At 43.8% G+C, this 142,450-nt stretch overlaps 5 protein-coding genes and 2 non-coding genes across 19 annotated transcripts; 1 reads left to right on the top strand and 6 right to left on the bottom strand.

Annotated features, from left to right (window-relative positions):
• Window positions 1-3,575: 3,575 nt before the first annotated feature.
• CUNH2orf42 (chromosome unknown C2orf42 homolog) lies at window positions 3,576-37,045 on the bottom strand. 3 transcript variants are annotated; one of them, XM_040737186.1, is made up of 11 exons: window positions 36,911-37,045; window positions 29,053-29,319; window positions 27,748-27,853; window positions 27,019-27,636; window positions 25,852-25,962; window positions 23,042-23,146; window positions 18,847-18,951; window positions 14,939-15,046; window positions 10,427-10,527; window positions 6,597-6,759; window positions 3,576-3,995 (listed from the first exon to the last, which is right to left on the bottom strand). In XM_040737186.1, exons 3-11 carry the CDS (start codon window positions 27,839-27,841, stop codon window positions 3,787-3,789), a joined length of 1,614 nt encoding a protein of 537 aa, XP_040593120.1. In that variant the 5' UTR covers window positions 27,842-27,853; window positions 29,053-29,319; window positions 36,911-37,045; the 3' UTR covers window positions 3,576-3,786. The 3 variants fall into 3 exon arrangements, with proteins under 3 accessions (XP_040593120.1, XP_040593118.1, XP_040593119.1); XM_040737184.1 differs by having other exon boundaries at window positions 27,019-27,853; XM_040737185.1 differs by lacking the exon at window positions 36,911-37,045 and adding an exon at window positions 36,169-36,303 and having other exon boundaries at window positions 27,019-27,853.
• A 6,632-nt stretch (window positions 37,046-43,677) lies between these two features.
• Window positions 43,678-75,827, bottom strand: Tia1 (TIA1 cytotoxic granule associated RNA binding protein). Of its 9 annotated transcripts, none has more exons than XM_021227756.2 (13): window positions 75,554-75,819; window positions 63,967-64,069; window positions 61,969-62,067; window positions 59,503-59,557; window positions 59,302-59,334; window positions 57,998-58,085; window positions 54,484-54,559; window positions 53,645-53,753; window positions 53,160-53,255; window positions 52,964-53,048; window positions 50,185-50,308; window positions 49,170-49,321; window positions 43,678-46,205 (listed from the first exon to the last, which is right to left on the bottom strand). In XM_021227756.2, exons 1-13 carry the CDS (start codon window positions 75,577-75,579, stop codon window positions 46,079-46,081), a joined length of 1,173 nt encoding a protein of 390 aa, XP_021083415.1. In that variant the 5' UTR covers window positions 75,580-75,819; the 3' UTR covers window positions 43,678-46,078. The 9 variants fall into 9 exon arrangements, with proteins under 9 accessions (XP_021083415.1, XP_012969670.1, XP_021083416.1 ...); XM_013114216.3 differs by having other exon boundaries at window positions 63,973-64,069; XM_021227757.2 differs by lacking the exon at window positions 59,302-59,334.
• Window positions 75,828-76,068: 241 nt separating this feature from the next.
• Trnag-ccc lies at window positions 76,069-76,139 on the bottom strand. The gene has a single exon. It is a non-coding gene; the product is annotated as a tRNA-Gly (tRNA).
• A 7,492-nt stretch (window positions 76,140-83,631) lies between these two features.
• On the top strand, window positions 83,632-93,819 carry Pcyox1 (prenylcysteine oxidase 1). Its single transcript, XM_005071105.4, has 6 exons — window positions 83,632-83,790; window positions 84,617-84,823; window positions 86,111-86,285; window positions 88,365-88,576; window positions 88,910-89,062; window positions 90,969-93,819. The coding sequence occupies exons 1-6, from the start codon at window positions 83,679-83,681 to the stop codon at window positions 91,625-91,627; spliced, it is 1,518 nt and encodes a 505-aa protein (XP_005071162.1). The 5' UTR covers window positions 83,632-83,678; the 3' UTR covers window positions 91,628-93,819.
• A 9,122-nt stretch (window positions 93,820-102,941) lies between these two features.
• Window positions 102,942-103,078, bottom strand: LOC121137362. Its single transcript, XR_005874616.1, has one exon.
• A 4,136-nt stretch (window positions 103,079-107,214) lies between these two features.
• Snrpg (small nuclear ribonucleoprotein polypeptide G) lies at window positions 107,215-114,345 on the bottom strand. The gene is made up of 4 exons (XM_005071104.4): window positions 114,207-114,345; window positions 110,237-110,259; window positions 109,279-109,403; window positions 107,215-107,388 (listed from the first exon to the last, which is right to left on the bottom strand). The coding sequence occupies exons 1-4, from the start codon at window positions 114,236-114,238 to the stop codon at window positions 107,338-107,340; spliced, it is 231 nt and encodes a 76-aa protein (XP_005071161.1). The 5' UTR covers window positions 114,239-114,345; the 3' UTR covers window positions 107,215-107,337.
• A 1,391-nt stretch (window positions 114,346-115,736) lies between these two features.
• On the bottom strand, window positions 115,737-120,825 carry Fam136a (family with sequence similarity 136 member A). Of its 3 annotated transcripts, none has more exons than XM_005071103.4 (3): window positions 120,685-120,825; window positions 119,741-119,881; window positions 115,737-116,874 (listed from the first exon to the last, which is right to left on the bottom strand). In XM_005071103.4, exons 1-3 carry the CDS (start codon window positions 120,769-120,771, stop codon window positions 116,686-116,688), a joined length of 417 nt encoding a protein of 138 aa, XP_005071160.1. In that variant the 5' UTR covers window positions 120,772-120,825; the 3' UTR covers window positions 115,737-116,685. The 3 variants fall into 3 exon arrangements, with proteins under 3 accessions (XP_005071160.1, XP_040593990.1, XP_040593989.1); XM_040738056.1 differs by lacking the exon at window positions 120,685-120,825 and adding an exon at window positions 120,376-120,536; XM_040738055.1 differs by lacking the exon at window positions 120,685-120,825 and adding an exon at window positions 119,974-120,297.
• Between the last annotated feature and the right edge of the window lie 21,625 nt (window positions 120,826-142,450).

The raw sequence follows: 142,450 nt of genomic DNA, 5'->3' as shown, positions 1-142,450 counted from the left end.
TTGGACTATATAGTGAGACCCTGCCTCAAAAACCAGACAACTGGGGGAAAATCTAATAAGTGTGTGAACCCAACATTAAGTCTGTAGTTTTCTCTTATCTCCAGCAAGACCTATGTACAGGCTGCTGTTCTCAGAGCATGGGGCAGAGTGCCTCTCATAGGCACTGTGGGTTTGTAGGAGTAGCAGGTGGGCCACCAGCAAAGAGGGCTGCTTCCCGTTTTTTCCCCTCTTAACCTCAAAAGCTGTCTTTCATCCGAAACACAAAAGTGGTCTTGTACTAATAAACATGACAAGAGTGTCCGAGAGAGAACGCATGGCGAAGGTCACAGCTAACTCACACCCACACGAGGTCCTGGGTACGCACCCTAGGGAAGACATCAACAGAAGTCCCCAAGACCACAGCTCAATTATGTCCCCGCTGAGAGGGAACCCACTTTCCCTAGTTAAGAGGGTGGTCACCAGACCAGTGTCTCACCTTCTGACTTTCTAAAGTCAGGGAATGTGAGGAACAGTTGCCTTATAACACCTTTCAGGAGACAGTCCTGTGTGACCCTGCCTGCCCAAACTTGCTCAAGCTACCCAGGGCTGGCTTGTCGCCGGGGGAAAGGCCGTTCTCCCAGTAATACCTTGGCACTGTCATAAAAGGTGGGCACTCTGGGAGGGCAGAAAGGGTGTCTCAAGGCCACTTGTGTGTGCTGTGCCCCCAGGGATAAGGAATTAGGTTGATGTTAGGGTAAACTCTGGTACCCACTTTGAGTTCTGAGCAGATCCCACCAGGAAGACTTGGGGCTTACAGGAGTGGGAGGAGAAGGTTCTGCTAACAGTCTTGATGGCACAGGAACACAAAGCCTTCCTTCATTTGGTTAGGTTGGGGAATGACAGAAAACACTGGACTACCAAGTCTGTGAGGTACCGATGCAAAGTCAAGTCTCAGGTGCCCGTCGCCCTGCTCAAGGCCACTAGTACCTGATGGCCAGAACCTAAACCGTGCCTTGGTCCTGAGGTGGTCCTCCGGTTATAGGAGGCCGGAAGTGGCTGCGCTGTCTTAAAGTCCACAGCAGGAAGGGGCCACGGACGCACCTTGGAAGCCTCAGGACTGAGCCTGTGGAGTAAGAGGGGGTACAGGACTTCTTCCTCTCTTCCACTCTCCTTCTCAAGGCCTTTTATCCTCGCCCCCAACTCTTCCGTCCTCCCCCTCGCCTCCACACTTCCTTCCTTCCCTCTCTCTCCGATATCCCCACTTTCTCTTCTCACCTCTCCCCGTCTCGAGCCCCTCTCCTCACCCCAGTTTCTTCCTCTCTTACCACTTCCACACGCTCCCCTGTCCCCCACGGTCCTTTCCACTCCCCTAGGCCCGTCTTCCTTACCCATCCCCCCCCCACTCGTCTCCTCCCTTCAGCTCCGAGATCGCGGGCGCCACGTCCCCAGCCCCGCCCGCAGAGCTTCGCGGGGAACCCCGGTGACGTCACCGCCCGCAGCGCCTTCCTTCCCGCGCTCTCCAGAAAGGACGCGAAGGTGGTGACGTGTCCTGAGCGCCAGCGCGGCTGCGCACAAGGAGGCGGGCGATTGACTTGCAGCGCCGCCTGGCGGGAGGGCCCGGCGGTGTGGCTGGAGGCTACGCGAGTCGGCAGCGCCGTGGCGTCATCTCGCGGGGCCGCAGGACCGCGTGCTGCGCTGGCCTCCTCTGTGTCAGTGTAGGCGGAAGCGTGGCTTCATGCCCTGATTCACTTGGTTTTCTGATACGGCTTGACCGCGTCGCGCTGCGAGTCATGGGAAGTTTTGAGGACCAGGAAACATGAAGACAGGACTGTGTAGTCATGCTCAGCCTAGGAAGGAACAGAAAGTACCATCTCTGGCAATATGAGCGGTTTCCTCCGTGATGCTGTTTCTCTATGCAGACGAGGAATTGGGACTCAGACGTTGATTTTGTTACTAGTCCATTTGTAGAGTTGTTCACAGGAGCACAGGCCAGGCTGCAGCCATGGCTGCTTGGCCCCCACCTCCAAGTCGGAGCAGGGAAGGTAGGAGACAGAGGTCCCGCATCCACCTCGTCAGGAACCGACCTTGTCTTTTGAAATGTAGTCTTTCACAAGACATTTCATGCAGTGTCTGGATATCTCCTAGAGATGTGGGTCTTGGACCTTTCCCCTGGAGCTTAGAATTCAGATATACTTTCGCTTTTAAGGCAGGGTTTCACCTCAGCTGGCCTGGTACTTATCATGTGGCATTTCAGCTAAGATCCCTGAGTGAGTCCCATAAACACTGGCGTTTGATAGTCTACCGTGCAGCAACTTTTACTGTGGGAGTTGTAATACTAGAACCACTGGCCTGCCTGCCCCAATTTAAGCTCCAATGGAGATAGCCTGACAAACCTGGCCACACCCCACAGTCACAAGTTGGATTGTCCTGCATTATCTCCATAAAAACAGTTCCTTTTCTTCTTTTCCTAAGCAGGTTGGAGCTGGGTTTCTGTCATTTATATTTGGAAGAGAGCTATCAGATCTACTTTTGGTTTCCAGCTGTTGAAAGACAATGAACTGTAATGCATTCATTATCAAGGGGCTGGATTCAGCAGTTAAGAATATTGGGTACTCTTCAGAGGATCAGGGTTTTCAGAGCCTATTCCAGTTGCAGGTGCTTCAACAACCTCTTTTGATTACCCAGGGCACTAGGTACCCAAGTGGTGCTCATACACACACGCAAGCAAAATATGAGAGAGAAAAAAACTTCATAACCAATGATATTTCAGGTAGAAAATATACATAGAAATAAACTAAACATCATTTTAGTAGTGTATAAAGCCAGATCTATAGCTTCAGGAGGCTGTTTAACTTTTCGGGAAGGAGTAATGCCTACTCCAGAGAAAAATGAAGACAAAGAGAATGACGGGAGTATCAGAAGTCATGGCAGGCGTGTAGGAAATGTTTCCTCTCCTCCTAGAAAGGAAGTCCCCACTTCATCCACCATCTGCATTATGTGATGAGTGAACCCAGAACTAGATTTTGAACTTTTATTAGATGGTGTTTTTTTTGTTTGTATTTTTGAAACAGGGTTTCTCTCTAGCCTGTCCTGGAACTCTGTGTCTGCCTCCTGAGTGCTGGGATTAAGGACACTTATCACCACAACCTGGCTCTTCTTTGTTTTTTTCAAATAGGTTCTCACTATGTAGCTCTGGCTGTACTGGGACTCATGATGTATAGACCAGGTTGGCCTCAAAGCCACACAGATTGGCACTACCTCTGCCTCCTAAGTGCTCAGCTGCTCAAGATTTTGAAGGAAAAAAAGTGAATTGCGTGTTGCTGATCCCTAAGTGACTACAAAGTAAGTTCACCCAAAGGTTTCTAATTGTGAAGTCACAGCAGCAATGGTACCATTTGGAAACACTATGACACTGTACTTTATTTGTCCTCAGGATAGAGTATTGGAGCTGTCAGGCAGATCCTTTGCATTCTGTTCTGCCCAGGGCATCATTAACTTTTTCACACTGTTGGCTAAGGTCCAACGCTGCTGACTTAAGAGAGTTACAGAAAAATGAGCTGCAGGTGAATCCACGAGAATACTGACGACCCACACTGTTGTTTTAAGTGCCCAGTTTATAATGAAGACTACACAGCAGTGCCAACAGGCTACACACAGGAGTTTCTTTTACAGAGCCCACATGGATGCTCAGCAGCTGCATCTTAGCTAAGTGCAGTTCATTAGCAGGGACCATATTAAGTGCTCCTAGGATTTACAGTGGTCAGGGGTGGGGATGTGCAAACTCTGCAAAATAACTCTTGATTTTCCTCAAGGGAAAGTGATAGTGGTCAGAGGGGCCAGCTCCAAAGGCTGGTCCAGGGGTGGCCTTGGGTCTTGGTAGTCAGCCACATGTCCATTCCGGTGGTGACCATACTCAAACTTGATTCGAAGCTCACCAATCTTGGATTGTGGGAGGATGTCCGGGATCCACTCAATGATAAAGGGTGTCGGCTCCTTTTGATCTGGGGACGTGTTACCTACAGAGGGGAAAAAAGGAAGCTAATTAGTATGGTCCACGTGACTTTCATAAAGACTATTCCTTTGTTTTTGAGACAGGGTCTTACTGGAGCCCAGGATGTCCTCATACTGTGCAGTATATAATAATTCTTAGGTCTAGACTGGCTCACTGTAGTATACAATTCCTCTTTGGTCTAGACTGGGGAGATGGTTCAGTGTAAGGGCACTTGGGACACAGGCCTGGCAACCTGAATTTAATGTCCTGAACCCACATGAAGCTGGATGGAAAGAACCAGCTCAATAAAGCTGTCCTCTGAATTCCATATACGAGCTGTGGCACACACAACTCCTCCACTGTCATGCACGTGCATGCATGCACACACAGACACACTGTAACCAGAAAATTAACAATATTTGGGTTTTATTGGTATTGCAGGCTAGACTGACAGCGGGATATGAAATGAACTGACTTCCTTTTTTCAGATAAAGATGGAAGAGTTTAGCTGGGCACTGCATATGCCAGCAGCCCCAGCTCTTGGGAGGCTGAGGCATGTGGAATTGCAGTTCAAGTCCACTCTGCAGAAGGCAAACAAAACAGGAAGCCTTTCAGGAGAAAAAGTAAAAAGTTGTTAAAGCCTTTAAATAGGGGCAGAAGAGGTGGTTCTGTGATTAGCAGTGCTTGCTGCATTTGCAAAGGACCTGTTTCCAAGTAGCCACATTGGTTGGCTCTCAATCACCTTACAATGCCACCTCCGAGGGAACGAACTTCTGATGGCAACTGAACACATAAACAAATAAACCTTTAAACATATGTAAATGTAAAAAGACAAAAGACCCTAGCAGTAACGCGTTCTGTCCCCATAAGCTAAAAACATTTTATGAACTTCACTCTTCATTTTATTCCAAAACACGCAGGCTTTCTGAGCCCTATCCCTTCACTGTGTCAGCTCTCCCTTCTCACAATGGCCAGGAAAGAGCCACTCCCATGAGGCTTATGACATGGGGTTGCAAAGCTCTGTGCCTCAGGTACCGTCTGCTGTGACCTCACTTAAATGTCAGTTAAGTAGAAATACTGGAAGTTCACCAGGAAGACTACAAGTTGACTGGTAGCATCTGGGGGTTAGCATATGACAGATGGCATTGAATGGTAGGTAGAGGGCGCCCCAAGGGCTCTGTTATCAACACACTTATTCACAAATGGTAGCTGTGTGGGAATGAAGGAAGAAACCCTATCCCTCCCATTTGTGCCCAGCTGGAACTTGTGTCAAACCAGGGAATAAGCAGCCCCAATCTCTGCCCTTTTTAAAGTCACACATCTGGCTTAGTCAAAGTTTCCTTCTTTTTTTGGGAGTGGGGGGAACAGGTGATTTTGAAACATGATCTCTCTGTGTAGCCCTGGCTGTCCTGGAACTCATGCTCTGGAGACCAGGCTGGCCTTGAACTTACAGAGATCCATCTGCCTCTGCCTCCGAGTGCTGGGATTAAAGGCGTGCGCCACTACTGCGTGGAGTACAAGTTTCTTATATTAAACGTTGGCCCTCAATATTTAATATAATACAAAACATGTTTTTGGAAGGGCCATCAAGATGACTCAGCAGGTAAAGGTACTTTCCACTAAGTCAGATGCCTTGAGTTCAATGCCCAGAACCTACTGGAGTGAACTGATTCCTCTAGTCTCCACATACATGTGCACACATGTACATAAAACACATACATAAAGAAAAAACTGAAAACTAATATTGAGTGTACATTTGGAGAGTGGTATAAGATCATGGGAAAAAGCAGCTTAGGTATGAGTCCATGTTTCAGAAACTTCTGATGAAAGAATAGTCTAGCCAGACATGGTATCACACCTTTAATCTGAGCACTGGGAGGCAGAGTTAGGCAGGGTGCTCTGAGTTCAAAGCCAGCCTGGTCTCTATTAGGTCTCAAGCGTGGGAAAAATGGCTGAGGTGCCTATTTAACATATCAAACAGAACCTGGCTGCCAGGTTCCCCTAGCATCTCCTGGTTGCGACCTATTGCAGAGCATGGCCAGCATACCCACCCCTTACCTAACCTTCTCCAGCCCAGGGGCTGGGCTGCTCCTCCCTCAGGTGCCCTTCCCTATATAATCCAGCCATTTTAATTACCCAGCCCTTTTCTACCCTTTACTCTCCTGGCTCCCCCACACAGCCGAGCTCAGGGTCATGTTCACTCTGGACTCTGTCCCTGCCTCTGGTTATGCTCTCCCCTTTATCTACAATAAACCTTCTCCTCCACCATAGCTAGCAGCAATCATGCCCTTCCCTTTTTCTTCTTTTCATTCAGTCTACATGCTGAGTTTCAGACCAGTCAGGGCTACACAGTGAGACAAGTGTGGGGGGGTGGTATTTACTGAAAATAACTATGATGCTGCCGTGAGGAAGGAGGGCTGCAGGGGCTCACTGCTTCTTTCATAATCTGTTCATGGCTTGCGTATGCCAGCTGCTGTTCAGAAATCACCAGCTCCAAAGAAATGAAAGCCTTCTCTCAGGTTCTTATAAAATGAGCGCATGTTCTTTGACTGAGGAGACCCAGAGCTTCTGACAACACTGAGAACAGGTGACCCTCAAGGGCGAGATGATTCTGAGAGTCACTTACCAACTTTGAGGAAGGTTTTCAGCTCCAAAGGTCTCAGCACTGGCTGCTTCTCTACCCGTCCGTAGGTTTCCGCTATGCTCTCTACTTCCACTTTAGGGCATTTGAACAGCTCATAAGTCCCATCGCGGTTCTGAATAAAGCTACGAGTGATTTCCAGGGGCATCTGGACATGGAGACAGATAAGAAAAGGAGACATAGAAAACTTGACATAATTGCATCTTGGGTGCCATTAGGTCTCATGGGTTTTTTATCTGTTAAAAATATCAATGTTGGGCTGGAGAGATGGCTCAGAGGTTAAGAGCACTGGCTGCTCTCCCAGAGGTCCTGAGTTCAATTCCCAGCAACGTCATAGTGGCTCACAACCATCTAGAATGAGATCTGATGCCCTCTTCTGGTGTCCAGGCATACATGCAGGCAAGAACATTGTATACATAATAAATAAATCTTTAAGAAATATCAATGTTATTATTTCTGTAGTATATGTGTGTGAATGGAAATGAGGACATGACTGTGGATATGGTTGAGAAAGGTTTTATTGTAGATATGAGGGAGAGAACAGCCAGAGATATCTGTAAGAGTCCAGACTGAACCAGGCCATGGAAAGAGAATGTGGAGAGCGAGAGAAGACGAGAAAAGTAGGGGACAGGGTGCAAGGATACCAAGGAGCACATGGTAATTAAGAGAGCCAAGAGCAGAACCAAGACAGTGTGTAGTCAAGATGGCTGAGTTATATAGGAAAGAGAAGCTGGGAGAAGGGGAGCCCAGCCCCTAGGCTGGAGTTTAGCATGGAGGCGAGGTACTGAGTTAGACTTGTCCCAGGCTTGTTTGGGATCTGACAGTATGTATGTATGCTGCCCATGTGTGTGGGTACCCGAAGAAACAGAAGGAAGATTGTTGGATTGATTGTCTGGAGCTGGAGTTACAGTTATAGTTACATGGCAGTTTTGAGTGGCCATGTGGGTGCTGAGAGCTGAACCTGGGTCTCCTGGAAGCACACTCAGTGCTTTTAACCTCTGAGCCATCTCTCTAGCCCATGATACTCTTTATTTATTTATTTATTTATTTATTTATTTATTTGGTTTTTCGAGACAGGGTTTCTCTGTGGCTTTGGAGGCTATCCTGGAACTGGCTTGGTAGTCCAGGCTGGTCTTGAACTTACAGAGATCCGCCTGCCTCTGCCTCCACCTCCTGAGTGCTGGGATTAAAGGCGTGCGCCACCAACGCCCGGCGATACTCTTTATTTTAAGTGCAGGGAAATCAATAAACTTTCTTTTGTACATTCTTTTGCAGATCTTATTTTGTATTCTTTTTTTTTTTTTGGTTTTTCGAGACAGGGTTTCTCTGTGGCTTTGGAGGCTGTCCTGGAACTCGCTTGGTAGTCCAGGCTGGTCTCGAACTCACAGAGATCCACCTGCCTCTGCCTCCCGAGTGCTGGGATTAAAGGCGTGCACCACCAACACCCGGCCCACTTTTCTTTTTTTTTAAACATGGGTGCTGAGGATTTGAACTTGGGTCCTTGTGCTTGCAGAGTTAGTGCTCTCATGTACTGAGCCATCATACCCTCTCTTCTTTGGTATTTAAGTAAGTCCTGCCGTCACATCTGTGTCTTTCCTTACATCAACTGTGGTTTTCTCTCACTTGCATCTCAGGCAAAGCATGTGTGGCTGAACCCATCATATCCACACTCAGTGACTGCTGGCCCTCTATTCCCCCCACAGGCAGCATCTGTTCCTAATACTCTGTGGGCACCTGAAATTCATCTCACATCCTGGTACTTCACTGTCCTTGGGATTCAGTCACCCAACTAGAGAATGACCCTGAGCAAACCAGTGACTTCTTAGGGAAAAAACCACAGTAAATATCAGTGTCACGTGGATGGAGGATGGGCCAGACAGCAAAGGACACTCAGAAACAGGTGCCCAGGCAGCAGCCCTCTTGTCCCTCAGGTGGCCTCAGGGTCTTTGGTGCCACCCTAATGCCACTGCCAAATGTCGTCAGTGCTACTCTAGGGCTCAGACATAAACTGCAGCCACCAAAACCTTACTTCTGAACACAATGATGCTTTGCTGCTAATCTAATCTAATCTTTTTTTTTTTTTTTTTTGGTTTTCTTTTGTTTTTGGAGACAGGGTTTCTCTGTGGATTTGGAGACTGTCCTGGAACTAGCTCTTGTAGACCAGGCTGGTCTCAAACTCACAGAGATCCACCTGCCCAAGTGCTGGGACTAAAGGCATGCACCACCACCACCCGTCGCTAATCTAATCTTTTTGTGTTTGGTTTTTGAGACAGTCTCACTATGTAGTCCTAGAACTATATAGATTTCTGCCTTTGCCTTCCAAAGTACTGGAACTGTAAGTGTGAGTTACTAAGCCTGGGTAAATTAACCTTCATCTTTCATAGTCACACTATGTTGAATTTTTTTTGAAACAGTCTAATTTGTTGGAAGGGAAAAATCTGTCAAAATTTCAGATCTGTTTCAACAAAGTATTTTAAAATGTACACTGTAGGGGCTGTGCGATGGCTGAATTGGTAATGGTGACAACCTGAATTCAATCCCCTGCTACCTCTACATGTACATACACACTCCAAAGAAACAAATAAACAAATAAATCAGCAAGTAAATGTAAAAAAGAGAATAATAGGCAGCAGGTAAATTACAGTTTGGGGAGGAGAGTTTAATTACCCTGGACACAGTTACTTTACAAATATTATTGATATCTGTTCCAGTGCCAACCAGAGAATTCTAGGGTCTTAATAGATATCAGCATATCATGAATTAATTCATAAGGAAAAATCCTGTTCCCGCGTGTTTCTTTTTTGGAGACAGGGTCTCACTTGGTAGCTTGGGCTGGTTTAGAACTTACCATGTAGACCAGGCTGGCCTCTGACTCCCGAGTACTTGGATCAAAGGCATGCGCCACCAAACCCTGCTTTCTGACCCCAAAGCCAGTAGTGTCCTTTTTCATATGGTCTCATATAGCTGAGGCTGGCCTCTAACTTGATATGCAGCTGAGGATGCCTTTGAACCCTTGACTTTCCTGCTTCCATCTTAGTGCTGGGACTGAAAGTGTTACCACCACCCCTTTTTATATGGTGCTGGGTATCATACTGAAGGTCAAACTCACTGGTCCTTTAAGTTACTTTCTAAAGCATGAATACCTAGCAGCTGGACTCAGAACTATACAGACAATGTCTAAATAATCTCTTAACATATAAAAAGGAACTTTAAGAGCTGGAAAGATGCTCAGTTAGTGAAGCACTTGGCACATAAGCAGAAGGACCTGAGTTTCGGGTCTGTCTATAGAAAGTCAGGTGTGGTGGGACTTGTTTGTAATTTCAGTGCTGGAAACATAGAGACACATGGAACCTGGGCGCTCACAGGCCAGCCAGCCTAACCTACTTGGTGAGCTCAAGGCCAAAGACACTTAAATTCAAACACAAGGTAGGACAGGAGACAGGTAGGTCCCTGGGGCTTGCTGGGCAACTAGTCTGACTGAATTGGTTGAGCTTCAAGGCAATGAAAGACCATGTCTCTTGCCAGGTGGTAGTGGCGCACAACTTGAATCCCAGCACAGGGAAACCGGATCTTGAAAAAACAATTAAAAAAAAAGGAAGAAAAAGAAAAGAAAGACACCTAACGTCCCAGGACAGCACCTTTATCCTCCACATCCACAAATGTGCATGTGAACCTATACGCACGCACGCGCGCGCGCGCACACACACACACACACAGACAGACAGGCAGACACACACACACACACACACACACACACACACACACACACACACACACACACACACACGCGCGGCTCCTGAGGAAAAAACTCTTACCTCTGGGGTGTCTAAAATTTGTTTAACTTGCAGAATATTAGTGATATGCCAGGTGTACTTGGAAAAGGTTCCCAGTGGCAAGGCATCTTTGCGAACAAAAGCTGAAATGAAAAGGAAGGACAAACTTCAATACCAGACAGCAACATCCTCTCAGTGTACTTACTGCTCAGTGCCTCTCTCACTGTAGTACAGCCATTCTCACAGATCTGAAGATCTACTTGTTCTGCAGGTGGGTGACACTTTGGCAGATACTGACCAACCATAAGGACCTCCACTACAGAAGTCTCTGAGGCTTCTTCAACATGCTCACTTTTAGACCTTAGGAACCTGTTCACAGTTTCTTTTCTGTAGTGCGAGGATGAACACAGGCCTCTGCACTACTGTTCCTACATCTAGTACAGCTATGTGTATGGGACTCCATTCTGCAAACCTCTTACGTGAGATATAATGGGTCAAACCACAGTCCTTTAAGGAGTCACACATGACTGCCTACCCACCACCTGCACGTGGGATCAAAGCGGCTCCACCAGAGGGCCCACAGCACAGCTGAGGGATTAACATGACTGGATGTGAGGCCTCTGGTTTGAGGACATTAAAATCAGACAGATAAGCTATGAGGATGAAGGTCTTTGGGCCTCAATATATCGTGAATTCACAGCTTGCACTATTCAAAATGGACTTACTGAATAACAACTTGCTGTCTGGTTGTAATCACTTTTGGCTATTGGCTACCTGGTGGTTCTTTCTCCCCCATGTTTTCTCTTTTTTTTTTAAATTAATTAATTAATTAATTTGCTTTTTTTGAGACAGAGTTTCTTTGTGGCTTTGGATGTTTTCCTGGAACTCCCTCTGTAGACCAGGCTGGTCTCGAACTCACAGAGGTCCGCCTGCCTCTGCCTCCCGAGTGCTGGGATTAAAGGCATCACCATCACTGCTCAGCCCCTCTATTTTTTTTTTTTTGTTGTTGTTGTTTTTACGAGACAGGGTTTCTCTGTATTGTTTTGGAGGCTGTTGGTCCAGCCTGGCCTCGAACTCAGAGAGATCTGCCTGCCTCTGCCTCCTGAGTGCTGGGATTAAAGGCGTGCGCCACCATCACCTGGCCAGCCCCTCTATTTTTAAAAAGTTACTCTAAAAATAAACTACCCCGTTTTCAAAGCTTAGGAGTGTTTTTTAAAATTTTGTGGTGTTTAATCTTTTGTTTGTAGTTTTTTGTTTGTTTGTTTGTTTTTCGAGACAGGGTTTCTCTCTGTAGCTTTGGAGCCTGTCCTGGAATTTGGTCTGTAGACCAGGCTGGCCTCTAACTCACAGAGATCTGCCTGCCTCTGCCTCCTGAGTGCTGGGATTAAAGCTGTGTGCCATCACAACCTGGCTTGTTGGTGACTTTTGAGATATGGTTTCCCTATGTATTCTTGACTATCTTGTAACTCATTATGTAAATCAGGTTGGCCTCACTCTCCTGGAGATCTACCTGCATCTGTCTTTTAAGTGCTGAGATTAAAAGCAAGTGCCATCATGCCGGGCATAGGGAATGGCACTATTAGAAGGTGTGGCCCTGTTGGAGAAAGTGTGTGACTGTAGGTGCAGGCTTGGAGGTCTCCTATGCTCAAGCTAAACCAGTGTGGACACAGACTCCTTCTGCCACCTGTGGTTCAAGATGTAGAACTCTCAGCCAGGGCTGGAGAGATGGCTCAGAGGCTAAGAGCACTGACTGTTCTTTTAGAGGTCCTGAGTTCAATTCCCAGCAACCACAAGGAGGCTAACAATCATATATAATGAGATCTGGTCCCCTCTTCTGGTGTGCAGGAATACATGCAAGCAGAATACTGAACACATATAAATAAATAAATAAATAAATAAATAAATAAATAAATAAATAAATAAATGAAGTAAAAAAAAAAAAAGAACTCTCAGATCCTTCTCTAACACCATGTCTGCCTGCAAATCATGTCCCACCATGATGACAATGAACTAAATTTCTGAAACTGTTAGCAAGCCCTCAATTTAACGTTTTTCTTTATAAGAGAGTGGCTGGGATCTGCCGGGCGTTGGTGGCGCACGCCTTTAATCCCAGCACTCAGGAGGCAGAGGTAGGTGGATCTCTGTGAGTTCGAGTCCAGCCTGGTCTACAGAGTAACCTACAGGACAGCCTCCAAAGCTAAAGAGAAACCCTGTATCCAAAAAAAAAAAAAAAAAAAAAAATCAGGGCTGTTGATCTGATAAATCTGACTGTGAGGTTCATAGGCCTCTGGAATTGGTTTGTTGGAAGAATATGGAAGAATTTGGCTCTGTGGGCTACAGAAGTCCTAGAGAGTTATAGTAGTGCTCAATGGGCCATTCTGGTGAGGAGTGTGGGAGACCAGAGTGCCAACATACGTCTGGCTCATGCTTTCAGAGGAATGAGGACTTTGTCAGGAACTAGGTCAGTTAGGCATTCATGTTATATTCAAGCAAAGAAACTGGCTACATTTTGCCTGTGTCCTGAGAGCTTGAGTGAGGCTGGATTCAAAAGGAATGGATTACTAGTTAATGCAAGACAGGATGGCAATAAGACTAGACATCATGGCTTTGGCTCACTGCTTATTCAGGTCCCCAGGGAGAGAGAACAAAAAAAGAGCAGAGAATATACGGAAAAATGTGCAGTTTGTCAAGAAAAAAGAGCATGAGTAAGAAGTTTAATATTAGAGACAGTGCAGGATTGAAAGCAGCTGTAACTTACGTTAGAGCCATTAAAAAGAAACATGGCACTCGGCATTGTGACAACTGGAAAGGGGTCTTGAGGGCAAGACTCCACATATCAAAGCCTCCATCTTGTGAAAGTGCAAATCCACTAGAAAGAATAGTCTAAATTGGGGATGCAATGGAAAGGGCTCTCTCAGAACAACTGCCTAGGAAGTGTTCCTCCAGAGTCAGCACACAACAGCCACTGCAACTGTGGTTGAAGGAGGCCAGGCCCATCGTAAGTTGGCAGCAATGTCCACAAAATATAGGTTTTGCAGGTATTAAAGATGAAAGATGGAAGAAGTCTTGTGCCATGGTTCTTGAGAGCCACTGAAGGCAAAGTTGGCATGGTTGGTGTTCCTGAGAGGCTACTGAGTAAAGGTAAAGCCCAATTGCAATTGAGAACCCAGGATGTGGAAGACAGCAGGATCATGGAACATTTGTGGCAGAAAGCTGCAGACATGGAGTAAAGCTGGCTCAGGAGAGTGACAACAGAGCTGGAGAGGTGGGGCTCCCCAGGCCCTTTGGAGCTCCACATGCCCAAGATGAAAGTATAGGACTAGGTGTTGCCCTGATGGGTCTTCGTCTTGCTTTGATCCAATTATTCCTTGCTATGCCTCAATGCCTCAATTCTTCCATTTTGGGGTGTGCCCAAATGGGTATGCCTCATTCCACAGGGATGCTTATTCTGTTATTGTTCATTACATGGTTCCCATTTTATAGGTGTTCACAATTAAGACTGACCAGTCTTAGATGAGACCCACTGGAAATGATAGAGCCTATGTGAACTTACGATGTTGAACTGAATATATTTTGTATTATGAGACAGCCATGTACCCACGGGAACTAGAGATGAATGTCAAAGTTTATAGTGATGTGCTTGGTGTCAAATTACCAACAGGTGGTCTTAAGTGTTAATATTGTCACCTTGATGGTACTGAAAATCACCATGGAAACAAACCTCTGAGTATGCTTTTCAGGGAGTTATAGATTAACAGAGGTGGGAAGACCACATCTAAATCGAATGGTACCACTCTATGGGTTAGTCCTAGAGAGAATGAACAGGAGAGAGCAAGCAGAGAACCAGTGTTCATGTTTCTCTTTCTGGTGGATGCCATGTGACCAGCTATCTCCTCCTGCTGCATGAATTCCTCATCAAGACTGAGCCAAAATAAACCTCTCTCTCACTTTTCTTTATTTTGGTCTTTCAAGACAGGGTTTCTCTTCAGAACTTGTCCTGGAACTCACTCTGTAGACCAGGCTGGCCTTCAACTAACAGAGATTCGCCTGCCTCTGCCTGGAGTCTTGGGATTAAAGGCGTGTGCCACCAACGCCCAGCAGAATACTACTGGAACTGCTTCCTCCAGACCAAAGTTTTTGGAAAGGTCCCCCCTGGAGTTCTGTTAGTTTGACACAAAATGCTCTCAAAGATGCTGGGAAGCAATCGTGTCTGAGAGAGTGGAATTCCAGTTCCATTTGCATACCGATGACATATTTATGACTGTACCTTTAGGTTTTGGCCTCTGGGCCTTCAGATGCTTTTGTGGAAACTATTCACACCTAGAAGTATCAAACAGTCTTTGCTAGTCATTTATGAATGAATTTCCATTCATCCTCCCTGGGAACAGTATCTGTTTTTTGGAGGGTTGGTCACTGTTCTAAGAGCTAATTCACAAAATTCATACTCCAGTAATGTACCCAGACTTGCTAACCCTGAAAGTCCCATGTAGATTTTTCCACACATAGTTCTCCAAGGTCACAATTGCTACTGCTCTTCCCAGGGAGACTCCGCACCTGTGGTGGAGTTGGGGAGCCGCTTTTTTGCACTTCCTATGGATATTCTCTGTTGCAAGGCATCGAAAAAGGACTGAGGGATGTGGAACACGAGGGGTTCTGGTTTGCCTGCAGAAAAAAGAAGGATGTCATTTAAAGAAACCTGGTTGTTTTCTTGATGTGTAAGGAGAGGGAAAAGAAAAGGAATGGAGGGGCAGTAATCAAAAGCACCTGATGTGGGCTGGGGACAGTTCAGTGCGTAAGGGCGTCTACCATTAAGCCTGATAACCTGAGTTCCTGAACCTGAAACCCACATGGTGGAGAGAACCAACTCCTGCAAGCCGTCTTCTGACTGACACATTGGCATGACATGAACGTGCCCCTCTCCCCACAAAATTGGGTGTAATAATCTTACAGAACTGTGGCTCACCTGAATTCACCGGAGAGAAAGACTTTCGTTTTGTTTTTGAGACAGGGTTTCTCTGCATAGCTCTGGCTATCCTAGAACTTGTTTTGTAGACCAGGCTGGCCTCAAACTCTCAGAGACACACCTGCCTCTGCCTCTGCCTCCAGAGTGCTGGGATTAAAAGCATGTGCCACCACACCTGGCTGAGAAAGCCATTTTTTAGACATGGTCTCACTCTATAGTACAGGCACAATTTGAATTTACTCACTATGTAGATCAGGCTGACCTCAAACCTGTAGTGAACCTCCTTTCTCTGTCCCATGAGTACTAGAATTACAGGGTGTGCCACCACACCTGGTGCTGAGAGAAAGACTCCAGTTGACTTGAAGAGTTAGTACATCAGTTAAGAGCACTTGCTGCTCTTGCAGAAGATCCAGGTTTGGTTCCTAGCACTCATATGGTGGCTCACAGTCATCCATAACTCCAGTTTCAGGGAGTCTGACTACTTCATCTGACCTTCAGACACCAGGGCACGCGTGTGGTGCACATACATACATACATGTGGGCAAACTCACCATTCAAATAGATCTAAATTCTTTTCTAAAGTTAAAAAATATATTACAGTGAGTTAGGCAAGGTGGGGCACTATAATTCCAGCATTTTAGAGACTGAGGCAGGATTGTGAGTTTGCCACCACTCTGGGCTATATAGCTCTCAAAAACAAAACCCAAAAAGATAAAGAAGGGAGCTAGAGATGCGCTTCTACACTTGCTGCTCTTCCACAGGATTGGAGCTTGGTTCCTAACACCAGTGTCAGGTGGCTCACAACTATCTCTAACTCCAGATCTAGGGAGCCTGACACTGTCTCCTGGCCTCTGTGGGCAACTGCATGTGCACGCACACACGCACACCCGAACACACACACACACACACACACACACACACACACACACACACACACACACACACAGAATAAAACACATAAGCCCCAAACAAGTAAATAAAAATGAAGGATGAATTAGAATAGAAATACTTTGTACTCACTTTTGCCTTTTTTTGTTTTATCTTTTATGCTTTTTCAAGGCAAGGTTTCTCTGTGTAGCCCTGGCTGTCCTGGAACTCACAGAGATCCACCAGCCTCTGCCTCCAAGTGCTGGACTAAAGGTATGTGTCACCATCGCCTGGCTTGTCTACTTTTATTGACTGTAGAATTCGATGTCAAAACTCAGTGCTTGATGTATACAGATGTGTGTATGCGTTCATGTGTGCAGGTGCATGTATACTTGTATGCAAATGTGTAGAGGCCAGAGATGAATTTCAAGACTATATTCCTGTCTCTGTTGTCTATGTGGTTTTGCTCATTAATTTTTTTAAATTCATCTATTTATTTTACGTTTTACATTTTTTTTTGAGACAGGGTTTCTCTGTGGCTTTGGAGGCTGTCCTGGAACTCACTATGTAGATCAGGCTGGTCTCAAACTCAGAGATCCACCTGCCTCTGCCTCCTGAGTACTGGGATTAAGGGCATGCACCACCAATGCCCGGCCACATCATTAAAACATTTTTAAAGATTTATTTTATGTATATGAGTGTTTTGACTGTGTATTTATATATGCACTGTGTATATAGTTAGAAGAAGGCAGAATTGGGGATCTGGGGCTAACACATGGGTGCTGGGCAGTGAACTCAGATCCTTTGTAAGACCAGTAAGTGTTCTTAAGTGTGAAACCATCACTTTAGTCCTGAGTTTTTTTACTTTAGGGAGAGAAAGTGTGTGTGTGTGTGTGTGTGTGTGTGTGTGTGTGTGTGTGTGTGTACATGTAGGCTATGGTGCCCATGTGTGGGGTATGTGTGTTGAAGATAACTTGCAGAATTCAATTCTCTCTGTCTACTATTAAATCCCAGAGGTTAAACTCAGGTCATTAGGCTTGGCAGTAGGTAAGTCATCTCACTGTTCCTGTTCCTCCTCCCCATAACTGGAATTTTGGAGACAGGGTTTCTCATTAAGACCTGAGAGTAGCCTGGCGTTGGTGGTACATGCCTTTAATTCCAGCACTTGGGAGGCAGAGGCAGGCGGATCTCTGTGAGTTCGAGGCCAGCCTGGTCTACAAAGTGAGTTCCAGGACAGCCTCCAAAGCTACAGAGAAACCCTGTCTCGAAAAACCAAAAAAAAAAAAAAAAAAAAAAGGCCTGAGACTTGAGACTTGTCAATTAGGCTAGAGTGGCTGGCCACCCTCTTAGCATTGGGATTAACAGTTCACACCATGTAATCCAGTGTTCTAGGTGGGTTCTGGGGATCAATTAGTTCAAATGCCTCAAGAAGCATGGAGCTCTTCATCACCTGACTAATCCAGGAAGCCTACATTAGGAGCAAACACCAATGAAAGCAGCTTAAGGAAGAAAGGGCTTGTTTGAGCTCACAATGTAAGGGTATGGGTTCGTCACAGTGGGGAAGTCATGGTGGCAAGAGAGATTCTAGCTATGGACAACAGGAGTGTGAGGTGGCTGTTCCCCGTCACAACCAAAGTCAGAAAGCAGAAAGACGAATGCCGGTCCTGTGCTTCTTGTTCATAACTCAAGGGATGGCATCACTCATTGAGTTAAAATCTCTGCGTTGTCTTCCTCACACGAACTCGTGGTGTGTTTCTGGTCAAGGTGACAATGAAGAACCGCCACAGCATCCAGCTAGAATGTGCTCAAGGCAGTGGGCAAACACGAATGACTGGCTTCCATTGACTTCACGGGGTTCAGCATCACACTCTCATCCAGCCTGTGTGCCCCAGCCTTCTTTAGCCTATGTACTTGATACAACTATGCTGGTTTTCACAGTTTGGCATTCTTTGAGCCATCCTCTCCCTGATTTGATTTACAATACATCTAAAATATTGGCACCTGCCCCACAAGACACAAAGACAAAAACAAAGACCCAGGCAGACCAAGGTTTTTATCTGCTATTTTTTTCTTCTATCTCAATTCATTCTGTTGTTTCTATACTCCAATAATGATAATTATTTAACAACAATTGTTTAGTTCTTTCAATTTTGATGTCTACTTTCTTCTTCTTTTGCTTGTTTGTGTTTTCGTATACATTTACTTATTTGTGGGGGAGGAGAGGACATGTTGCCACAGTGCATATGTAGAGGTCAGAGAACAACTTGTGGGAGTTGGTTCTCTCCTTCTACCTCGTGGGCCCCGGGGGTCAAACTCATGTTGTCAGACTTGGCAGCAAATGCTTTTACCACTGAGCTATCTGGCTAGCTCATTTTTCTTCTTAGTACTGGGGACTGAACGCAGAGACTTGTGTATGCACAACACATGCTCTGACATTAAGCCATACCTGTATTCCGCTCTTCTTTAAAACAACAAAACAAGTCTCACTTTGTAACTCCGGCAACCCCCCCCCCGTACTGCCACACCCAGCCCGTCTCTTACTTTCTCGTGACTGTGCTCACTTATTGCTCCTACAAATCAGAGTGGAATTGTTGCACATCGCTTTGATGCTCCCGCCCTCCAGCACACTCACCATCAAACTGGTAGTGCATGGTTTGATGGATGCGCTCCGTGACACTCGCCAGCCAATCTTGGAAGGACAAGGTCACTTGTGCCTCATCTAACAGCTGACCACAGACTAGAAAAAGAAAAAAAAAACACATTAACTTTTTTTTTTATTAACTTTACTTTTCTTACAAATAATAATTAACTGAAGCTTGAAATAGTCAAGTAATTTATATGGGGGGAAAACATAAAAATTAGATACAGAGAAAATAAACTAAGTGAAATAGGTTCCAGGACTTTTTCTTTTTACTTATATAAAAACTATACATTTTTATGATGTCCACTGTGATAATAGGCTTGTTTTTTTAAAGATTTATTTTATGCATATGAGTGCTCTATTGACTTTATGACAAGGGGGGCATCATCCCACTAAGATGGTTGTGAACCACCATGTGGTTGCTGGGAATTGAACTTAGGGCCTCTGGAAGAGCATCCAGGGAGTGCTCTTAACCTTTGAGCCATCTTTCCAGCCCCTAGACTCTTTTGTTGTTGTTTCCAGACAGGTTTTCTATGTGTAGCTTTGTAGACCAGGCAGGCCTCCAACTCATAGAGATCTGCCTGCCTCTACCTCCCGAGTGCTGGAATTAAAGGCGTGTGCCACAAGCACCTGGCCCTAACCCCCAGACTTTAAAAAAAATATTTTTTATTTATGTGTATACAAGGGTACCTACAAATATGTATATGTATCTTGTGCATGCAGTGTCCTCTGAGACCAGCAAGACCATTGAATAACCTGAAACTGGAGTTATACGAGCTTGTGAGCTACTCAATGTAAATTCTGGGAACTGAACTTGGGTCTTCTATAAGAGTAGCAAGTGATCTTAACTGCTGAGCCATCTCTCCAGTCCCATAAAAAACATCTTAAAAAAAAATCCATTTACACTGGGCATGGTGGTATATCCCTGTAATCCTAGCACTTGTGAGATAGAGGCAGGAGAATGGTAAATTTCAGGCACACCTGGGCTATATAGCAAGTTTGAGGCCAGACTATGTTATAAGAGACCCTGTCTCAAAAGAACAAAAAGTAAATTCATTTGCAAAAATGAATGAAAGCCCTCAAGACTAACACATTTAAGACATTAACCAGAGCCAGGCGTTGGTGGCGCACGCCTTTAATCCCAGCACTCGGGAGGCAGAGGCAGGCGGATCTCTGTGAGTTCGAGACCAGGACAGCCTCCAAAGCCACAGAGAAACCCTGTCTCGAAAAACCATAAAAAAAAAAAAAAAGACATTAACCAGAGGTGGAGAGATAGCTTAGAGTTTAAGAGCATTGGCTAGTCTTCCAGAGATCCTGAGTTCAATTCCCAGCAACCCATATGGTGGCTCACAACCATCTGTAATGAGATCTGGTGCCCTCTTCTGGCCTGCAGGGATACACTATATACATACTAAATAAATAAAATCTTAAAAAAAAAAAAAGACGTTAACCACAGACTAGAAAGATGGTTTAGCAGCTGAGAACACTTGTTGACCTCAGCATTTACATCAGGTGGCTCACACTCAGTTCCAAGAGATCCCTCTTACAGAAATTACTCCCATTTCTGAGTATGCATTGTGCATTTGTATAATACAAATTCAGTAATGAAGCTATTTGTCTTCTACTAAGACTGGTACAGATGCCAGAAGTGTGATAATATGCCTATAATGATAGCATTTGGGAAGTAGAGGAAGGACAAGCAAGAGTTCAGGGCTATTCGTGGCTACACAACTAAGTGTGGTGGTGCACATCTTTAATCCCAGCACTTGGGAGGCAGAGGCAGGCGGATCTCTGTGAGTTGGAGACCAACCTGGTCTACCTAGCGAGTTCCAGGACAGCCTCCAAAACAATACAGAGAAACCCTGCCCTGTCTTGAAAAAATAAAACAAAACAAAACAAACAAAAAAAGAGCTGGAATATGTGGGGCTCAGTGTGAGTACACATGCCTAGCATGCCTGAGGTCCTGATTTAATCCTTTACAACACACACACACACACACACACACAACACACACACACACACACACACACACACACACACACACACACACACAGAGATAACTTAGAGCTTGAAAAATTCTGTTTTCCATGGGTGGTGGTGGCATATGCCTTTAATCCCAGCACTTGGGAGGCAGAGTATTAAATAACTGAGTTTGAGGTCAGCCTAACGTGGGATGTCTGTACACTGTGTGAAGGTGTATTGCTGTGATTGGTGTAATAAAGAACTGAATGGCCAGTAGCCAGGCAGGAGGTAGAGATGGGGCTCTTGGGCAGAGAGAACTCTGGGAAGAAGAAAGGTGGAGTTGCCAGTCAGGCAGGAAGAGGAAACCGGAAATACAAGACATGACAGAACATAGATTAATATAAATGGGTTAAGTAATAAGGGCTAGTTCAAGCCTAAGCTGAACACCGAGTTTTCATAATTAATAATAAGTTTCTGTGTCATTATTTGTGAGCTGTTGGCCGACAAAAAAACTTGCTGCAGCCTGGTCTACAGAGTGAATTCTAGGACAGCCCGGGCTACCCAGAGCAATTCTGTCTCAAAAAACAAAATTGTTTTCAGTAATTTTAAGGTTTTTTCTTTAAATGAATATATACAATTTTGTTATATAACTGTCTATCCTTACAGTTGTAGGGAATACAAAGCTTCCCTGGGTGTGAGAGTGTGCACCTATAACCCAAGTACTCAGGAGGCTAAGGCAGTTTGAAGGCACACTGAGCTACACAGTGAGACCCAGTCTCAAAACTTAAAACAGCAAGACAGCAAGAGTTTGTATACCTTTCACCTAGACTCCCCAGAGTAACATTTTAAAATGTACAGAATAAATACTCACTAAAGAAAATGACATGGACACAACCTAATGGCCTCTTTTGCCTTCACCAGCTTTCCATACACTTGTGAGGTGGGTGCAGACAGCTCTGCATTCCATCCTAGTTCAGCCACAGTCAAGACAAAAAACACTTCCATGGTAGAACACCTGTCTACTAACCCTGGTAAGCACTAATTCATTCTGTCTCTAGGATTATGGGCTTACTGTTGTTGTTACTATTATTATTATAATATTATTTCATCTTGAGTCTTTAAAGTATGTTCCAGGCCAGGCATGCAATCCTGCCTGGCCTGGAACTCAGTGTGCAAACCAGGTTGGCTTTTAACTGTGACGATACTTCTGTCTCTGTTTCCTGAGTACTGGGATTGCAGAAGCACACCTCTACATCTTTCCTTCTTTCTTTCTTTCCTTTCTTCTTTCCTTCTTTCTTCATTCAATGCTCAGCAGTCAGAAGCACTAGCTGCTCTTCCAAAGGAGCTGGGTTCGATCCCCAGCACGCACACTACACACTATAGCTCACAACTGTCTGTAATTCCAGTTCTTAGGGGGATCCAATAGCCCTTGTACCTGAATGCAGGTACACAGACATATATGCAGGCAAAATAACAGGTGTATATAGACCAAATAAATAATAAAATAATAAATTTAGAGATTTTTTAGGGGGATAAGGGCTTGGTCCCCAATCTTTTTTTTCTTTCCCCCCTTTTTTATTTAGAAACAATCATTTTACAAATCAATCCCCCTTTCCCTCTCCCTTCCATCCTCCCATTCCCCTACTAAGCCCCCAACCTTAGAGATTTCTTTTTTACATGGTATGTATATGCACCATATGCCTACTCAGTGCTCTTGGAGGCCAGAGAAGATGCTGAATCCCCTGGAGCTGGAATTACTTTTGAAGTTGAAGCACAAGTTCAGAACCAGCTTGGACTACATACTGAGTTACAGTTGTGAGCTGCTTGAAGTAGGTGCTGGGAATTGAACCCAGTTACTCTGAAAGAGCTTTAAACCATTGAGCCAATCTCTTTAGCACTAAGATTGTTTTATTTTTGTGTGTATGTGTTTATCCAAGACTAGAAGACATATCCCTTGGAGCTGGAGTTACAGGTGTTTGTGAACTGCTCAAGACAGTGCTGGGATCCAAACTCATGACAGAACAGCAAATACTCTTTCAACTGTTGGGCCATCTTCCCAGCCTAACATAGTTTTGAGCATGATTTGATCCTCAGCTTCTGTGACTCTATCCACTGCTGTTGTTTACGTTAGTGATACAACATAAAACATTTCTTTGATTATTCCTTCAGATTACCTCTGGATGGTTTCCCACCTGTGAAGCCCTTTCTAGGAAGGGAAACTTACCCTGCCTTTTTAGTGAAGAAGCAACCACAGGCTTTTTCAGGGCACTCTTCCTTACAATGCTGTTTACTGTGTCTTGCGGCATCACTGAGCTGTTCATCTGAGCACCTAGATCACAAATAGGTTAACAGTAGTTAACAGTACTTTACACACATGCCTAGGGAATAGGATGCAACTCAGCTGGTGGAGTACATGTCTAACATGCACCAAATCCTGGATTGAGCCTCTGTGCCCCATGAGGGTGGTGGCATAAGCCTGTAATCCCAGCAATCAGGAAGTGGAGGCAGGAGAATAAAGTCAAGGTCATCCTCCACTGCAAGGCTAGCCTGGGATCTGGGAGATCTTTTTTTTTTTTTTTGGTTTTTCGAGACAGGGTTTCTCTGTATTGTTTTGAAGGCTGTCCTGGAACTCGCTCAGTAGACCAGGCTGGCCTCGAACTCACAGAGATCCGCCTGCCTCTGCCTCCCAAGTGCTAGGATTAAAGGCATGCGCCACCAACGCCCAGTTGATCTGGGAGATCTTGTCTCAAAAAAACAAAACAAAGTCAAGCAGCAGTGGCTTATGCCTTTAATCCCAGTACTCCAGAGGCAGAGGCAGGCAGCATGGTCTACAGAGATAGTTTCAGGACAGCCAGGGCTACACAGAAACCCTGTCTCAAAAAACCAAACTGCAACCAAAAACCAAACCAAACTAAAACATGACATCAGCCGGGCGTTGGTGGCATACATCTTTAATCTCAACACTGGGGAAGCAGAGGCAGGCAGATCTCTGTAGTTTAAGACCAGCCTGGTCTACAGAGCGAGTTCCAGGACAGCCTCCAAAGCCACTGAGAAACCCTGTCTCCAAAAACCAAACACCAAAAACCAAAACTAATACAGAGAAACCCTGCATCGAACCAACCAACCAACCAACCAACCAACCAACCAACCAAGCAAACAAACAAAAAACCATGATATCATTTCTACAGCCAGATATGTAATCTTAGTACTTGGGAGGCAGAGGCAGGAGAATAAGAAGTTAAAGGTCATCTCAGCTACACAGTAAGTTCAAAGTTAAGACTCAGCTATTTGAGACCCTGCCTCAAAAATGTCAGTCCCAGCCTACTACTTTCCAGTCAAAGTCTGCAGGTTAGCAAGATGGCTCAATGGAGAAAGGTACATGTTGTCAAGCCTAAAGATCTGAGTTCAATTCCTGGAACCCACACAGTGGAAGGAGAGAACCAGCCTTCACCAAAGAAAACACACACACACACACACACACACACACACACACACACACACACACACACAGAAAAAGTAATTTTATTATTACATTTTTAATTGATTTTTAATTATTTATTTTTATTTTATGTATATATAACTGTGTGAGGATGCCAGATCCCTTGGAACTGGAGTTACAGACAGTTGTGAGCTGCCATGTGGGTGCTTGGGAATTGACCCTGGGTCCTCTTCCAGAGTATCCAGTGCTCTTAACTGCTGAGCCATCAATCCAGCCCTCAACATTTTATTTATTTTTGTATGTGTGTATGTATGGGTGTGTCATGTGGCACATGTGGAGGTCAGAGGATAATTTTGGGGAGTTAATTATCTCTCTCCATCATGTGAGTCCCAGGGATTGACTCAATTACTCAGGTTTTCAGGCTTGATAGCAAGAGAAATTACACTGAGCTACCTCTCCAGCCCAGACAAAAGAATCTTAAAACAAGTCTACAAACCTGGAGCTAGAGAAATGGGTCAGCAGTTAAGAGCACTAGCTGCTCTTGCAGAGGGGCTGGGTTTAGTTCCCAGCAGCCACATGGTGGCTCATACCTCTTGATTTCAGTTCCAAGATACTCATATTCTCTGGCTTCCTCAAGTACCAGATACATACACAGTGCAAAAACATACATACATGTATGTGTATACACATGGGCAAGATATACATAAAAGTTTTAAATTCTATAAAATTATAAAAAATGATTTGATAAAATGATTTCTAAAGCATCTAAAACAAAGTCTTTGCTAATATCTAGAATAGCTTTATAGTTTCTAGAAGGAACCAGTATCAACCTTTAACCACAAAATCTTAACTTTTTCTGATGTTTATGAGAGACAGGGCCTGAAAACAGAAGTAGAATGAGGGAATTTACACACTGTTTTTACCTTTCTCATAACCATCATACTTTCTGTTGAGTTCTCCATTTTCTTCTCTATGAATAGTCTTTTTTTTTTTTTTTTTTTTTGGTTTTTTACGAGACAGGGTTTCTCTGTATTGTTTTGGAGGCTGTCGGTCCAGCCTGGCCTTGAACTCACAGAGATCCACCTGCCTCTGCCTCCCGAGTGCTGGGATTAAAGGCGTGTGCCACCACTGCCCGGCTATGAATAGTTTTTTGATATTTATTTATTTGACTTACATAGTGGAACACTCTTGTTATTTTGTTTTGGTTGGCTTATAACTTTTTAGGTAGATCAGGCTGTCCTCAAACTCAAGAGACCGACCTAGCTCTGCTGCTGGAATGGAGCACCAGGCCTGGCCCATACTTAAAAAAAATAACTTGTTCTGAACAATAGTCCTAAGCAGGGTGTTGGTGGCACACAACTTTAATCCCAGGACAGAAGGCAGAGGCAGCTGGATCTCTGTGTTTAAGGGCAGCCTGGTCTACAAAGCAAGTTATAGGACAGTCAGGGCTACACAGATAAACCTTGTCTCCAAAAACAAAAATAAAACTACAAAACAAAAAAAAAGAACAAGAGTCCTTTCTCACAATTCCTTGGAGTCAATGACAGACAAAAGACAATTTCCAAACACCAAAGAAATAAGTGAAACTGTCTCACCAGATACTTCATCCTTCTTCCTCTTCCGTGGCTTAGAGGCAGCAGATTCACAAGCTGAGACAGATGACTCTGAGTGGCAGCCTAACTGAGGGACCATTACCTCTTTAAGACCTTTAAAAAAAGTTTCTGAATTACTACTACTATCCAAGAGAAAACATGGGCCCCTAACCAAAGAAAAAGTAGCCTATAAAAATCTGACTCCAGAAAACCAAGGATAGACCAGTTGCTTAATGTAAATAAGACTCAAAGAACTCTCCCAAATACTGTGCTCTATCCAGTACACACACACACACACACACACACACACACACACACACACACACACACACACACACACACACACACACACACACACACAGCTAAATCCATCGTCTCAATAAAAATGTTCGTCTCTCTTTATGCTGGCTGGAATTTAAAGAAGGAATGCTAGCCATGAGTGGTGGCTCTGGCCTATTATCCCAGCATGTAGGAGTGTAGGAGAGGCAAGAGGATTAAATTTGAGGGCAGCTGGATTACTTTAGCAAAACACTATGTTTTATTTATTTTGAAGGGGTGTTTTTTTTCTTTTTCTTTTCTTCTTTTTTTTTTTTTTTTGGTTTTTGAGACAGGTTTGCTTTTGTTTTGAAGACAGGGTTTCTCTGTAGCTTTGGAGGCTGTCCTGGAACTAGCTCTTGTAGACCAGGCTGGTCTCAAACTCACAGAGATATGCCTGCCTCGGCCTTCTGAGTGCTGGGATTAAAGGCATGCGCCACCACCGCCCTAAGGGGGTGTTTTCAAGACAAAGTTTCTCTGGGTAGTGCTGGCTACCCTGGAACTTGCTGGCCAGACCAGGCTGGTCTCAAACTCACAGAGATCCGCCTGCCTCTGCCTCTTAAGTGCTGGGATTAAAGGCCTGTGCTGCCACCACTGCCTGTCTAACATTATGGTTTTGTTGACACCTCTCTCTCTCTCTCTCTCTCTCTCTCTCTCTCTCTCTCTCTCTCTCTCTCTCACACACACACACACACACACACACACATACACACACACACACACACACACAGTGCTTTTCTTCTATACTATGTAGCACTGGAACTGAAGGGTTATTAGGACAAGTTCCAAAGGCATCTGTGGAACACCTTCACTGCCATGTCAGAACAACCAAGAACAATCAATCTTTCCACCTACCACTGGCATCAAAATTTAGGAAGTCCGAGAATTCCTGAGCCAGTGTTTCATCACTGGCAAAGGCACAGAGGCAAGCGAAGAAATGGATGCACTTTGGGGTTGCCTCAGCCTTGGGGACGTTGGGCTTGTGTGACTTCAGAGACTGGCAGGAGCAGAAGAAGCGACGCTCTGGCAAGCTTCTGGAGCCCATTTTCTGCATGAAGGACGTGTGCAAATAGCCCAGGCTGTGCTTCTGGCTGGCCTTGCATTTCACTACCATGATGTTTTTAGTGACTCTCTGTACCAGGGGACCTGTAGGTTCTGTGGCCAACTGCCAGATGGTCTGTTTGGTTTCTGGGGAGGCCTGCATAGCATTCAGCACTGAACTCTTCAGGGTCAGAGGGGTGGCCTCTGCCTGGCAGTTTACTGCTAGCTTGATGTGCTGACACTGGTTTTCCACCAGGCCTTGAGTGGCAGCTTTCAAACAAGAGGGGACATAACACCGGCCAGAGCTCAGCTGAGTGATGATTGTCCCATCCACTGTCTGGATTGTCGTCTCTGAAACACCCAGCTCCACAAAGCATCGGTAGTCAGGGCCTCGGTCTCTTTGTCGAACGGAGTAGACCTGTAGATCAGAGCCTGTGATAATTTTGACAGCTTCAATACTAGGCTGCTTCCGGGCACCATAGCGAAATATGGTTCCGCATGTCTTGTTCTTACAGCTCAACCCACGGGTTCCATTGTACGTACCACATCGGGGACATTTCCTGATTCCCCTCAATGTGGCCTTCCCCAAGTCAGATAAGAAAGCTGGGACTTTAGTCCTTTGAGAGTTTGGTTCCATTGTTCACAGCCCCTAGAAAGACAAGACTATCAGCAGAACACATTCACATAAAGTTAACATTGAGAGAAGAGAAAAGGAGAGGGAGGGATTTCTATTTATTTATTTTTGACATTGGGTCTCACTTTGTAGCTCAGACTGGCTGTTGGATGATTTCCACTTGATACAAGCTAGAGTGACCTGAAAGGAGAGACCCTCAATTGAGAAATGCCTTTATAATGTCTGGCTGTAAGGCAATTTCTTAAGGAATTGGTGGGAGAGGGTCTGGCTCACTGTGGGTGATGCCATCCCTGGTCTGGTGGTCCTGAGATCTATAAGAAAACAGGCTGATGCCAGGCATGGTGGCACAGCACTCAGAAGGCAGAGGCAGGCGGATCTCTGTGAGTTCCAGGCCAGTCTAGTCTACAGCGAGTTCCAAGACATCCAAGGCTGTTACACAAAGGAACACAAAAAGTATGCCTGGAAAATCCAAAAAAAGAAGAAAGAAAGAAAGAAAGAAGGCTGAACAAGCAGAGCAAGCCAGTAAGCAGCCATCTTCCACAGCCTCTGTACCAGCTCATGACTCCAGGTTCCTGCCCTGCTTGAGTTCCTGCCCTGACTTCTTTTAATGATGAACAGTGATATGGAAGAATATGCTGGTAAACCTCTTTCCCCTTCAATTTGCTTTTTGGCTGTCATGTTTTGTTGTAGAAATAGTGACCCTAACTAAGACAGTAGCCTAGGCTAGTCTCAAATTCTCACAGATCCTCCTGCCTTAGCCTCCCCACTGTTGGCACTAGAACGCAGCTTCAGCACTGCATAAATTGCAGATGGTGGTACATGCCTGTAACACCAGCACTCAGGTGGTAAAGACCAGAGGAACATGAATGTCATCCTCAGACACAAAGGAATTCAAGGCCAACCTGGGCTACATGAGAACCTGTCTCAATAAGAAAGGATCAGGGGCTGGGGAAATGGCTCAGTGGTTAAGAGCACCAGCTGCTCTTCCAGAGGTCCTGAGTTCAATTACCAGCAACCACATGGTGACTCTCAACTATCTGTAATGAGATCTGGTGCCCTCTTCTGGCCTGCAGGCATACATGCAGGCAGAACACCACACAAAATAAATAATTAGCTAATTAATTAATTTTTAAAAAAGGGAAAGGATCAGGAAAGATGGATTACTTTTCTTCTACTGGTCCCTGGAAGCCCCACCAAGTCGTTCCCAGTCCTACCTGTATCTGCTGCCAGGGCACCTGGAGAACAGTGGAGCCTGTGTCCATAGGACCTAAAGTATCTTTCATTAGTCTGTGCTGATCAGACCACACAGAGACAGGCATGCTCATTTGCTGTGAGATATGCCACTCGACCTAAGGCTTCTGAAGGCTGATCTTTGATGTAACAATGCAGACATTCTGCTTCTCCCTGGCAAAGCTCTTGCTCAGGGTTCCAGTCAGAGTTCCAGTCAGATTCCAGCTCCCCTAGGTAGAGATCTTGGCAGCCTAAAGCAAAACAAGAGAAGACAGCTGTCTCATGACCATCTTTACACTTAGAGATAGGCAGAAGAGGGGCTGGGAGAGATCAGCAGCACAGCACGCGCCCAGCCTACAGGAAGTCCTGGGGCCAGTCCTCAGTGCCAGAACAACACATGCTGGCCTCGAACTCAGATCTGCCTGCCTCTGCCTCCCGAGTGCTGGGGTTAAATGTGTGTGCCACCACTGCCCAGCAACATTTTAAACTTCTAACATGAAAGTAATACAGCAGCCGGGCACTGGTGGCCCACGCCTTTAATACCAGCACTTGGGAGGCAGAGGCAGGTGGATCGCTGTAAGTTCGAGGCCAGCCTGGTCTACAGAGAATTCCAGGACAGCCTCCAAACAATACAGAGAAACCCTGTCTCAAACAAACAAACAAACAAAAAAAGTAATACAGCAATAGTAGTGCCATAATAGAGGGCTGACAGGATCACCAGTCACAGTATAGAACTGGTCACACTCATCCTCCCTAATGGTAATACATAGTGAGTGCCTTCTGTTATTATTTTTCATTGAAAAAAATTTTTTTGAGACAGGGTTTCTCTGTGGCTTTGGAGGCTGTCCTGGAACTAGCTCTTGTAAACCAGGCTGGTTTTGAACTCACAGAGATCCACCTGCTTCTGCCTCCTGAGTGCTGGGGATTAAAGGTGTGTGCCACCAACACCCGGCCTCATTGAAAATTTTTTAAAATTTATTTTCATGTGTATTTGTTTGTTTGACCTGTAAGTATATCTATGCACCAATTGCATTCCTGGTGCCTTTGGAAGTCAGAAGGCACCAAATCCCCTAGAACTGGAGTATGGATAGTTGTGAGCCACAATGTAGGTGCTGGGAACCAAACCTGGGTCCTCTGGAAGGGCAGTAAGGGATCTTAACTGTTCCATCTCTCTGCACCTCCCCCTTAGCCTTCTATGTAGCCTAGGATGACCCTGAACTTCTCATCTTCCAGCCTCCAACTCTCGAGTGCTAGGGTCAGAGGCGTGTGCTGCCATCTTCCCATCATCACCACCACTTTTTTTGAGACTCTGTCTTATTATCCCAGGATGGCCTCAAACTCCCTATGAGGTCAATGATGACTCTGAGCCTCTGGTCCTTCAGCATCAACTCACAAATACTGGGATTACCGTATGTGTCATAATGCCCAGTTTATGCAGTGCTGAGGAATCAAATCCAGGGCTTTGTGGATGCCAGGCATCACTGACCTCCTTCCTCAGCTTTGTAAGCCCAACAACACTATTTTTTATTTTCTTGAGAAGGATCTTGCTACATAACCCCGGCTGGCCTGGATTACAGGCATGTACTTCTACACTCAATTCTTTGTTCTTTGAGACAGGGTTTCTCTGGATAACAGTCCTAGCTGTCCTGTAGAGCAGGCTGACCTTGAACTAACAGAGATCTACCTGCCTCTGTCTCTTGAGTGCTGGGATTAAAGGCATGCACCACCACTTCGAGACTACACTTGACTAACACACCGATGTATGTGCAAATTGTATGTGTGGTCCCAAATAAGGAGGCCAGAGGTTTCAGACAATGGGTGTCCTTCTCAATTGCTTCCCTCCTTCTCTCCCTTCCTTCCTTTCTGTTTTTGAAACAGGGTCTCTATATGTAGCCCTGGCTATCCTGGAGCGGTCTGAACTCCCAGAGATTTGCTTGCTTTTGTCTCCTGGGTGCTGGGATTAAAGGCCTGCACCACCCTATCTGGTCTACTGTATTTTTTTAAAAGAATTATATGTATGAAAAAAAAAAAAGATTGATGTGTATGACTGTTTTGCCTGCATGTATGTATGTGTACCACATACATGCCTGGTGTGTGTGAAGTTCAGAAGAGTGCATCAGATCCCCTGGAGTTACAGATGATTGTGAGCTACCATGTGGGTTCTGGGAACTGAACCCTGGTCCTCTGCAAGAACAACAACTCTTTTTTTTTTTTTTTTTGGTTTTTACGAGACAGGGTTTCTCTGTATTGTTTTGGAGGCTGTCGGTCCAGCCCGGGCTGGAACTCACAGAGAACCGCCTGCCTCTGCCTCCCGAGTGCTGGGATTAAAGGCGTGTGCCACCACTGCCTGGCCCACTAAGCTATTTCTCTAGCCTTACATCTTAATTTTTGAGACAGGGTCTTTCACTGAACCTGGAATTCACCATTTTGTCTAGACTGGTTGGCAGGCAAACCCCAGGGATCCTCTTGGCTCTGCTTCCCAAGCACTGGGATTACAAGTATGCACCTCCGTGCCTGGCTCTGTATGTGGGTTCTTCGGATCAGAACTTAGGTCCTCATATTGTCAGAAAGGAACTTTCCCATAAGAACCATCTTCTCAGCCGGGCATTGGTGGCGCACGCCTTTAATCCCAGCACTCGGGAGGCAGAGGCAGACAGATCTCTGTGAGTTCGAGGCCAGCCTGGTCTACAAAGTGAGTTCCAGGACAGCCTCCAAAACAATACAGAGAAACCCTGTCTCGAAAAACCAAAAAAAAAAAAAAAAAAAAAGAACCATCTTCTCTGCCCCTTAATGCTTTTTCATTAAAAGAAAAAAATAATCTGCTTGTGATTCTTTAAAAAATATTTAGGTGCAAATCAAAATGTATAATATACTGCCAATTATGCATTAAATCATGGAGAAACAAATTCACAAACACACATGTACATGCATATTTGTATTAGCTTATAAATAAAACAATTTTTTTGTTCTGTTTCTGGGAGAGCCTCACCATGTATCTCTGGCTGGTCTGAAACTCACTAGTAGACCAAACTGGCCTGTAACTAATGAGACTCACCTCCCTCTGCTTCTTGGGTGCTAGGACTAACTTAATCATTAAAGACATGAACTACTACACCCAACTACTGAAGACGTTTTCAGAGATTTATTTCTGTGTATCTGTATGAGTATATACACATGTGAATACAGATGCCTGTGGAGGCCAGGAGAGGGTATAGGATCCTCAGGAGCTGGAGTTACATGCAGTTAAGAGGCTGCTTGATGCGGGTGCTGGGAACAGAACTCTGGTCCTCTGAAAAGCAGCAAGCACTCCTAACTGCTGAGCTATTATTCTAATTCCTGTAAAATCTTTCTTTTTTTTAAATGCAGTATTTCAGTGTATTAGTAAGTCATGTTTGTTTATCTACTCATCAGTCAACAGACACTTGGCTTATTCCCAAGTTTTTGGCTACAATCCATAGTGCTGAGATCAGGAAGACAGGTAGTTGTGTAGTCAAATGTTTTCACATGAACTTCTCCTGGGCTGGAGCTAGTACACCTGAGTGACAGAGCACTGGCTCAGCATGTGTAAGACCCTTGGCTTTATCCCAAGATAGACCCTCATGCACGTATTTATTGGGTACCATATACTATTTCATTTATTTATTTATCTATATATATTTTTCCAGACAGGGTTCCTATGTGGCTTTGGAGGCTGTCCTGGAACTCACACTTGTAGACCAGGCTGGCCTTGAACTCACAGAGATCCACCTGCCTCTGCCTCCCGAGTGCTGGGATTAAAGGCGTGCGCCACCAACGCCTGCTTTCTTTTATTTTTTAAGACAGGGTTTTACTTTGTGACCTGGAACTTATTATGTAGCCCAGGCAGGCCTCGAACTCTTGAAAATCCTCTTGCCTCAGTCTTCTAAGTGATAGGACTATATATTTCATATATGTAAACATGGCTATCTCCTCTGAACATTTAATATTTTCAGAACCTGCTTTCCAAAGGGGCTGTACCCATTATATTCCCACAGGCACCATAGGATTCTACTTCTGCATAGTCTTCATTATAGCCATCTGATTGTAGTTTGTAGTGGGCATCATATGGTATTGTGCTGTGGTTTTTTTTTTTTTTTTGGTTTTTTTTTTTTTGAGACAGGGTTTCTCTGTGGCTTTGGAGGCTGTCCTGGAACTCCTTGGTAGTCCAAGCTGGTCTTGAACTTACAGAGATCCACCTGCCTCTGCCTCCCGAGTGCTGGGATTAAAGGCGTGCGCCACCAACGCCCGGCATTGTGCTGTGGTTTTATTTGCAAATCTCTACTGAATACTTAAGTTGAGCAAGATTTCTCATGATTAGCCATTTGAAATATTATGCCACATGAAAGGAGCTAAATTATAGAAGCCCATCCATTGTATGAATGAAACATCCAGGACAAGAAATTATGTAAGGCAGAAAGAAGGAGGCTAGAGGTGCAGGCCTGGGAGGAGGAGGGATTTAGTAGTGATGGTTACAAGGTTCTTTTCTCTTTTTCTCTTTTGTTTTTGTTTTTCCGTGACAGGGTTCTCAGTGTAATAGACCTGGTTGTCCTGGAACTTGATTTGTAGACCAGGTTGGCCTCAAACTCATTGAAATCTGCCTGGCTCCGACCCCCAAGTGCTGGGATAAAAGGTATATGCCACCACTGTCTGACTGTCACAGGTTTCTTTAGGGATAATGAAAGATATTATACAACTCTGCTCTGTGAAATGTTTTTCAGTTCTGTAGATTTACAAAAGCTCTTGAATTCTAATATTTTTAAAAGGTTGATTATATGCATATAGCATATCAATAAAACTATTACTACCTTAAAAAAAAAAGAGGGAGGCCGGTTGGTGGTGGTGCATGCCTTTAATCACATTACTTGGGAGGCAGAGGCAGACAGATCTCTGTGAGCTTGAGGACAGTCAAATGCTATAGGGATTAGAAAGAGAGAGGAGATGGCTCAGTAGTTAAGAACACTTGTTGCTCTTGCAGAGATCAGAGATCCTGGGTTCAATTCCCAGCACCCACATGGCTACTCAGAACTGCCTGTAACTTTAGCTCTGGAGGTCTAATTATTTCTTCTGGTCTCTAAAGTGATGAACAGACAAACATGCACACAAACATTCAGGCACATAAAATAAAAAATAAATCTTTTAAGAAAAATGGGGCCGGGCAGTGGTGGTGAACGCCTTTAATCCCAGCACTTGGGAGGCAGAGGCAGGCGGATCTCTGTGAGTTCGAGCCCGGTCTGGACCGACAGCCTCCAAAACAATACAGAGAAACCCTGTCTAGTAAAAACAAAAACAAAAAGAAAAAAAGAAAAAAAGAAAAAGAAAAATGGGGTGGGGCGGCTAGAGAGAAGGTTCAGCGGTCAATAGTACTTATTTTTCTTGCAGAGGGCCTGGGTTCAGTTACCATGACCCACATGGTCTCTCATAACTATTTCTAACCCCAATTCCAAGGATTCCAATGCCCTGGTCTCACTTCTGAGAGTATCAGGCATCTGAGTGGTGGTATACAGATGCAGGCAAAACACTCATGTACACCAGGCGGTGGTGTCACACACCTTTAATCCCAGCACTTGGGAGGCAAAGGCAGGTGGATCTCTGTGAGTTTGAGGCCTGCCTGGTGTACAAGAGCTAGTTCCAGGACAGCCTCCAAACCCACATAGAAACCCTGTCTTGAAAAAGCAAAAAACAAAACAAACAAACAAACAAACAAAAAAAAACAAAAAAACTTTTGCTTTGGTGATTTCACTTCTAAGATATTATTTGTAGTTATTTTCATTTTTACTTTTTTTGGCTTTTGGGACAGGGTTTCTCTGTGACTTTGGGGTCTGTCCTGGAATTGGCTCAGTAGACTAGGCTGGCCTCAAACTCACAGAGATACACCTGCCTCTGCCTCCTGAGTGTTGGGATTAAAGGTGTGTGCCACCAACGTCCAGCTCATTTTTACTTTTCATTAAACGTATATGCCTGCCTGAGTCAGGCTATGTACATGAGTACAGGCATTCCTGGAGGACAGATGCCAGATACCTCTGGAACTGCATACAGGTGGTTTTGAGCTACCAGACATGGGTGCTGGGAACTGAATCCAGAAGCCCTGCAAGAGCAGTATGCACTCTTAACCACTGGGACATTTTTCCAGCACCCCCTCCCTTTTTTTCAGATAGGGTCTCACTATGTAGTCCTGGGCTGGTCTTTAGGTTTGTGGACTAGGCTGGTCTCCAAATCACAACGATTCCTCTGTGAGACTTCCTAAGTGTACAATAGGAAGAGAATATCAGTAAAAAAATAAGCACAGTGTAACCAGGTAATATGCTATTGTAAAGGCACTAAAAACAAGTGAGATCTGCATACAGAGCACGTATTAACACGTGCTGTGGAATGTAAAAAGTGAAGCGCCTTGAGTGTGTTAATTTTTGTTTTAATAGGGGCATGTAGGCTGGAGAGATGGTTAAACTAGAGATCCCAAGTTCAGCTGCCAGAATCCACATCAAGGGGACACACAACTTCCACTTCTTCTTTTTTTTTGTTTTTTCGAAACAGGGTTTCTCTGTGGCTTTGGAGGCTGTCCTGGAACTAGCTCTTGTAGACCAGGCTGGTCTCGAACTCACAGAGATCCGCCTGCCTCTGCCTCCCGAGTGCTGGGACTAAAGGTGTGCACCGCAGCAGCACACAACTTCTTATAACTCTAATTCCAGGGAATCCAACCCCTTTAGCACACTGGGAACACACACACACACACACACACGTTTACAAAAAATAAGTAAACAAAGGACACAGTATAGATGTCTATTGCCTCAGCAGTGATTTGAGACCTGAGAAATGGAGATTTACATTTCATTTTTTACTATTTGAATTTTAAAACATGTACTAGTATGACTCGTTGCAGAGTTTTCTTCTTTTTCCTATTTTTCTTTCCAAGACATGGTTACCAAACCAGGCTAGCCTGAAACTCAGATCCGCCGCCTGGCTCAGTAGAGTGCTGGAAGTAAAGGTGTGCTCTACCACGCCCATCTAGTTCTTTTTTTTTTTTTTTTTTTTTTTTTTTGGGTGGTGGTGGTGGGGGAGACGATAAAGACGACGGGGTCTGCTACCTAGCCTAGGTGTCCTCGAACTCGAGATCCTCTTGCCACTGCCTCCCGAGTGCTGGGATGACAGGCAGCGCCACCGAGCCCGGCTTGAAGATTCTGCCTTAAAAGGATACACAAGGAACGCGACTTGTGAAGGAGCTGCGATGGGAACCTGAAGGGTCTCTGGATGGTCGTCTCTCCTTAGCAAGAGGATGAACAGGGAACACAGAACGAGGTAGGTTTCACCCTGGTGCCACCCAGCCGCAGAGCTGGTCGGTGTGGGGGTCGCTGTTTTGGGGCGCGTTTAGCGCTCCCCAGGTGAGCAGAACTGCTGGAGCACGCGCATCCACTGAATGCATCTGTGGAGGCGCTATTTACCCATTTTAGGGATGAGACTGTCGGATTGGACTGAAGCGTCAAAGCCCGCAGACATTTACTGAGAGTGGGGAAACGAGGCCGGTTGCTGTAAGAACGGAGTCTGGACCTCAGTCCTACTGTGTGTGTTGCTTACGTGTTTTCTGTACCTCTAGGTCAAGCTAGGACCTAGCCTAAGCGCAGCTTCCGGGACCATCCTGCTGCAAAACGCACTTCCCATGCGACCTGCATCCCGGCATCCTCGGCACAACGCTCACTTCCGATGCCAAGTGAGGCCCCAGCAGAAATGTAACCATCCGGACACGCAGTTCTCAGAACACATTTTCCACCATGACCGCCACTCTCAGCCGTGCCCGGCCACTGCCCGGCCTCGCACACAGGACTCCCTTACCTGCCTCGCACTTCCAGGGATTTCTCGCCGGCGACCGCCCTCGCCGCGTCTCTCTTTGCCTGCTGCAGCCTTTTACAAACGCGGCCAAACTGTTCGCTGTAACGACAGTCGTTATTGGTCAGGGTCGCCCACGTGCACCAGGGATCCGCCCACCTCCGCTGGAGGGGCACGATGGGACTTGTAGTGTTCTCAGCTCTGCCTTTCGAACATGATCTAGCGACGGAAGCAGCGGAGAAGAGTCGGTGCTGCCACACTTTCGTGGTCTTCCTAGCTTGACCTAGAGGTACAGAAAACACCTATGGTGCTTCTCCGTGGCCCCGACTATTTCGAGCGGAAACAACTACTGAAAACAGTACTACTGACGCTCTTATTAGCAGAAGCAGCTGCAATTTCGAGTTTGCGTCACTCTCTTACTTTTACTTGTATGGTTTTCTTTCCCTTAGCACTTGCACATTATTACTTGATCGCTCCCCCTCTTGGAATGAGCCAAAATAGGTTTTCTGTACATTTGTTTTCAGAGTCATACAGAATAAATCTAAGTTTATCAGCAATTTTTCAGTTACTCCAGAAAGCAGTACTGTTTTTTAGGTGAGGCTTGCGTGTTGGAAAATTCTGTAGCCTGGTCACTTACTGTTGGTGGCGCTGTGGGCAAATTGCTTTACTCTGACCAAATTTTACTCTTATCCGTAGTAGAAGTGATCTTTATTGGGATCAAATTTTCTAATACTGTTTTTAGAAACTGGAGGATCCTTCCAGTTAAAGAGGAAATGTTACCAGTCTCCACATTTTTCATTTGTTGTTACATTTAAATTCATTAATATTTATACTTGGATCACTTGATTAACTTCTAAACAAAAACATGCTTTTCAATAGCTAGTTAGTACCTAGCAATTGGCTCAAGTCCCAAACCCGAATTTTTAAAAAAAGATTTATTTTAGCTATATGTGCTCTATTTGCATGAATGCCTGCATGACAGGAGGAGGTTATCAGATCCCATTAGCGATAGTTATGAGCCACCATATGGTTGCTGGGAATTGAACTTTGGACCCCTGGAAGAGCAGCCAATGCTCTTAACAACTGAGCCATCTCTCTAGCCTTGAAGTCTCCATTTCTCCTTTGCCCTACTGTTCAATGCCAGGCTGTCAAGTACAGACACATTCAGGCACTTCCTTTCTGTGTCCTGTTTCTCTCCTTTCTCATTCATGAAAGACCCCTTGATGCTAACCTCCCTATCCTCAGAAACAGCTACATCCCATGTTCTCCCCTCTAAAGATCTTTTGGAACCCTAGCCTGCAACTCTTTCCAACTGACATAAAATACAGGACATCTAGCTAAGTCATTGTGTTGTATGTCTCCCTACTTGGTGGAATGTTTCTCTACCTGTATTAGGCCTGCATTTCCTGTTCCTGTGGTAAATGGACTTCTTGGAAGAGTCAGGAACTCAGCTGTGACTGCAAAGTGTTTTCCGTACTCTATTTTTCCTTCCCTCTTTGCCTACAAGTAATAGTTGTTTTTTTGTACATCTACTATTTAACTATTGTCTGCCCACTAGTCATTACAATGTTTACTTTGTTCCAACCTTTGTTAACAAATCTTTCATCATCTTTCTTAAAATTAAAACAACTTTTAAAAATGTGCTTGAGTATTTTGCCTGCCTGTACACACCTGGTGTTGGTGGAGGACTGAGAGGGCATCAGATCCTCTGGGATTATAATTACAGATGGTTGTGAACCATCACTTGGGTGCTTGGAGGCATGCTGTAGTTTCAATTACATTCTATGTGAGGACTGGAAGAGCAGAGAGAGAGGTGGTGTGAAGTCAGTCCCAGGGGCCCAGACACATTAGGAAGCAAATTTCAAAACAGGGGATCCCTCTGTGTAGCAAATGAGGGAGCCAGGGGAGCCCAGGACTAGCGCAGACTCTTTCTAAGCAGATCAGACCCTATGAGAACCTAGGACTGACTGCTACCCCATTGCTAAAGACTGAACTCAGACACCAAGCAGTTTGAACAAGGTCTACTACCCCTGAGCTTTAGCCTCCAGCTTCTGTGGCAGCTGCTTTTGTTTAGGATTATCTATCTATCTATCTATCTATCTATCTATCTATCTATCTATCTATCTATCTATCTATCTACCTACCTACCTACCTACCTACCTACCTAATTCGATGGCCTCAAAACAAGAGGGATTTCTCCTGCCTCTGCCTCCTGAGTGCTGGGATTAAAGGTATGAGCCACCACACCCGGCATTAATTTTTTAATTTTATATAAATATTTTGCCTGCATATACTAGCACACATGCTTGCAGGGCCCATAGAGGCCACTGAATCCACTGGAACAGGAGTCAATAGACTGCTGTATTCTGCCATGTAAATGCTGGGAACAGACTCCAAGTCCTCACAAGAATTAGCAAGTGCTCCAAACAGCTGAGCCACCTCTTTATCTCCCACCTTCTTTAAGACTATTACTAGATCGAGTTCCAAGACAGGCTCCAAAGCTACACAGAGAAACCCTGCCTCAAAAAAACCAAAAAAACAACAAAGAATCTGTCACTGTGATTAAAGGTGTGTACCACAAAGCTACAGAGGCACCCTGTCGGGGGGGTCATTACTGTACCCAAAAAGGAGGGAGCTATGCAACCTGGAGAAGGTCCTCTAGGGAGGGTATGGAAAAGCCCTGAGTGTATGTGAGCTGTTGACATGGCTGTCATGGGTCCTAGCTATAGACCCCTGGGCAAAGCTATTTATTTCTTCAGTCCAGGTGAAGGTCAAGGGAATGGATGTCAAAGCCTTCCTTGGGGGTCTGAGTACAGATGTTGATAGTGTGCACGGAAAATGTACACACCACAGCTGTTCCCCCTGAATTTACAGCTTGAAGACTACTCCCCTCAAAAGACTGTTCCTACCAAGATTAGCTAAACATGCCCCCTTAATCCCCCTGTATACCATAAACCCCTGCTTTTCTATTGGAGTGCATGTAATAAACACCCTGAGCTTGTTTGTTTTTTGAGACAGGGTTTCTCTGTAACTTTGGAGCCTGTCCTGGAACTCGATCTGTAGCCCAACCAGGCTGGCCTCTGCCCGCTGAGTGCTGGGAGTAAAGGCATGAGCCATCACTGCCTGGCCACCCCGAGCTTTTGGAGTACTGAGGTTTCAGTACTCCAGTCCACCAGACAACCAGCTTTTTTGTGTATCTGTGTGCTTGTTTTCACTTCATTCTCTTGACACCCCAGTCAGGTTCAATCCCTGGAGCTATGGCAGCACCTCCCTTTCACACTTGTGCTAGTACGAGGACCAGTTGAGCCAGCTTTCACACAGAAATAGAAGGTAAAGAGAAGCACTGTACAAAGACACACTAATAACAGTGTGGCAGCAGCAGAGCAACACCTGCCCCACGAGCACCTGCCGCAAGGGCTGGGGTGCCGCACAGGCCTTGTTCAGCATTCACAGGGTGCCTTTGCTCCTCAGGACTGCATAAACCAGGGAACAGTGGCACATACCTCTCATCCCAGAAAATGGGGTGTGGAGGCAGGAGGATCAAAAAATACTGTCTACAAAGCAAGTTTGAGACCAGCCTGGGATACATGAGACTCTGTCTCAAACAAAACCAATCTCTACCAAATTAAAAACAGATTCTAGAAGACTCCAGTTAGGGACATCTAAGTCTAGAACACTACCTGAATGCAGATTTGGGTTTATCCTGTAACTAAACTCTGCTTCACATAATTCACCCATCTGTTTAATTATGCTGTGAAATTCAGAAAGGTGCAAACGACTTGTTTTAAGTTCATTTTTTCATTATTTTTAAAATTTTGTGCATATATATATATATATATATATATATATATATATATATATATCAGTGGTTCTCAACTCTCCTAATGATTCAACCCTTTATTAGTTTCTCATGTGGTGACCCCTAACCATAAAATTATGGTTGTTGCTTTATAACTGTAATTTTGATGTAATGTAAATATCTGATATGCAACCCCCAAGGGGGTTCAAGAACCACTTGTATGTGCACCTGAATGAAGTGCCTGTGGAGGCCAGAAGAGGCCCAGGTCCTCTAGCTAGAACTTCCCAAAGTGGGTGCTGACAACCAAACCTGGTCCTCTCAAGAGCAAGTGCTCTTAACCACCGAGTCTCCTCTCCAGGTGTTAATCCCACTGATCAAGAATAAGACCACGACCACAGTTCGAAGCCAGATTTGAAGCAAGCTTTATGACCAGGTGGATGGGCTCTGGCCAGGCCCATACCCAGGTTCCCAGGAAATGGCCCAGACCAAGGATGGCAAGGACGTAAGAAGGAAAACCCATAAGTCACTGCATTTCCCATCAGGTCCAATTAGGGACAATTGTACCTTCAGACAACATCCAATCACAGGCGAGCACATATCCTGATCTGTTTTCTGCCCGTTAACCTCTGGCCCACATGTGATCAAGCACATCTGGTGCGGATAGGTCAGACAAATTTGTTTATGGAGAGTGAAAACATAAATAGTAGCCTCCAGTATTTCAGGAATTATCTGCCCTTGGGCAAGGGGCTTGCAGATCAGAGGCATTTTTTGTTTCATGGATCTCTTAGGCATAGTAATTAGAATTTAAAATGTAACTGGCTCTCACACAGCCCAAGTCCCTTCTTTTTGGTTACAACCAAAGCCTAGCCTTTAATGGCTGAGCCATCTCTCCAGCCCCAAGTCCCTTCTTTTTAAACTCTTATTGTACTGTAACCAACCAGGTGAGAAAATACCGCACTGATGGAGTTCAGAACTGTGGGTGTCTCTCAAAGGCATCTTGAGTTGCGAGGTGGTAGCACACACCTTTAATCCAGGCAGAGGCAGGTCAATCTGTGAGTTCCATGACAGCCAAGGCTACACAGACTACATAGAAAAACCCTGTCTTGAAAAAAACAACAAAAAAGAGGACGTTGGAGTCTCTGAAACTGGAGTTACAGAAGGTAGAAAGCTACCATTAGGAATTGAACCAAGGTTCCCTGGAAGAGCAGCCAGTGTTCTTAACCACTGAGTCATTTCTAGCCCCTAACACACATTTCTTTTTAGGAAAAAAAAATGTAACTCCCCCCCACACGTACTCACATAATTTAAAAATAACAAAAATAAAGCTTAACAAAAACGGAATAACAGTCTAATTATATGTGTGTCCTTGTGCAGATGCCATGGAGGCCAGATCTAGAACTCGTGGCCATTTTCCTGCCTCAAATTCCTAAATGCTGGGATTACAGGCATATATTACCATGCCTTACTAAAAAGCGGGCCTCTTTTACCATAGAGTCACATGACTAAGGTCTCAAAGTAAAGGGAGAAAATCCTGCTCAGCTGCAATACCTTCATTTCATTAAGACTGAAAACTCAAGGTTTTGGAGGATGCTGGCCAAACCTTAACTATATCAGTCAGACTACAGTGACTGGAAAAAAAATGAAATAGCTCTCTGTGGCAGTTTCAATGAGAATGGTTCAGTTGGTGGACTGTTTAGGAAGAATTAGGTGTTGCCTTGTTGAAGGTATGACCCTGAGGGTTGGCTTTTAAGGTTCAAAAGCCCATGCCAGGTCCTGTCTTCTTTCTGTCTTCCTTCCCCTCTCAGATATTGCTCAGCACCATGCCTGCCTGTCACCACACTCTTCACCATGATGATAATGAACTTAACCCTATGTAAGCAAGCCCCAATTAAAAATTTTCTGGTATAAGTTGGTCTGGTCATGGTGTTTCCTCACAGCAATAAAACAGTAACCAAGACAGGCCTTAATCCTAGCACTCATAAGTAGTGAAACCGACTCAAAACAAAATGAACAAGCAAAAAAATAGAAAAGAGGGGCTGGAAAGAAAGCTCAGTGGTTAAGGGCATGTACTGTTCTTTCATAGTTCAGTTCCTAGCACCAATGTCAGGCAGCTCACAACTACCAGCTCCAGGATTTCAACACCCTCTCTTCTGGCATCCATGGGCCCCTGCACTCACAAGCACAGATGCAAACATATATGATGCATATTAAAAAGAAAAAACAGCCGGGTGGTGGTGGTGGTGGCGGCGGCAGCAGTAGTGCACGCCTTTAATCCCAACACAGAGGTAGGCGGATCTCTGTGAGTTTGAGACCAGCCTGGTCTACAAGAGCTAGCTAGCTCCAGGACAGCCTCCAAAGCCACAGAGAAACTCTGCCTTGAAAAAACAAAGAAAATAAATAAATAAATAAATAAATAAATAAATATGTAAGTAAGTAAATAAAAGAAAACCAGTGGGTTGTGGTGGTGCATGCTGGGAGGATTTGCTGAAGGAGGCAGAGACAGGAGGATCACGAGTTTAAGGCCAGCCTGGGCTACACATTCCCAAAGCCACAGAGAAACCCTGTCTCGAAAAACAACAAAAAAGAGAAAAACCAACAGGTTTAAATGCTTATTTATATCTGTGGTCATGGGGGTGGGGGCTCACACATGTGGAGGTAAGAGGACAACTTGTTGAGAGTTAGTTCTCTACTTCCACTAAGTGTGTTCCAAGGATCAAACTCGGGCCAGCAGGCTTGGTGACAGTCACCTTTACCTGCTGAGCCAGGTCACCAGACCAATAAGTGATAGTTTTTTAGATTTTTAGAAATCATCACACATTTGAAAGATTTACTTTTTAAAATTTTCTATGCACACGTTTTGGCTTCTGGGATACAGTGAAAGAACTCCCATGAAACACCTGATTGAGTGTTAATAATAACCTGCACAAGGAAAAAAATCTCACACACAATAATCACTGCAAAAAGATCCCACAGGTCATAGAAAACATAAAGGAATTTTAATATCCAAACAGTCAGGATAAAGAATACTGGCTCCAGGACCCACTGAGAGTCACTCAGGTTCTTTACAGTACCAGAGAATAAAATCTGAATGCATATTGCAAAGAACTTCACTTTAAAAACCTTAATTTCCTTACCTGATACTTACACCAAGAGGAAGTTTTTTAGGTTGAAAACGATTTAAATGATTGAACATTGAAATTTAAACCAACACCATCTATGTTCCTGAAAATGTCAGTCTTTCAACAGGAACACGTCACTACCACAACATGAATTTTAAAATCTGTGCAATAAGAACATGCTGCTAGTAAGTCTCAGTACTGAGTCAAAAGAAGAAACTACACTTTTGCACAAAATAAATTACTTGTGACTAAATGATCCTGCAATCTGAGTTGCAAAGGAAGTAAAATTCTTTAATAGAGAAAAATTCTGAGGGTGCTAAAATAAAAACAAAAGTCAGAAGAAAAGAAATAAGATAGCTAAAAAAGAATTAGCCAAAATAGCTTCCTGATGTGTGGTTTTTAAATTTTTTTTATTTCATTTAAGCTGCTTTTATTGCCTGTCCTGATCTGTAGAAGTTTACAAAGAAATAAAATTTCCAAGTATTTTAAAAAATTTATTCATCTTCCATAAAGCAAATTTCAATGTATTAGTACTTAAAAATACACAGTGACTTAATGAAACATCAGCACAACTGCATAGAACTGAGCTCCAGAGAAGCACACATTTCAAGCTATCTTCCTGGGCTCTGTTTTTACAAGAGGACTGGCTTAGAAAACAGGTTAGAGTCATGTGCTCCTACCTGGAAGATACAGGCCAGGAAATGCTTCCAATTCCACAGGCCTAAGTAATATGCTGGGAGCTCTCTGCGGGTCTCAAAACCCACAATTCACAGGGGCTCCTTTCTCTCTGATGTCAAGGAGGAGGTTGTGGTCATCACTGAAACCAAACCAAACCAAGAGACTCTGAAATGTATTAGAAATCCCAAGGCAAGAACAATGCCATCAAAGAGCAAACCTCAAAAATAATAATGTGGAAGCTCCATGAGATCAGGTACCAAAGAACCAAAGTCTTGCCTATGTTGAGGAGCCTCTTCCTTGATGGCTATTTAAAGAGGTAGAATTTTAAGGGTTTGTTTGTTTGTTTGTTTGTTCATATTTTGGCCACTGAATATTTAAAAAAGTTTTGCCCAGCTGGTCCTACAGGCTAATTTTGGAGTTCTTAATGAATCCCAAGCCTGACAGAGGAATATTCTACAGTTTCACAGCTATCATTTGTACATAATGAAGTGGATTTACTCTTTCAAGTAAATATAACTAGAAAACAAATTAATATATTCCTTTACATACAACTTTGTGTCTCAAAATTCTTGAAAACAAGAACAGATGAGCTTGTATCAAAGACTACCAAAGTGTGTATGTGATATTCACATGCAAACGTAAAACCCGTCTCACGCCAACTCTTCATGACACCTTTAGGAAAGGAATGACATACAAAGGTTGCTAACTTCAAAATATTACTTGTGGAAATCTCTCAGAAAATAACACGTGTAAACATAGATGCTGATACATGAAGCTGATGTGGGTGAGGACTTAGCACGCTGCAGAGTCTCCTTAGTCACAAGTTGTTTTTATAGTTCTTGGTAGATGGCAAAGTTTATCACAGAAGATAAAAATCCCTTTAAACAAATCCAACAGGGAATCCTTGAGGCACCTTCTCATATAAAAACAAGATGAATGCAATTATCAGTCCATCTGAGAAAAGTTTTCAGTCTAAGTGAACATCATTTTTTTCATTTAACAATATTTTACAGAATTTTCATAAGGCAGGACAAGTTTGTGAAAAATGTAGATACAAAATGATATAAACTAATAATTTACATTTAAAAATTCAAAAGGGGTAACAGTGGAGATGGCATAGGTCATGTAATGCCTACTCTTTAAAACTAACACAGAATTGTGCATATGCTGAAAGTTATAAAGAACTTCTAGACTTTGCACAAGTTTGGCTTCTCTTTTTACATCTATATTACATATTTTAAATCATACCAGGAATGCAAACTAAACTGCACGCTACTTTAGTGGAAAAAAGTTCAACATTGTGCAATTTTCTGCCTCTTAATTTTTAAAAAGCGGCAGCAATCCCTGCATTTGTCTTTAAAACAAGGATCTGAGAAACTTTATCAAAAAGATAATGAAGGCAAAAATTGGCAGACATCCACCATTTTGTTCCTTTTTAAAACAATGTGGATGAAAGTAATTTCATGATTAAAAAAATGAATCTTTTAAATAAATACATTGTTATCTGGCATTTGTACTGACTGATTCCTACCCTCCCTGTAGCAGTCAAGCCACTGGCTTCCATTCTGTAGTCTGTTTTCACTGAGTTTCATACCCTGCCACTCGATACCCAGCAGGCTGATTAGGAAGCATGCTGCCATTCTGCCCTTGAGGTGGCGGCACACTGTAATTGGGTCCCATCCAGGGTGCAGAAGACTGGGTCTGACTGTTAGAAAAGTGAGAGAAGCAGAGGGGAGGGAAATCCATTGTTAAAACAATGTCAGGCCAGGAGTGAGTAACACATACAGAGGAGCATACCTTTTCTTAATCCAAATATGAGAAAAACCGTTAAGTCAGGAAAAACAAACAAAAGTATTTTCTCTTAAAAATAAGCATCCCCAGATGGATGGTGGTCTTTAATCCCAGCAATCAGAATGCAGAGACAGGTGAATCTCTGTGAGTTCCAGGGTAGCCTACTCTACAAACAAGTTCCAAAATACTCTCCAAAGCTACAGAGAAACGCTGTCTTGAAAACCAGAAAATTAAAAAAAAAAAATCCCATACATATATGTGTGTGTGTATGCATTTTAATTTTTTTTTTAATTACAGCTAAGAAAACAGTTTTAAGCTGGGTAGTTAATCCCAGCTCTGGAGAAGCAGAGACAGGTGGATCTCTATGAATTTGAGGTCAGCCTGGTCTACATAGTGGTTTCAGAACAGCCAGGGCCACACAGTGAAACAAACAGGGATGGAGAGATGGCTCAGAGGTTAAGAGTACTAACTGCTCTTCCAGGGGTCCTGAGTTCAATTCCCAGCAACCATATGGTAGTTCACAACCACCTATAATTCAATCTGGTGTCCTCTTTTGGCATGTAGGCAGTATACTGTATATGTAATAAATAAATAAATCTTAAAAAACAAACAAAAAAATCCTTGATACCAAGTATAGGGAGAACAAACATCTACAATACTCAAGGAAAACTATAAAGCAGCTTAGGTCTTATCTTTACTGTTTTTGTTTTTTAAGATTTATTTTTATGTGTTTGACTTTTTGCCTGCATGTATGAATGTGCACAGCATGCCTAGGACCTACTAAGGCTGAAAAAGGGTGTTGGATCTCTTGGACTGGAATTGTAGATGGCTGTGCTGTCATGTAGGTGCTGAGAACCCGGTCATCTGTGGAAACAACAAGTGATCTTAACTGCTCAGCCATCTTCCTAGATCCACTACAGAATATTTCCAATCTGACAATTTCAGACAGAGTATATCTTTTTTTCTTTTTCTTTGAAAAAAGGACTGTTGTCTGAGCTAGCATGGCACTTGCTATGTAGATCAGGCTAGCCTCCAAATTATAGAGATCTACCAGCTTCTGCCTCCTGAGTGCTGGGATTAAAGATATGTGCCACCTCACCTGCCTTACAGTATATCTTGATATACTGTACTTACAACCCCAGTTTGTTCTTTAGAAATGTAAATAAAATGGCATCATCTGGGGTATGACATAACAGTGTATGAACAAATCTTTGACACACACACAATGCACATCAAATCACTTGTACTGCTCCTTCACTTTATCTGCTCTTAGGGAAGGCCAGGGCCATGTGGGGATGACCAGGTCTGCACTGGCCAACAACAGAAATACCAGAGGCTGGAGTGATGCCAGAGTTCCACATCATCACAGGATCAACTTTGACAAATTTGATCAACATATGTGCGACATTGGTTAGTTACCTTGGGAATGAAGAACCAAACCATTTTACAAATGCCCTTGATAGCCGGGCGTTGGTGGCGCACGCCTTTAATCCCAGCACTCGTGAGGCAGAGGCAGGCGGATTTCTGTGAGTTCGAGGCCAGCCTGGTCTACAAAGTGAGTTCCAGGACAGCCTCCAAAGCCACAGAGAAACCCTGTCTCGAAAAAAAAAACAACAACAACAAATGCCCTTGATAAACTGTGAAACCTGTTTAGTGGGCAGACACAAGTAACACTAGCAAAAACACTGAAGCTAATAGCCTACATGGTGCAATTGAGGGACCATAGAGTTTGGGTCCCTCAAGAAAAGTTCCTAGAGCAGCCTTTCATCTCAGAGGCCAAATTCTTTGGCAGAGGAGCAGACACACAGAGAGAAGGGGTACTTTTCACAGCTGGAACCCATATAAAGGAAAGAGACCTTTTCCATGGGTGAATAATCTATATCTCATGGATGCAAGAGTTGGCTCACGAGTTAAGAGCAATTGTTGCTCTTGTAGAAGACCCAAATTCAATTTCCAGTACCCATATGGTGGCTTACAATCATCCATTCCAAGTGATTCAATGCCTTCTTTTGACCACTGCAGGCACCACAAACATATAGGTAGGCAAGAGACTCACAGACATAAAGTACATCTTTAAAACATGTATTGAAGAATAGGTAAGAGCTGGGAGTTGGTGGTGCTCACCTTTAATCCCAGCACTTGGGAGGCAGAGGCAAGAGGATCTCTGAGTGCAAGGCCAGCCTGGTCTACAGAGTGAGAGTTCCAGGACAGCCTCCAAAGCTACACAGAAAAAGAAACCCTGTCTCAAAAGACAAAGCAAAAACAAAACAAAACAAGGACAGGTAAAGAAGCTGCAGAGATGTCTTAGTGGTCCTGGGTTCAATTCCCAGCACCTACATGGCCACCTCAGTTCCAGGGGATTCAACACACTCACAGAGACACACATGCAGGCAAAATACTAATGTGCATAAAACAAAAATAAATAAAATTGAAAAAAGAATAGATAAGGAGCTACAGTCATGTAGCTATCAAGTACTTTTCACTAGAAAGTAGATTTAATTTGAGTGTATTGTTCAAACACTGTAACTGGGAGATAGAAGCATGAGGAGTAAGAGTTCAAGGTCACCCTCAGTTTTATATTAAGTTCAAGGCCAGTGTGGGCTTCCTAAGATCTTGCCTCAGAAAACAAAACAAAGGGACTGGTAAGATGAGTCAAGTGCTTGTCACTAAGCTGGAACCTGAGCTTGAACACCACAACTCATGTGGTAGAAGGAAAGAACCCCCACAAGTTTTCTCCTGGCCACCATGAATACAAAGCGGTATGTGTGTCACACAAATAAATAAAATACAATAAAAGGGGTCCACATGATCTATTCAACACTTGGTTTCTTTCTGATGTTTTCCAAGGTTAAGAAAGGCAAAGAGCAAATGTACTTACTTGAATGCCTGCTGGCTCCACGGCTGGCCATACATTCCATAGGCAGGTACTTGCCAACCATTAGGCACATACTGACCAATCTGTTGTGCATTTCCATACCACTGGCCCCACTGGCCATATGTTGGTGGTGGATATCCAATTTGATTTTGCTGCTATCAAGTAAAATTACAAGATAATTTAGTATTACTTGAAGTTCTTTCTATATACACTTTTAATATACCACACAGCCAAAGCACAGGGCCATCACCACAACTGAAATAATAGGTCAGGCCTGGGAGAATGTAACTCAGTGATAGAATGAGTGCTTTCTGAATCTATGTGAGGCCTGGATTCAACCCCAGCATCATCATCATCTCACAAGCGCACACACCCACCCCACTGAAAAAAGTGCCATTATACTGAAACTATTTGGTGATCTAAATGGCAGTCTTGCAAAGGCTCAGGCAAAAGACTAATGATCAACATTGACCTTGATGCTCATAACTGTACATGTTGTTTCGTCTAGATTGAGAACCTAAGAAGTCTATACATGTAATTTAGGGTTTTTCTTACTGGCACCTCTATGCTCCATTTACAATTCCCTCATAGAAGTCTCTGTGGGGTTAAGTTTGGACCACTGGAAGTTGCATAGAAAAAGAAAAAGCAGCAATACTAAAGTCTACATATACCTATAGCTTTACTTTTTGTTCAGTTGGGTCAAGCATGCTTGTGAGTTCTCCAAATCATTGTGAATAAATCTACCAAGTATTAAGAAAAGATTTAATACCCTGTTAGGTTTGGCGGAGCATTTTAAAATCCACTGTGTGAGCATGAGTCAACTGAGGCGGTTACACTCATCATGTCACCACTGCAATCCATGACACACCACTCCGGAACTATAATACACGTAGGAAGAGCCCTTATGTACTATGAAGTGAGCTAGAAACTCGTTAACAAGGATTATCAACAAGCTTCATTTTAAAGCAACCTCATTACTAGCCCAGCAAATCCATCCCAAAGTCAAGGACCCTCTCACCTGTTGCACAGGATTTATCATATCAAGAGTCTCTTTGCCCCAATAGCATTTCACCACATGCCCTTCAATGGTAGTACCATTAACAGAGACAATCGCATGCGCTGCACTTTCATGGGAACTGAACCTATTGGAAACAATATTAAGAATCACCAATATAAGTTCTCTAAGTATTTATGAACACAAACGTTTTTTAAAAATCATGAAAAATAATTTTGATTACCATTTGGGGGAAAAAAGCAAAATAAGCATGAAAAAAAAATAGAGGATTCTGAACTGATCCCTACCTACCCACCAAAATATTGGGACTTTTCTTTTGCTATCTTTTTTTTTTGTTTTGTTTTAAATATATGCACTTTAAAAATTACTTATAAGTCTGGCGTTGGTGGCGCATGCCTTTAATCCCAGCACTCGGGAGGCAGAGGCAGGCACATCTCTGTGAGTTCCAGGCCAGCCTGGTCTACAAAGACTAAGTTCCAGGACAGTCTCCAAAACAATACAGAGAAACCCTGTCTCGAAAAACCAAAATAAATAAATACCTAAAAATAAAAAAATTAGCCGGGCGTTGGTGGCACACGCCTTTAATCCCAGCACTTGGGAGGCAGAGGCAGGTGGATCTCTGTGAGTTCGAGACGAGCCTGGACTACCAAGCAAGTTCCAGGACAGTCTCCAAAGCCACAGAGAAACCCTGTCTCGAAAAACCAAAAAAAAAAAAAAAAAAAACTTATTATGTATACAGTGTTCTGCCTGTGTATATGCCTACATGCCAGAAGAGGTCACTAGATCTCATTACAGATGGTTGTGAGCCACCATGTGGTTGCTGGGAATTGAACTCAGGACCTTTGGAAGAACAGCCAGTGCTCTTAACCTCTGAGCCATCTCTCCAGCTCCACTCACTATTTTCTTTTTAAAGATCTTAAAGCTGTAGAGATTTAGCCTAGCGGGGTGGCACATGCCTTTAATGCCAGCACTCAGGAGGCAGAGGCATGTGGATGTCTGTGAGTTTGAGACTAGCCTGGTCTACAAAGATCAAGTTCCAGGACAGCCTCCAAAGCCACAGAGAAACCAAAAGAAAAGAAAAAAAGCTGTGGAAATCTTCAACCTCTCAAGTGCTATGGCTATAGATATGCACCACCATGCCTGTCATAGGGAATTTGTTTTAATGGAGGTCATCTTGTGTTGGACAGAGGGAGTTACAAAAATATATAATTTATCAAAAAACCAAAACATATATAATACACACACACACACACACACACACACACACACACACACACACACACCATTAAGTAGCCTTTAATCCCAGCACTTGGAAGGTGAGGCAGTTGGAGCTCTGAGTTTGAGGCCAGCCAGAGCAGTACAGTTGAAAGACTTCAATACACCCCCCCCCTTTTTGAGACTCCGAAGGTTGCCTCAGTGGAAAATTCCCCAAGGTCTCTTCCCCTAGGCAGGGAACAAGGTCGAATTAAAAAGAACATCTGGTCCAGAGTGCTGATGCAGGACACCGGCAGGCTGTTAAGATAAGTTTAATCTTGACCTTGTGGTTTCTCCAGGAAGGATGAGTTATGCCCGTGCTTCTTACAATATCCCTATTGCTTGCCCAGATCTGCACCTGCAGTGGCTCCGCTTTTTACAATACCCCTATTGCTTTGCTTGCCAAAATTATGTACATAAAAAGAAAACTGTCCTAAAGCCCGGGGCTCTCAGCTAGCTAAGGCTGCTGGAGTGCCCGCAGACGCCTGTGTAAACAATAAACCTCTTGCAGTTTGCATCCAACTGTCTGGTTATTGAGCTCGGGACGTCACGAGGCATTCAGCCTGACAACTTCAGGTCTTTCACAGTAAGACCTTGTCAATTAAAAAAAAAAAAAAGAAGAGGGGGCTCGAGAGATGGCTCAGTGGTTAAGAGCACTGACTATTCTTCCAGAGGTCTTCAGTTCAATTCCTGGAAACCACATGGTGGCTTACAACTACCTTGAATGAGGTCTGGTGCCCTCTGCTGGCATGCAGGCAAAAGACTGAATACACAATAAATAAATAAACTTAAAAAAAATAAATAAATAAATGAGCACACACAGCTATATGCTAAAGATGTTTCTCTCTCAGGTTTCATTTCAAGGGAATGCACTTGAGCTTAAGCAATCAAGGCAAGACAAATTCAAAAAGAATTTTTTCCCCTTTGGTTTTTCAAGATAGTGTTTCTCTGTAGCTTTGGAGCCTACCCTAGAACTTGCTCCAGACCAGACTAGCTTCGAACTCACAAAGATTCTCCTGCCTCTACCTCCCAAGTGCTATGATTAAAGGCCTGTGCTACCACCGTCCTGCAAAGCCAAGACAAATTCTTTTTTTTTTTTAAAGATTTATTTATTATATATACAGTGTTCTGCCTGCATGACAGAAGAGGGCACCAGATCTCATTACAGATGGTTGTGAGCTACCAGGTTGTTGCTGGGAATTGAACTCAGGACCTCTGGAAGAACAGCCAGTGCTTTTAACCTCTGAGCCATCTCTCCAGCCCCCAAATTCTTTTTTTTTTTTAAAGTTTATTTTATGTATCTGCATGTATATCTGCATGTCAGAAGAAGGTATCAGATTCCACTATAGATGGTTGTGAGCCACCATGTGGTTGTTGGGAATTGAACTCAGGACCTCTGGAAGAGCAGCTGATGCTCTTAACCACTGAGTCTTCTCTACAGCCCCCAAGACAAATTCTTAAGAAATCACAATATTAAATGCTCAAAATTATTTCTTAAGAAAATAACATAGAAAGAAACTACCCCTACCGAACAAATGAATATCCTTTATCTGGGAAGACTCGAATTTCCATTATTTGTCCAAATGGAGAAAAAGTCTGACGCATTAATTGTTCTGTTAGAAAACAAAAACAAACAACAAAAGAAGAGTTTACACTATTAAAAACATATAAATATGAAGCTTTACAAAGTTTAAGCTAGTTTCAAGAAGGCAAACTCCCCATACCTGTCAGTCCGGACGTCACACCTCCACAGTACACAGTGCAGTTGCTGGGGCTAGACTGACTTACAACCTCATCATATGACAGTTGTTTGGTATTCACTGGGAAGAGAGAACATTTTCTATCGTCAAATCATTACACAGATTTGGAAGGATTAACTCATTAACTACCCTACTATAATGGCAGTTTCCCTCAGTCAAAATGTCTATAACACATATTGTATAGTGTTTTACTAAACATTTAGTTTAGGATTAAGCCTCCCCCAAGAATGCATAAGCATTATTCCATGTGCTCTATTCAGCAGGAGACTTGACATTAGAGCTAATTATTTAAAATCACAAAAATGAAAACTAAGTACATTTTGAACAGTAGTCTTGATCTGCTTCTCATCTATTTCTGCAATAAGTCTCCAGGAACAGCTCTAACATTTAAAATCTAGTGTATTTTCTCTCCACAATTCCACATTGCTTCTCTTCTCCAATGCACCTACACTCATATGTACTCTTTGGAGCTGGAGGCTTTCGGGTTGCCCAGTTAGTTCTGATTTGTCTTCCACCAAGCCACTGGCCACCCATCTGCTGAATGGCATTTTCCGCATCCTGTTCCGCACATTAGAGACAATAAAGAAGCTGCAATTAGTTGATATTACAAATAACTTATAGCAATAAAGACCATGTGATGCTTTTTGCAGATTTTAAAAAATGAAAATGAGCCAGGCAGCGGTGGTGCACACCTTTAATCCCAGCACTTAGGAGGCAGAGGCAGGCAGATCTCAGTGAGTTCGAGACCAGCCCGTCTACAAAGTGAGTTCCAGGACAGCCAGGACCGTTACACAGAGAAACCCTGCCTGAAAAAACCATAAAAATAAATAAATAAACAAATAGCTGAATAAATAAATAATGAAAGTGCCTTATGAATCACAATAACCAAAAGCTTTTCAAAACTGCAACACTGTCTTTATCCACTTCCTGGATAATGAATTTGGGAAATGCAAAACAGGGGTAAGGATACATAGGCACAGCAGCAGTATACGTCTCTCAGTCTTTGGGATAACAGAGCAATTACAAATCATCAAAGTACCTTGACAAAATATTTTGGGCTTGTTTTTTTGGTTGTAAGCATTTTTAGTTTGCTTTGCTTGAAGCAATCAGTATTTTGCATGTATCAAGTGCTAAATGACTAAATAACCAAACAGAATAACAGAGACTGTTTTCTAGTAAAGATGCTAATTATCAATGAACTAGATAGACAGTAGACAAAAGGATTAAAACAACCTAAATATTTTCATCCTTCTCTAAGCACTGTGCATGCACTTCTGATTCTGCTCACCCATTTGTTGAAAAAGGAGACAAAGCCATATCCCTTAGACTTCCCCGTAGCCATGTCTTTTACCACACGGGCATCTCTGAAACAGAAGCCACCAGAAATTCAGTTTTGTAAACTGCCCTTTGGGGCATAAAATGAGAGGCACATACAATTCATTTTTATGTTTCACCTTCACTAACAGTAAACCGTTACTATAAAACCACCTTTTATTCTCTAAAACTTATTTATTGACCAGTGAGGGTTAATTTTATAGACATGCAAATCAATAATGCCTTAAATATAAATCTATATTTTAACGTTTCCTACTTCAGAACATTTTATGAACATCTAAATATTAAGCATGGTTAAAACAGATGTTCCCATTAATCACTTAATAATTACAAGATTTCAGGTATGATACATTGTCCTTCTTTAACCATGCAATTTATAATTTACTATTTGGTACCATATTTGACCTAATCATCCAAAATATTAAAATACAAAACTGAAAACTAAAGGATAAAATATGAATATCCCTTAAACTAATTACTTCATTTTCTCAGATGAATATATACCCCCATTTTGGGCTACGGTAAATTTTGAGAACTTGACATTTTCAGAAATGCTAAATCATTGAAGAATAAGAATACTACAAACACATTTTACTTTTAAACTAAGAAAGATTTTGTACTGAATTTTATAATAGCATTCATATTAAGATTGATTGGAAACTACAAGACATGAAACAAAGTTTTAAAAAGTCAAAAAGTAAAAAAGCACGCCAACATTTATCCACTGTGAACCGTAGCTTGTAGTTAGCCAGGGCAATTCTGTCCATTCTTCAGAGACACTCTGCAAAATAACCAGAGCCCTATTATTTGAGATTGAGTAAAAACCCAGCCACGATAGCTAAAACTCCATACCTCAAAAAATTGGACTCAAATTGTGCTTCACAGGCAATCTATTTTAAATTAGCCAGGTATGTCACAATGCTTGTTCTCTCAAGACACATGAACAAAACAGGCATGTTTACAAGAACCCAAGTCAGAAAGCCATGCAATGTAATTGTAAGTATACACAAGCATATTTTAGATCAGTTTAGAAGTGTCTTATTAAGTGCAATCAAAATGAGAGATTTTGATGATTAGGGAAAACTAATGTAAGCCCTTTCTCCGTAACTATTATCTACAAGGCACACATGCATTTAATTTGCTAGTTGATTTATTTCTATATCAAAATTTGCTATATGACCCTAAACTCAAGTAACACTTGAGTTATATAAATTAGGGAAAGAATTATTTTCACATTATATATTTAACACACCATCATGTACCTCACACCTTCTATAAATAAAGCATGGTATAAACTGCCTACAGAGATATCTACTGTAAAAACTCTTTAATATTCTTATCAGTCTGTTGCCTTAAGACAAGAAACAACACCAACAAAAACCGAATGTGTATTTTCAATTGTCAAATAAGTTTTTAAATTTAGGAAAGCTAACTTCCTGTATAAGCTAACATTTAAACACACCTCAACAGAAAGGCCTTATCAAGAAAAAAATTAATATACTAACAATTATGAGCCCTTAAGAAAATCCAAATACTGGGGCTGGGAAAACAGCTCAGCAGCTCAGCAGATAACGCGCTAGCATGCAAATGAAAGGACCTGAGTTCAGATCTCCAGCACATAAACATCAGTTCAGGGTGGCAGCCCACCTTGAATTCCAGTACTTGGGGGGCAGATACAAGGGATATTCAGGGTAAGCTGCCAGACTAGTGGAATTGTTGAGCTCAGAGTAAGCTGCCAGACTAGAATTGTTGAGCTCTCGGTTTTAGTGAGAAATTCTGCCTCAATGTATGACGTGGAGAGTGATAGAGGATGACATACGCACGCCCATACACACCCACACACATGTGAAAATACACAAATAAAAGTCCAGACTAAAAATATGATGTAGTCATATTTAGCAAATAGATAGACTAGTTTATAATATCAAAGTCATGAAACTTCAAAACTTGAAGGTCATTTAACTGTACATTTAAAAAAATAGTGTGTGTGTGTGTGTGTGTGTGTGTGTGTCTGTGTCTGTGTGTATGGATGTATGGAAGTCAGAGGACAATTTTCAGGAGTCAGCTTTCTCTGTCCACCATGTGGAGTTCTGGGATTGAATTCAGATTATCAGGCTTGGTAGCAAGCAACTTTATCTGTTGAACCATTTTATCAGCCCTTCAATCTTTGTCTAAATTTCTAACTAAAACTCTCACCAGAAAAGGTAATTCAACCAAAATTAAAAATCCACCAAAATAGCTATTCCACTTGTTCACAATGTTAGAAAAGCATTTTTCTTTTTTCCAGTGTCTCAGAAGTATAAGCCCCTGAAATATACTTAACCCTTACTTCCTTCTAAAATGACCTGCACAGAAAGCAGCATGGAACTCTTAAGCCTTCTGTAGTCCTGTGACTACTCTGAGGACAGGATGAAACTTACCAAGATTCTCTACACCAAATTGAAAATGTACAAGATTTGCAGAGAAGGACTTTTAGAGCTTGACAGAAAAAGTTAAAGTAAGACCTGCCTAGTCTAGATACTTGAAAGCAAACCAACCACTACTGAAATTCTAACACAGCTTATAAAAAAACAACCAAGAATTTAGAATCTTATTGTTTTCTTACCCAGTTCTCATAAAGGAAAGTGTCATTTAACAGAAAAGTCCATTTGTAAGCTCCAATCCTGTCTTACCCTCAAGGTGAGTCTTTCAACCAACTGCAACTCTCAATTGAAAACTCATCACAATGCTATGGGCATCTACTTTCTAATCTCCTCACCTTTATCTGCTGTTTTGCTCAAACTAGTCATAGCTAGAACTCCCTTTTTATTTTTGCTCTAGTGACACAATAACATAGGAATCAGAAACCCTATAAAACTTCCCCTAAACTCAACAACTGCTTCTGAATAAACACTGAAACTGCTTGTTATTCTTACTGTAATATGGCATGCTTTTCAGACTTCTCAAGCTCTTTTATGACGAATACTACCCTGAATTAATACTGACAAAGCTCCTGAAATACATAGCTACTATCAAATGTAATGTTTTCCAAAATAGTACAAAGCACTATTGCTAAGTTTTAAAGCAGGGTAGGAATTAAATGTCAAGGAAGTAACATTTAACAACTGCTTTTTCAATCAAAACTGTTGAGGTTTTATTTTATTAAATTAACATAAAATGCATGTAATCATACAAGTGCCTGAATAACTCTTTAATCACAGCACACTTTCAGGAGTTTAAAAATGTCTATGACAGCAGTCTGATGAAGTGCTGCTAACTGAGCAAGGGTCTAAGACAACCAAAGATCAATTAGTTACTCACTAGTGGGAGCATAACCTGCTGGTAAGACTCTTGGATGATTTCTAAATAATGGAATATGTTCTATTTAAAGTGTTAAAATTAAGGTTCACAGTCACAACAAAGTTACAGTTATTATTATGTAAAATCACTTCTAATTAAAAGTGTTTTATTTATCTGTTGTAACTTACGAAATTCTCCCAAACGGTGCAAAAGCTGCTTTGATATCTTCAGTTGTGATTTCTGGACTGAGGTCACCAACAAACACATGGAAATGATCTTACAAAGGAAGGAGGGGAGTGAAAAGAAAAATACAACTTCAGAATTTAAGTACTACAATTGATGCAATAAAGAATTCTTAAAATAATGCATAGACTACATAATCAGGTATAAAATACTGTCCTCGCTATAAAATCCTATCAGTCTTAAACATAACAACTCAGAGTTAGCAACACAGGAGTCTTCTAAAGAGACTGACAGATCCCAGAGCTGGCAGTCACTGTCTAATTACAGTCAGTCCTTAGAAGGGTCTAGGAAACAAACTAACAACATATAAAACTTTCAGTTCTGCAAAAAAAGTAAGACTTAGTTATCATTCTAATAGTAATTATTTACTGTTTTTCATTTTATTACTATATCTATGCTTTACAAATTACAATTAAGTGGTAGTAATGCGAGTTATGAAGAACAGATTTACCTTATTTAAGGCAATTTACTGAAGCTAGCTAGCTATATGAAATAATTGGTTTAGCCACAATTTTGTGAAGAACAATCAAAGAAATACCTTGCAATGCAACAGTTTGATGTTAAAGTATTTGACAGTTTTCTCAAAAGCCAACAGTTTTGGTTGCCCAGACATTACACCATTCAGTTTATGTGAATCCATGTGCAAGTGAACTAAGACTGAAGGCAACAGAATGAAAACAGTAATCCCTTCACTTTATATCAGCACCATTAAAAGAGCATTGGTGAGAAATAACCATCCCATATGTGAAGCTTTGTTTTTTTAAGATAATTCTCAAAGAAACATTTGAAAAGCCAAACTTGCTCAAGAACACTTTAAAATGGACACATATATCAACTTTGACAAAGTAGATTTGGAAAGAAAAGTTACCCCTATTTGCAGGCCTTAAGCAACACACTGGGTTGCTCTTCCGGAAACACTGTTTCAGGAGCAACTTGAGCACTTGGAAGATTTGGGTATGAAGCCCAGGTGACCTCAGGGAAGTAGGGTATCTTGCCCTTTACGTGGTGAAAGTATTTCTAAGGCATCAGCTGCTACCAAGGGGGACAGAGAGCTTGAACTAGCAACAAAGTCGTGGACAAGCCACACTTGGTAAACAATGGGAAGAAGGGGAAAAATATTGCCAGAAACATAAAAATAACTATATCCTTCCACCCCACTCCCCCCAACCAATATCAAATAAAAAACTCAAGGTGGTTAGTGAATACCCTTTCAAGAGAGTTCATTTTATGTTTAAGAAGATACAATTACCTTGTGAACGCTGTGTGCTGACAACGGTACTACCTGATGACAAAGATTAGATTTGTTCTTAAATTTATTAACACAAACACATTAAATCATATCAGGATAACGATCAAAATATTACTGCAAACATGTATGATGCTATATGCTTTAAAATAGAACTATGGGGTATAATACAACAAATGCCCACAGGGCATCAAATGTACTTACTGCTTGTATCTTTCTTTTGACTGCTAGGGGTGGTTGCCCAATTCACTTTGACTTCCTAAAACAAACAAACAAAAAAACCCTAAATATTTATATTTCATAAAGTTAAAGCTCAAGCCGATCGGTGGTGGCACACATCTTTAATCCCAGCACTCAGGAGGCAACAGCAGGCGGATCTCTGAGCTCCAGGCCAGCCTGGTCTACAAAGCAAGTTCTAGAATAGCCAGGGCTACACAGAGAAACCCTGTCTTGAAAAAGAAACCAAACCAAAGCAAAACCAAAACCAAAAAAACAAAGAATGCTCAAAATGACATTTTCCTGTGATACAGGGCAAAGTGTAGGGGATGCCTGTATTAATTAGTCTAGCATTCACCTTCAGGACTAGTTTGACAAATTCTAACTGGTAAATACAAATTGTTTCCATTTTTTTAAATTATTTATTTTATGGGCACTGCTGTTTTTGCCTGCATGTGTGTCTCTGTGAAGGTATCTGAACTTGAGTTGCAATTCCAGAAAGTGGTGAGCTGCCATGTAGGTGCTGGAATTGAACACAGGTCCTCAGCCAGTGATCTTACCTGCTGAGCCGTTTTTCCAGATCCCTTTCTGTTCTTTTTATTTTATTTATGTACATAGATGTTTTGCCTTCATCTAAGTCTGTATATATCTGTGCCTAATACCTGTAAAGATTCGAAAGAGGGCAATGAATCCCCTGGACCCAGAGTTACAGAAGGCTGTGAGCTATCATGTGGGTACTGGAATCAAATCCAGATGCTCTGGAAGACTAGCAGGTGCTCTTAACCACTGAGTGCTCTCTACAACCTCTCAACATCTTTTTTTTTTTTTTTTATGGTTCTGGGTATTGAAACTAGAGCCTCACAAATTGTGCACAAACAATCTACTACTGAACTATATCTTTGGCTCTGCCCATCTCTATATTTTACTCTAAGATGAGTCACTAAGTCTGCCAGGGTGAACTCAAGAATTCACTCTATAGCCTTGAACTAGCAAGTTTCTTGCCTTAGCATTCAGGTCCAGCTAATATAGATATGTTTGGCAAACCCTAAGCTAATGTTCAAATAACTTATTTTCAAATTTTTGGTTCTGTTTTATTGTTCTTTTTTCTTTTCTTTCTTTCTTTTTTTTTTTTTTTTTGAAGACAGGGTCTCATTATGTAGCTCTAGCTATCCTGGAAATCATTATGTAGACCAGTCTGGCCTCCAACTCAAAAGAGATCCACTTGCCTTTGCTTTTGCAATGCTGGGATTAAAGACACACATCACTAGGCCTGGCTTTTACTATTTTTATTATGTTTAGTTTTTAGAGATAGGGTTTCTTTGTATAGTCCTGGTTTTTCTAGAACTTGCTCTGTAGAACAGGTTGGCCTGGAACTTAAGAGATCTACCTGCTTCTGCCTCCTGAGTATTAGGATTAAAGGCATATGCCATCACCATCTGGCCACATTTCTCTTTAAAATCAAAGTTACTCATACATGCCTTTTTATTAGTACTCCATATTATTATTATGTTTCATCCAAATTTGAGTAGCTCCATAACTATCTAGGGTTTATCATGTACACAGCATGACAGAGAAAAAGGAGCTAACACAGGTCTCTGGTCTCTAGAGGCTTTAGCCTATCAATTCATTCATTCACTCATTGAAGATTATTATAGCCTTGGCTGACTTGGAACCTACTCTGCAGACCAGGCTGGCCTTGAACTCATAGAGATCCACCTGCCTTTGCCTCCCGAGTGCTGAAATTAAAAGTGTGTGACACCATGGTCAGCTCCTTTTTTTTCTTTTCTTTTTAAAATGATTTACTTACTTATGTACACAGTGTTCTGCCTGAAATGTATGCTTGATGGCCAGAAAAGGGCACCAGATCTCATTACAGACGGTTGTGAGCCACCATGTGGTTGCTAGGAATTGAACCCAGGACAGCTGGAAGAGCAACCAGTAGTGCATTTAACCTCTGAGTCATCTCTCCAGCCCCAGATCTTTTATTTCTATTTTTATTTATTCACATTTGGGTGTTTGGTTTGAATGTACATCTATGCATCATGTGTGTGCAGTTTTCTCAGAGGAAAAAAGAAAACATCAGATTTCATAGGATTGGAGTTACAGATAATTGTGAGTCACCATGTAGGTTAACCCAGGACCTGGAAGAGTAACCAGTTCTCTTAATACTGGTCCATTTCTATAGCCTACTCCTACCGTTTTTTTTTAAATACAAATACAAATTGCTGAAACTTTGCCATAAATATAGGATATAATGGTTCTAAAGCAGAAACAAGGTAAAAACTAACTTAAAACTTTCTATTTCAAGAGGTGGGGATGCAGCTCTGTTGTGGAGTGCTGTTTGAAGCCCTAGCTCCACTACAAGCACTGCATAAAATTGGATGAGAGGCAGGAGGATGAGAAAGAAAAATGCTTTTCCAGTGCAAGTCACCTTCTGTAATTATGACAGCTTACCTTACCCATTATCTTCCGCCCATTCATAGCAGCCAGTGCTGCAGCTGCATGACGATGCTCATGAAACTCCACAAAACAGTATGGGTCATTTCCCGCCGTCTGTTGGAGAAGAAATACAGAAGTCAATTTTAAGCTTACTCTTTCATTTAAAAGAAAATTAACTAATCTTGTCCATCCTGTTCTTAAACTAGGTTATGAACACTAAGCAGACCCTGATCATACTGACAATGGGTTTTAAAATGTGGATTTCTGAAACTAGCTCTTTGCCTGTTGCAAAGCGTTTAAAAATTTCTTCACTTGGGAGCTGAACAGTTGCTCTTGCAGAAGACCCATGTTTGTTTCCCAGAACTCACATGGTGGTTCATAACCATCTGTAAACTCCAATTTCAGGGGATCTGACAGCGTTTTCTGACCTCCATTGGCATCAGGCATGCAAAACACTCATTATATGAAATAAAAATTTTAAATCTGACAAAAAATATCTGTTCAGGAATGCCGAGGACATCCTGGGTGAGTCTAAAGACTTTCAAAAGACAAAAGCAAAATGCCTCTTCTTTTCTGCTGGTTAACTGGGATACAATAAATAAAACCTGCATTTTTTTTTTCTTTTCTCCTAGTGCTGGAGCCCAAAACCCAGGGCCATGTGCCTGCTAAGGAAGCACTCCTCTACAACTGAGCGAACTTCTGCCCCAAAGCAAGATCTGTTTGTTTATTTATTGGCAGTTTTTCTATAGAGCTCTGGCTGGTCTGGAACCTACTATGTAGATTAGAGTGTCCTTCAAACTGCAGTTATCTTCCTGCCTCTGCCCGCTGAGTTCTGAGATTATAGGCATGCACTGCCACACCTGGCTTCATGATATTTTATGATAAATTGAAGCAGAAAATAAATCTAACAGTCTGAACTTACCAGTGCGGAATATTAAATGACTTTATAATCAGTTCAATTCTTTCTAAGCTTTCTAGGAATTACTAAAGGAAACCAATCCCAAAATTTCAAAGCATAGGGATAAACATAAAATTAAATTAAAAAACTCTCATTCTACAATGGAGGCTAAGGCAGAACATTTCAAGTTTCAGGCCTCAAAAACAAATAAGCAAACAAGCAAAACAATCAATTAATTGCCAGGCTGGGGTGGCACATTGTAGTATCAGCACCTGAGAAGCTAAGTCAGGAAAACTGCAGTCATCCTAGCTTATAAAGCAAGTTCCATGTCATCTTGGATTATACTTTAAGACCCTATCTACTGTTTATGCATAAAGAACCACCAATGTTGACATCTGGCCTCTACACACATGTGCACATATATATGTGTTTACCTGTATACATAAACAATGAACTTTGCTTTAAAAACTAGATATATTGGGGCTGGAGAGATGGCTCAGAGGTTAAGAGCACTGACTGCTCTTCCAGAGGTCCTGAGTTCAATTCCCAGCAACCAGATGGTGGCTCAACCATCTGTAATGAGATCTGGTACCCTGTCTGACCTGCAGGCATATATGCAAGGAGAATGCTGTATACATAATAAATAAATCTTTAAAAAAAATAAAAATAAAAACTAGATATTATTCATAGTTAACACCAACCATATGAATAAGTTTGATGTGTTTTCTATACATTAAGATCTGATAGACATGCAAGAAAACCTTTAAAAATGAAGCTAAAAATATGTTTTCATTATATTAAATGTCTACCCCAATTACCAATCTAATAAGTGGACTTGTAGATTATTCAATTTATTGACACTACATGTAAAACAATTCTGATGCCTGGATACATCTTATAAGAAGAGCACATACACACTATTTTTTTCTAAAAATGTTTAGTTCAACTTTCTTCCTTCAGTTAGCAAAAGAATTAAATTTGACTGTCTACTAGACAGGTTAATCACAGATTCACTAAGATCCTTATGAATTAGACATTAATGAAGAAGTTCTGAAGTAATGAAGGCCTTCATGTTTTAAAAAAATGAAAGAAAGAACATTGACTGAGTGAAATACCCTTACATCCATAATCATTTTGCAGTTTTTACAAGGTCCAATCTGGCTAAAGAGCTGAAGGATGAGAGCTTCCGTCACATCTCGGGAAAGGTTACCAACGTATCTGGAACAGAGGAAACAATTTACCATTTTAGATTTATTTGTTTTGACAAGCACGGTGGGCTCATACTTGTAATCTCAAGTACTCAGAAAGAGAAGGTCATACATCCAACGCAAAGTTGTTCTTTTTTTTTTTTTCTCGAGACAGGGTTTCTCTGTGGCTTTGGAGCCTATTTGTAGACCAGCCGGATGTCGAACTCACAGAGATCTACCTGCCTTTGCTTCCCAAGTGCTGGGATTAAAGGTGTGTGCCACCACTGTCCAGCCAATGCAAAGTTTTAATGCTGGTGCTTACTACTCCAAAAAGGAGAACTACAAGAGGAAAGAGAAGCATTTATCCTGCATTTTGAGCAAGAGCTCAGAATAGTCAGGGCAAGTAGACTTTAGGGACAGAAGGGCCACTCTTCTTTACAGAAGAATGCTTGTTAAATAAATACACAGAAAGTTTTAACAATGCAGGATTAAAACCAGTATGGAATTAGACATTCACAGCATGCCAACATCTGCAAATATACTACTTAGCAAATTGCAAAGGGATAAAGAACCTGACTTCAAAGTGAAAGCCTTGGCTGTTACCATTATGACTCCATAGCAAATGTAGTCAGCAAGAAACTATAAAATACAGACAGTATCACTTACAAAGGACTCATGTCATAAAAGTCTAACCTAAGTCTAATAAACTTTCTTTTATTAGACAGAATCTCACTATGTATTTAAAAGTGGACTAGAACCTGTGATCTCCTTGTCTCTACCTCCCATCCCTGGATTACTTGAATGTACCACCAAGCCTGGCTTATCAAGCTTAAAAAAACAAAAAATAAATTCAGATGCCAGACATTTTCTAAAACAACTTGACCCCTTTAAGAAATTGTACTAGAACAGCCTGGCCATGGTGGCACACGCTGTAATCCCAGTACTTGGGAGGCAGAGGCAGGCAAATCTCTGTGAGTTCAAGACCAGCCTGGTCTATAAGAACTAGTTCCATACAGCCTCTAAAGCCACAGAGAAACCCTGTCTTGAGAAGAAAAAAAAAGTGTACTAGATCTGGAGGTAGTTCTGTGGTATAGTACTAGCAGAGCTAGTACTAGTAGTACTAGTTCAGTAAAGGAGAGAGTCTGGGCTCATCTCTAGCACAAGCCAGAAACAAACTGTCTTTTTTGTTGTTGTTTTGAGACAGTCTCACGTAGCTTAGGCTAGCCTCAAATTCACTATATACCAGAGGAAACCTTAAACTTCAGTTTCAAAGAGCCAGGATTACAGGTGTGTAAAACTACACTTGGTTTCATTCAGTATGGGGAATTCGATCTAGGACTTTGGGCAAGCCAAGCAAGCACTCTTCCAACTGAACTACATCCCAAGCCCAAAGCCACTCTTTTTAAAAAGACATTTTAGGAGGCTGGAGAGATGGCTCAGCGGTTAAGAGCACTGATTGCTCTTCGAGAGGACCCTGGTTCAATTTCTAGCACCCACATGGCAGCTCACAACTGTGTGTAACTCCAGTTCCAGAGGACCCAACACCCTCACACAGACATACACAGGCAAAACACCAGTGCACATAAAATATAAATAAACAACTTTTTTGGGCTGGAGAGATAGCTCAGAGGTTAAGAGCACTGATTGCTCTTCCAGGGGTCCTGAGTTCAGTTCCCAGCAATCACATGATGGCTCACAACCATCCACAATTCAATCTGGTCCCCTCTTCTGGCATGTAGGCAGAACACTGTATGTGTAATAAATAAATCTTTAAAAAAAAAAAAACAACTTTTTTTAAAGATTTATTTATTTATTACATATACATGCCAGAAGAGGGCACCAGATTGAATTATAGATGGTTGTGAGCCACCATGTGGTTGCTGGGAATTGAACTCAGGACCTCTGGTACAGCAGTCAGTGCTCTTAACCTCTGAGCCATCTCTCCAGCCCCAATAAACAACTTTTTAAAAAAGGACATTTTGATGAAAAGATGCTGGAGAGTTAGAGCACTGGCTGCTCTTGCAGAGGACTCAGGTTTGGTTCCCAGCTCCCATATGACAGCTCATAACATCTGCAATTCCAGTTTCCCGGGACCCATTGCCCACTTCTGGCCTCTGTTAACATGTGGTGCCCAGACATGCACAGGTAAAAGACTCAAACATATAAAAGTAAAACCTTCTTTTAAAAAAGGCTTAAAATTAAAACTGGATAATAGAACAAGAAACCCTTCCTCGGATCCTAGATTGGTGAAAACAGCTTGTCCTTGATGTATACTAGTTAACAGAGGAGGAACAAAATGAAAAACACCATCTTAGTAATTACTACAGGCAACATGCACCCACAGAAGCTAAAATTAGTTGGTGAAATGTAAAGAAGAAACAGACACTGGCACAGTTTCATGGTTGCTTCCTCTAAAACATTACTGACAGTTTCATCATTAGACCACAGCCTTCTGATCTAAAAGTGTGCCTTAACTCAATAGCCTTAGGAGCTCTAATCTAAACAATGAACCATAACGAATACCCCTCAAAAGTATCATGTAAGACAATCCTCCCAGACTGAAGGGAAGATACAATGACCACTGGACATAGTATGGTATCTTGTATTGGATCCTGGGATAGACAGGGTTCTCAGTGGGGGAAAGAGAAGATTTTGGGGGGGGGGTTGTTTTGTTTTTCGAGACAGGGTTTCTCTGTGGCTTTGGAGACTGTCCTGGGACTAGCTCTTGTAGATCAGGCTGGTCTCAAACTCACAGAGATCCGCCTGCCTCTGCCTCCAGAGTGCTGAGATTAAAGGCATTCGACACCACCACCTGGTGAAAAAATGGCTAAAGTCTGAAGTTAACAGTATTTTCCTGTTTCAATTTATTTTGGTAACTGTACCATGGTTATGTATGATGCTACTTACTCTTAGTGGAAGTTGGGTGAACACTGAAAATGCCATAGCATCTCAGCAAATTTTGTGCCTACAAGAAATTCCAGGGCTGGAAATGGACACTGCCTGCCTGTTATCCCTACACTTGGGAAGCAAAGACAGGAAGACCACGAGTTCAAGCTACATGGTGAAATTCCATCTCAAAACCAATCAATAAATAAATATGATAATATAAACTAAGCAAAAAGAAAATCCCTAGGATACAAATCAATATAAATTAAATACTGCATTTTGAAATTTAATTATAGTATCTACCTTGCTGAAGCCAGAGATAGTGACAGGACAGTATTTAGAGTACAGTACCTTACTCTTTGCAAAATGGTATAACATTTTCCGATATGTTTGTTATACATACATTCTTTAGCATTATGTAGAGATAGTGGAGTCTGTTGTTGTTTTGACCAGTTCTCACTTTGATGTCTAGACTAAGCTGATTCAAACTCACAATCCTCCCTATCTAGGCTTCCCAAGTAGCTGCAACCATGCAACCATGCTCCTGAGAAATCTTCTGAAAGATATTATTTTAGTTTGCAGATAGTAATACAGAGCAGTATGAAGGGCTCAGAGGTTAAGAGCACTGGCTACTCTTCTAGAGGATTAGAGTTCGGTTTCCAGCACCCCCACGACATCTCACAACCATCTGTAACTCCAGTCCCTGTGAATCTGATGCCCTCTTCTGGCCTCCCTCATATGCACACAAAAAATGCACAGACATTCTTGGAGGCAACTTCCACACACTCACATCTACACAAACAGAATGAACATATTTAAGAAGAGATATTGCACTGTCAAATGTGGAAGCTCATGCCTGCAAACATGGCATTCAGGAAGGTGAGGTAGGAGGATTGCTCCTACAGAGCAAAATCTTGTCTCAATAAATTTGAAATGAGAGATACTATTTGTTCTGCCTTTACATTTATTTGTGTGCAGTGGCTTCTTATGTCTCTGACCTCTAGAGGCCTCTACCAATTAACCCCCACACAGCAAATTAAGCCAGGGGGTGGGGATGCAGCTCAGTTGATAGAATGCTTGCCTAATATGCACAAAATCCTGGATCCAAACCCTAGTGAACCATAGACCAGTCACGTACCAATACATTTGTATTTACAGCATTTGGAAGACAGGGGCAGAAAGACCAGAAATCCCTTGTCTATGCTCCCCCTCCCCCCCCAGACAGGGTTTCTCTATAGCTCTGGAGGCTCTCCCGGAACTCACTCTGTAGACCAGGCTGGCCTTAAACTTGCAGAGATCCACCTGACTCTGCCAGGCAAGAAATTCCTTGTCTAAACAACTTGAGGTCTGTTTGTGATATACAAGATCTTCCTTCAGAGGAGGAAGAGAAGAAGAGAGAGAGAGATGTAAGAGTCAGAGAGCCAGATGTTTTGGTGTAATCTCAGCCCTTCTGAGGCTGAGGTGTTCGAAGCAAGTCTGAGACAAATAGGGAAACACTGACTCAAATGTGGGAACAGCAAGAGCAATGAAATCAAAGGGTAAATCTTTCTTATGCAAATAACATAATGAGCAGCTCTCAACAGAAAGTGTAGACTAGTATGTAATCTGCAGATGCTTCCCATGCTTTTGCCATATTTTTCCCTTTTTAAAGATAGGGTCATGTGCCAAGTGTTGGTGGCTCACGCCTTTAATCCCAGCACTTAGGAGGCAGAGGCAGGTAGATATCTGTGAGTTCCAGGCCAGCCTGGTCTTCAGGGCAAGTTCCAGGACACCCTTCAAAGCAATACAGAAAAACCCTGTCTCAAAAAAACAACAACAAAAAAAGATAGGGTCATGATACGTGGACCATGGTGTCCTCAAGCTCCTGTTACATCCTTTTGCCTCAGCCTTCTGTGTGCTAGTTTACAGGCAAGCCCTACCATAGCTGGATGTAGTTTCTGTCCACAAATGTTTCTTTAGGCCACGTGTGACAGCACAGATCTGCAATCCTAACACTAAGGAGGCTGAGCAAGACAACAAACAGTGAGAAAAGCCAATCTGGAATACATAGAGTATTTCAGGCCAGGCTGGCTACTTAATGAGACCCTAAAACAACAAAGAAAAAAAGCCTGAAGAAAATGTATTTGGTGGCAAGTAACAACCTGACCCCAGTGGGAGATGTGTTGGCAGTGCCCTTCCAGGCGTGGGATGGGACAGACTATGATCTGATTCTGAATGGGGGCTATGATTTGTCTCTCTTTCCAAATTATTTTCTAAGATAAGTTCCACACTCTTCCTGCAGAAAGTTATATGTGTATATATTATATATTTTTGTGTACACACACACACACACACACACACACCCCTAAACAGGGTCTATGTAGACCAAGCCGGCTTCAAGCTCAGAGATCCATCTGCCTCTGCTTTCCGAATGCTGGGATTTAAAATGTGTGCCATCATACTCAATTTCAATGTATTTTAAATAAATTCCTCATGTGCTTACTATCCAGGTTTTCTTCCCCCTTGTGACTTGTATTTACTATCAGGACACAAAACTTGGAACTGGAGCAGTTACAAGCCAAGGTTCTACTGAACCAAAACTACAGAATCTAGGGCCTTTGCCATCCCCATCTCTTTAAAACTGTTTTAGTAACTGTAAGATGAGTCTTGTCAAATTGCCCAGGCAGGCCTTGAACTCGCAATCCTCCTGACTCACTTTCCAGAGTAGCCGGGATCACAGGCCTGGCTCTAAATACTCCAAACATCACTTTGGCATTTACTGTAACTGTTTCGGGATCCTGCACCAATCTTGTACAGAACTATAAAGTCAAGTCAGGTGTAGAAAAAGTTAACCAGTAAAGTCAGTGAGATGAAAATTGCCATCTTCAGTCTGTTGTGCTGCTATAACAAAATATATGAGGCTGGTTAACATCCAAAAGTTGGTTTGGCTTATGATTCTGATGGCTGGAAGTCCAAACAACCTGGCACTGGCATTTTTGAGATTCCCTGGCTATATAATACGAAGTGGAAAGGCCACATACAGAAATTCCCCAGCACCTGGGTTGATTTTGCTAGTAACAACTCAGTCTTATAAGAACTATATTCACCCTTTCCCAAGACAGTGTCCCCATGACTTTATAGCCTTTGCTAGGACTCATTTCTTTCTTTTTTTTTTTTGAAACAGGATTTTGCTGGATAGTCCAGACTAGTCTGGAACTCCTAATCTTCCTTCCTCCACCTCTAAATAATGCTGGGGTCACACACATATATAGGACCCACCCCTCAAAGGGTCTACCACCTCCTAAGATGATAAGAGTCCAAGCTTCCAGGGCATGAACTTTTTGGGAGGAGAATGATCCACATCCACATAGCCTGTCTTCTTTGGCAGTTGTAAATAAACAACATATCAGTTAACATTGTACGTGGAGCTGAGGATGTATCTAAGCTGGGAAAGTAGGCACTACTGGAACACCTGGTTTTGAGTGTCACACACTCACACTCACTCCAACTTCAGTGTATTACTGTTAACCTCAAGGTGAAAGCATATTATGGTTAACTAAAAGAACGCCCTTGTTCTTATACATTTGAGACTTAAAAAAACATCATCTTGAAGCAACACACTTGGAAGGAAGGAAGGAAGGAAGGAAGGAAGGAAGGAAGGAAGGAAGGAAGGAAGGAAGGAAGGAAGGAAGGAAGGACAGACAAAAGAAAAACATGGTTAGCTGGGTGTGGTAGCACATGCCAGTTATTCTACAACTTCAAAGCCAGTCTGAGTTACACAAAGACCTATCTGGAAAAACCAAACCAGAGTTAGCAAGATGGCTCAGTGATTTAAGGCACCTGCCATCAATTCTGACCATCTGAGTTTGATCCCTAAGACCACATGATGAATAGACTCCACAGTGTGCTTTGACAACACCCACACACATACCAATACACACACACACACACACACACACACACACACACGATCTAAAAATTTACAAACAAACCAACAAAAAACCCATGTGGAAACATAAATAATGCACAGCTGGCTAAATGATGATTAACTGGTAATTTCACAGTAAAGTTAATCTTCAGTGTACTGTTTTTGTTACTTTTCTGTAGCTTTTCAAAATGACTATCACCTAACAATTAAGATTTGCTTGAAAGCTTGAAAGGGTATTATTTCTACTAGTGACAACCTAACAGCTCCTGTCAGGACAGTTTCACTCAATTCAATTTACCAGGATTGAAGCTAGGATGTACTAAGCAAGCGATTTTAACACTGAGCTATATCCCTCAAGGAATATGGATTTTAAGAGAATAACTAAGTTTTCCAAAAGTTCTAAAAACCAGGTATAGTGTAGGAATTCTCCTGTAATCCCAGCATTTGGGAGACAGAGGTAGAAAGAAAGAAAACAAACAAAAAAACAACAGCTGTAAGAGGTCCTGTTTCAACACTCCCCACTCCTACCTAAACCAAATTGTTATAAAAATGGAATCCGTCGGGCGTTGGTGGTGCGCGCCTTTAATCTCAGCACTCGGGAGGCAGAGACAGGTGGATCTTTGTGAGTTCGAGGCCAGCCTGGTCTACAGAGCTAGTTCCAGGACAGCCTCCAAAGCAATACAGAGAAACCCTGTCTCGGAAAAAAAAAAGGAATCCAAAACTCTTGAAACATTCATCTTTATTAATACAGCACTAAACAGTTAACTTACAAAAGAATTTACAAAGCAGAACATTAGATTGGATTTGTTTTTAGCCACATCATATTAAAATATGTGTGATTTTATAATTGAAAAACTGAAAATTTGAGGGAAAAGCATAGGTAGATTTTAAACTAATGATAAATCCTTTATAAATAGAGATTTTAAAAAAAAAGTATTAGTTAAATACTGTCTAGAAGAACCCTGCCTGGAATATTTCAAGTGTTCTATAAATGCCCTGAGAGGCTGGAGAGATGGCTCAGAAGTTTAGAGCACTTACTGTTCTTGCAGAGGACACTGGCTCAATTCTCAGCACCCACATGATGACTTACAACAATCTATATAGCTCCAGGTATACAGGGGACCCAGGCCCCCTTGTGATGCACATACATGCACACAGGTAAAACATTCATACATATAAATAAATTTAAAAAATGTGTTAAAGAGTAGATGATTCCCTTTGAGACTTGTTTAAATTTTATTATTTCATAGATCTCTCTCTCTCTCTCTCCTCTCTCTCCTCTCTCTCTCTCTCTCTCTCTGTGTCTCTCTCTCTCTCTCTCTCTCTCAACAAAGTGTCATGTAGCCAAGGCTGTTCTTGAACCCTTGACCTTCCCAAATCTACATCTGAGTGAGTCACCGTACCTGGTTATTTATTCAGTGCTGAGGAAAGAAGCCTAGGTCTGATGCCTCTAACCCTCAGTATGATGCTTGAATGACATTTGTAATTTGCTAGAGAATTACATTTTGCTTCAATTACTAAAATTTTTAGTTGTCTTTTCTTAGTAAGAAACTGGAATGGCACGAAGGCAGACAGATTTATGTCTCTCTCCCTTCCCCTAATAAAACTTCCTTCCCATGGAAGGAAGGAAGGAAGGAAGGAAGGAAGGAAGGAAGGAAGGAAGGAAGGAAAGGAAGGAAGACAAACTGGCTGGAGTGGCACACTTCTTTAATCCCAGTACTTGGGAGGCAGAGAAAGGATCTCAGTGAGTTCCAGGCCAGCCAAGCCTACAGGGTAAGACCCTGCCTCAAAACAAACTAACAAACAAAAAACCAAACCCAAGAAACTGGGGCCAGGGTTGGCAAGATGGCTCAGCAGACAAGGATATTTGCTTCTAAGCCTTACATCTGAGTTCAATCACTGAAATTCATGTAAAAAAGAAGAGGACCTGCTCCACAAAGATGTTCTCTTCTACCCCCTCCTAAATAAAATGTCTTTAATACCAAACACATAGGAGGCTAGGCAGGAAGATCACAAATTTGAGGCAGCCTTCCTTACAAAAGTGAGACTTTCTCTCAAAAGAAAAGAGACTGTAAAATACTATCAACTTGAAGGTAAGTTTTTTTGTTTGGTTGTTTTTTGGGTTTTTCCAGGGTTTCTCTGTATTGCTTTGGAGGCTGTCCTGGAACTCGCTCTGTGGACCAGGCTGGCCTCGAACTCACAGAGATCTACCTGCCTCTGTCTCCCAAGTGCTGGGATTAAAGGCATGTGCCACCAACTCCCCGGTTTTGGTTTTTTGGGAGAAAAATGAATGGAATGTTCTACTGAAGGATACCAATGTTAGCCACTGCTACAACAGTTAATAGAATTGTAGGGATTTTGTGATTTTTTTTGTTTTGTTTTTTTGCTCTTCTTTTTCTTGAGACAGGGTCTCACTATGTAGTTCTGGATATCCTGAAAAGTACTCTGTAGACCATGCTGGCCTTGAACTCATAGAAATCTACCTGCTTCTGCCTCCCAAGTGCTGGGAATTAAAGGCTTACACAACTATGCCCAGTAAGGATTTTCTCTTAAAGTGCATGATTTTGAGTAAGCTGCTGAAACATTAAGCTTAACTTTACTTTGGCTTTAAAATGAAGTTTACTCTAGAATTCTAATGAAGACTAAATGAGCGCATAAAGCATTTGACACAAACTAAGGATTCAACAAACTCTCTGTGAATGAATAAACTCCAATACTTTTCCGGTCCCAATATAATACTATGTAAATGCCTACTTTTGTACACTGCTTTGGAAATTCATTACTTGAAATTTCCATGTATGTACTGAAAAGGTTGTTAACAGATATTTCTGGCAATTTTTGTTCATAAGGAGTAGCTGGAGATGGCTCAGCAGTTAACAGCATGTGCTCTAACAGAGGACCTTAGTTGGGTTCCCAGCACTCACCCACATGGTGGCTTAATCCATTCCAGACCCCAGGTCCAAGACAGCCAGTGCCTCCTGACTTCCAAAGGTTCCCAAACACAAATGGAGGGAAAATACTCATATAACTGAAACAATGCTTTAAAAAGTTTTTCAAGTGTCTTACAAGGACAACAAAAAGTGCAGCAGCATGAATTCCAGCATGCTAGATGAAAAAGGAAAAGGTTCCCACAAATAGCGTGTAATAGATTTTAAGAAGCATTCACTTACAGATACAATCTTTCCAAAAACAAGGTGTGGTACCCTAAGTATTACATCCTTACTAAAAAGCTACTTTAAGGTCCCATAAGCTAACAAAATATTTAATGTATTAAGAACACTGTAAACCTGGTGTGGTGAGGTGGTACATGCCTGTACTCCGGGAGCAGAATCAGGAGGAAATCTTCACAAGTTTGGAAACTAGCCTGGTCTACAAAGGGAGTTCCAGGCCAGCCTGCATGAGAGGGAGGGGGAAAAAATGTAAACTGGGCATGGTAGACTTTAATCCTGGTACTTGGGATTGAGGCAGAACCTGCAGTTCTAAGTCAGTGTAGTATGTAGCAAGTTCAAGCAACTGGGCCTACATGCAGAGGTCTTGTTAAAAAAAAAAAAGCAGGCGGTGGTGGTGGGTGGTGGCTGTACACACCTTTAATCCCAGCACTGGAGAGACACAGATAGGCGGAGCTCTGTGAGTTCAAGGTCAGCCTGGTCTACAATAGTGACTTTCTGGACAGCCACAGCTACACAATGAACAACAAATAAAACAAAACAAAAAAGAAACTGAAAACTGGGGAGGGGATTAAACAACAATTTATCTGTACTTCAGAACAATTTTAATATCTAGAAAACTTCAAAAAGAACCCTAAATGTACATAGCTCTAAAAGTGTAACCAACATCAAGTCGTAATCTTCAAATATGCAAAAACAAAACAAAACAAAAATCAATCCACAATTGCTTGAACTCTTCCTTTTTGCCCTGTGAAATTCAACAAAGGCAGGATCACCTCATCCAGTGCGCTGGAAAACAAAGACTGCGGAGAAGTTACCAGGACAAAGAAAAGTATCCTCAGCGCGGGTCACTCGACACTCACTAAAGATGCTTAGACTGACTTGGCTACAGTTGCTTCATCGATAACAAAGTCAATCACTATTAGCAAGTGTGGCAAACACGTTTTAATTAAATTCACTTTCCCTCAGCAGAGGCATTCCTCCCAGTGGGATTTCCATTTTTAAAGAGCGATTCCAACATCCTTGCGTGTACAGTTAGGCTTTTGGTCGAGTCAGGGAAGTGCTACAGCGGGAAAGCCAGACTTTCAAGAAGGATGTTTGGCTATTTATTTATTTCATTTCTCAACTACAAGAATAAAGTTCTACCTCAGCCTCAAGAATTAAAATAAGAAACAAGCCCTACCAGAAGTGGAAGGAAGTTCCAAAAGGGAATCAAGAAGAGATTCATCAAAAAGAGGGGGCGGGGGGGAGGGAAGCAAGCATGGGTCTACAGGAGGGTGTGCCGAGTCCAGAGGAGAGCTTTGAATGAAAAGTCCTTCCTCCAGGTTCGGGGGCCGCGGGCGCAGCCAGCCGAGGGGCTGACAGGGCCGAGCCCCTCTCCCGCCATCGTCCTCTCAGCCGTCTCGGCTCTAAGCATCCTGGCGTGCGCACGGGAGGGAGGAACCACCACAGCGCGGCGTCCACGGAGAACAATAGGCTGCGAGAGGCTCGGGGCCGCGGCCTCCCTCCGGGGCGACCACCATCCCCTCCTCCCTCATCGCTGCTCCAGACTCACAGAGTCTTGGGCATCTCGTCCTCCATGGCTGCTGCAGTCGCGGCGGCACCTCAGGATCCAGCTCCCTGCCCTTCGCTACCTCCTGAATCGCTGGGGCGGCTATGGCTGCGGAAGAGCGGGCCTCCTCGCTCGACTGGGGGTGACTTCGCCTTCTCCTTCGGCTGCAATTACACAAAAACGCCCGACCCACCGCGAACAATGAAGCCCCGATTCAAGATGGCGGCGAGCCGGGCGCATAGGAGCCGCCAGCCGAGTGACCCGCGCCGCGCGTGCGCATAGCCAGCAAGCACGCTCACGCTCCTAGAAGCCGGGCTAGGCTTCAAGCCGGAGAGTCACTTGTTGCGCAGGCGCAATGCCAATAGTTCGGAATTTGTGTAGTTCCAGAACGGAATGTTTCATTAATGAATTAAATGGTAAAATAAAAACCTTCGGGGAGGTTAAAACATTAAATCGTTCACAGCAGGAAAGGCTTCTTTTTTTCAAGCTATTTTGTTTTAAGAGAAACAAAAATAGCGTGCGCCGCCCGGGAATCGAACCCGGGTCGCAAGAATGGGAATCTTGCATGATACCACTACACCAGCGGCGCTGTTGATGCAACAGCCCTCCAGGAACTCATAGGAGATACTTAGTATATTCATTGGATCCTAGATTCTTTATGTACGTATTGGTACTTGTATCTTTTTCCTTGTTTTACGAAAGTATTCATCTTTTCTCATCCCAATGCTGTTGAGTGGGGTTTTTTTTTTGTACTTTTAGAAAAACCTAGATTAAAAAAAACTTTATTATTATTATTATTTAGAAGAGTAGCAGTAAGATCTTGACTTTTTTTTTTTTTTAAGGGAGAACCGTATTTTCAAGTGTCAATGTCTGGATTTCTTTGGTATACTCAATGTAATCAAAAAGCTTATAAGAAACAGTTACTATTGCAATTGGTGAGAAGAATCTCAAAGTCCATCCTTGCTTAGGGCTCAGAGTTAGGGCTCGGGAATGTGGTGCATGTATCCTTTCTTATTGCACTTTACACATGCGAAGCGTTTCCTAAAGAGATGAAAGCTTGTGTATCCAATGTCGTTCATTTATACCGGTGGTTCTCAACCTTCCTAAAGCTGCGACCCTAAAGGCCCTCATGTGGTGGTGATTCCCAACCATAAAATTATTTTCCTTACTACTTCATAACTGTAATTTTGCTACTGTAACGAATTATAATGTAAATATTTTTGAGAAAGATTTTCCAAAGGAGTTGCTACCCACAGGTTGAGATCCATTGGTTTACACTAATATGTTTGAGATTTTTATTTCTATAATTGTCTTTAGAGTCTGTCACATTTTCAGATAATATAGAGCTATATTATAGACAAATAACTAATGCCCTAGAGCCCACATTTCAGATCATAGAAGCAAAGAGGTTCAGTAATTCAAAGCCGACCAATGCTACTTAATAACAACCCCTTCCATTCCCCTTCTCAAAAAAAATAAAAATATATAAATAAAAATAACGGCAATAAATAAATAGCAATTTTAAGGGAAGAGTATAACAAATGTTTAAAGTGCATGATATTTCGAACACTTTTTTGGGGGAAAATCAATTTAAAGGGACTTTTAGTTTATCAACAGAGGTGTTCAGCTACAATGAACTCTGTGTCTCATCCTATTACCAGCCTAGTGATCTTTCTTTATTTTCTTTTTGTTTGTTTTTCGGAGAGAGTCTCACTACTATGTAGCCCAAGCCATCCTGGAATTCACTATGTAGACCAGGCTGGCCTTGAACTCACAGACATATACTTTCCTTTGCTGGAATTAAAAGTGTGTTCCACCACCAGTCTCTTTTTTTTTTTTTTTTTTAACAGCTAACATCAAAATTTCAGTACAAATATCCTCATACATTGATTTGTATTTTTTTTTAAGATTTATTTATTACATATACAGCATTCTGCCTACATGCCAGAAGAGGACACCAGATTGAATTGTAGATGGTTGTGAACCACCATGTGGTTGCTGGGAACTGAACTCAGGACCCCTGGAAGAGGAGTCAGTACTCTTAACCTCTGAGCCATCTCTCCAGCCTGATTTGTATTTTTTGAGACAGTACCTTGATATGTAGACTAGGCTTGCCTCAAAGTCCAATTCTCCAGCCTCAGCCTCCCAAATTTTGAGATTACAAGTGTGAACTATCACACCTGACCAAAGCTAGTTCCTTTCTTTTTCTTTCTTTGTTTCTTCTTCTTTTCTTTTTTAAACTTTACTTCTATAGGACAGATTCCTAAACATAAAATTACTGAATTAAATACATGTATGAAAATTATACTAGGCAGAAATTTTGTCCCCTGTGGGGACTCATACTTGTAATTCCAGCATTCCAAGGACTGAGACAACAAAGGCAAAGGTTGGAGCCATCATTCACATCCCACTGAGAGTGTTTAAAGTCAGGCCCCAAGTTGCTCTCCTCTACTTCCTGCATTTTTTCTTATACGGAAATGCTGTTAATTTTATTAGTTTTTGCTAATATAAGCATGGACATGGTGTGTCTGTCTCTGACTCTTTCACACGCACCGTTTGAAAACAGGGTCGTACTATGTAGCTTTGGCTAACTAGGAACTTGTTACATAGATCCATCTTTCTCTGTCTCTGATTTTTTTTGTTGTTGTTGTTGTTTTGTTTTTTTCGAGACAGGGTTTCTCTGTGGCTTTGGAGGCTGTCCTGGAATTCGCTTGGTAGTCCAGGCTGGTCTCGAACTCACAGAGATCCGCCTGCCTCTGCCTCCCGAGTGCTGGGATTAAAGGCGTGCGCCACCAACGCCCGGCTGTCTCTGATTTTTTTAAAGAGTAAATACAATCTAAAGTTTCCTAATTTTAGATGTTTCACTCCAACAATATTCAAAATTTTGATTAGACTGGTAAGTTTCAAATATTCCATAGTAGCTGTCACGTAGACTTTTGATCTTCAGGCATGCTCACTCAGTGTTAAAGGGCTCAATGCCGCTCTTTGCCAGAGGCCCTTGAAGATGAAGTTGTTCTAACCTCCAGGTGGCGCTCAATCTACACTATAGTGAACTTATACCACAAAGACCCGAGGTCTTTACAACCAGATGTGAGAAGACTCTGAAAGCCACCAGGCTTTGATAGCTCTAGACTTCCAGGGTTTTCTCAGCCTCGTATTCCTATTTCTGTTCTGGTCTGGAGGCCACGGACCTTCTCCCACAGACTCAGCTTAATGGCATATACGTCTTTCTGAGAAAGATCTTAAGAGAAAATGCACAATGACAATAGTCCAGTCACGTGCTCCAGAACCTAAGCGTGAAGCTCCTGAGGACCCGGCCTTTCAAAATCTCAGGTAGACTTCTGTTTTTCAGAAACATACATTTTCTACGGGGCTGGTTTCTGCAAGGCACTAATCCAGTGTTGCTCAAGTGGCAGCAGCCAGCTTGGATATTAAGTTGCAAACGTTTGGACAACATTTTGTAAAAACTGAGCCATGAAACAACTTACCGCTTCCTATCAATTGATAGAGCTCTTTGAGTTTTTTTTTTGCAAAATTAACAACACTCCCAATGATTGTTCAATTAGAAGAAAATACTTATTTGTGCATAGTTATTAATGTATTTCCTTTTAAAGTTCTACTCTTGGCAGGATGTGGTGGCGCATATTTTTAGTAACAGCATTCCAGAGACAGAGGCAGGAGGATCTCTGTGAGCAGTGGCAGAACTTTGGGTCTCTGCTTTCTCAAAGGCAAGCATGAAAGTGCACAAATCAGAAAAACCTTGTCTCAAAAAAAAATGCACAAACTAATAGAGACAGATTTTATTTCATCAGTAAGATATTACTGCAATAGGGAAAATTCCAACAACTCAAACTCAATTGTATAGAGGTGACTAAATACTTTAGGGCAAGAATGAGGTAACAGGGAAGGAGCTAAGCAGGGGATCAGTAGGGCAAGGGTATTCAAAACTATAGAAAGCAGGAAGTCAGTCCATGTGCAACCTGTGTTTGTTAATGACCTCTGCCCTGAAGTAACCCTCTTAACCTCCTACAGGAAAAGCCTGAGCTCAAATCAACAGTAAATTCTTTTAAAGAGATTAATTTTTTGTTATTTTATTTTCTGTGTGTCTAGTCTCTGAGGAGGCCGGAAGAACATATTAGATTCCCTGGAACTAGAGTTACAGACAGTTGCCATGTGGGTGCTGGGAATCAAACCCAGTCTTCTGGAAAAGCAACATGTACTCTTAGTCACTGAGCCATCTCTCCAGGGAATTCTTGGTGGTCCTAAATTTCTGAAAGAGACTGATTTTTCAGACAACATAGTCTGGGAGTGCTGGTACATGCAAGTGACCCCAGCACTCTCTGGGCTGAGACAGGAGGATTAAAAGTTTGAGGACTGGAGAGATGGCTCAGTGATTAAGAGTCCTAGTTGCTCTTACAGAGGACCTGGTTTCAATTTCCAGCACCCACATGGCAGCTAACAACTGTTTGTGACTCCAGTCCCAAAGGATCCCAAGAGGATTTGACAGCCTCAAACAGACATACACGCAGGCAAAGCACCAATGTACATGAAATTAAAAAACAAAAGTTGGAGACCTTATCCTCCAAACAAACAAAAATTATACTTTAGCCAGTCAGTGGTGTCAAACACCTTTTAATTTCAGCACTTGGGAGGCAGAGGCAGGTGAATCTCTGAGTTCGAGGCCAGCCTGCTCTACAGAGCTAGTTCCTAGACATCCAGAGCTGTTACATAGAGAAACTCTGTCTTGAAGAACAAAAAAAAAAAAAAAAAAAAAAAAAGAAAGAAAAGAAAAGAAAAAAAATATACTTCATATGGTAACATTTTCTCTGTTATTTTAATTGTTACTGTGTTTTGTTCTGTTGTTATTTTTGAAACAGGTCTTGTGTAAAACAGGCTGGCCTGGACTATTGATCTTCCTGCTATCTCTGTCTCTATCTGCTTCCAATCTGAGTGTCTTTGGGATTGTCCTTCTGAAAGGACGAGGGTACAGAATGAAGATGCCTTGGCTCCCACTTTCAGAGCACCTCACTGTCTCCCACTGAACTTCCTGTATATTCCTTCACATGACTTCAGTATTAGAAGCCAGTTTCCAAATATGACACTAGGCTCAAGGTCACTGACAGAACCAATTCTAATCAAACAACAAATATTTACCACTGCTCTGTTGCTTCTAATGCACCAAACTCCTGTGTGCAGTACAACATACACTGAAAAACAAAAGTAAAAGTTACAGCTGGGCTCTGTTTCCTTTGCTGTGTGTAGATGTATCGGCTCTGCATTTTGGGCTCCAAGGTGGTCCCCAGCCACCTCCACCCCTGCATTCCGGAACTGACCCACTGACCTCTCAAACATGTCAAGTTCTCTTTGCTCTCTCCACTGTTACTTACATGGCCTTACTCCCTCATTTCTTATCAGCTTCTGCCCAAATACTACGGCTCAATGAAACCTGTCTTGATGCAGGCCACAGTGCGTACATGGAATTCAGAGGACAACTTTATAGTAGGTTCTCTTTAACCTCCATGTGGGTTCAGGGGATAGGATTTTGGTCACCAGGCTTGGACCATGAGCACCTTTACTGGCTGACTCATCTAGCTTTCCCCAAGTTCTACATTTCTTCATATCCAACTCAGTTTCCTTTCATGAATACTGATATTTATGTGCATATACTGTTTCTTTCGTGTTTGTTTTTGGGGGACAAGAGAAATAGGATCAAGCTAGAGCCAACTGCTTTTCTCACGGGAGTTAACACTGAGCATCTTCCTCAAATGCATCCTTGCCTTATTTATTTATTTATTCTTAGTTTTTAGAGGCAGGGTTTCTCTATGTAGCTCTAGTTGTCCTGTAACTCACTCTGTGGCCCAAGTTCACCCCTCTAGAGGTAGTGAGTCCTGTGAGGATGGAGCTGATATGTGAGATGGACTAAAGTCTCATGCAACAGCCATTTTTGTTTTGCTTTGTTTTGTTTTTGTTTTTTCGAGACAGGGTTTCTCTGTGTAGACTTGGCTGTCCTGGATATCACTCTGTAGACCCAGCTGGCCTTGAGCTCGCAGAGACTCACCTACCTCTGCCTCCCAATTGCTGGAATAAAGGGGTGCACCATCACTGTTTAGCCTTGCAATAGTTAATTTTATTCAGAGCATTAGACAATTTATACTGAGGACTAAGAAAAATCACATGAGTAAAGTTCTCATGAGTTCAAGCTGTATACAATCACAAGGAGAGGTCACATGTGGCAAAAACATGTTTTTCCATAACATATAAAGGATGGATAGTTTAAACATGTAATTGAATAACAACAGCCAAGCAATGAGTAATATGAAGTAAACCCACTCCTATCTGATACATCTGGGAAGAGGAAGAAAACACATTCCAAGAATGGTTCTGAGTTTTGAAGAAAATCAAGACTTTTTTTTTCAGTGTTCTCACAAGCACTCAGAATGCTCTTCACAAGACTCCAGTCCTGAACCGTGTTCCCACAGACCAGGTCAGCTTCAAACTCAGAGATTTGCTTGCCTGTGCCTCCTGAGTGTAGGGACTAAAGGCATGTGCCACCACTGACACAACTGACCAGATTTCACCTTATTTTTTGAAAGAGGCCCTCTCACTGAACTTGGAGCTTGCCAATTAGGTTAGGCTGCCTGACCAGCAAGCCCTAGGGACCAGCCTGACTTCCAGCATTCTGATTACAGGCACATGCTTCCAAATCCAGATTTTCACATGGACTCTGGGGTCTGAACTGGTCCTCATGTTTGCAAGCCAGCGCTTTGCAGTCTGAACTGTCCTCTTAGCATCCAAACATTCTTTTCACTGTATGGGTATGTTTATAGTATTACATCAGTTTAGGTGACAGGAAAAAAAAAGAATACTTTTCCTTTGTTTTTATGAGTTCCTGTTTAAGACAGACCCCTATAACAAAGCCAAATTAGCAAGAGAAAAATATTCCTTTCATCTCAGCACTCAGGAAGCAGATCTTTTTGAGTTCAATCCCAGCCAAGTCTTGAGACTATGTCTCAATAAATAAAAGAAAATCAAATAGAAGTTTGGAAGATGCCCAAGGGAAATGAGTGACTTTCCAGAAGTCAGCTTGGAATAGAAAGTGTCTTCAAAGAATAGTCAATTTTGCATAAGATGAGGAAGAAGAGTTCGACTTTCTATGGCTGGACAACTGAGAGAAGGAAAAATAAATAGCCAGAGTAAGACCCTGGGGTCAAGTTTGTTATGTGAGCTTCTTTCTGGCTGATGAAAACCTGCCAAATCCCAACACAAAATCGGTGGAGAGGCAGGAGGGTGAGGAGTTCAAAGTCAACCTGACATGCAGAGTAAGTTTGAGATCACTAGGGCTCCTTGAGATTATGTCATAAAAAAAGTGTTAAAAAAAAAAACCCTACAAGAATGTGTGCTGTTAGAATTGGGAAGCACCTTGTTTTAGAAAGTAGCACAGCTCTTCCCCATGTCTGGGAGAAACCTGGGCCTCTAGGCTGACAAGGGCAGAGGAAAGTAGAAGCAGAGAAAGATGAGCAAATGGGTTTCAAGTTAACTTTCCTTGGGAAGGCTGAAGCAGAGGGTATTTCCTTATCTCGGGTGCTAGCAGAGCCATTGGCTGTTGTACCACTATCTCCCTTTTTCTATGAATGTCAATCAAAAAAACTTAGTTTTGCTTTGGTGGCATGCAACTTCACAATGCATCTCCCTTCTTTTCCTTATCATGCAGCTAAGGAGTCCCTGGAACAAAGCTCTCACTTCGGAAAAGTTAGCGGCAGGTTTGCCTGGTTTTTTGACTGAGATTAGCCACATGTATTCACTGCAAGCACGCGATTTGGGGGGACCGCAGGGGGCATTAGTGAAGAAGTGGGGGACTCTTTCTACAGGAGAGGCGAGAAGGAAGGAGGAAAGCTGAGGTGGGTCTCAAACTGGGCCTTGGATGTGTGCTTCAAGGGACAGAGTAGACTTTGGGGAGACGGTGGTCAGGAACACGAGGTAGGGTGAGACTTGGGAGCAAAGAACTTGGATGACTCGAGTGGGCGGGGCTATGCGCCCTGGGGCGGGGCATGGGCGGGGCGAGCGAGCGCAGACTCAGAGCTCAGGGTCCGCTGGCAGACCTACTGTCAGTCTGCAGCTGCTGGAGGCCATGGGGCGCATCGTCGTGGCGCTGGTGGGCTTGCTGCTTGGCCTGGGGCTGCTGCTGGGTGAACTGGGCAGCCTGGCGAGCGCCGAACCCCGAGCCCCGCCGGACCGGATTGGTAGGTGCGGGGGATGCGGAGACGAGGCAATGCTGAGGTCTGTCTTCCCGCAGCAGGATGGAGATCGGGGTCCTGAGGACCGGGCCGTGCGCTCCCGAGCGTGGAACGGTGCCACTTGGAGACGTGGGCAGGTTCGGGACCCGGTATCCCTGCAGCCTCAGCTTGAGAGGCCCTCAGCTCTAGGAGCTAGACGCCGTCGGGAGCCCGCCTCTGTCCCTGGAGCCGAGTTGATGTCTATCTGGCAGACTGAGGCGCGCCGACACCGCACAAGGATCATCCTGTCCCCTGCCCCAGCCCTCCCCTGAAAAAGCTGGACCGCCTCCCCGCACCTGCGCTCTGCTTTCGAGGCCGCTGCTGCTGCAGCTAACCAGAGGACCGGTTATCTTCTTGACTTTGTTTGCCTCGGGTTTTTACTTCCGGGCACTCTGTCCCCATCTGAAGCTGTGTCTTTCGGGATCGTTCATGGTGTTGGGACCTCAGAGAGACAAAGAACAAAGCTGGGCGAAGATGGCGGCCACTTTATTTAAAATGCATCCAAGAGTGGCCCATTCCTGCCTCCCCAGGAAGTGGGTACAGGAGAGTCCGTGGATCTGATGGTCTTTCCATAAAGATCTGTGAAGATGTTACGGCATCTTTTGTCTTAGTGTTAGCTTGTTATTTCATCTACAGCGCCTGTCCAAATTCAGAAAGAACCCTGCCCCCAAGCTCCCCCAAGTTGTTGGTTATAATCTTGAGTAATGTCTAGTATTGGTTAATAGCCTTTCAAAAACAAAAGGCACTCTGCAAAGGGGGGAAACAAACGGTTCCTCTTTTTCCCTCCTTATAGCAATCGTTGGCGCTGGAATTGGTGGCACTTCCTCAGCCTATTACCTTCGGAAGAAATTTGGGAAGGATGTGAAGATTGACGTATTTGAAAGAGAAGAGGTTGGGGGCCGCTTGGCCACTTTGAAGGTGCAAGGTCATGACTACGAGGCAGGGGGTTCTGTCATCCACCCCCTAAATTTGCACATGAAGCGTTTTGTCAAAGAGCTGGGTATGTGATTTTGGTCTTAGGGCTAAGCAGATTTGTGTGACTGGCTCTAGGTGTTTTCATCACACAGAGAACTGAGTTGTTTCTGCTTTGTTTGTCTTGTACAGAGATGTTGGTGAAACTGTTACTCTTGTGGAGTTTAGCAGTTGGTACCGGTTTAGTTTTGAGCCACTCTCCTGTAATGAGACTCTAGTTATCTGTGTGTCATCAGTTCACTGGAATTACAACCACAGGGTGGAGTGAGGATGGCTGTTGTTATTGATTCTTTAAAAAAGTTATTTAACAATTGTATTTTAGCTACAATTTATTGTGTGTGACAGTGGGGGTGGGGCATAGCTCTGAGCGCAGAGGGCAACTGGTGGAGTCAGTTGTTTCCTTCCACCATGTGGGTCCCAGGACTTGATCTCAGGTCATTGGGCTTGGCAGCAGATGCTTTTAGGGACTGAGGCATCTTGCTGCCCCCTCCACCCCCCATCAGTTCTTAAACCCCTAGGTTTGAGTTGAAGAATCAGGGTGTTTTGAGCTAGCAGAAACCTCAGCTCGTTATTCTGGTGAGACAATGAGACCCACAGGCTTCAAACACTTGGCATGAAGTCATTCAAATAGGGTACAGAGACATGTGCTCACAGGGACACATGACACACTGCCAGCAGAGGAGCAGAGCACGTTGTGAGAAAGTCTGGCAGGCCTCTGCAAGCCCTTTTAGGGAATATTGTGTAACGTTGGCCTTTTTCCATTTACCTGGAACTCCTAGTTTTGCAAGGTAAGATAAGCGTAGGAATGGAGTACATCTTACTCTCCAGGTGCCGTTTTCACCCCTGGACGATGCTTCGTTCTCCATTACTAAGAATAGTGGGGTTAATTTTGTACGTGTACACGATCTTCTGACCCATCTCCTAGTATGACAGTTTGTGGATTGAGCAATCAGTATGAGTGTCCACCCTGTTTTAAACATAGAACTCTAATGTGTCTCCTGAGACCTGGAGACAGCCACTAAGTCACTCATTCAGGATGTCCCTGAAAGGTCCCCCAAATTCCCTTTTCATTGCGCCAATGTAGAAGCCACTGGTTTACCTTTCCTCTGGATTTTTGTGTTTTAAGATTTTTTTTTTAAATTATGTGTCTGTGTGTATATAGATGCCCACACAGGCTAGAAGAAGGCGTCAGATTCCCTGGAACTAGAGTTACAGGTGCTGCCTGTGCTAGGCACTGAGCCCAGGTCCTCTATAAGAGCAGCAAGGGCTCTTAACCACTGAGCTATCTCCCAAACCCCTCCCTCTGTTTCGGCAGGTCTTTCCAGTGTTCCGGCTTCAGGTGGCCTGATGGGGGTGTACAATGGAAAGTCTCTGGTATTTGAGGAGAGCAGCTGGTTTATAATCAACATGATTAAACTGGTGTGGCGCTACGGATTTCAGTCCCTGAGAATGCACATGTGGGTAGAAGACTTGCTGGACAAGTTCATGAGGTAACTATCCTGCTTCTGTTGAATTTTAGACCTTCTGGCCTACTGAGCGCTAGAATGTTAGTTCTCCGAACTAGTTCACCACTGAGTCACTGCCTTGTTAGGCAAAACAGTTCACAGAAAGCATGCAGATCATCACTCCATTTGGTAGCTTATCATGTAGGTTGTTTTGTTTCTCAATTGTGTTTTGCAAAGGCTGAGATGTGGCTCAATGGTTGAATACTTGCCTGGTATGCCTGACCATCCCATTTAAGGAAATGACTTTTGTACAGCATCTAATCGTGTCTGGCAACACTAAAGAAACATTTGCAAAGCACAATTCAGAAGCTGGGGTTGAGAAAAAGAAGGCATCGAGTCTCATGGCAGCTGGCTTGGGAGCTGCTGTTGGCTGTTCTTTGCAGATGTGGAAGGTAGATGATGTCCAGGTTTTAAGTGTGGAAGGCCACCGCCCACTCACCTAGGAAGTGGTAAAGCTGGTGTTCCCACTCAGGCTGACTCAATCTGGAGTGTTCCTCTTAAGCCTGCATTGTGCTGGTGGGTAGGTGAATGAGATACTGAGCATAGGAATTTATAGTAAATGTAAAACTGAAGTGAGATTTGGCTATTGGTGGGTTGTTTGTTTGTTTGTTTGTTTGTTGGTCTTTTGAGACAGAGTTTCTCTGTAGCTTTGGAACCTGTCCTAAAACTCACTCTGTAGACCATGCTTGCCTCGAACTCACAGAGATCCACTAGTCTCTTCCTCCCAAGTGCTGAAATCAAAGGTGTGCGCCACCACCCAGCTGGCTTTGGATTTTTAAATTTTTATTTTATTACCATTGTGTGTTGTATGTGACGGGAATGTGGATGCACAGAGGACAGCTTTGTTTTTTTTTGTTTGTTTGTTTTGTTTTGTTTTGTTTGTTTTTTTTTTTGGTTTTTTGAGATAGGGTTTCTCTGTATTGTTTTGGAGGCTGTCCTGGAACTAGCTCTGTAGACCAGGCTGGTCTCGAACTCACAGAGATCTGCCTGCCTCTGCCTCCCAAGTGCTGGGACTAAAGACGTGAGCCACCACCGCCCAGCCAGAGGACAGCTTTTGTGAATCAGGTCTCTTCCCAATATGGGCTTTGGGCATTAAACTCGGGCCATCTGGCTTGTGAGGCAAAATGCTTTTTATCTGCTGAACCATCTTGCCATCCCTGTTTCTTTTTCTTTTACTGTCAGATTATGTATTCTAGACTTTAAGTGAGACTTAAAGCACAGATGTCTTGGGATGAAAGGCAGAGGGGAGGAACAGAGGTCTGTGAAAGATGAGATTAAGCAGTGCCTGGTAGGGGGAACTAAAACATCAAGCAGAGACATGGAAGTCAATTCATTACTAAAAAACAAAACAAAACAAAAATGAAAAAAACCAACTGTATGTATGTTTAGTCTGCATGTATGTCTGTGATCCTGTGCATGCCTGGTGTCTGAAGAGGTCAGAAGAGGGCATCAGAACTCTTGGGGAAAGAGTTGCGGTGATTATGAGCTGCCACGTGGGTGCTGGGAACAGAACTCTGGTCCTCTGCAAGAGCAGCAGCATTCGTCATGTTGTGGTCTTGTTTTTTGTTTGTTGGTTTAGTTTGGTTTGGTTTGGCTTTTCAAGACAGGACTTCTCTGTGTAACAGCTCTGGCTGTCCTGGAACTCACTTTTTAGATCAGACTGGCCTTGAACCCACAGAGATCTTCCTGAATGCTGTGATTAAAAGTGTGTACCACCAGCACTTGGTGATTTTTTTTTTAAAGACAGAATTTCACAAACTGGTGGTGGTGCACACCCCCTTTAATCCCACCACTTGGGAGGCAGAGGCAGACTGATCTCTGAATTTGAGGTCAGCATGGTCTACAGTTAGAGTTTCAAAACAGCTAGGGCTACAGGGAAACCCTGTCTTGAAAAACAAACAAACAAACAAACAGGACAGAATTTTACAGTTTATCCAGGGCTGGTCTGTGATTTGAAATCCTCCTGCCTCAGCCTCCCAAGTCTGGTATCACTTTCATCCTTCTGAGTCTGTTTGTGGCCCCTGTTCTGCATGGGGTTTAATGACCATTTCTCTTTCTTTCAAGGATCTATCGTTATCAGTCCCATGACTATGCCTTCAGCAGTGTAGAAAAGTTAATGTTCGCTATTGGAGGGGATGACTACCTCCGACTGCTTAACCAGACTCTCCGTGAAAACCTGCAGAAGGCAGGCTTCTCTGAGACGTTCCTCAATGAGATGGTCGCTCCTATCATGAGGGTCAATTTTGGTCAGAGCACCGACCTCAACGCCTTTGTGGGTAAGAGGCTATTGGAGGAAATCAGGGATGGCCTTAGCTAAGCAAGTTAGCCACTGACGAGGGAGCTCTGGCATCAGGCTTGGGATGGAGGATGCTGCCTTTCTTAGTGCCTCAAGCATTTTTGCCAACAGTTTATTTTTACCTGTGAGTTGTTAGGGGTAGAGGGTCATGTGCTTCTGTTAGTTCCAGTGTCTCTCACCTGGGCAAGACCTTTGCCCCTGAAGGTCACCTGACAGTGTCTGGAGGCATTGGAGCAGGACACCTAAGTGGATGGGAGGGGACCACTTACCAACCAAGACAGAATTAAAGCATGTTTTTGCCCCCTCCTGACAGGGGCAGTGTCAATGACAGCTGCCGATTCTAACCTGTGGGCGGTGGAAGGTGGTAATAAAGTTGTTTGCTCAGGGCTCCTTCAGGCTTCCAGCAGCAACCTTATCACTGGCTCCGTAGTGTCCATAGAGGAGAAGACAAGGACCAAGCAGACAGGTGAGGCTGAACTTTGTTCCTGGTGTTCTTGTAAAAATGACAGCTCAGGGAGAAAGTATCACACACACACACACACACACACACACACACTTTTTTATTTTTTTTAAAGATAGGGTTTTTGTATCTAAAGTAGCTCTGGTTGTCCTAGAACTCACTCACTATGTGTACTGTGTTGACCTCAGACTCACAGAGATCCACTTGCCTCTGCCTCCTAAATTCTGAGATTAAAGCTATATGCCACTAAGTCTAGCTTTTTACATTGGTATTGTAGATTTGAACTCAGATCCCATAATTCTATAACTTCTAATAGCATCTCTATGCTTGTAATATATCCAACTGTATTACATTGAGGAAAATTTCTACTCAGTAAGAACAAAATGTGGAACATTCCCTTTGAGAATGAGTTTTTTTCCATATCCCATGAGCCATGGTCATGCCCTTTAGTCTAGCTGGGAACATTTTTGCATGAGGATTGTGAAGTTTCGTTGTTTTGGAACTTTGTAAGAGATACCAGAAGAAAAGATTTTTCTGGCCTGGGGAAATAGTTCAGTGGGTAAGAGCACTTGCTTCATAAGCATGAGGAGCTGAGTTCAAATCCCTAGCACCCATGTCTAAAAAAGAAAGCTAGATGTCTCTCATATATGCCTGTAATCCCAGTATGTTGGAGAATATAGGCAGAAATAATGCTACGGTTTGTTGCTAGTTCTAGTTCAGTGAAAGACCCTGTTTCAAGAGAATAAGGCAAAGAGCTATGGGATATGATACCCCATGTCCTCTTCTAGCCTTCGTGGGCATGTCCAGATGCAGACACATCCATGCTTAAGTGTGTGTACATAACCTGTACTCACAGCACACATACATACTAGAATCATGGGTTGGGTGTGCATCTTGGTTGGTGGAGTACTTGCCATGGGTTTGCTCTCCAGCACTGCAAAAGCTAGGTGATGGCACATACCTTATTCTTATTTTATGTTTATTGGTGTTTTGCCTACATGTATGTCTGTGTGAGGGTGCCAGATCCCCTGGAACTGGAGTTACAGACAGCATGAGCCACCATGTGGGTGCTGGGAATTGAACCCGGGTCCTCTGGAAGAGTAGCCAGTGCTCTTAACTGCTGAGCAGTCTTTCCAGCCTCTGGCACATACCTTATAATTCCAGTCTTCCAGAAGTGGAAACAGGGAAATCAGAAGTTCAAGGTTATCTTTGGCAGTGTAGTGAGTTTGAAGGCAGCTTAAGCTACACAAGGCACTGTCTCAAAAATAAAAGCAGGGCTGGGAAGATAAGAGCCTTTTCAATACAATGCTTGCCACACAAGCATGGGAGCTTGAGTTTGATCCCAGGACCCACATATAGAGCTGGGCATTTTGGCAAGTGCTTGTAATTGTGGTGCTGGAGACAGTAGAGACAGGGAAATCCTTGGGGCTCACTGGTAGCCAACCTATGGTAGCTGGTGAGCTACGGTGAGAGGAAAGCAAGGTGGGAGGCTAGAGAGATGACTCAGTGTGAGAGCATTTGCTGCTCTTGCAAAGAACCTAAGTTCAATTCCCAACACCCACTTGGCAGCTTATAGTTGCCTGTGACTCCAGTTCCAGAGGATCTAACACCCTTTTCTGGCTCCACAGGCACCAGGCTTGCACTTAGTACACAAACATACACGTGGGCAAACATTTCAATACATAAAATGATTAAAAAATAAATCTTAAAAAAAAATAAAGACAAAAAACAAGATGGACAGCTCCTGGGGGTGGGGTAGGGTGACACTTGAGGTTCACCACTGGCCTCCACACACAAATGCACATGTACACAAACAAAGAAGACAAAAAAATGTTACAGAATGATTTTGAGAAGGCCTGATATTGAGTGTGTTAGAAGCACTTAGAAATCCATGCTTTCTTGTGCTCTCTAGGAAACCCCACAAAAATGTATGAAGTGGTATATAAAACAGGATCTGAGACCCGTTCTGAGTTCTACGACATTGTCCTTGTGGCTGCTCCATTGAACCGCAAGATGTCCGGCATAACTTTCCTCAATTTTGATCCGCCCATTGAAGAATTCAATGACCCATATCAACACCTGGTGACAACTCTCATCAAAGGAGAACTCAATTCCACTCTCTTCAGCTTCAGACCCAAGGACCAGTTTGGCCTCTCCACAGTTCTTGTCACTGATGACTCAGATATGTTTGTTAACAGCCTGTCCATTGTGGCTTCTGTAAAAGAGAAGGAGGGTCTTGCACGGTCAGTGGATGGCATGCAAGTGTGGAAGACCTTCTCTAGGGACATTCTCACCAAAGAGCAGATTTCAAAGCTCTTCCTGTCCTATGATTATGCTGCTCGGAAGCCATGGCTGTCCTATCCTTACTATGAGCCCCCTCAGAAGTGTCCCTCCATCATCCTCCATGACCGGCTCTATTACCTCAACGGCATTGAGTTTGCTGCCAGCTGCATGGAGATGAGCGCCATTGCTGGCTACAACGCAGCTCTCCTTGCCTACCACCGCTGGAATGGCAATGAGAACATGATTGACCAGGATGACCTGTATGAAAAACTTAAAACTGAGCTATAACTGAGCGCTGCCCCTCCCCAGCGCATCCTGCTCTTGAAGGACTGAGTCAGCAGGGATGATTTTGAATCTTTACCAGCACTCTTCATGTGGGTCATGAGAAAACACAGAGTTCTGTTCACCGGAGAACTTGACCTTCGGCCAGAATGTCTTCACTCTTCCGTTCTGGGGGGAGGTACAGGCGGATCGAACTAGGGCGCGCTAGGCAAACGCTCTACTATTGAGCTGAGCTACACCCAGCCCTCTTTGTTGTTTTTCTTTTGAGACTGAGTCTCGCTAAGTTGTCCAAGAGGAATCCTCCTGCCTCAGCCTCCCAAGTACCCCCAGGCTCTCATCGTTAGGTCTGGCTTTTAACTGTGTGTGGGACACTGGCAGAGTTTCCCAGACTTGAAGGTCTTTTTTTTTTTCTTTTTCTTTTTCTGTTCGTTTACTTTTTTTTTTTTTTTTTGACAGGGTTTGTCTGTGTAACAGTCCTGGCTGTGGCTGTCCTGGAACTATCTGTGTAGACCAGGCTGGCCTAGAGCTCACAGTTTGCCCTGCCTCTGCCTCTCAAGTGCTAAGATTAAAGGAGTGTGCCACCACTGACTGGTGTTTGAAGAGTCACCTGGAACTTGGTAAACATCTGGATTTGAATTCAGTGGGATGACTGTGGGTGAACCTGAGTTTGCTTCAAATTGTAGAGCAATTTTTTTCTCTATTTTTTTCCCCTTTGTGGGAGGGTGTTTAAACTGTCCTACTCACACCCCAGGCTGGAACTCATTATGTACCCTAGGCTGGGTACATCTTCCTGTCTCAGCCTCCCATGTGCTGGGATACAAGCACGAGGTCCAAGTCCTGGCAGTTTACACTTTGTTATGCAGTGTGCTCAAGTCTGAAGTCATGACTTTAAGAATGTGATTTTTTTTATTGTTTTTGTCTTGGTTTTATCATGGATAGATTCAGATATAGAAAGAGAAGATATCCTGTGAAATGGGAACAGGATAGAAACTATTAAATCAAGAAATTGACACTTTAATACAATGCCCTCATGTAAGGAGGTCTGTGTTTTCCTACTTGTGCTAGGAATTGAACCCAAGACCCTGAGTATTCCAGGCAAGGATGAGTGCTCTTCCACTGATCTACATTCCCAGCCCTAAGAGCTTCAAGGCCTCACATCCAGAAAATGGGATTTCCTGGCCTGGGTTGAGGATGGGGTCTTGGCACTGTAGCTTTGTAAAGTTAAAGTTCCTAGCCTGTAGCCAAAGGTGAGCAAGTCCTGGATGTGGGGTTAAACCTACAGAGAACTTTGAGTGCCTTAAAAGTGCTAAGGAACACAAACCATGACCTCAGCAGACTATCCTCAGCAGTGATCTCCATGGGGACTAGCACTGCCGCAGAGGCAGCTTGGGTGAGCCCAGAGCAGCTGGCCTTAATATGGGGTCTTCATGGTGACCTGATTCAGAGGGAATCACTCAGATGTCAGGCATTCAGAGGCCTGAAATCTTAAAACAGTGAGGGTCTCTCAGCTGTGGTTGCCTGTGGGAGTCCAGGCTTCTCCTGCAGCCAAGCTCAAGAAATCTAGCTTTTTGTCCACCAGTGACTAGTATTAAGAGAAAAAAAGTAATTTTGCCTGTAATCTCAGTACTTTTATGGCAGAAGCAAGGGGATCAAGAGTTCAAGGCCAGCCTGGGCTGTAACAATGCCCTGTCTCAAGAAATAAAAACCAACTCTCTTCACCGGATTATAGTACTACATCAGCAAAGTGTTCTAAGAAAATACTGATTCTTAAAAATTATTTTTCCCTTGTACTGCTGTGGGTATTAATAGTGTGTGGAGAAAGCAGCCATGATATATTTGGTATAGTGACAGGAATTAAACTTATAGTTTATCAAAAGGTTGGCATTTTTTCTGATGTGTTCAGAGACATGTGTATTTTTCCCTGTTGTGGTTTTAATGAACATGGTTTGTCAAGAATATAAGAACACTGTTGTGGATTTGGTACAGCAGCTCCTCAACTGAGGGATGTTTCATGACCCCCAGTGTGCCACCAGAGCTGGGAAGCAGTGAGTCCGTATGTTCTATTCTCCACATGTACAATATACCTGTGAAAAGTTTTAATTTATAAATTCGACACAGTAAGGGATTAACATTAATTGTAAAACAGAAAAATGGTAACAATTTACCCATAATGGAAATCAATTAAAACTTACAACTTATTTCTGGTATTTTCTTTCTTTTTCTAGATAGGGTCTCACTATGCAGCCTTGGCTGGCCTCAGAGTCATAGAGACAGCTTTCTTCTCCCTAACCCCCCTACCACCCCCTATCCCCCCGCCCCATGTGCTGGGTCTAAAGTGTGTGCCACCACACTCACCACTATTTCTGGTATTTTTTTTTTTTTTATTGGTTTTTCCATACATGGTTTCTTTGTGTTGCTATGGTTGTCCTGGAACTCGCTCTGTAGACAAACTGGCCTTGAACTCACAGAGATCTGCCAGCTTCTGCTTCATGAGTGCTAGGATTAAAGGCATCTGCCTCCATCACCCAGCTTATTTCTGGTATTTTCCACTGGGTATTTTTTGACCATTAACTGCAGACAGATCAGCAAAAGCTGCGCCACCTATAGGAGGGTTGCTGCAAATGCAGGAAATAGGAGATAATTAAATTTCTACACTTTGTGGGATGTATTTGGGTTTGTAATCTAAGCTATTGCTAGTGGGTGGGAGAGTTGGCTCTGTGGTTTAGAGCATTGGCTATTCTTCCAGAGGACCTCAGTTCATTTCCCAGCACCACATGGCAGCTCACAACTGTCTGTAAATCTGATTTCAGGGGTCTAGGCATACTCTTGGTGCACAGACATACATGCAGACAAAATACAAATGCATATAAGAAAAATTTTAAAATCAGTATGGTGGCACACACCCTTAATCCCAGCACTTGGGAGGCAGAGGCAGGCGGATCTGTGAGTTCTGTGCTAGTATGGTCTACAGAGTGAGTTCTGGGCCAGCCAGGACAACACACCGAGAGCTTGTCTAAAATAATAATAGTAATAATAATAAGGCCCCTGTTGAAAAAAATTTATTAAATCAAGTTTAATGTTAAAATGTATATGGCCCCATCTTTAGGCAGGAGGAAGATAGGCCATTTGGAGAAGGGTCATGCATTTCTCTGCAGAACAGCCATTATATAAACTTAGCTTAAGACTTCTGAGATGTTTATACAGTGCCTCAAGGAAGTTCAAAGCCAAGGCACAATCAGCAGAACATGGTACACTCCAAAACTGTGTGCTCTCTCCCTAGAGATGATAAGAATGTTCCAGGGCTATTTACATTTTCACACAGGGGATGCTTTGGGGGGAGGAAGGATGCATTTCTGAACATACTCAATTTAAGATGTAACTTACTGAGCTAGGTGTTTGTGTCACACACCTTTAATCTCAGCACTGGGAGGCAGAGGCAGGTGGATCTCTGAGGTCAGCCTGGTCTATGTAGTGAGTTCTAGGATGTCAGAGCTATGTAGAGAGACCCAGTCTCAGAGAGAGAGAGAGAGAGAAAGAGAGAGAGAGAGAGAGAGAGAGAGAGAGAGAGAGAGAGAGAGAGAGAGAGAGAGAGAGATTCAACATGGAAAGATGGTGAAGATTGACAACCTGCTCCCTTCCAATAAGCACAGCCATGAAGAGGCCTCAATAGATGCTGGGTGGAAGATCACATGTATTGACTGGTGTCACAACGGTCACTGGGAATGTCAGCAGCTGGAAGGGAGGCTATGGGAAGGGGTAGTGAGGGCTCAGAGAGGCTGGTTGACCAGGGGCTTTTACAAGCCAGCTTCTTGCCCTCAGCACCGCCCCCCCCCCAGTGTTACAGCAACTTGGCAATTGGAGCTGCCTCAGGCACCAGAGCTGGTGAGCTTGTGCGTTGGGTCCAGCTTGTTCACTTACAAGTCAAAGTTCTGCCTGGAGCTATAGGGACAAGTCAAGTGTAGCAGTAAAAGCATTGACTAGCATTATAAAGATATGCGTCTAGAAGAGGAGGAGATACAGGGAGTAGTTCCCTGTTACCCCCCTCTGAAGGGGAGTTCTTTCATAACAGTTTGATGGACCTTACACTGTCTTCTTTCTTAGGAGCTTCTTTTATTATTTGATGTGTATGTGTGTTTGTCTGCATAGATGTATGTGCACTGCATTTGTGCCTGGTGCCTGCAGAGGCATCAGAGCCCCTGGAACAGGAGGCACAGATGGTTGTGAGCTGCCATGTAGATTCTGGGAGTCAAACCGAGTCCCCTGGAAGAGCAGCCAGTGCTCCTTACCACTAAGCCATCTCTCCAGGAGTGCACCTTACAGATCTTTTTTGAGATTGCCCGTGGAGGGAATCTGGCGATGGGTCATTAGGAGTTAGGGTCTGAATGTTTAAGATATCACAAGTCACTTGGGACAGGCTCCAAGCTGTGGTCTGATTGTTACAGTGTGGGAATTTTTGCTTTGCTGTTATCCTGCTCCTTCTTATGCTAGTCCCTGACAGCTGCAATGTCAAATCATTGCCAAGGGAAGAAGCTAATCTGGAGCATCTGAACAGAGGCCTGGTTAGCCTTAGTGATCTGTCAGGGTTATGGGACTATAAGGCATTGAAGGTGGAGGGAACAGGCAAAAGCCCCTTGGCCTGAGCACTGCCATTTTGACTTCAGATTCCATTTTACCTGCAGGATGAAATAAAATTCAGGTTCCCAAGCCCTAGGGAAGCTGAGTGCTTTCAATGATTGACCTACCTCCTCCCTAAACCATGGAAATAGTCATTATGCATCTTTAGTTCTTTAGAAACATTATGCCTGTTCCTAATACAAGAAAGAACAAATGAATCTGATTGGCTGGACTGAAAGGCTTGCATTGTATATTGATTGACAATGGTGGAACATTTAAGGGAACCCCTAATCTCTAATCCTGATTGGTGAAAATTGTAACTGTAACTTGGCAACAAATGTTCATGATTTGTGTGCATATAAACCCTGCTTCTGCTCCTGCCCAGGGCTGTCAGGAGAAACAAGGCTGCAGAGTCCTTGTCCTGCAGCCCTGATTGATCTGTGACCACTTATGTGGTGATTTAATAAAATCTTTGGAACCATAAGTGTTGTCTCTCCTTCCTCGTGGCACATAATGGACTGGATGTAACAAGTGCTCCACAGGCATTTTGTAGTAGAAAAAGTTGTTACCACAAGAGGTTTAAGGCTGGAATAGGTCCTTGGTGGTAAGAAGCAGGCTTGATCTGGTGGTGGCTGTTGATATCCCTGAGACCATACCATCTGGAGACCACACCATAATGGACCACACCATTAAGGCCTGTGATCTGGAAGATTCTAGTAGTACCAGAAGAGTAAATAAGCAAAGGCTGGAAGGAAGAAAAATGTTGTTAGCAGACCCCAGAGTGGTCATAACTAGGAAGGCCAGCCCCATGGCTATTCCATAGGAGCCATTTCTCAAAGGCTCTCTCTTAAATCAGGTGTCTGTCATTTTAGGGTTCTAGCTGCAAAACTGACTGGCAGGGATACAGCAGTCTTCTACCAGGACCAGCCAGAAGCCCCTTGTGGCCCTGTAAGCATGTCCAGGACACGGTGATTTTGAAGCACCCTGAGCAGGAGGAGCAGCCTGGTCCTGAAGGGCCTAAAGGGTCACTGAGATGTGGTCTAGTCCCATAACTAATTTGGCTGACAAATTATGGCAAGCATAAGAAGAAACCCAAGTCTAAACCAGGATCCCTTATATACTATATGATCAGCTTATCTCTTCCTTTTTGTTTGAATATCTTTAGGTTTTTTGAGGATCAGGATATTCTTTTTTTTTTTTTTTTTTTTTTTTTGGTTTTTCGAGACAGGGTTTCTCTGTGGCTTTGGAGGCTGTCCTGGAACTCACTTTGTAGACCAGGCTGGCCTCGAACTCACAGAGATCCGCCTGCCTCTGCCTCCCGAGTGCTGGGATTAAAGGCGTGCGCCACCAACGCCCAGCTGGCTCAGGATATTCTTAAAATATTAGTTTTGGAATTAATATTTGGAAGAAAATATTAGTTTCTAAGCACTCTGATACCAATGAGAGTGGAGGAAAGAGATGTAGACTCCAGTGGACCAAAGCCGGGACAGCTCTTTAAAGGCCTCCACCCCAGGTCCAAGCTGTATTCTCATTTTATATCTAAAACCACTAGGAGGATGAACAAGCACGTGAGATTTTACAGAAGTATGCTTGGCAGTCAGACTTCTGTTTTTAGAGGCATAAATTATAGTTGACAGTGTAAGTTTTTGTGGCCAGGTTGTTAAGGGCAACAACACATTGTTTCGGCTATGACTCCAGGTCATTCTGTTCCAGATAGCAAGTAAAATCATGCCTAAGACAGAGCAGTTCAAACAGTGCTTTAAGAAACTCTAGGAGAGATGGCTCAGCAGTTAAGAGCACTGGCTGTTTTTCCAGAGGTCTGGAGTTCAATTCCCAGCACCCACATGGTGGCTCAGCCATCTATAGTGGTATCTGATGCCTTATGGCATAAAGCTGTACATGCAGATAGAGCACTCATTAAGCTGGGCGTTGGTGGCGCACGCCTTTAATCCCAGCACTAGGGAGGCAGAGGCAGGTAGATCTCTGTGAGTTCCAGGCCAGACTGGTCTACAGAGCTAGTGCTAGTTCCAGGACAGCCTCCAAAACAATACAGAGAAACCCTGTCTCGAAAAACCAAAAAGAAAAAAGAAAAAGAAACTCTAATAATTATATAAAAAAGTTATTCACCAGTAATTAGTCTTAAAAAAACAATTACTCGACGGGCGATGGTGGCACATGACTTTAATCCCAGCACTTGGGAGGCAGAGACAGGCAGATCTCTGTGAGAACACTTATTCTACTTCAATGTATGTGCTTGCATTTATGGGGATGTCCATGAAGGCCAAAAGGAGTTAGAGGCAGCTGTGAGCTGTCCAGTGTGGGTATTGGTAAATGAATTCAGAACCCCTGAAAGAACAGCAAGCCTTAACTGCTGAACCATCTCTCTAGCTCCTTAGGTCAAGTTAATTAATTCATTTACTTATTTTGAGATAGGATCTTTTTATGTAGCCCTGGATTTCTTGGAAGTCACTCTGTAGACCAGGCTGGCCTTGAATTCACGGAGATCTGCCTTCCTCTGCCTCCTGAGTGCTGTGATTAAAAGGCATACTCCACCATGCCTGGTTTTAGGCCATAATTTTTTTTTTTTTTGGTTTTTCGAGACAGGGTTTCTCTGTGGCTTTGGAGGCTGTCCTGGAACTCGCTCTGTAGACCAGGCTGGTCTCGAACTCACAGAGATCCACCTGCCTCTGCCTCCCCACTGCTGGGATTAAAGGCATGCGCCACCAACGCCTGGCGTTTAGGCCATAATTTTTAAAAGAGGAAATAGGAGAATTTCAGATTTTGGAACTAGGTCAAGAGACATAACATATACAGAGTTACCAGGGTGGTTTGGAGAGCCCTGATGTAGCCTGTAACTGACTGTCTAGAATACTAAGTCCAAACCACCAGGAAGGTCCCTGTGGGAAATCTTAGCTAACTGGTCTACTAAGCATCGATGGCTAGAGGAAAGTTACTTGCTGTTACACAACAAAGCCTGTGTGGTAGATTAAGGAAAAAGATGACTTTCAAATAGGTCATTGAGATCCCAACTCAGTTTACAGTTCAAAAAATTTCCCCAAAGATCAGAAAAACAACCAAAATACCACATGTTCAACATTTTTCTCTTCCCCTGTGACAGCTAGGGTGTTGTTGAAGACAGACTCCACAGGAAACGTCCTGGCGGCTCTGTGCCTTAGTTGTCTGTCCCACTGGCAGCCCCTTTCACTTCAGCCTGACAAGAAGAAGCTGTAGCTAAGCACACAGTGGTAGCCTTCAATCACAGCTTGGCAGAACCGCTGTGTTGTTCTAGAAGGAGCTCACTCACACCACATGCATACCCCATCTCCACTGCTCTTAGCTCAGGCCTTCTCCCAGACCACAAACACGTCTCAAGCCTTGCTTAGGATGATTGAAGGCTAGAAGGCTGTCACCTGCCATGCACCTCTCTTGGGTCTGTGAGGCACAAGTAAGTTCTGAGCTGGATGGCCTTCTGACGAGCAGCATCTGCATTACCTGTCTCAGGGGGAACTGGCACACATGTTTCTACCCTTCTTAGAGACTCCCCATGTCACACACAAGCAGCCACATTGGTACTTCCTGGGTGTCACTGGTCTTTTTTTGTTTGTTTTGTTTTTTTTGAGACAGGGTTTCTCTGTGGCTTTGGAGGCTGTCCTGGAACTCGCTCTGTAGACCAGGCTGGCCTCGAACTCACAGAGATCCTCCTGCCTCTGCCTCCCGAGTGCTGGGATTAAAGGCGTGCGCCATCAACGCCCGGCTGTCACTGGTCTTATACTGGAGAGATTTCTACTGTGCATGGGGCACATGGGGAGTTTGCTCAGTTTGAACCCAGGGCCTTATGCAGGCTACGCTTGTATTCTGAATTGCATCACAGTCCTGGTATAATATGATTAGGACATAGGAACAAGATGGCCGGAGGAGGATAAAGGCGAACAAAAGGCCTCTTGGAGGACATGAAACCACAGAGGCCTGTTAGAAGAGATCCATATCTAAATTGGAGTTATAAACTTTATGAGACACCAAGTCACCATGGCTCAAGCCTCCTGAGGACTGGGGTTACCTGCATGTGCCACTGTACCCATTTATCTTTAAAAAGGAACCATAATTCCTATCATACAGACAAGCTATTGTAACTATGGTGCTGAGATCCAGAGGACTGAGATTATAGGTGTGTACTGCTGGACTTTGCCTTGAAAGAAGTGATAACACGAACCGTTGGTTTCTATTTAAATCATTATAAGATCTTTTAAGATCTGAAGCTCTCCTATACTAGCCCAGTTTTGACATTTTCATTTCCATCAACAGTGTATAATATACTTCAATTTCTCCACATCCTCAATGCTTGTTATTATTAAAAATTTGTATTTAACTTGATTTTTGACTTTATTTATTTGGCTATTTCTGGTTGTGGTTTTGCATTTTTCTGAATAAAGGTTGTACTTTCTTGTACCCATTTGTTTGTTAGGGAAAAATATAGATTCAATTTTCTTGCCTGTTTTATTTTTAAAACTTCTGTACTCTAATGAACTAACTAATAAAAATGACACACAGCTAGATTAAGGTAAGCACTTAAATCCTGACATCAGGATCCCCAAAGATGTTTGCATTTCCAAGGAAGCTGAGCTTGAGTCTGGCGCCTTAGACCACTTGGCTACCCTGACAAGATGTTTGCATTTCCATAGTTACTACATTATTAACAATGATGCTGGACTGGAGAGAAGGCTCAGTGGTTAAGAGCACTGGCTGGGGCCGGGCGTTGGTGGCGCACGCCTTTAATCCCAGCACTCGGGAGGCAGAGGCAGGCGGATCTCTGTGAGTTCAAGACCAGCCTGGACTACCAAGCGAGTTCCAGGACAGCCTCCAAAGCCACAGAGAAACCCTGTCTCGAAAAACCAAAAAAAAAAAAAAAAAAAAGAGCACTGGCTGGTCTTCCAGAGGTCCTGAGTTCAATTGCCAGGAACAGCATACCACGTTGTAGCTCACAACCATCTATAGTGGGATCTGATGCCCTCTTCTGGCATAAAGTCTTACATGCAGATAGAGCACTCATACATAAAATAAACAAATATTAAAAACAACAATGATGCTGATCTCTCCAACAGATAAAAAAAAAATGGGGGAAGGCTCAATAGTTAAGAACACTGGCTTAGAGGACCTGGGTTCAGTTCCCAGAACCCAGATGTTGGCTTACAGCCATATGTAACTCCAGTTCAAGAGGATTCAATGCCCTGTGGGTACTTCATGCATGTGGTGTGCACAGACATACATGCAGGAAAATACCCATACACATAAAATCATAAAAATAATTTTAAAAGAATGACCTACAGTCAGCAAAGCAGACAAATTTCATAAATTATAAAAGAGGAAAATAGGGGGAAGATACAGATATGAATGTGATTGTCAAATAGACAGCACTCGGGAGACAGGGGCAGGCGGGTCTCTGTGAGTTTGAGGTCAGTTTAGTCTACAAAGCTACACAGAGAAACTCTGATTTGAAAAACAAAAACAAAACAAAAGAACACCTTGCTCTTGAAGAGGACTCAGGTTTTATTTCCAGCACCCACATAGGGCTCAGAAACATCTGAGACTCCAGTGCTAGTGAATTCAATGTTCTCTTCTGAACTCCGTGGGTACTAGGCACTCAAGTGGTGTACAGACATACATGTAGACAAGACATTCCACATAAAATAAGTGAATCTACAAATAAAATAGCGTGGGATATTTTGAAGAAAATATTATCATAGGAATAGAATAGTAAAAAAGAGGCCATCTTCACATCTCTCTAGACCTTGTACAGGCCTCATTCATCACTTGTGTTCAGAGGAGAGGTAGGGAGAACCTACATGGATTATAACGGACAAGACCCTTTTTATTGAAAGGAAAACTCATAGTCGTGTCACCAGGAAAGCAGGTGTCTGATCCAGCTACCATACTCACAATGACTTATTACCAATGAAACCCACAAACTGAATAACTAAACCTTAGAGGTCCAGAGTCACAGCAGACAGTAGAGGAAGCAACCCAGCTACCAGTTATGCACAAAACAACCCCCAATAGGACAGTTTTCCAGTGCTCAGGGGTCCCAACACATCCCTCTGGGAGCATATCCTTTTGAAGACTGGCAAATGAGTTTCAGCCAGATATCCGAGGTCATGAGAAACTACATACTGGTTTTGTCTGATCTTTTCTCCAGCTGGACTGAGGCACATCCTCGAAACCCAGAAAAATCTCCAAGTGACTTCAGTTTACATAAACACATTATTCCTAGCTCTGGAATGTCTGACTTCTTAAGGAGATAATGGTCCTACCTTCAACTCCATAATAAATGAATGGGGAGGGGCTGGAGGGGAGCAGAGCTCCAGTTCACTGGAAATACACACCACCCAGAGACCTTGATTGACAGCTAACGGAAAGGATAAACTTCAGAGACTGCAGGGGATGGGAAGATGACTCAATAAATGGGTCAGAGTGTATGCTGTAAATGTTGATATATGGTGCTAGGGAGACCTTGGTGGATCCCATGGCTGGTCAGACAAACCCGCTATGTAGGCAATTTTCCTTCCTCAAGGGGCGTGGTGCACTGTAAGCACTGAGCTGTTTGATAATTGTGACCTTTGTGTCTTAGTGGTTTTTCTTTTCCTTCTTCTTTCTTCCCATCAGTTTTTCGTCCTGTTCATCAGCTCCTCCTGCTAAGTTATCATGGTTAAGAAAATGTGAGGCCAGGCTACCCTGGGTGAGGCTCCTTCCTCAAACCTCCTATGAGGGAGAAGGCCTGACCCCTTTGTTCTACGCTATCCTGAGGGGAAGTGGGAGCAGGCTGAGCCTATATCCCAGGAAACCGAGCCTGGGTGTCTTAGTCTTACTGTATGCACCTGCTCCCCTCAGGGAAGGTCCCGAAGTCTTACTTTTTCCATTATACGGTACTATTCTGACTCCTCTACACTTATTAAGTGAACTCTTGCCCTTAATGGTTCAGGCTCAGGATCTGGACTGCAGGACCTTTATTTTCAACTTTTCCATTCTTCCTGTAATCAGGAGGGCACAGTGGGGATTCCTGTGTGTAGAGTCATCACACTTTATGGTTCCACAGTGGCAGGTATTTTTTTTCCAAAGAATTATTTGAAGAGGCCACCATTTTATACATTTTCTTGTGTGTGTGTTTCCTTTTGTTTTTTTCAGACAGGGTTTCTCTGTGCAGTTTTGTAGACCAGGCTGGCCTCCACCTCACAGGGATCTGCCTGCCTCTGCCTCCTTCAAAGTCAACACTAAATTTCCCAAAGGAAAAGGCATAAGGGAACTCCATAACACATAGTGAGAATCATTAAAATGAAAGAGGGTGCTGGAAAATCGTGATCCACAAAGTCAAAATGCTGAACTTTGTGAAGCAGTAATGGTCACTATGCAGTCCACACCAGACCCAAGATCACACACTGAGAAATGAATGGACCCTTATCACGTGCCCCTAACCACTCTCACCTACAGGGTTAGTTATGCTGTGGAGTGACATCTGAATGAAAAAGACCACCAGGCAGACTCTACTCCCAGGTTACTTGCAGGTCGAGGCTGGGTGGCACTCCTAGAAGGCAAGACTGATCTTAAGCCACCATGAATGAGTGAATGGATACGGCACTTCATTGAAGTCCATCATTAGATTGTAATAGGTCCCCTCCCCCCATAAATTTCTCCCTGATGCAGTAAGCTAGATCAAGCTGAATCGAAAAGTGTAACAGGTCTATTGAAAGCAACTCCGGGACAGGTTCTCTGGTCCCAGAGTTTGAGGTCAGAGAAGTCACAGCCCCAACTACAGCAAGATTTTATAGGTTGTAGGCAAAGGGTGATATGTCTGCCACAGCTGGGTTTGTGCCCAAGGATAGTCAAAAGCCGAGTTCATAGGCAAGGACTAGGACAGCTGGCAACTGCAAGGAGGGCCAAGGGAAGCTGCAGTAGCAGCTAAGTAGCTGTGCTTTTTAACACCTTTCCTTTTTTTTTTTTTTTAAGATTTTATTTATTATGCATGCAGTGTTTTACCTGCATGCTTGCCTTCACGCCACTAGATGGCACCATGTCTCATTGTAGATGGTTTTGAGCCACCATGTGGTTGCTGGAAATTGAACTCATGACCTCTAGAAGAGCAGCCCAGTGCTCTTAACTTCTGAGCCATCTCTCCAGCTCCCCAAAATATTTTTGTTTTTCTTTGTTTTTGGAGACAGGGTTTTTCTGTGTAACAGTCCTGGCTGTCCTGGAACTCATTCCCTAGACCAAGCTGGCCTTGAACTGAGATCCTGCCTCTGCCTCCCAAGTGCTGGGAATAAAGGCGTGCACCACCACTGCCTGGCTGTACCTTTTCTTTATTCAGAGACTCTCTGAGTGGGTGGGGTTTGGAGAGGTCGAGTGGGGGGGCAGGGAATGGGGCATTCCGAATTGTGCAAGGGTGAGCCATACACAGGCTTCAACCATAGGCTTGAAGCGAACTGGTTGCTCTAGAGAAACTGTAGTACTGAGAGAAAATTTCTATTTGGCTCAGGAATGTGAAACTTTTTCTCACTACTTGGTGAGAACTACCTCCTCTTTTTCAAAGCAGAACCCTACAATATGAGGGAGTCAAGAGCAGGTCAATGTCACTCACAGGAAAGACCTGTACCTGGAGGCTGACTTCAGACGAGCTTGGCTACAAAGGACGGCTGCCTATGTACTGAAAAACTAAATGACTCTGAGTTGCCTGAATAATGAGCTGTACTATCTAACAGATGTGTAATACAACTGTCACTGTTTCACAGCAGTTTCATTCCTGGGAGCCACAAACAAAAGTCTCACCATACCTTGGTTGGTCTGGAGCTCACCATGTAGACCAGGCTGGCTTTGAACTCTGCCTTGGTAGGATTAAAGCACTGGGCACCACATCGTCACAACTGGTTTTAGCTGAGGACTCGACAGCCACCTTTGATCATGGCTTCTTGGAGCCACTCTACTGTTCTAGAAGCTCCCTTCAGTTTCTAACTCAGGCCTTACCCAGACTCACAAAAAGGTCTCAAGTCTTTGCTTAGAGAGACTAAGGGCTAGAATGCAGGCCCCAGTTTGTGAGGTCTACTTACGTCCTGAGCTGGGTGAAACTGCCACATAAAGGAAGGTTATTCTCTGAGCATGTTCCTCCTATTCACAATTCCTCCTCACAAGCATGGCATGGCAGCATACACAATCCTAGTACTGGGGAGGCAGAAGCTATGTATGTGTTCGAGGATAGGCTGGTCTACATAGCAAGTTCCAAGACAGTCAGAGCTGTAACTTACATACCTTGTTGCAGCCAAAATCAAGCAAAAATTCTGTTCAGGCTAGCTGATGGGGGATGTTCTTCTGTATATTTGTTTCTCTTATTGATTGATGAATAAAACACTGATTGGCCAGTAGCCAGGCAGGAAGCATAGGCAGGTATACCAGCCAGAAGGCTGGGGAGAGAAAGGCAGAGAGGGGTTGCCATGCTGCTGGAGTAACATGCCAGATTACAGGTAAGCCATAGACTCGTGGAAATACATAGATTAATAGAAATGGGTTAATAATTAAGAGAGAGCTAGCCAGTAAGAAGCCCTAGCCGAACAGTTTAATAATTAATATAGTGGGGAGGACTGATGATCAAAGGGATTAAGACTGGGCTGGTTTAACCCCCAGAAACAGCTGACCAGAAAAAGGTTAACTCTTGAATCCCAGGCATTAGCCTGGGAAGCCAGCATGAGACTGATCAAGACCCCCCTGAATCTGGGTGTCAGTGAAGAGGCCTAGGGAATCTATTGAGCCTTGGGCAGCAGATCAGTACCCATCCCAAGTATACACATGGACTTTGGACTCCAATAGAACAATGTGAGGTGCACTCTCACCCTGAACTCTTGGGGAAGGGTCTAGGCCCTGCCCTATATGAAATGACACACTATGGACACCCCCATGGAGGGCCTCACCCTCCCTGGAGAAATGAGGGGATAACAGGGGGGGGGCACGGGAGGAAGGGAGGGAATGGGAGAGGGACCTGGAACTGACTTGTGAAGCAACCTTGATTCTTATCTAAATTTAAACTGGAAAATAAAATAAAAAAAAAAAATTAATATAGTGTCTGTGTGTTTATGGGACCAGATGGGACAGAAACTCCATCTTCAGCTAGCCAGATGGTTCATTGGTATACGTACTTGCTGCCAAACCAATGACTTGAGTTCAATCCCTAGAACCCAAATGGTAAAATGGTTGACTGCTGCCAAGCTGTCCCTTGACCTGTACACATGCACTGACAAATATATACACCCACAACAAAAATAAACACGGTAATATTATCAAGAGGCAACATATATAGTTATAGTTATGAATAAGAAATGAGCTTGTTTAGGTTTGGATCCTGTGGTAGCTTCACCGAGACCCGTGTATGGAACTGTTTGGGAAGGATTAGGAGATGTGCTGCTAGTGTTGGGCTTTAAGATTTCAAAAGCCCAGGCTATTCCCAGTTAGCTCTCTGTCTATAGATTATAAGCTGTCAGCAACTGCTCCAGCACCAGGCCTGCCTACTGCCATGCTCCTTGCCATGATGGGCATGGATTCATCCTCTAAATTGTAAGCCCCCAATAAACTTTTCCCCCCTATAAATCAGCCACGGTGTTTCTTCACAGTAATAGAGAAATAACAAAGGCTGCTCCCATCCTAAGATAGTTCATGACATATAAATAAATATTCTAAAATATGAAACCCCATTTGTCCTAGAATTTTGCATAAGGGACTCAACCCAAATTTGAAGTCACAGGAGGTCAAAGGCACTAGAAATAATGTTTGAAAGCCACACCTTTGCAGCCCATGTGCTCAGTGCTACCGGCTACTTATTACTGATACTCATCTCCTTTCGTACAGTCAAGAAGCTTCCACCTGAATGCAGGAAACAGCTTGGCCAAGAAGACCCAGTGAGAGAAGAGTAACCACTCAACTTCTACATTCAGAACTCCAGAAACACACTCTGAGTATCACAAAAGTTTATTTAGCAAAAAGTTTCTTATGAAAATGTACACGACCCAGCTCTACACCCCAATCAAACAGTCCTTTGGGGAATGATGTGAACTCCTCTGCTGAACAGCCATTGTTTAGACTCTTTCCAAAGCTTCTAACATGATGATGCTGTTTCCTCGTATGACCTAAAGAAATCAGTTGAAAAGAATAATTCATTTAAAAGACAAATTACAATATAATACCTTTTCAACATGACCCATTAGTGAGGCTCTTCTCAAGCCACAAAGACCAAGTATCTGTGACTTAGCTTTTGGGAACCAGAGTTACAGGACTGTGACAACCACCAGCTGTTTCTTCATCTTTAAACAGGGACATTAGAGAATAGCCACTATATAATGACAATGATAACAATGATAATGATAATAGCAATAATACATTAAGATTCTGAGGGGTGAGATTACAGGTATGCATTACCACACTGAACTCTGAAATAAGTAATACTAACTTTCCATCTGAAATGATGTAAAAGAATGATTTCAAATACACGAATAAAATAGTAAAAGGGGTCTACCTTTACCCTGCTACTACTCAACCTTAACAAAACCAAAGGTCCAAGGGGTTGGGCACTCAGCTCAGTGGATGAGGTCCTATTTTCACCATAGGAGGTGTGATGGTTTGAAAGAAAATGGCCCCCAGAGGCTCAAAGGAAGTGGGTTTTGAGGTTTCAGAAACTCAAGTCAGGCTGTGCCACTGTTGCTTCCTACTGTACATGGATCCAGATGTAGAACTCTCAGCTACTTCTCTGGCACCACACCTGTCTATATGCTACTATGCTTCCCATCATAACAGACTAAATACCTCTGAACTGTAAGCAAGCCCCAGTTAAATGTTTCCCTTTATTAGAGTCTCAGTGATCATGTTGTCTCATCAGTGCAATAGAAATCCTAACTAAGGGAGGGGTGTGGGGGAGATGACCTCATCACCACAAGTCCTTACATTTGAGGAATACAAAAACCTTTTATTTGTGGTCACAGAATGTAGGAGAGTCCATGTCTAATACAAAAAATTAGTCGCATATGGTGGCTTCTGAAGCCTGTAAACCCAGTCCTTTCAGAACTTGAAGCAAGAGTATCCTGAGTTCCAGACCAAATAGCCAGACCCTATCTTAGCCCCCATCCTGCCATTCAGGTTTACCTTATTCTTCTGTCATGAATGGCATGTTTATCGCCTATGCCAAGAATTCAAAGTAATGCCTGTGTGTGCTAGGTAAACATTATAACACCGAGCTACATTCCTAGGTCCAAAGCCTGTACTTTTCCTGATTATTTATTTTATATTAGTTTTTATTGTATGAGAGTGTTGACTGCATGTACATGCACCATGAGCATGCCTGCTGCCCGAGAGGTCAGAGGAATGCACTAGATTCCTTAGAACTGGGTTGAGGATGGTTGGTGGTTGCAGCATAGGTGCTCGGAATCAAACCTCACTCAGTCCTATGCAAGAGCAACAAGTGCTCTTAAGTACTGAGCCAGGGGTTGGAGAGATGGCTCAGTGGTTAACAGCACTGGCTCTACCTGTACCTCTACTTCTAGTGGACCTAACACCCTCTTCTGAACTCTACAGGCACCAGGCATACACATGGTACACAGACATACATGTAGGCAAAACACTCAGATATGTAAGAATAAACAAACAAAAACAGCCAAGTCATTTTCACCAGCTCCTGAAACCTGTATCTTAACAAAATATCTTGGGGCATCACATGGGTGTTAGAGAATTTTTATTGTCATCAAAAGTCTGGCTATGCATTCCCAACTCTTAGGACAAAGTTCAAAAATGGTTTCCAACAGATAGCTGTTTCAAGCCCTATGCTGAGAAGACTCTGAAGAGATGAGATCTTATCCACAGGTACCTGGAATATTCTCATAGCTGAATGTGTCCACAGATAAAAGGAAATGCTAAGTCCCAACCCTTCCTTTTACTTGCCTTTCAAAGGGTAGCTAACTTGGATTATTACGAGAAGTTGATATAAGGGAAGTGAAGACACCCCCATCCCCCCATCCAGCTTTACTCACCACCATGCCGATGTTATTCTGCTGCCCACTAGTTGCCATCTCCACACACTCATCAATCACAAGATTCATAAAGGGATCAAAGCCCCGAAGTATTCCTTGTACGTGTCTGCCACCATTTAGCTTCACTGTAAGAAGGAAAAAAGCTTCAATAAAGCCCCTAATTGTCCACCACCCATCACAGATCAGGCGAGAAAAAATAGGTTGTTGGAATCTGAGATCACTACTCCATACCCTCAGTATCTGCCCAATATACCAAGCTAATATTTAGTTATTCTTTCCTACATTTTAGCCTTTAAGACCCTATGAAGACATTACATGTGCTGCCCCATGACTATAATTCCAGCACTTGGCATAATGAAGGAGGACTGATTCAAACGGCGTTTGAGACCAGATTGGGTCATATAGCAAGACCCCATGTCAATGACTCCCCCACCAATAAAACCTCCCCAACAAATATAAGTAAAGCAGTATTATCTTTACACAAAGGAACCAAAATTCCAAGTAGCAGGGTTCAAGGTTAAGAGCTGTTATATAGTAGATCAGAGAACCAAATGAAGACTAAAATCCTCTTATTTTAAAACTCAATATATACTATATTGAGTGGGGCCAAGTTTTTATTTAAGTCTGTATTTCCTACACATTCACAAGAAACAGCAGTTGCTGCTTGCCTGACTCCTTGGTAGCTCATTTAAAGGAAAAACAGTTGATAAAGTTTCAAATATTACAACATAGGAAACTACCAATTCTTTCAATGTCAGGGATGCACATATGAAATAATCTGAAGTTTTAGCCATTGCAAATGGAAATTGGGCAAAAAAAAAAAAAGTTCAACTAGAACTCTAAGAAACATGATTAATCAGACTGTTCTGGGTACTTTAAATTTCTATTGTCTCCAAAGATTATAAACAGCTAGGACAGACAAAAAGAAACTGAGTAACTGAGGTGGTGGCAAACTTACATGACAACTTCTTGTCCATAAATCTGAAAAAGCAAGAGTAAAATTATGACTTACTTAAAAAATTCTAAGCACAAACAAGCACAGAATCAGTTAAAATAATATTCTGGGGCTGGAGAAGATGGCTCAGATGTTAAGAGAGCTTGGATCTGAGATCAGTTTCCAAGCTCCTATGTCAGGTGATTCATCACCCCCTTTAATTTCAGCTCTAGAACATTCCAAGGCATCTGTGCTCAAATGCACACCCTCTCTTACACACACACACACACACACACACAAATAAGTCTCAAAAACATTTTGCTTGGGGCAATGGTGGCACATGCCTTTAATCCCAGCACTCAGGAGGCAGAGACAGGTGGATCTGATTTTGAGGCCTGTCTGGTTTACAGAGCAAGTTCCAAGACATTTAGGGCCGTTATACAGAGAAACCCTGTCTTGAAAAACAAAACAACAACAAACAACAAAAAAAGAAACTAAAATCTGGGCTGGTGAGAAGACTCAGTGGGTAAGGACGTTTGCTGCCAAACCTGATTTTGATGACTGGAACCCACATCTTGGAAGCAGAGAACGAATTCCTTAAAAATATTCTCTGACTTCCATACCTGGTACATATATACACATACACAAACTAATGTAAAAAGTAACTCAGCAGAGGGCCTGAAGAGATGGCTCAGAGGTTAAGAGTACTGGCTGCTCTTTCAGAGGTCCTGAGTTCAATTCCCAGCAACCACATGGTGGCTCACAAGAATCCATAAAGAGATCTGGTGCCCTCTTCTGACCTGCAGGGACACAGGCAGACAGAACACTGTATACATATAAGCCTTAAATTTTTTTTTGTACAGCAGAAATACATTTAAAACAGTAAAAATCCTGTTTGTTTCTGTGTATGTTACCGGATCAGTTGTCATTAGCAGCCAGAAGAGTGTCAGATACCCTAAGACTCCTCACAGACAGTTGTGACTTGCCCAAGGCTGACGCTGAGAACTGAACTCAGGTTACTCTTAACTGCTGAGTAACCTCTCCAGCTTCCAAGTCCCATATTGTTGTCATGGACAAGTATATTTAATTATTTTAATAGGCAATACAGTGAATATTTACAATAATTAAATTATGAAGACTTGGTTGGTTATTCTAAAATAACAAAACTATATTTAATTCAGCAAGTACAGGTAACGCTGGCCTGGAATTGTGTAGCCAAAACTACCTCAATTTTGCAATCTTCCTGTTTCAGCCTATTTTGAAAATTTAACAGATTAAATATGAAAGTTTAATTCTAGAAAGACATATAAGACCATTAAGACATGCAGTCAGGTCACTTGAAACTTACTAATTTACATGTCTGTTTGTCTGTCTGTGTGAATGTATGTTCTGTATGAGTGGATACTCAGAGGCCAGAAAGAGGGTGTCAGAGATCTTGAGAAGACAGGAAGCACTCATAATCACTGAGCCATCTCCTCAGTGTCCAAATAGCTTTTTCTGAGATATTTCTCTCTATGCAGCCCTGGCTGTCCTGCCAGGTTAGCTTTAAACGAAGAGATCTGCCTGCCTCTGCCTCTGGGATTAAAGGAGTACAAAAGCACAGCCCTGCTAGCTAAAATTTATTTAGAATTTATTGTTTGTGTTCATCATGGTGCCAATATGCAAGTCAGAGGGCAACTTAAAGGAGTTGTCTTTGAACCTTCAACTGCTGTCTTCCAGGAATAGGCTAGAAAGCTTCCTTTTCTTCCTCCCTTCCCTTTTTTTCCTCACTCTACTAATGACTGAATCTAGATCCCCACGTATTCTAGGCAAATGCTCTAACTCAGTTATATCCTCATCTCTCTTATTTTTCATTTTGAGACAGTCTTACTTAGTTGCCCAGGTTGGCCTCGAACTTGCAGTTCTTCACCTCAGCTTCTTCAGTAGCAGATATTATAGGCCTGTACTACCAGGCCTTGCTTCATTGACTTTTAATGTATAGAGTATCATAGAAGAATCCAAATATACAGTTAAGCCACAGAGCCTGATGAAAGGGGGGAATAGATACATTTACAAATAATAGTTCTAAAACTAAAAGAAAAAATAATTTTGAGACCTTTTTTTTTTCTTCTGTGTAGCCCTGTCTGTCCTAGACTAGCTCTGCAGACAAGGCTGGCCTCAAACTCCTGAGATTCACCTGCCTCTGCCTCCCGAGTGCTGGGATTAAAGGTGTGCACCACTACCACCTGGTTTAAAACACTAAATCTTAATAGGAGTTATTTCATAAAGCAACAAATACAGGAACATATTTAATTCTTACAAGGCATGCACTATTATTACCATAATAATGGAGAACTAAGGCTCAGTGTGGTGGTTTGAATGAGAATGGCCTCCTCAGGGTCATATATGTGTATGCTTTATCTCCAGCTGATTAACTGTTTGGAAAAATTAGGAGGCACGTTCTTGTTGGAGTTTTCAACTGGGGTGCTGGTGGGGAAGCCTTTAATCCCAGCACTGGGAGGCAGAGGCAGGTGATCTCTTGAGTTTGAAGCCAGCCTGGTCTGTCTACCAAACAAAAACAACTAATGCCAGGCCCAGTGTCTCTCCACCCTGTCTACTTCTTAACATGGTAACCATGGACTAATCTTCCAAAACTGTAAGCAAGGCCCCAATTAAATGCTTTCTTTTAGAAGAGTTGTTCATGGTGTCACTTCACAGCAACAGGACAGTAATAAAGACATCAAAGTTTACAACTGCTCTCAGCATTACAAATGGGACAAGCTCAAGCCAATCAGTAGTGTCTGAGGAGACCAAAGCTTTAAATTGGGTCCTGCTGAACCGACATCTTACTGCCTGATTTTAATGGGTGAAGAATAAAACCCTGCAAAAACTAGCTTTCTCCGACTAGAAAAACGAATTTTCTTCCATGGACTTATTACCAGGGCAAGACACTACATAACATTCAAATATGACTTGTATGCAAGAAGGCAAGAAAGTGTACGTCTGACTATGCATCAGAAACCTAATTCTTGGGGCTTGGCTCAGGACCTTTTGCTGTTCCAGAGAACCCGAATTCACCCATAGTAGTCATGCCAGAGGGGTCACAACCTCTGGCAGATCCGGATCCAATGCCGTCTCAGCACCCACGTGCACAAACACAGACGCGCAATTAAACATGTCTGTGAGCATCAAAAAACAAACAAAAAAACCTCACCATAAACTTAAAAATGTTTGCAAGGGTACAAGAATGAGGAACGGTACTTCCAACCCCGCCTCCATACAAATTCATTGTTTTTGTGACACGGTCTCACTTTTTAGCTTAGACCAGCCTCGAACACACAGTAATCCTCTAGCCTCAACCTCCTAAGTATTGGCCCCAAAGTCAAGCGCAACCACGCCCAGCTGCAAACGCACTTTTCCCCTCCCAACCCCCGAGACAGGGTCTTTCTGTAGCTTTGCTGGAATTCTCTTTGTAGACCAGGCTGGATTCTGCTTCCCTAGTGCTGGGATTAAAGTAGTGAGCCACCAAGCCTGGCTTTTCAAACGCACTTTAAAAAATAACTTTTTTTATTTTATGTGCATTGGTATTTTGCCTGCATGTGTATCTGTATGAGAGTGTCAGATCTTGGAGTTACGGACAGTTGTGAGCTGCCGTGCAGGTGTTGGGAATTGAACCCGGGTCCGCAGGAAGAACAGCCAGCGCTCTTAACCACACTGAACCATCTCTCCATCCCCTCAAGTGCACTTTTTAAAGCTGTGAGTTTCCGGTTCCTCACAGGCAACCACGCGCCTGGGTGTCGACGGCTGCCTTGGTCCCTAACCGGGTAGCCCTCGGGTCGCCCGCTGAGACTTTAGCTTTGGGAAGGCGGAGGAACCGCCACTGCCGTAACCATGCCGACCGGACCATAGGGCCACTTCCGGCTCCCACGAGCGCCTGGAGCACGGCCGCAGCCTAAGCGAGGCGGGAGGATGGTTTGCGCGGCCGGGAGGCGTCGGCCGGACCGGCTTTACTCACTTCTTCAGTTCGGGAGGGTGGGCCTTACTCATGGCGACTCTTCGGCGGGCTCGGCACGATGAAAAGGAGCGGGCAGACTCACAAACGCACGCGCGGCAGGCCTGGCGCTAATGTCTGACGTCACAGCCACGCGGGGCAATCGTTTTCCGGCAGTCATTACCTTCATCTCGCGATACTGAGGGCACAGGAACTAGCTCCACGCTTCCGGTTGCGTCAGTGAGGGGCGACTACCAAGAGGCGGGGCCTCGGCTAGGCTTCCTTTGTGTAAAACCGAAGTGGCCGGTCCTGTGCTTCTTTGCGCGTCACTTGCTTCCTTAATTTTTCCCTTTCCTTTTTTCTCTTTACGTTTTCGTCATTTCTCCTTTCCTTTCCTCCTCTCCCCTGCCCTCCTTCGTTTTTGATGCAATTCATGCGGGCCTCGAGCTCACCGTGTAGTCGAAGCTAAGAACCCATCTTCCTGCCTCTGCCTCCTGTGCTAGGATTTAGGTGGCTGCACCACGCAGTCCTTCATTTCCTAACACCCAAGCGAAGGTTAACGGTTCCTGAAGCTCCAAAATGAATGGCTTCTCTGCACCAGCAGCGGGAGGCTGATTCTAGGATGTGAATCCAGAGCCAGGAGTATCCCTGACCTAGTCCTGCAGTTCAGGATCCACTGTGGCCAGAACTTCACTTAGCACATCGCACCCTCTGCTCATAAAATGTGAGGCGTGCCACACGACAGCCCTGAGATTTGAGCCCGCCTCTTTCTGAGTGCTGGGACTAAAGGTGTGCCTTTTCCCAGGGGTAGCACTCCCTCAGTTAACTAGGCTTTCTCCCATCAGTCATTAAGAAAACATCCCCAGACATGTTGTCTACAGACAGTGGGAAGCAGTTCTTCAACTGAGGTTCGTTTTTCGAGACAGGGTTTCTCTGTAGCTTTGGAGTCTGTCCTGGAACTCACTTTGTAGACCAGGCTGGCCTCGAACTCACAGAGATCCGCCTGCCTCTGCCTCCCCAGTGCGCCACCAACGCCGGGCTTCAACTGAGGTTCTTACCATGTGACTAGTTTGTGTCGTTGTCAAAACAAACCAGCACAAATAGTTTATACTCTTCCCCCACTTGATGCTAGGTGAAACAAGTAAAGGAACATACTAAAAGACTTGGCCTTTTTTTTTTTTTTTTTGAGGTCTCCAGTATGTAGCCCAGGCTGTCCTCAAGCTAGGGGTTCAATCTTCCTCTCAACCTTAGAAGTACTGAGTTTACAGGTATGCATTCCTAATCCTTTTTCTTTCCTGGAGGGGATTTCGAGATTGGGTTTCTCTGTGTAGCCCTGGCTGTCCTCGAACTCCGAGATCCGCCTGCCTCTGCCTCCCAAGTGCTGGACTAAAGGTGTGTGCCATCACTTCTCAGCTCTGGGTATCTTCTACATTAACAGACTTCAAGCTATGATGCCCTGACTTTCTCTTAGTGTTTTCCATCCACTACTATGCACTCTCAGGATGTCTTGAAATTCAGAGACATACTGATAGATCACTACCCACTAGGAAAAAGTTGGAGACAATGAAACTTTATTTAAAAACCAAACCACTTGGAAAATATATTGCAAACTGACAAGTATTATCGCTGTTTCAAGTAATTAATTGGTATAAATACAACATAGTACTTATCCAAAAGATAAGGTGTCATGTTGGGGCAGCAACACTGCACTGCATAGCCCCAAGCAAAAAAATGGCATTTGGTAAGAAGATGTGTGCCTGTTTTGCTCTATCGTGGTCCTGGCTTTCCTTGGGTCAAGTGGCTTACTTTTAGGCCTCCTTCTTGCAAGAAAATTATCTCTAAAAGGCTCTGTGAATTCAGGGGCTGAGGGAGTAATACTGGCTTTGGACTTTTGTTCTGTGAAGTCTGGGGATACGTTACTTTCCTACACAAGTCAGAGAAGGAAACTGTTTCCCATATACAGTATGATACTACCCTACTGCAGGGGCTTCCAGAATGACAGAATTTGAAGAAATAGGCTTTCCTATCTTAATGGCCAGAAAATACAAGGAACCTTTAGAAATCATTCAAACTACTCTCCTTCCTGTATCTTAAATCTACTTTGTGCCCTTTATATAAAACCAAACAGAAAAGATCTGGAAAGGAGACCTCTCCTCCCTCTAAATTACTAGCCTACTGGGTTTTATTTCAGAGCACATGCAAGGTGTGGTGACAGTGTGGTAAACAGGCGGTTGGCAACAGACACATCTCTCCTCAAACTTTACCAGCAGGTTGAAGAAAGCTGCCGGCTTGATGTCTATGTAGTAAGAATCTGAGCCCTGTGCTATCTGTGATCCATACTTTAGCACCAGCTTCTTTCCACTTCACCTTCTAACATCCAGATGCAAAGGAACTGGTGTCCAGAGGTGAGCGGCATTTGTCTGGAACTTGCTGTGTCCTGAGTTTTCCTCATTCACAAACATTGCTTAACAGACTAAACTTTCTTTCTTCCACAGTCACAATTTTATTTCCCGATGGATGACAGAGACTCCTTCATTTTTTTGGTCATTGTTGGGATGAGGTGCATGTGGTCATCCACACACTTGGCCACACAGCTGTCCAGCTGTCGCTTCACCTGCAGCTCCTTATTTCCTGCATCTATCGAGTCTTTGGCTTTATCATTGCAATGCATGGTGCACCGGGCCAGGCGGTCCTGTGGTGAGGAGAAAGAGAGAGGGGAAGGCTGAGACCCTGGCTTCCATCATCTGAGTGTTGGTCCCATATTAGGTCTTGGGCTACAGGCTTCATACAGATTGTCTCTCTGCCAGTTACTAAGTGCAGTATTTTCTTAGCTAAAACAGAAGATACCACTGGCAAGGCTCAGACTAAGCACTGTTAGAAAGCAGAGGAATGAAAAAAAATTTAAAGATGCTGGCAGCAAACAAAAGACTATTGTTAGGTTTTTCTTTTCTTCCATTTTCATGTGTATTTGTGGATGTGGAGGCCCAAAGTACATGTCGGGAAACATCTTCCATTGCTTTTCTACATACTCACTGAAGCAGACAGGGGCTTCTAACCAGACCCAGAACTCACTGATATGGCTAGTCTTGTTTGCCAGCCTGCTCTAGAGTCTCTGTTTCTGCCTTCTGAGGCTGGAATTGCAGGTGAGCTGCCATGCCAAAAAAGACAATGGTCTTTGGTAAACTGAACTCTGGGCATGTTTGTGTGGCAAATGCTTTCTTTAACCCCAGAACCATTTCTCTAGCAGACATTTTAATTCTTTTTTTTTTTTGGGAAGGGGGTTCAAGACAGGGCTTGAATATGGCTGTATTGTTTTGGAGGCTGTCCTGGAACTCGCTCTGTAGACCAGGCTGGCCTCGAACTCAAAGAGATCCACCTGCCTCTGCCTCCCGAGTGCTGGGATTAAAGGCGTGTGACACATTTTAATTCTTTAATGTCTGTCCTTGCTACAGGAAAACAATTCAAACATTTGTCAAGCATCTACTATGTTCCAGGCTGTCTTCTAATGTGAAATAAATACAGAAATGAATGAAGGATAAATGTTCCTGCTCACATGGAATTTACAGTCCAGTGTAAAGATGTTAAGAGAGCGGGATATGTTAATCAGGATCTCAGGAGAAGGGTCTGAAGGCAAGTACTATCAGGAGTATCAGATATCTTAGCTTCTCATGACCATACCGTTACCTATACTTTAAGATCAAGAAATGTAAAAAAAAAACCTACTAGGCGTGGTGGCACAAGCCTTTAATCCCAGTACTTGGGAGGCAGGTGGATCTCTGAGTTCATGGCCAGCCTAGTCTATAGAGAGTGTTCTAGGACAGTCAGGAATACACAGAGAAACCCTGTCTCAAAAACCCAAGAAAAGATAGCAATTACATATGCACAAATGTCTCAAAATAGTTTAAATAGGTTTGTAATTTTTTTGTTTTTTGTTTTTTCGAGACAGGGTTTCTCTGTGGCTTTGGGGGCTGTCCTGGAACTTGCTCTTGTAGACCAGGCTGGCCTTGAACTCACAGAGATCCGCCTGCCTCTGCCTCCCAAGTGCTGGGATTAAAGGCGTGCACCACCAACGCCCGGCGGTTTGTAATTTTTTTTAATGTTGTGCTGAATGTGGTTCAAAGGTCACCAGTTGGGCATTCCTGCTATAGGATATTAACAGTTATGAGAAAAGAAACCAGGACCAATGCCAGCCTGTGTACTCCACTGGGCAGAGTCTGGAAAGGGGAAAAAGTCAGCAAAGAAGGCAGAGATAAATGGCCTGGAGGGGAGCAAACCAGGAGTAAGGTGTCCTGTGTTCAAATGGTTAAAATGCTTGAAGGAGAGGAAACTACTGTGTAGACAGGTCAAGTCAAGGGCCGAGCACTGTTGGACCTAACCCCATGGGTACCCTCCTCCTCATCACCATGAGTAGCTCTGCAAGTGAGAGTTAGCATGGAGTGATTGTAAATCGAAAGAGAAATTGACATAGCAACCCAAGAACCAATTTTTTATTTTTGGTTTTTCCAGACAGGGTTTCTCTGTAGCTCTCTAGTTCCTATCCTGGAACTTGATCTATAGACCAGACTGGCCTCTGCCTCCCGAGTGCTAAGATTAAAGAGTGTACCACCACTTCCATTGGACAGTTTAAAAAACATTTTATATTTGTGTCCCTGAATATATGTATATGCACCATCTGCAGGGATCAGAAGAGGTGTCATATACCATGGAATTGGAGTTACAGATGCTGTGAGCTGCCATGTGGGTGCTCTTGTTCACTGAGCTATCTCTCCAGCCTTGAGCTACTGGTGGTTAAAGGCTGCTGCAGGAAGAAGACTGATTTTTCTTTAGTGATGACACCACTGTTAAATTGCCCATGCTGCAATGAAAAAAGTCCCATGTCCATGCTCATGCAATCAACCAATCCAGAGGAAACAGTTAAAAAAAAAAATAGGAGGAAGACTTGTAAAAATGGGTCCAGGAGATTGGGGGGGGATGTTTTCAAAATACATTCCATGTATGAAATAGCCAAAGAATGAATCAAAAATTGAGTTTATATGTTTTACTTTTCTTGGTGATTCTACCTGTTTTGTGTATGAGTGTTTGCCTAAACATATGTCTACACCACATGTGTATAGTGACCACAGAGGGCCAAGGAGGGCTTCAGATCCCCTGTTACTGCAGTTGTAGATGGCTATGAGCTACCATGCAGGTGCTGGGAATTGCCCCTCTGAAAAAGCAGCCAGTGCTCCTAACTGCTGAGCCGTCTCTACAGCCCCAAGTGAAGGAGTTTTATCCTACACAGCATAGAATGTAATTGGCACTCAGCACATCAAATGACAACCAAAGCAGCATAAGGAACTTGGCTATAAACTCCCTTGGTCACTTTCTATTACTGTGGAAAAACTACATTTAAAAAGCACTCAACTCCCAGGGCTTTTTCCAAAATTTCAAATCCCAAGAATACCAGTTAACCAAAGGACTGCCACCAGTTCTAACAGAACCAAGGCCCTGAAGCAGAATGCTTCTCATTTCCCGCCAAAGAGCTGTCAAGGACTTGAGAACTCTGAGGCATTCCTCACCTGGAACCTCTCCAGCTCACTGGTCACCAAGGCCTGGGCTTGAGCCAAAGGCGCATGGCAGCGCTCGATGCATTGGTGCACCTGCTGCATAGACGCCTGGTTGTCCTCACAGCAGTTGGCACTGCACCGGAACATGAGGCCCTGGGGAGCAAGGGCAGAGTCTGGTTAGAAAGGAGGACTCCGGGGACCGCCAGCCGCCAAGAACTACAAGGATTTGGAGGCTACATCTGTACCTGTATGTCCCTCGCCACTCTCTGCTTCACTTTCCCTGCGAATATCATCAGGGCTTCATAAGTCTGGGACGACCACCCGACCTAGCACTTGCAGGATGAGGTTATATGTTCTTCGGAGAAAGCTTGCCTAATTCTAAGACAGACCTGTGTTCCATCCCGCACCGCATAAACACCAGGGTGGTGTCTCATGCCTGTAATCCCAGCACTTCGAAGGTGGAGGAAGGTAGATCAGGGATTGGAAGTCAACCTGGGTTAAACGAGACGCTGTCTGTTGCTACTAGCTCACTGGTACGTAACGCACCCAAGACTGGGCGGAAGAAAACAAGTTCTGAAAACCAGGTATCTGCAGCAGAGTTCAGAGGTCGGCTTGGTTAGTCAACGCCCCACCAGGGGACAACCTACACAGAGGACGGTGGGGTCACAAGTTTAAGAGAAGCCAGCAAGGAAAGGGAGGCGGGGCCGCGCCCGTGGTGTTCAGGGATCGTGACATCTAACCCAGCACAGGACAGCTCGAAGAGACTTCGGCCTGGTGGTTCTCTTGAGCTGGGCCCTTCGGGCCTCGTGCTGGATCACTCAGCGGCGACCGAACACATATAACCAAAGCCAGGCAGGAAGAAACGGCCCCAGCGCGAAGACCCTGGGCTCGAACGTCACCGCCTCCACCCCGCCCGAGCTTTCCAATCCCACCCCAGTGCGGGGCCGCGTCGCTACCTGCATCTTCCGAATGTTCTCTCTCTCCACACTTTTCACCATGGCGTCCACAGCCTCCTGTACTCGGAGCTGCTGCACCTCCGCCATGGCGAACTCGAGCCGCGCCGCGCCGCGCCGGCGCCCGCGTGCACTCGCTGAGCCCCGCCCCCTACCTCACACCCCGCCCCTCTCCGCCCCCTGCGCCTGTGCCGGATCCTCTAGTCGCTCCGCCCCTACATCAAGCCCCGCCCCTCAAGCCCCGCCCTCCCTAGCTTCACCTCGTCCTCTAGCCACTCAGTCTCGCCTCTTCACACTGAACCCGACCCCCCGCCGGGTCACCGCGAAGTCTGTCGGGTACCTTGCCCCGCCCCCTGGCCATCGCGCAACTTGCTCTCAGCACGCACTCCCTTTCCCGGCCCTTATCGCCCCCTGGTGTCCAGACTGCGCACGCCGTAACTTCTTCATTAGAGCCACGCTTTTGATGGCCAGAGAGCTCCCGGCGGGTCTGCCTTCTTTTCTTCCTCCCTTTTCCTCTCTCCTTCTGTTCCTTCCAATTAAAAACAAAAAGAAACAAAAAATTAATGTAATTATCAGCTCTTGGGTGCACAGTTTCTTTTTGTTGTGGAGTAGAACTGGATGTATATACCACAATTTGTTTACTTAATTTCCCAGTTGGTGTACATTTTTGTACAGTTACTAGTTACTATGAATAAACGGACTCTTGAGGAAGTTTTTTGTAGATATGGATTTTCTTTACTTTTGGGTTAGGGTTAGGGCAGATATGCATTTCTGCATGTAGTTGTGAAAGGAATTAGCCTAAAGAGCAATGCGGGTATAGGGAGGCCTGTGGATATCGAGACTATAGAGTGTATATGCTAGCAATAGCGAGTTGTTTCTGAACTCCTAGATTGCTTTTATCAGCCATGTGCCCTCACGCTCTCATTTCTATTGTCTTATGCTGTCATCTGTCAAACACACGTGGCCTCTGGTCTACGTAGGGGCGGGGTGCAGAGAGGAGCATCCTAGGGAAGGAAGGGGGAAGCTGTGGCCTGTGTTGGAAGGGCTGGGCTGGAGGTGGTCCCACTGGAGAGAAGGGAGGAGGCAGTCCGAGTAGGAGGTGAGATTGCATTGAATCGTTGGGTTGAACCAGAAGTCCTTGCCTGACACTCAAGATGAGGAAGAGAATGCTAGACAGGCACGGTAAGCTGCAGTGAACAAAACAGAGAAAAAGGTTAAAGCTTTTGTGGAAATCTGGAGCGGAAAAAGAGGCGTGTGAGTGCGGGAGACTTTAAGTACTTACGGCCACTGGCCACTAGATGGCAGGATAATTCCGGTTTGAGGTAGGGAAAGCCTGCCACAATCCATTGTTCTTTGAGCAAAACTGGGCTTCTTTATGGCTGGACTGGGATTGGGGGCAGGACATGTTCACTATTTCAAGCCAGGCTTCCAGAGGACTTCCAGGAGCAGCTAGAGTCAGGACAATGACAGCGGTTACCAATAGTCCAGATGTTCTGCAAGTACTTTGTTTGGGGTCTGAAGTGGGTTCTTCACTGAACATTTTTCTCTCATTGGGCAGAGAATAACAGGCAGACAAGGTAAAGGTTCTAAAAACTTTAAATCCTAGTGGGGCAAGATGCTTCACCCAGCCAGAGTGACACCGGACTCTGTCATGAGACTGACTTCATGGTTCCAGAGCCCATAGAAAGTTCTTTATAATAGTCTAAACCTTCTCTTTTCCCTCTATTCCTAAAATGTATTGTGGAGCTTCAGCAGCCTCTTCTACATTAAGGCTCAGTTAGTCATACTGAACTGTGGTTGAAAGTCTTTGTTAACTCGACTTTGCAAGACAGTGTGACTCTGTAGTATTTATGGAAAGTGATTCCTAACATGTGTCACAACATGGGCCTGCCCTTTAGGACAGTGACCACTTTTTAAAGGCCAGATCTCACAGCCTGAAGACAGTAGACTAGGCCTCTCTGCAGCTATCTGTGGGACCAAGAGTTAAGAAGCTAGCTGTCTGTGCTGTGGCCTCTGAGTAGTCCCTGACTAATGGTCCTAACCAGCACTTGGCTCCTCCATCCTCTTTGTAATGGATTCTGTGTTGAACTAGTTTATGTGGCGTGAAATACCCCTCCATTTCCTCAAAACTTAGATAAAAAGCTCATACTTTCATTGTTCATGGGATTGCTTTGGAGACTTTCTCTGAAGAGGCTCATCTGCCCCCACCCATGCCTCTCCTGGCAGCTGTCTTTGTCTCTCCCTCATTTATTTATTTGTTTTTTTTTTGAGACAGGGTTTCTTTGTATTGCTTTGGGGCCTGTCCTGGAACTCGCTCTGTAGACCAGGCTTGCTTCAAACTCACAGAGATTTGCCTGCCTCTGCCTCGTGAGTGCTGGGATTAAAAACATGTGCCCTCTGTGAGTTCGAGGCCAGCCTGGTCTACAGAGCGAGTTCCAGGACAGCCTCCAAAGCCACAGAGAAACCCTGTCTCGAAAAACCAAAAAATAAAAAAATAAAAACATGTGCCACCACCACCTGGATTTATTCTCTTTTAAAATACATTTATTTTATGTGCATGTGTGTGTGCCTGAATACATGTATGTACACCACATGCATCAGGAACTCATGGAGGCCAGAAGAGGGTGTCAGATCCCCTGGAACTGGAGTTACAGTAGGTGCTGGGAATTGAACCTGGGCCCTCTGCAAGAGTGGTAAGTGCTTTTAACTGCTGAACCACTTTTCCAGCCTCATCTTGTACTCATTAATAATAAAGCCCCTCTCGAATTTTTTTTCTTTTTGAGACAGGGTTTCTCGGTAGCTTTAGAGCCTGTCCTGGAACTTGCTCTGTAAACCAGGCTGGCCTCAAACTCACAGTTATCTGCCTGCCTCTGCCTCCTGAGTGCTGGGATTAAAGGCATGCACCACAATGCCTGGCGTTATTTTTCAGTGTTTGAGACAGGATCTCACTATGTAATTCTGGGTGGTTGAAACTAATAACTGTGTGACCTGGATGTAGAACAGGTTAACTTCAAACTCACAGAGGCCCATCTGCCTCTGCTTCTTGAATGCTAGGATTAGAGGCATGTACCACACTTAGCTGCCTCTCCAGGTTTTAAAGGGAAACCTTCTTCTCTTCTGGGGTCAGATGAGGTCTCCACTTGCTCATATATTCAGTGACTGTATGGAAATGGAAAAGGAATGAAATTAAAACACAAATACTATGACTTGAGCAAGTCTGAGGGCAGAGAGGGGGGTTATTGACAACAGAGCCCTCAGATAGGTTGAATTCTCCAGGGAAGAGGCATGTACGCCTTTAGAATTCCAAGGTGATCGGACTCGAGGGCTGATGGCCTTGTGGTATATCTTGTAACAGAAGGACTCAGGCAGCCCGAGGCACTCCAGGGCTCGGGGCTCAGTGTGATTAGCAGCTGTCTCCCAATAGCAGGAAACATGCAGTGCCTCTGATGCCTCTGTGTGGGGTCTCCAGTTCCCACCTAGTGAAAGCAGTGCTGTAGGAATCGGAGCAGAACAGATCGTGATGGAGCAGAAGGCACTGAATTAGTACATCACACACAGTAAGGGTCAAGTAACTCTTCTGTGAGAGTTTAGTTCAGGGGTGTGTGTGTGTGTGTGTGTGTGTGTGTGTGTGTGTGTGTGTGTGAGAGAGAGAGAGAGAGAGAGACAGAGACAGAGACAGAGACAGAGAGACAAACAGAGAGAGGTGCACAGTTTTAAATGCAAATATCTCTCTGCTTTTTATGATTTTTGTGTGTGTATATGTATAAGCATGCATGAGCTTACTTGGACCAGATGCATACAGGAGCCCTTGGAGACCAGAAGAGGGTACTGGATCATTTGGAACTGGAGTCACAGGCAATTGTGAGCCACCATGTAGGCTCTGGGAACGAAACAGTGTCATCTTCAAGAGCAAGCCTTAGCTGGGTGTTGGTGGCTGTGAGTTTGAGGCCAGCCTGGTCTACAGAGTGAGTTCCAGGACAGCCTCCAAAGCAATACAGAGAAACCCTGTCTCAAACAAACAAACAAACGAACATAAACGAAAACAAAACAAAAAAAGAGCAAAACTTCTTAACTACAGAGCCATGTCTCCAGCCACCCCTTCTTAAATTTCTTTTTGAAATTAATTTTAAGTGTGTGTAGGTGTGTGTGTGTGTGTGTGTGTGTGTGTGTGTTTGTGTGTAGGGGCATGTGAGTAAAGGTGCCTGGAGAAGCTAGAAGAGGATGTTGGATTCTCTGGAGCTGGAGTTAGAGGTGGTTGTAAGCTGCCCATTGTTGGTAATGGGAACTGAACTCAGGTCCTTTGTAAGAGCAGTGCATGTCCTGAACTGCTTAGCCATCTCTCTAACCCCCCAATTACGGTCTTCTACTCTGGATTATGATCAGGGTTGATAAGTCCGGAGCTGAGCAAACACAGTCTGAAGATTCCATCGTGAGCTGAGCATCAAACTGCTCTGTGTTCTCAGCCTCTAACTACGCAGCCTCCAGTGATGGAGCCACCCTTACCCCCTTCTGTGAAGTGTGGACAGTATTATTAACTCCTAGGTGTGGTGATGGCTGTGAGTTTGTGTCATGCGGAAAAGGTAAACAGTTATTATTGTTGCTGGAAATTTTGTGTTTCTTTCTCTCACTCTCTTATTAGTGTGGCTGTCATAGACAAACAATGATGGCATGGATAGCAGTTTTGGAGTCACAGTGACCAGTACACAAGCTACTAGTCTTGTTGCTGTGACAAAATACCTGTCAAGAAGTGAATTAAGGAGCTGGGAGATGATGGTTCAGCAGCTAAGAACACTGGCTACTCTTGTACAGGACCCAGGTTCGATTCCTAGAATCCACACGGTGGCTTAAACCATCTGAAACTCCAGTTTTAGGGTATCAGATACTCTCTTCTGGTCTTTTTGGGGGCTGTACACTCATAGGGGCACAGACATACATGCAAGCAAACATTCATACACATGAGATAAAAATGAATCAATCTTAAAGGAAGAACTTTGCTCTTGCAGAGGACCAGGTCCATTCTCAGCAGCCACATGTGGCTCACAACTGTCTGTTACTCAGTTCTAGGTGACTCGGCTCTTCTTTTGGCCTCTAGGCTTTCCTCTGTCTGGAACTTAATTTCATTACCTGTAAAATGAACTGGTTAGCCCATCCCTATGGTTCCTATCAACTTTCTATCAAGGAGAGTGAAAGCTCCTTGCTAATTGGGAAACATACCATGAACTGAAGTTGGAAGAACTCAGTTCTGTGGCTGAGTCAGATTTCTGCTACTATAAATGGGTACCCACGCCCATCAACTTAGAAGGGAGGAAAAGCTTTACCTTGGCTGAAGGATTTGTAGGTTTCAGCCCATGAACCATTGTCTGTCACTTTTGGGAAGTGCACCACAGCAAAGTGTGCAGCTTGGGAAGCCACTTATTTTAGGGCAAGGGGGAAGCAGGGAGGAGGAGCGAGCCCCAATAGCTCCTTCAAGAACACTCAGTTTCTTCCTACTGGGTTCCAGCCCTTAAAGGTCCACCATCTCCCTGCAGTGCCACAGATTGGGGGCCTTTGGTGGACATGGATCCAAATCATGGCAGGGTCCTTCTGAAGACTGATGGCTGTGGTGGGGTGTTGGAGGCACAAAGGTCCTTGCATCCACAGATCACTAGGGAAACCAGGAATGCTAATCACACAGTGACCTCTTCTCAATGGAGGTGTTAGGATACCTGTTTCCCTGCCCAGAAGGCTGGGCATAGATTTTGTTAATGACCTGCTGACCTTTTTGTTATCTGTGGAGGCAGACCTCACCCACCTTTTGCTACAGAGGCAGACCTCACCAAATTCCATAGAGGGATTATCCCAGACTCTTCCCTCCCTGACCTGTTACCCATCCTTAGTGGAGATCTCACATGTACGTGTGACATACATAGCATATGTGACTTCTATGCTATAGGTCACAGACCACACTTATGGCTATAGAACCCACTCTCATGGTCACATGTACTTTGTAAAGGAGTTTCTAAGTTGTCATACCTTAAGCTTTATTGATTGATCCCCGGAAACCTTTCTGCCTGGCATTAGACTTCCCAAAGTCTGCTCCGGATTGAGACAGGGTTTCTTTGTGTAATCCTGGCTGTCTTCTTTAGACCAGGCTGGTCTTGAACTCACAGATATCCACTTGCCTCTGCTTCCCGAGTGCTGAGATTAAAGACATGTGCCACCATCATCCTGTTGAACCGGGTTTTCATTCTCACCTTTTCAAGGGTTCACTTCCTTGTCTGACACCTGTGGGTTGGATGAGATTCCTGGGCTCAAGGGAACCCAGGGTTGCTGGGGACCCATCTAATCTATTGTGAATACTTTACCATGCAGTGCAGACAGCACAAACACACTCAGCTCAGCAGGAAGAGTGACGGATGAGCGGATGGCCTTTCTTTCAGAGTATCAGGATGTCAGTGACTTCACACTGCGGGAGGTCTCTGATTAGACAGGATGAGAGCGATACAAAAAATAAAAAGCTGCCTTCCACTTTTGAAAACTATGTACGGATATGTGATGGAGAGGCAGGAGAGCGACACTCTTAGTAGACTTGCTTTTCCACTCAATAGTTTGAGACGTGAGAAGGAAGATAATGACTAGGAAGATAACCAGTGTGATCATCTTTCTTCCCTGTTGGGAGCATGGAGGATACTTAGCAGAGGGCAAAGAAAGTATTATGTGTGTGTGTGTGTGTGTGTGTTTGCATACTAGTATGTGTATGCATCTGTGCAGCCACACCTGGCTTTTTAAAAAAAATTAAAAATTTACTTATTTATTTACTGTGTAGAAGCATTTTGTCTGCATGTATGTCTGTGCACCACATGCATGCCTGGTGCCCAGGGAGGCCAGAAAAAGGCATTGGATCCTCTGGGACTAGAGTTACCGACAGTTGTGGGCTACCATGTAGGTGCTAGGAATGAAATCCAGGTCCCCTGGAACAGCAACCAATGATCTTAACTGGCTGAGCTATATCTCCAGTCCCAATATCTGGCTTTTCATGTGAGCACTCTGGATTTGATCTCAGATCTTTATGCAAACATGATAAATGCTCTCACCCATTGATCCTTTATTTAGTTTTTGGTGTAGCTCAAGCTGGCCTCGTTCCTCTTGCCTCAGCCTCTTGAGTGCTGAGACTGAAAGTGTGTACCACCTCAACCAGCTTAAGCATATTCATTAAAAATTTTGTAGCATTTTATGTATTCATTTTGAATACATGTGTGTATGGGTCCTGCATACCACAGCGTGTGAGCATGGCGATCAGAGGACAATTTGTAGGTATAGCAGGCTTTCTTTTGGGCCACCAGCATGCTCCCAAATCATAACATGCAGATGTTAGCTATGAAGGCTCAGCCTTATCTTACGCTTGTTCCACTAGCTCTTTAACTTAAATTAGCCTGTTTCTCTTCATCTGCATTTTATCTCTGGGCTTTTTACCTTCCTTTCATTCTGTAAGTCCTACTGTCTGTCTGGTGGCTGCCTGGTTCTGGGCATCTCCTTTTCTTTCTCTCTTGTTCTCGATCCTCTTCTCTCAAGCCTAGATTCCTCCTCCTACTTATTCTGTCTGCTCACCAGTCCTGCCTATCCCTCTTATGCCTAGTTATTGGCTGTTCAGGTTTTTATTAGACCAATCAGGTCTCTCTGCCCCACCTTACTACTTCCTGTCTCCTTTCTGTCTACAGTTCTCCAAATTTCTATGGCTAATTTAGGTCAATTAGTGGCCAGTTCTATCCTCATACTCCAAGAAAGCTTTATTTGTCAGAATGCAATCAAAATATCACACACCTTACAGGAGTGGGGCACAGGGTATGGCAAAGGCTAGGCCTATCACTCATATTGGAATAGTAAAGCTAACATGCACCCGACAGGCAGACACAAAGGCGAGATACTGTACCTGGACAAGATACTGTATCATGAAGGAATAGAAGGTGTGGGGGGCATGGTGAGGCATGTGGGGAATGTGGTGAGGTGTGTGGGGGCGTTATGAAGCATGGAGGGCATGGTGAAGCAGAGGGAAAGGAAGGAGCCTGCAGTAGGTGGTTGAAGAATTGTCTGGAGCATGGGTGATTATGTAAATGTGAATCTCAAGTGCATTTCAATGTCAGTCCTTTTGTTCAGTGAAGCTGCTGTATTCTGATGACAGCTGGCCACGTTGCCATGATGTGACTATGGAAACAGATTGTGATGCTCAGTTTTTTTTTTTAAGAGTCTCATTATGTAGCTCTGGTTGTTCTGGAACTTACCACATTGTTGCACCCTTCCCCCTTGTGACTAGGAGCTTCTAGCAAAATACCTCTTATCCCCTCCTCCCAGTATAGTCTGAATGCAAATTCCTGTTTTCCACCCATCCTTACGGTCTAAAGTCAAGTTCATGTTGTCCGCCCCTCCTTTGCTGGAGGGCCCTGGGAATGTGAGCTCCTGACCTTGGTAGACCTTGGTAGTTTTCCGCCATGCCTGGTATTGGTGTTTAAGGTTCCACTCTTGTTAAAATAAACACCATTCTCCTTGCAAGAATGAGCCACTGTTTTTGTCTTCATTTAAATCCTTAGCCCTTTGCCCGGATCATTGAAAAGTGTTGTAGCCCCGAAGCGCTGTAACCAAACATTTCACTACACCACATAGACCAGGCTGGCCTTGAACTCACAGAGATTTGTTTGCTTCTGCCTCCCAAGTGCTGGGATTAAAGACACAGTGGTCAGTTTCTAGGATCTCTGAGGTGAGAAGATCCAGCATTACTGTAGGTGGCACCATCCCATGGGCTGGTGTCTCAGACAGAATAAAGGAGAGAAAGTGAGCTGAGTGCTGACATTCATCTCTCTCTGCTTCCTGAGTGTGGATGCCATGTGACCAGCTGCCTCAGCTTCTGTCACTATGGCTTGCCCACCACGATGGGCTGTATCCGCAAACTGTAAGCTGAACAAACCCTTTTGAAAGTTGCTTTTGTAAGTTACTTTGTCACAGCAGTGAGACAAACAACTAAGACATGGACAAAGATCAGTTGAACCGGAAGAGCAAAATCCATCAGTGCTGTGTTTGCTAGAGGAACGGTCAGCAGAGAGGGGATGCTTCATCAGGGGAGCAGGAAGAAAGAACAGGTGTGTCCTGATTGGAGAGCGGCAGCATTGGGAAGTTGTAGGTGGACCTGCCGGAAAGAGAATAGAATGCAGAAGGGCACATACATGGCTTTCGCTGTCTGTTGAAAGTGGAGGTAAAAACTGGGGAGGCTTTCAATTGTTTATCAAGTCCTGGGCATCTGCAGCAGCTGTAGTTGCTTCTGTCTGTTGCTGCCATGACAGTCGCTTCCAGGTTGTCTGTTGAGGACAAGGGCTCACTTCCAGGCTAGGGTGCTGCCTATGCTCTGGCTTTATCTATTCATCGTCTTGGGGCTGTTCTGACAGTACTCATCATGGGTCTGCAATATAGGGCTCCTTCCCTGAGGCAGGATTTTCCTCTGGAGAGCAGAGCTTGAGTCCTGGGGCTGTGGCAGCTTTCTTTCTTCCTTTTAAAAGATTCACTTATTTTATATGTGTGAGTGTTTTACTAGGGTTCTCTAGAGAAACAGAACTGATAGAATGAATCTAACACACACACACACACACACACACACACACACACACACACACGCACGCACGCACACGCACGCGCACACACACGCACATGCACACACACGCGCGCACGCACGCGCACACACGCACGCACACACGCGCGCACACACGCACACGCACGCACACACACACGCGCACACACACACACACACGCACCTTATTAGAGTGGCTCATAGGTGGTGGGGCACCTAGTCCAACAATGGCTGTTTCTCATCAGAAGCACAAACAATCCAGTAGTTATTCAGTTCATGAGGAAGGATGTCTCAGCTGGTCTTCAGTATATGCTGGAATCCCAAAGAAGTAGGCTCTAATGCCAGGGAATAGTGAGGGCAAGCAGGCAAAGAGCGAAAGCCTCTTTGCTCCTGCCATGAGAAGATGAGGCTCAGACTTACGGTGGGTCTTCTGACCTCAAATGAACTGGATTTAAGATAGATCTTCCTACCTCAAAAGATCCAGGTAGCTAAAAATTCCTTACAGCTGTGCCCAGTGACTTGAGTTTTTAGCCAATTCCAGATGTAGTCAAGTTGACAACCAAGAAGGCATCATAAGCTTTCTGCCTGCATGTGTGCATGTGTACCGTGCCCATGCCTGGTGTCCATAGGGGTCAGAAGAGAGGACCAGATTCCTGAACTGCTGTTTGTGAGCCACTGTGTAGTACTGGGAACCGAACTTGGGTCCTTTGTCAGAGAAGTGAGCACTTTTAAAGGGTGAGCCTTTCCTCCAGTCCAGCATTGCTTTCCTAACTTGGAGAGGATGTACGAAGAAGCCTCATGGAAACTCAGTACTTTGTAATATTATTATGTAAATGTTGTAAATAATTTTTTAAAAGGAATTTTAATGGAGGTACCCTGCATGGGTGGACAATGCTGCCACCCGAAGATACCGGTTACTAAATAAACATCTTAGTGCCAGGCACAGGCTTCCTTTTTTATGAGATATTGGTCAGTGTGCTGAATAGTTTTATGTCAACTTGACATAAGCTAGAGCCATCTGAGAGGAGGAACCTCAAGAAAGTGATTCCATGGGATGTGGCCATAGGCAGGCCTGTATGGCATTTTCTTAATCAGTGATTTGTGGGGGAGGGGCCATCCCTGGGCTGGTGGTCCTGGGTTCTATAAGAAATCGGGCTGAGCAACCCATGGAAATCAAGCCAGTAAGCAACCTCCCTGGATGGCCTCTGCACCAGCTGCCTCCAGGTTCCAGCCCTGCTTGAGTTCCAGCCCTGACTTTCTTCAGTGATGGACTACAATGTGGAAGTGTAAGCCCAATAAATTCTTCCCTCCCCAGTTTGCTTTTGGCTATGGTGTTTCACCACAGCAACAGAAAGCTAACTAAAACAGTTAGGCAAGCCATAAAGTCCCTCCTAACAACACACGCTAGTGCTCACCATGGTAAAATGGTAAGATTCCTTTGCTGAAGACACCTTATGTTTGGTGGATAGGACATAAAGAAATGGTTTTTTAGAACATAGAGAAGTCAATACACTGCTCAGGAAGCTTCCTGTTGGCTAGCTTTCATACTGCTGGATGGTGCTCTGCAGGCAGCTGAGAGAGACGACCTCAATGGGTCATACCAAGCACTGACCTACTAGATGAGATGTGTCCACTTATGCAATGGTGGTTTGTGTAGGCGGAGTTTTCCTGTCCTTCAGTCACTCTCAAATAATCACTCAGCGGCTTAATATTAATTATGAATGTTTGGCCAATAGCTCAGGCTCATTACTAACTAGCACTTACATTTTAAGTTAACCTGTATTCCTTATTTACACTCTGCCACATAGCGGTACCTTTATTAGTATGGCACGTTCATTTCCTGCTCCCTCTGAGTCTGCTGGTGAGTCCAGACTCTGCCCTTCTTCCAGCATTCTCCTAGTCTGGCCCTCCTCCCAACTTTACCCTGTTCAGCTATTGGCCAGACAGCTTCTTTACTTAACTAATCATGGTGACAAATCTTCACAGCATTCAAAAGGGTTATTCCAAAGTAGGTTTGGGTACTATGGGGTAACCAACCATTTTCTGATTGAATTTGAGGCTTTCTCCACAGGAGAGAATTCAAGCTTAATACTACAAACCTGGTCAAAAGACTGAGGCTGTCACAGGTCCGGGGGTTGGGAAAAACCCGAAACTAGGCACATCAAAGCACAAGCTGGCTGTGGTACATGTCTGTGATCCCAGCACTGGGTAGATGGAGGCAAGAGGACCAGGAGTTCAAGGTTGTCTTCAGCTATGTAGTGAGTTTGAGGTTAGCCTGGACTACGTGAGATCCTGGCTCAAAAAATGGAAACAAATGTTTTTATAAATATACATAGATGAAGAGCCTAGAATTATACTACAATGTGTTAAGTGTGACCATGTATGGGTCACAGTATTAGAAGCAATTATAATTTTCATTTGAATGTTTACATGGGTTTCTAAGTTTTCTCTAACACATGAGTCTCGACTAGGTTGAAATTTTTAAAAATTGTGTTTTTTTGCAAGTGTATGTGCCTGTGCATGGTGTGAGTATGCATGTTAGATGTGAATAAACATACATGTATGTGTATGGGTACATGTGTAGTGAAGTTGACACTGGGTGTCTTCCTTGATTACTCTCCATTTTATTTATAGATGCAGATCCTCTTGATGAACCCAGAGTTCACTGATTTGGCTGATTTAGTCAGCCAGCTTGCCCTGGGGACCCCTGTCTCTGTCTCATGAATGTTGGGATTACAGGCAGTCATTTCACCTGACTGATGTTTACATGGATTTGGGGGATCTCAACTCTAGTTGTCATGCTTGTCATGCATGACTTTATCCATTGAGACATCTGCTTTAATTATGTACAAATGTTTCTGTTGCTGGGCAGCTTAGGTCAATGGTAAAGCACTTTTCTAGCATGTGTGAGGCCCTGCATTCTAACCTCAGCAATGAAAAAAATCATTATCTCAGAACATTCCATCCTGACTAAGAGCATGGATGAGAGTGAAGACTGACCAGTCTATGGGAAATGACAGCTCACTCAACAACACTTAAAATGATTATTATTTTTGCCAACAGTCAAGTTATCCACAAATACTCATGGCTCTGTCACTTGCCAAGATGCACAGCCTGCCAGAGGGTGGCATGGGAAAGGCAGCCCACAGCAGGCAGAAGCCATGTGGATTTATTTTCTATCTTGACAGGTGGACTACTTGCAGTCACAGCTACCTGACTGTCCTGATGACAGGCCTCACCTGGTCTCTTCTGCAACACATTCTTTCTATTTGGATCATAGAGCTCTGCCGGGTCTCTAGGTGTGGGCCTAAACCAGCTCAGAGTGTGTGTGCCAGCCTCCAGCCCTGACTCACTGTCTTTGGTGCTGACAGTCTGATTGCTGCAACTGGAATTTTTCTTCTTACCACCTTTAGCTTAGAGAAAGCACTCTCCCACTCCCTTCTCCTGCTGCTCTGCCCACACGAAACACTGAAGAGTTGAACAGGGATGTCTTTCTAAGGTGGATCAGAGTAGAGGGGGATGTTCTGAGGCATCCAGATTGCCTCATGAGGAAAAAACAATGGCAGAGGAAGACAGGAAACCTTACCCACCACTGACTGCAAGTGTCAAAACAGTGTGTGTAGAGAAAGAACTCCCACCAAAGGCCAGAGGAGGAGGGTCTATGTAAATTACCTATACAGATTGGAGACTCAGACTCGGGGGCCTTTGAGCCTTGACCTTGACCCTATTCCTTATCCTCTCCCACTCTCAGGAATGCCTTTGCTCTATTTCTCTCTCTCTCTCTCTCTCTCTCTCTCTCTCTCTCTCTCTCTCTCTCTCTCTCTCTCTCTGCATGTAAGTGTGGGTGCCTGTAGAGGCCAGAGGTGTTGGATTTTCTGGAACTAGAGTTACACTGAATTTGGGTCCTCTAGAAAAACAGTATTCACTCTTAACCACTGAGCCTTCTCTTCAGGACCCTCATTATCTTTCTTAATAAACTGTCTCTATTTCTCCGTTCATCCTTGGTCCAGCTCCTTGTTCTGTCCAGTGGAGTTTGGAAATATCGTCAAGTGATCCTTGGAGATTTATGACACAGTAGGTGAACTGGAGTTTGGACTGCACAGATGGTGGCAACTGGAACTTTGACTGCTAGTGTGTGTGTGTGTGTGTGTGTGTGTAAATACATACATACATTCATACATACATGCTTTACAGAATGAGGGCAGGGAGCTTATCGTGCATGGGAGAGTTTCTTTTGATGTTTGGAAAGTCTGGCTCTGCAGCCTAGGCTGGCCTAGAACTGTGATCACATTCTTTTTTTTTTTTTTTGGTTTTTCGAGACAGGGTTTCTCTGTGGCTTTGGAGGCTGTCCTGGAACTCGCTTGGTAGTCCAGGCTGGTCTTGAACTCACAGAGATCCGACTGCCTCTGCCTCCCGAGTGCTGGGATTAAAGGCGTGCGCCACCAACGCCCGGCCCTGTGATCACATTCTTGTGTATACTCACAGCCCCATGTGTGTGGATGAATGTCTGAGGACAACTTTTGGAAATGGCTCTCTCCTTCCACCTTGTTGAGGCAGGTTTTTGTTTCTTATATTTTTGGTTGTGAGCCTAGCCTTTAACGGCTGAGCCATCTCTCCAGCCTTAGGCAGGGTCTTGTTTCTGTTGTATTGTATACTCCGGCCTTGATGCCCGCCAGCTCCCAGGTGATTCTCTTGTCTCCACCTCCCATTTTGAGATAGAAATGCTGGGGTTATAGGTGTGTTTAACTACATTCGCTTTTTAAAGTCCAGGAATCAAACTCAGATCACCAACCTCCATTATTCCTTTTGAGATAGTCTATGTAGCCCAAACTGGCCTTGAACTTACTAGGTAATTGCAGCTGAGCTGGTCTTGAACTTCTGATCCTCCTGCCTCTACCGCCTGAGTGCTGAACATTTTAGGTATGTGTACCACATTTTATGTCCTGCCAGGATGGAACCCAGGCTTTGAGCCTGCTAGAGAAGCATTCTACCACCAGAGCCACATCTACAACCATGACTTCTTCTGCTCTCCGCTGTCCCTCTACTCTACAATTCTGTATCTTGATCACACATTGTCTTGTTGAAATGATTGTTAAGAGACACAAGACTAAAGGAAGTTCTGGGCAGACAGTGGACGAATGATTACTCAGCACTCTCATGGTCCTGCAACCTCTAGAAAAATAGAAATAAGATGCCCTTTGAAAAATTGATGAGGGCCGGGGAGATGTTTCAATGAGTTTCAAATCCATGATCCCATGGTCTCTGGGCTCAGGGCTAAGGTGCAGCTTTCCGTCCCAGGCCTTTGATCCTGTAGGTTTGAACAGTGACCCGGTAATCTGCATTTCTGGTAGGTTCCAAGTGATTCCTATATAGGGGGTTCAAGGAGAAACATGTTACAAAAATACCTCAGAAATCCCATAAATACAGCAAAGCTAGTTCTGAGAAGACCACAGCGCCGTGCTCTACAGTCTACCCAAGAGTCAAGGCAAGCACCGTCATGGGAGTCAGCTCTTGCTCTCACAGGCAGATGGATCTATACTTCTCCAAGTCTGCGTGATGAAGCTGGAGGGCTGACCTATGACTGGCTTATGGGATCTCTGATGGTTAACCTTGATTTCCAGCTTGACAGGATCTGCAGTCACCTAGGAGACAAATCTCTGGATTTGTCCTTACGGGGGTATCTCTATTAGGTTAACAGAGATGGGAAGACCCAACATCACTGCAGGAGGGACCACTTGACAGGATGGAGGCCCAGACTCATAGAAAGAAGAAAGCAAGTTGAGCATTGGTGTTCGTTCCTCCCTGCTTCCTGTAAACACCAGGGAACAAGGTGACCAGTTGCTTCATGCTCCCGCTGCCACAGTTTCCCCATCATAATGGATGGAACCCTCAAACTGGGAGCTGACGTTTCCTTCCTTAAGTGTCCTTGGCCAGGTATTTTTGTCTCAGCAATGAGAAGAGGAACCCGAGTACAGGGTTCTAGGGTTCGCAGTCTCCTGGTGCCCTAAGACAATACTTTGGCCTTGGTGGGGGTTGTTTTTTTGTAGCTTCTGGGATTGTAACACCAGTTTGAGTTCTCATAACTAAAACTTTAACATGAATACATTTCTGTTTTGTTTTTTCGAGACAGAGTTTCTCCATGTAGTTTTGGAGCCTAACCTGGAACTCGCTCTATAAACCAGGCTGGCCTTGAACTCACAGAGATCTGCCTGCCTCTGCCTCCCAAATGCTGGGATTAAAGTGCCAACCCACTGATCACCTTCACAGTTGTGGACTCATAACTGCCTCTCCAGCAGAGCCTCACAGTCTTGCATAGCCCTTGCCTCTCAGGGCAGCTCTCTCTCTCTCTCTCTCTCTCTCTCTCTCTCTCTCTCTCTCTCTCTCTCTCACACACACACACACCACACATACACACAAACTCAATGCTTTAAAATAATCATTTTAATTTTATTATCTTTCATGTTTTCTGTGGTACAAGAATTTGAAAATGGCTCAATTGGAATATTCTGACTTAGAGGTCTCTTCAATTTAGTAAGTAGCTAGGGTGGCACCAGAATGGCCTGAATCAGCTGTCTCTCTTCACTGGCATCTTCTGTGGGCTTTCTGCAGGGGCTGTGTTAGGCCTCCTCACAGCATGCCAGCCCAAGGGCAGTGTCACTGATGAAGGTGTGGCAGGGTACCAAGAACCTAGCAGAAGCTAGCCAAACCTTGGAAGTCATACAGCATTGCTTCTGCAATGACCTCAGTCCCACCAGATCAAAGAAGGGAACTCCATCTATGATGGCTGGAGTGACAAAGCCCCATTGTGAGCAGAGGGTTGGAATGGGAGAGAGCCTCACCCACTGAAGGCAGCAATGCGATTTGAAAGACATTCCTCAAGAGGGCAGTGTTGTCACAAGACAATCAATCATTCTGGCTGAGGAGGTGGGCACAGAGGAAATTTGGTGTTGGCCAAGGGGGAGACTTGGTCATCTTTCTTCTTGCCTGGGACTTGTGGTGGCAGGAACAGGGTATGTGGCTATGTGCTTGTCCTAGTGGAGGTGAGCCTGGTGAGTGGATGGCATGCCTAGAGGAGGACTTTGCACCAAGGATCTGAGTTGAAAGCTAGGAAACTGGTGCCAGTGGGTCCTCAGGTAGAGGTCTAAGCTTCGGGTAGGTAGGATGCTGCTTCTGCTGGTACCTCTGCAGAACCCAGAATCTGTGGAAGCGTGGCTGGAAGGGATGGCTTGAAAGACTTGATTAGGATGTGTGAGTGGATGGAATTGTCTAGTGAGTGTCTAAAGTCAGAAGGAAAAAGGGTCACAGAGAGAAAACTGGAGGCCATCAATGTTTGTAGAGAAGAGCAGGCAGGGAGGACTAAGACAGTGAAGTCAGAGAAGTGGAAGACCCAGTGTGAACAATGACTCGGGCTGAGGCAGTTTCTAGGAAAAGGGGATGGTCCTCATGGTCAAGTACATGTGAAAGACCTCGGCATCAAAGCGCCGGGCACTGAACCGAACCCTCTGCCCAAGAACCGGGGCCAGACCACTGGCTGCAAATGCAAGAGGTGATTTATTGAGTACACAGGCGCCTGCGGATGCTACTGCAACTCGGGTGCAGAGCATACCGGGCTTTCAGGGAGTACAATATTTATAGAGTTTCAATGGTTACATAAGTAACAGGCATTTCATTGGCTCATCTTGGGGGCAGGGGTAGTTCCCACGGACTAAGTTTCCTGGAATTACTTTATGAAAGACCCAGGCATACTTCAGCAATTATTATCCTGGTCCCATGACTACTATGGTGATCATAGACACAACTGGGAGCAAGGGTAGTTGCCAAGGACTAGGTGTCCTGGTATTGTCATATGAAAGTTCCCAGCACGCTTCAGCAATTATTATCCGGGTCCCATGACTGCTATCACAGACACCCTGTTTTGAGGGTGAGACACCTGGTCTGGGTTTCTTTCATTAGGCAATGGCCTGGCCTTGCTTTTCTTTTCCTAGGGATCTTTCACATGTACAAGATTTGGGGCTGGGAGTGTGGCTCAGTGGGTAGAGTGCTATCTAGCATGCACAGAACCACGGATTAAATCCCCAGTACCTCATAGTAAACTGGGTGTGATGGTGCAAAGCCTGTCACTCCAGCACTCAGAGAAGATGGAGGCAGGAGGGTCAGAAGTTCGAGGTCATCCTTGGCCTTGTAGTTAGTTGGAGGTGCACCATACCGAGTCTCAAAATAACAACAGAAGATCTGAAAACAAGGAGGCCACGATGACATTTGTAGGAAGTCAGGTAGGCTTCCATTAATCCAGATTATGGGGAGGACAGTAGCTGGAAAGGGGGCAAGGTCCACGGGGTTATTACCCTTTTTAGTTGGCTTACTTTTGCTTTTTGGGACAGGGTCTCTCCAACTCAGACTGACCTGGAACTTGCTATGTATGTCACAATATGTAGTCAGACTTTCTTTGGACTGCCAGCTCCCAAATAACAACACAAAGATTTCTTATTAATTATGAAAGCTTGGTCTTATCTTAGGCTTGCTCAAACTAGCTCTTAATACTTAAATTAATCCATTTATATTAAACTATGTTCTGCCATGTGCCTCTTTTTTTGTTTTGTTTTTTTTGTTTTTGAGACAGGGTTTCTCTGTATTTTTTTTTTTTTTTTTGGAGGCTGTCCTGGAATTCACTTTGTAGACCAGGCTGGCCTTGAACTCACAGAGACCCGCCTGCCTCTGCCTCTGGAGTGCTGGGATTAAAGGCGTGCGCCACCGGCACCATGTGCCTCTTTAATCTCTTCAGTACTATATGTATGACTTCCTCTGTCTCTGGCTGATGAATCCTCTTTGGCCGGAGAATCCTCTGACTCTCAGATTCTTCCCCCAAGTTCCTCCCTCTCCCTGGAAGTCTTGCCTATGCTCTCCTGCTTAGCTATTGGCTATTCAGCTCTTTATTAAACCAATAAGAAGGTGCCTTAGGCAGGTGAGATAAAACAGAGACAGCTTCACACAATGTGATCAATTATCTGGAAACAATGATGGCTTCAAATTCACAGTGATCTTTCTGCCTCAGCCTTCCAAGTGCTAGGATTACAGGAATGAGCTACTGTTGTGGAATATTATTTTAAGATATGTTACATTTGTTTATGCTGTGGAACATTTGTTTAATGATGCAAATATTTGTTGCATTCTTTTATGTTACATTTGCTTAGCTCTGTGAAGCTGTGTTACTTTTCCTGTTTAAACACCTCATTGAGCAGGGCGTTGGTGCCACACGCCTTTAATCCCAGCACTTGGGAGGCAGAGGCAGGAGGATCTCTGTGAGTTCGAGGCCAGCCTGGTCTACAAGAGCTAGTTCCAGGACAGCCTCCAAAGCCACAGAGAAACCCTGTCTCGAAAAACCAAAAAATAAAAAAATAAAATAAATAAATAAACACCTCATTGGTCTAATAAAGAGTTGAACAACCAATAGATAGGCAGAAGAAAGGATAGGTGGGGCTGGCAGGCAGAGAGAATAAATAGGAGGAGAAATCTAGGTTTCAAAGGAGGGAGGAGAAGGAAAAGGAGAGGAGAGGAGCACATCAGGGGTCAGCCACCCAGCTATATAAACAGCAACAGAGTAAGAAAGAAAAAAGATATACAGGAATAGAAAAAGGTAAAATCCCAGAGGCAAAAAGATAGATGGGCTAATTTAAGTTAAGAAAAGCTGGCAAGAAACAAGCCAAGTTAAGGCTGGACATTCATAAGAAATAATAAGATGGCTTGTGATTTATTTGGGAGCTGGGTGTTGGGTCCCCCAAAGAGTAAAAAAAACACACACACACACAAACCAAAACAACAATAAGCCATCATACCAGGAACAAGGGATTTCTGTGTTTTAAAATCTTGTGTAAGAGCTGGTGAGATAGCTCAGTGGGTAGTGTTCATTGCTAATACTTGAGTTCGAATCTTAGGACTCCTAAGATGGAAGGGCAGAATCAACTCTCACAGGTTGTCCTCTGACCTCCATATGTGCATTCTCCAACTCCAGTAAACAAATAAACGTAACTAAAAAGTATTTAGAACTAAAGCAAAAGCTTGGGGAAGACTGGGCAAGGAAGAGTCAGGGTGAGCCATCAAGGCTGGAAGAGGCACATTGAGGTGCTTTGGCCTGGGAAGGAGTGGGGTGTGACACCAGGGGAAGGGTTGAGCCTTGGGAGGGGTAGCAGATGATCTTTCTTCAAGAAGAGTCAAAGACTGGGAATAGGCAGCGATGTGGGGAGAGTCGACTTGCTGAGCCAGCTCAAGTGTGCAGGCTGAGCAGTACAGGGAGTGGGTACTGAAGAAGAGTTCCAGAGATGAGAGCAAATCTGTTTAGGCACAGCCCACACCCATGCTATATACCTAGCCTAGCGCTTATTCTATGTTGTGGTTCCACAGAAACGATTTTCTCCTTACAACAATATGGAAACCAGAAGGCATGGCTATCTGAGGCCCTGGCCTCTTTTTGGATGTACTGGCTGGTTTTGTGTGTCAACTTGACACAAGCTGGAGTCATCAGAGAGGAAGGAGCCTCAGTTGAGGAAATGCCTCCATGAGATTCAGCTGTAAGGCATTTTCTCAAGTATCGGTCCCAGCCTATCGTGGGTGGTGCCATCCCTGGGCTGATGGTCCTGGCTTCCATAAGAAAGCAGGCAGAGCAAGCCAAGGGAAGCAAGCCAGTAAGCAGCACCCCTGCATGGCCTCTGCATCTGCTCCTGCCTCTAGGTTCCTGCCATGTTTGAGCTCTTGTCTTGACTTCCTTCAGTGGTGAATGGCAATGTGGAAGTGTAAGCTGAATAAACCCTTTCCTCCCCAACTTGCCTTTGGTTATGGTGTTTCATCACAGTAATAGAAACCCTGACTAAGACACTGGATACGGTCCTTGCTTCACTGAGGCATGAAAAGAATTTGTGAGGGAAAGGGAGACATGACATTCCAGGTCAATCCTGAAGTGATGTAGCCTTCACCCAGACCAAACTCAGAACTGGAACAGAGGATAGATAGGCTTTGTGGCACACAGACCTGAGAGAGAGAGAGAGAGAGAGAGAGAGAGAGAGAGAGAGAGAGAGAGAGAGAGAGAGAGAGAGAGAGAGAGAGAGAGATTGAGAGAGAGAGAGAGCTGGGTGCAGATAATAAATCTCGAATCCAGAGAGATGTTATGAGCAGAACGTCTGGATTCTTCCAGGATCTGGAGTTTGAGAGAAGCCCAGATGGCTAATAACACCGCAACTTTTCTCTGGGGACCTGTCATAAGAGGACCAGGCCACTGTGGTGAGATGGGGGTGTGAACCAAGGTGGCTTCAGAATGGAACAGACATCACGCTGAAGCTCTGAGGTTAGAGTTGTTCTGTTACTACTGTGATGACATATTTGAGTTATGGACCCGACATCTTGTTTACTTTGTGTGCACACATGTGTACATATGCGGATGTGTGTGGAGATCAGAGGATAACTTGCAGGAGTTGGTTCTCTTTTGTACCATGTAGAGCTTGGGGATAGAACTCAGGTTTTTAGACTTGGCAGCTGAGCCATCTTGAAAGCCCTTATATAAGAACTGTTTTTAAATTTCATTTTTTTTCTGAGATAGCATCTAGTGTATCCCAGACTAGCCTCCAACTTACCGTACGTATGAGGGTGACCTAACTCCTGATTTTTCTGCCTCTGTCTTCTGAGTACTGAAATTACAGGCATGAGCTACCATACCTGGTTTTTGTGGTATAGGGAACTGAACCCAGGGCTTCGTGTATGCAAGGCAAGCACTCTACCAACTGAGCCACACCCTCAGGTCCTACTATAATTACACACTCTGGATAAGCCCACATTGTCGTCAATGAAGATTGAATTGTCATTAACTTAGCATAGGGGAACACTGTTAGCTGATGGCTTTCAGCTTCCAGATATTGTTCTGATATGGCATGATCACGTCAGGGTTTCTACTGACGTGATGAAACACCATGACTAAAACGACTGTGGGGGAAAGGGCTTATTTGGCTTACACTTCCACATCCTAGACCATCATTGAAAGTCAGGACAGGAACTCAAACAGTTCAGGAAGCTGGAGGCAGGAGCTTCTGCACAGGCCATGTTTACTGGCTTGCTCCATATGGATTTCTCAGCCTGCTTTCTTCATAAACACTTTAAAATTGATTCTTTGGGAATTTCACATCATGCACCCTA

The sequence above is a fragment of the Mesocricetus auratus genome, unplaced genomic scaffold, assembly GCF_017639785.1.
Source record: "Mesocricetus auratus isolate SY011 unplaced genomic scaffold, BCM_Maur_2.0 Super-Scaffold_100676, whole genome shotgun sequence".
NCBI classification, from domain to species: domain Eukaryota; kingdom Metazoa; phylum Chordata; class Mammalia; order Rodentia; family Cricetidae; genus Mesocricetus; species Mesocricetus auratus.
This window is presented reverse-complemented; position numbering and strand designations above follow the sequence as displayed.

Excerpts from the sequence above, each read along its gene's own strand:
- CUNH2orf42 (XM_040737184.1), bottom strand. The coding sequence starts at position 27,841 with ATGGAACCAAACTCTCAAAGGACTAAAGTCCCAGCTTTCTTATCTGAC. Across the intron at positions 23,147-25,851 it reads GAAGAAGGATGAAGTATCTG|GTGCTCAGATGAACAGCTCA; the intron begins GTGAGACAGTTT and ends TTTGTGATCTAG. Across the intron at positions 15,047-18,846 it reads CATGCACTACCAGTTTGATG|GCAAACCAGAACCCCTCGTG; the intron begins GTGAGTGTGCTG and ends TTTTTTCTGCAG.
- Tia1 (XM_021227756.2), bottom strand. The coding sequence starts at position 75,579 with ATGGAGGACGAGATGCCCAAGACTCT. Across the intron at positions 54,560-57,997 it reads GCACCGTTTGGGAGAATTTC|AGATGCCCGTGTGGTAAAAG; the intron begins GTAAGTTACAAC and ends CTTCTGTTTCAG. Across the intron at positions 53,754-54,483 it reads TCTCCTTTTTCAACAAATGG|GATGCGGAAAATGCCATTCA; the intron begins GTGAGCAGAATC and ends TGTGCGGAACAG.
- Pcyox1 (XM_005071105.4), top strand. The coding sequence starts at position 83,679 with ATGGGGCGCATCGTCGTGGCGCTGGTGGGCTTGCTGCTTGGCCTGGGG. Across the intron at positions 84,824-86,110 it reads GCGTTTTGTCAAAGAGCTGG|GTCTTTCCAGTGTTCCGGCT; the intron begins GTATGTGATTTT and ends CTGTTTCGGCAG. Across the intron at positions 86,286-88,364 it reads TTGCTGGACAAGTTCATGAG|GATCTATCGTTATCAGTCCC; the intron begins GTAACTATCCTG and ends CTTTCTTTCAAG.
- Snrpg (XM_005071104.4), bottom strand. The coding sequence starts at position 114,238 with ATGAGTAAGGCCCACCCTCCCGAACTGAAGAA. Across the intron at positions 110,260-114,206 it reads CACCCTCCCGAACTGAAGAA|ATTTATGGACAAGAAGTTGT; the intron begins GTGAGTAAAGCC and ends TTGCTTTTTCAG. Across the intron at positions 107,389-109,278 it reads AGAATAACATCGGCATGGTG|GTCATACGAGGAAACAGCAT; the intron begins GTGAGTAAAGCT and ends TGATTTCTTTAG.
- Fam136a (XM_005071103.4), bottom strand. The coding sequence starts at position 120,771 with ATGGCGGAGGTGCAGCAGCTCCGAGTACAGGAGGCTGTGGACGCCATG. Across the intron at positions 119,882-120,684 it reads AGAACATTCGGAAGATGCAG|GGCCTCATGTTCCGGTGCAG; the intron begins GTAGCGACGCGG and ends CTTGCTCCCCAG. Across the intron at positions 116,875-119,740 it reads GTGAGCTGGAGAGGTTCCAG|GACCGCCTGGCCCGGTGCAC; the intron begins GTGAGGAATGCC and ends TCCTCACCACAG.